This window comes from Saccostrea cucullata, unplaced genomic scaffold (genome assembly GCF_032062105.1).
Source record: "Saccostrea cucullata isolate Sc308-1 unplaced genomic scaffold, CSIRO_AGI_Scuc_v1 ctg105, whole genome shotgun sequence".
NCBI lineage: Eukaryota > Metazoa > Mollusca > Bivalvia > Ostreida > Ostreidae > Saccostrea > Saccostrea cuccullata.
Genome location: NW_026919155.1, coordinates 338,313 through 482,491, shown reverse-complemented (window position 1 = coordinate 482,491; position 144,179 = coordinate 338,313). Strand labels below are relative to the sequence as shown.

Sequence of the window (144,179 nt, the reverse complement as noted above, 5' to 3'; positions counted from 1 at the left end):
TACCTAAAATTTCGCAAGAAAATTGACCAAGTCATACACATATATGTTTTTTCTCAAAGTGCATAAATATTGTTGATATTAAGGGGACAACCATTTGATTTGGGAGGGGCCTGGTAGTTTTTGGAAATAAATCACCTGTCCTCGAAAATGTTGAAAATTACGAAAGCCCATGAGCTCATTTTCGTAAGTTGAAAAAAAAAACTTTAGGAAATAAAAGCGTAATTTCCGCGAATAAATGTTATATAACGCGAAATTTTGGCGAATTAACGCGAAACTTTTGCAATATAACACGTAAATTTCGCGTTATAACACGAAACTTTTACTGATTTTAGCCATGACATTTTCGAATGTCTTAACTTTCTTATGATTTTGTGATTTAGTTTATTCATTACAAGGAAAAGCAAAAAGCTATTTTGATCTTGGACCATCACATGCTAAAATTTTAAGTTTTCTTGCTATTGTATCGATTTTATCGTCAAATTTATCTTCCTCAAACAATTTAAAGTCTATTCGAATTTTCTTAAAGTTAAACACGAAAAAATAATTTGTTTTAACCAACGAAAATGAGCCCAATTGATTTTCGTAGAAAATAAATCTGTCCTCGACTGGAGAGAAAATAATTTGTCCGTAGTCTGTTGTTGTAAACTTTTCACATTTTAATCTTTTTCTCAAGAACTACTGAGCCAATTTCAACCAAACTAGCCACATGGTATACTATTCTTTGGAATAGCTGCAGAATTGTAGCTCTCTGCTTGAGAAAATTCGGACAAATAAAGCAGAGAGCTACAGACCCAAGCGTTGTAAAAACCTTCGATTTACGCCGCCGATTTTTGTCGCTACTTTTGATATTATTTCTTGTAGTTAAAGCTTTCTTTGGCTTCTAGAATGGTATCATATCATTAATGATATATTTAACTATTATTTTTGACACGGATATTTATCTTTTAATGGTCCGAAACAGTCCTGTATATAATTAGTATTGAAAAGTAAGTAAATTATGAGGAATTGGAGTTATATGTATGCTTAATTATTAAATACATGTACCATTTTAATAGCAAGGGAAAGTATAAAATACAATTAATAATACCCGAAGTGAGCGACAAAAATCAGCGACGTAAATTGAAAGTTTTTGCATTGCTTGGATCTGTAGCTCTCAGCTTTATCTGTCCGAAATTTTTCAAGATGAGAGCTAGAGTTCTGCAGCTATCTTTGGTAAAGAGGATTCACGTTTGTGCAAATGAAGGGCCAAGCCCTTCTCCAAGGGGAGATAATTACGAAAAATCGAAAAATAAATGGCTTCGTTAAAAAATTTGCTCTTCAAGAACCAGTGGACCAGGAATGATGAATCTCATGTAGAATCATTGTGAATGTCAGGTAGTGTAGATTCAAATATATTTAAATAATGACCCCTGGGGGTAGGATGGGGTCAAAATGGACGATCAAGATTTAAATCATGAATATATTGGAAAAATCTTCAAAAAATTTCTTCTCAAAATCAGCAAAGCTATAATAGATCATATTTATATAGACGAAAATCACAGTTAGTCAAAAACATGTGAATATACTTATTTAGTGTAGATTCAATTTTGTTCAAATCATTGACCCCCCTTTCGCTTTAAGGGGTAGGTAAGAACCACTTACGCATTTAAGCTTTTCAATACAAAATTTTTTTAGCTCAACTATGGGCTTAAAACCCGCGGCGTCGGCGTCCCGGTTAAAGTTTTAGGAGATAGTCCTTTCCCAATTAACTATATAAGCCCTATCTGGACCAAACGTGAATGGATGATGCATCTAGGGAACTGCTTCGGATGCTTGATCTAACTACATTTTCCAAATGAGTGACCAGGTAATTTTTTTTGGAGCAGGTCCATTCACAAGTGGATTGAATGGATGATGCATGGATGGACACTGACTTGCTTCAGATGTTGGATCCTACATTTTCCAGATGAATGATCATTAAAGTTTTATAAAGTTTAAAGTATGCATTGGACAGGTCTGCTTTGGATGCTGGGTGTGACCTACATTTTCCAGATGAGTGATCATGTTAAAGTTTTTAGAGCAGGTCCATTCCCAAGAAACTTTAAGCCCTTACTTACTAAGTCCTCTTTGTGCTTTGAGAACATAAGGCCTGGACCGAGGACCTCCATCTCTGTCAGTCTGCTGCCATTGACTGCATTGACTGTGAAGGATATGGATATAAAGAACAGTATTCAATATCAAAGTCCATAAAACAATACAAAACAGGAACAGAGCAAACACAGACCTCTAAAACATCAGAGGTGGGATCAGGTGCCATGGAGGAGTGAGCATCTCCTCCTGACCGGTCACACCCGCCGTGTTCTCCTTGTCATAATCGGGAAATAACGGAAAAATCCGTCATTAATTCAGTGTATAAATAATAGACTAACAATAATATAAAAAGCGTCAGTCAGCAATTGACTCAATGATAAATTGTTTTTGCTGACAAGGTCATTGTATCGGCGAAATAATGATTTTAAACGAGACTGCTGATATTTTTGTTTCATCAATTGTTTGTCAATAATTTACCTCGTTTTAGAAATTGTTTATACGAGGTTGACCCAAAAAGTCATAGACAGGGAAAACATTATTGTTTGTTTTTTCTAAATTAAATTTCTTTACTTGTCATAGCAAAAAAGTAACATTTTATGATAATGCATTTCAAGTTTCATGATATCACATTTAATAAAAAAAATATGAAAAAATAAAGAAAGCATGTAAGTGTACATCGGTGCACGAAAGCAAACGCAGTTTTATTTACGTCCCTTATAACGTCATGATCTCTTATTATGCTTCACGCGCGTCTGTTAACATTCAATATTTTTTTTTAAGTGAAAGACCCCTTTTGACTAAGGGACTTATTTAAATTCACTACTGTCCGGTTTTTTCTGTTTTGTTTTATATTTTAGGAGATTCAAATTTCAGTCGAACTTTAGTCGAAAGATTGCCTTACATTGTAGGCAGCAGAGAATACAAGTTGTTTGACGTCGTTCGTGGCCCAGATTGTTTCCCATTGTCTGCGTTTAACAAACAGTACTCTACTTCTTACACGCTGTAACTATTTCGGTATAGGGGGATAATTCTCATTGAACCTCATGCCATATAAAAACAACTTCTCTGTTAAAATCTAGTGTGTAAAGTCACGTCTGTACTTTTTTCCCCCGTCTCTGATGTATATAAACCATATCCAAAACAATTTATTACATCTCCTTGCGCCGGTTACGCGTTTGACGACGTCATTTTCAGCAAACTCAAATCCTACAACACTTTGAAAATCCTGACACCAATCGTCTGTTTCTAATGCTATTTTACACGAAATTTTGACATATTATTAAGATTTTAATTCTGGTTTCACTGATTTAAATTTGAGTTCAATGTTTTAAGTAGTACTAACAGGGGCGTAGCAACAGGGGGGGCCGGGGGGGGGGGCTGGCCTCCCCCACTTTTTTCCCAACCTTACTTATACTGTAGGAAATGTTAATTGAAAACCTGGTTGGCCCCCCACTTTTAGTGATGTACCGAAAATGTAGTATTAGAATTAGTACTGAAAGTAGTTGACACTGAGAAAAAGTTAACTTCAATGTCATTTGTTTTGAATATCCTTTTATTTTTTTTTGTTTGTCAACTTTTTCATGTAAGTAAAAAAAAAATTTTCTCTGGCTGCCCCCCCCCCCCCCCACTTTCAAAACCGATGCTACGCCACTGACTAAAGAAATAAAAGCAAATGTAATAGTTATATGCGTAAATTATTCCAAATGTTGTTCGTGCACCGACAGACCTTATCGACCTAAAATAAATCGTCCTAATGTTCTCTATATGAACGATATATATTTAAGAATTCACAATCTCAAAGAACATTGACTATATCATGTCTATGCAAAATTAGTTTACTGTAATTTTTGGATGTTTTTTGTAAAGTTATAAACATTGTCTAACTTTTTGGTTATGTTTCAACATATATATATTTAATCAATTTGTCAGACTCTGTGGTATCTTTTATCTCAAGCTCACCAGAATATATTGTATCGGCTGAACAATGCCCCAAGTCCATCCCAGTTCTTTCATCTCTTTTTCAACTGACCGTCAGCTTGTTCTTTACGAAGGTATGGGTCTACCACTCACTACTGTAACTAAAAAGCACTGAGAATCCAACAAAACCCTGAGGAAGTACTGAGTGGTACTGAGAAAACCCTGAGTTGTACTGAGCCCGGTACTGAGTAACTGAGTACTGAGGCCATTCTGTTTAAGATGACTCTGCTTAAGACTTTGCTGATTGACAACAACATAATCTCTCCCAAATTATTTGTGTCAGTTGAGTCACCTTTCTTGGGCAGCTTCACTTTGAAACCAACCGTTCAATCATCTGCTGCTGTTTCTGTCTGCCAAATAGTTTGCAGGATATCTGTGAGAAGTCTGGGTGTTAATACTTCTTCAGCTTTTAACATTCTGCATGTACCCAATCGATCCCTGGGGCTTTCCCATTCTTAGAAGTTTGATGGCATGTTTTACTTCCTCGATTGTTGGTGTGTTGGTATAGATGTCGAAAGTGTCTATACTTTTAATAATTTCAGCATGTCCTGTTGAGGGACATTCCTGGTTTAATACCTTTTAAAATGATCTTTTCAACAGGTAAGCTCTTCTTCTATACTGGAGGCCAATTCTCCATCTTGTTTTTGCACTGGTCTATCTGTGCTTTTGAATCCTCCACTCAGAGTTTTTGTAATTCGGTATAATGTCCCCATGTCTTGTTTTGAGGCAGCATCTTCTGCATCTTGCGCAAGCTTGTCAACATAATCCTTCTTGTCCTTTCGTACAATTTTCTTAACTTCCATGTCTTGTATTGTGTATGTTTCTTTTAGCTGATCTTTTAGCCTAGCTGACTTATTTTTCTCTTTGTTTTGCGTCATAGTTCGACCATTTCCCAGTTCTTAGATGATATCCATTCTTCCTTCTTCTTCCTTTTTAACCCCAGTGTTTTCTTTCCTGCTTCAATAAGTCTGGTGTTAAATTGGTGTCAATACTGAGTTCTTGTTTATTTTTTTAGGATGGTAAATCGGTTTTTAACCTCTAGCTAAAATGATTTCATAACTGCAGGATCTTTGAGTTTGCTCACATCCACTTGGGGTGACCGTTTATCTTTCTCAATTTCAATTTCAGCTTTACTAGGACAATTATGTGGTCACTTCCTACATCAGCTTCTCTCAATGCTCTTACGTCCTGCAATGTTCCTCTCCACCTTTTATTTATCAATTCATGGTCAATTTGGTTCTGTGTGTTACCATCTGGTGAAGTCCATGTAAGTTTATAAATGTTCTTGTGCTGGAAGATGGTGCCTCCAATAACTAACGTATTTTCTAGGCAAAAATCTACTATTCTACTACCATTATTGTTAATAACATCACAGCCATATTTTCCCATTATGGATTCTTTTCCTTTATTGTTGGTACCATCTTTCGCAACAAGATCACCAAGTATGATTACATCATGAACTGGTGTTTCCTCCACAGCTCTCTGCAGTTCTTCATAAAAAGAATGCTTTTCTTCTTCTTCTTTGTCTTCTGTAGGCGAATAGCAGACTACAACCGTCAGTTTAGCATATTTTAAATGTAATCTTGCAGAAAGAAGTCTGTCATTGTATGGTTTCCAACCTAACATGCACTTCCCTAGTTTCCTACCGAGTATTAAGCCTACTCCCTGCTGTGCTGTTCGTCGTTTCTTCCCGAGCACAATATCTGATGATCATTGGCAAGTTTGCCATTCCCGTTTTCTGTCCATCTAGTTTCACATATACCTAGCATTTGGATGTTATACATGTCCATATCTTTTAAGACGAGCTAATTTCCCTGTCTGGTAGTAGGTGTGGACATTCCAGGAACTCTACATACTTCTTTAGGGTGAAGGATATTCACTATCTGGGTGTCAGTTTCCTGTTGGGTTTGAATGCAATCCTTCATGTGTTCAGTTTAAGGAATAGTTTCAATCCTCCCCTTGGTACAATTATCCTCGGCTTTGGTTTCTGTAGCTGTTGATTTTTACATGTTAGGGTTGCTGACCCTGAGCAAAACCTCCTGGACTCGGAAGACCAGCGGTTTTCTCTCAGGGTTTTCCTTCCCTTAGGTCACAAGTTCCAATTATTTAAAGGCGCCAGAGACTCGCCTTTCGCCACTGTCACTCAGCTGTCTAAGCATTTCCAGGGCCAACAAAACGGGGATGTGTGACGTGATTTGCTGGCAGAACCTGTTTGAGACGGTGAGCATTAACTCGTTTTATTGGTGAATCTCCGTGACTAAAAAAACACCCCTCACCAGCATTTGACCCCAACTGTAATCCATATCTGGACCAAACTTGCATGGATGATGCATCTAGGGATGGACACTACCATACTTGCTTCGGATGCTGGATCTGACCTACATTTTCCAGATGAGTGACCAGGTTAAAGTTTTTGGAGCAGGTCTATTCTTAAGTAACTATAAGCCCTACTAGCTCCAAACGTGCATGGATGATGCATCTAGGGATGGACACTACCAATCTTGTTATGGATGCTGGATCTGACCTGCATTTTCCAGATGAGTGACCAGCTGGCTCATGTTTTTGGAGTATCTCGGTAATTTTATGGCATGTTAGGATTTAACTTGCATGGATGATGCATCTACAGACTTGCTTTGGATGCAAGGGAAAAAAAGACATTTTCTCGATTAGTGATTTTGGAACAGGTCAACAGTGAATTATAAGACCTACTTTAACAGAACTTGCATGAATATTGTTATCAGGATACATACTGACTATAAAGAAAATATAATGTGAATTTTGCATTATTTAAACTGATAACGTTCGTCGAGATGAGCTTCATAATCTTTGATTACCTATGTTGGTTTTTTTTTCCAGCCAATGCTCAGGTAAAGTATGTGGTCCCTGAACTTTTTTTCCATTTGGCACGTTAGACTTTTCAGTAAAGAAGAAATTAAATAATTTGTCTTTGATCTTATTTGAAATAAATAATCTGTCCTTCACCGACATGAAAATAAAAATCTGACTCGCAAGAAATTGCCAGCACCCTTCTCTCCCCATTGCGACCCCCTCAAAATCAAATCTAACGCACTTTGAAAAGAAATTTTAATTTTTCAAAGTTCGTTAACTTGGTAACAAATTTGGCGCTCTTTGAGAAAAAGAAATACGCAATATTTTTAAGTACGATGTAACAAAGCTTATTCTTTTTGGCATCTAGTTAAATGACAGGAGGCAAATGATTTTCTCTTTTGGGTTTCAGATTTCCATTTTATATACTATTGCATTAACTGTAAGCGTTGCTGTAGAGAGTTTCTCGGATTTCAGTAATGTTCCTCTTTATCCAACTGCTTGGGACATTGATGAAGCTGAAGAACTAACCTTATGGATCGACGATAATAATACACGGACCATGCTTTCGTTTTACCTTTTACTATGTCCGGAACAAGATATGTGTCTTGGCAAAAACTTCAAACGAAATTTTACTTTCACAGGACAACCCTCGTGTGTTCCTTGTGAATGTGACGATGACTGCGTGAGGAGAGCTACTTGCTGTCCCTCTAAATTTTACAGACAGGATATCACTCCAGATTTCATTGAATACATGCCAGTTGTAGAGGAAGTACAGAGAGGACCCCCGATGTCTTGTATTGAACCATTATGGAATATAGAATCAAAAATCGCATCCGGTACCGCATATTGGATTATTCAAACTTGTCAAAGTGGCGCTAATTGCTTGTCTTCTCAGTCTAGTAATATTTCGTATGCTACGCCAGTGACGTCATTGTTAACCAATGAAACTTATCTAAATTTTCAATGCGCGTTATGTAATTATGAAGTTATTCCGGATCTCGTTCTTTGGGAGAGCGTCAAGATTTGCGAGAATCGTTCCGCGCTTTTTTCAAAACACACACTTGAAACCCTTTACCTATCTGTATTTTTGATGAGCAATCCTGTTTGCAACATAGGTTTCCGTCCACCAAAATCCATTCAAAAGAAAGTTCTTCCCTGTCTAAAGTATACAGTTAGAGTTGATCCTATTTGCAAATTTTTACCGGAAGAATTTCAGAGACACATTAAAGCTGCTTGTCAGGACTACTACCTACCTTACACCTCCATTGATAAAACTTATAAAAACATATATTGTGCCCTTTGTGAAGAAGCATTCTTTGGGCTAACAATTCAAAATATCGGAGATGGATCAATTTTCGTCATTGATTCCATGTTACCGACTTTTACGGCCCTGATAGATTTCAACAGAGAGGAAAGCATGGAGCCCAAAAAAGATTCTAATTGCGCAACAAATCAAATATATGACAGCAAGATGGTAGGTGCTCGTTACTATTTTCTTTTTATGTTAAAAAATTCAGTTTTTTTAAATGATGATGTTATTAACATAGTTTCATGTTGTAAATTTTGAGTTTATAAGGGGTAGGTAAATGCAAAATTTACAACATGATAACGCATTTTCTCCCCCTAGTAAATTCAAAATTTACAAAATAATAATCGGTCAAATTTCCTGCTCTGCTGGGACTCGGATTATTTTCATGATGTTTTAAAGATCATTCTTTCATTATTACCTGATTTTTTTTTTTAATTTTAAAAGCATTTCATCCGATGAAAGTCAAGCAATGAAGACAAAAAGATTCATTATAATTTGTTCCTAATCGCTCCGAAGCTAGTGTTCCAAGTTGACTATCTTCGAAGCTAGCGAATGCATCATAAATGCACATGTTGATTTTATACAGTTTAGTAATTTGATTTGCCTATTTCAGTCCAAGTGCCTAGATATTAAATGTGAAGCAGATTACCTGTACAGAAACTCAACCTGTCTACCTCGTTATCCAATGATTGGGGAAAACAATTACGAACTGAATCTGATGGTCACCCGACAAGAAGACTTCAAGATCATGAACGGCTTTTTAAATGAGGTCCATTTAGCTATATTTGATGTTTTATTCAATAATAATTTATTACAATATCTCTGTAAGGTTTCAATATTAGCTTCGGATAAAACAGATTTAATAGCTGTTGTCCTAGAACTATCGGTAGGTCATTTTCACGATGTAGACTTAATGATAAAGAGATTGATCAATGTGTTTTCGATACAGGAAATGGCGATATATTCAGAATTGCTGATGCGCCAAGTGCATGTCAATATTTCTGTTGTTGGACAAAGATTTCATGTCCATAGTAATTCTTTATTTGGGATAGCTATTATCAACCGTCTCTATGTTAACCCAATGGATGGAGAACAAATGTACTTACTTACGGATACAGCAGTTTCAGATGGTTATGATTATGACCCCAATCGGCCTCTATGTTTCGAAAAAGACATGGCAGTAGTCGTAACTGATTGGTATCGCTGTCCAAAAGTAAAGGTGAGAACAAGAGACGCCAAAATAGATGTGTCAAACTTCTCTGTATGTCTTGTAGACTACCAAGCCTGCTTCTCTTCGAATCAATTTAAAGAACCCAAAGGTAAACGCAGCGTAGAGATATGTGTCGACCAGTATCTTAAAACTATGAGCCAAACAAGCAGTCGATGGGATTTTTCAGAAGACCGCGTAATGAAGTATTTTTCAATTTTCTGTCTCTCTCTGTCCTCCATAGCTTCCTTGGTAACTATATTTAGTTTTCTTCTCAACAAATCCCACAGATCAATCGCAGATATCAACATCATTACTTTAGCTGTTTTGTCAGTTTTAGCAAATACAGTCTACACTTTCTCTAAGTTTTTTCTTTGGAATGAGTCCTTGTGTGTCGGGATCGGCATGTTGGTTCATTTCCTTTGGCTCTCTGTCGTATGCTGGATGAGTTTATCTACGTTCCAAATCTTCCAATCATTTACAACATTCTCATACATACATAAGAAAGACAGAAAAACAGTACTGCTTTTCTTGCTATTAGATGCAGTTCTATGTCTGGCAATTATCGCTGTCAACGTCATTGTAACCTTTATGCGGAGTGATGGGGAAAGCCTGGGTTACTCTCCTCGCACTTGCTACATCGCTGACCCAAACATGACGCTCTTTACTTTTGCACTCCCTGTTGGTTTGCTCGTCTGTATAAATTGTTTTATGTTTCTGGTGACGTTATCTAGGATCTGCGGCAAGGCAGACATCCGGAAGTCGAAGGATAAGAGTAAATTGAGTGCATACTTCCGGCTTTCTACAATCGTTGGTGTGGCTTGGGTGTTTGGGTTTCTGGCTCAGTTCACCGAATTTCAGCTATTTTCAATCTTGCATACCCTTTTCAATGGTGGTCATGGCATATTCTTATACTTAGCGTTTGGATTACCACTAAATCTCAAATCTTTATCCTGCAAACATGCAAAGGGAGAGAAGGAGACGGAAATGTCTAAAAATAAGTCTTTGTAAAGGGGGTAATCAGTCGGGAGTCGGAAAAACAAATTTTGATATTTTTCTGGTGAATAGCAAATCATGTTCACCCCTAAAAGAGTCCATGATTGTTAGCTCACCTAAGCTGAAAGCTCAAGTGAGGTTTTTTGATCACCCTTTGTCCGTCCGTCCATCTGTAAACTTTTCACATTTCTAACTTCTTCTCAAGAACCCTAGGTCAATTAATACCAAACTTGGTACAAAGCATCTTTAGTTGAAGGAGAGTTTCAATTGCCAAAATGAATGAACAAGACCCCTTCCAAGGGGAGATAATCAAGAGAAGACAAAATAGGTTGGGTTTATCAAAAATCTTCTTAAGAATCACTGGGCCAGAAAAGCTGAATCTTATGTTGAAGCATCCATGGTTAGTGTAGATTCTAAATTGTAAAAATCATTACCCCGGGGGTAGGGCGATGTGTACGGGCCACAATAGGGAATCCAAGTCTTACATTGAAATATATAGGAAAAATCTAAAAATATTTTATAAATTTTCTTCTCAAGAACCACTGGGCCAGAAAAGCTGAAACCTACGTAGAAGTATCCTGGGGGTATAGTGTACAATGTAATTGTTCGAATCATGACCCCCGGGGTAGGGTGGGGCCACAATAGGAAATCCCAAGATTTACATTGAAACATACAGGGAAAATCTTTTAAAATCTTCTTCTCAAGAGCCACTGGGCCAGAAAAGCTGTAGATGCAGAACTATAACTCTCTGCTTCAGAAAATTCGGATATATCTTTCCGAATTTTCTCAAACAGAGAGCTACAGTTCTGCAGCTAGAAAAAGATGAAACTTATGTGGAAGCATCAAGGGGTATTGTAGATTCTAAGTTGTTCAAATCATGACCTCTCATGACTTATTCTTTTCTTCTTCTCTGAAACCGCTGAACCAGTTTCATCCAAATTTGGCATAAAGCATCTATGAGTGAAGATTGAAGATTGAACAAAAATTGTGAAATTCTTGATCCCTGAAACCCGTCTTTCCCCCTGGGGCTAGAGGGGTGGGAACCAAAACCACTATTTAAAACTAATGCAATCTTTAAAAATCTTCTTTCCACCTGGACATTAAGCAGTCAAGCTGTTGGCATTATTATAATAAGCATTGAGTCCTCTACCTAACTTTTAAAATGCATGGCCCCAGTGTCAGAGGTTCTTATGATCATATACTGAAAATGAATTAGCCCTAATGCTTTGAAATCTACATTTAGGTACATGTATCAAGCAAACATTTATGATGAACAATGGCTCCTCTTCAAAAATTTTGAATTACGTGCACGTGGTCCAATAGTTAGCTGACCTAATTTTCTCAAAAAGTCAATTTTGGCGACAAATTGATAGGGCGTTCATATTTTACACAATATGCGATAAAAATTGACACCTCACCCCAAAACACATCGAAAGCCGGGGGCCACAATTCTTTGAATTCGCTTGTTATGATTAGCATTGGTTCTTCTTTCAAAATTGTGAGTACATGATCTCTTAAAACACTAACCAAATTCAATTGTTGGAAAGTTGTTGCATGATACTCAGGTACCCAAAAGGTCCGTTGACCTCATGCTTCTTCAAATTTTTATCACATATTCAATTCTTTTGCAAAGTATTGGAATACATTGCTTCAAAGAGTTTGCCAGCACGCTCAGCAGGCATATATCGATTTTGAAAGGGGAAGGCCGTGAGAAAAAAAAATGTCATGACTCGAAAATCGTATTTCCTGTGAGGGGGATAATTTAATTTTTTTTCACAAATATGTAAATTATATTAACACATTACCGTATGGGACGAGTTGACTGTATGTTTGGAAAAATTAAGGAGGGTACCCTCTCACCTCGGCCGGGTCTTTCATATTGCACGTTCGGGCAATGCAATACTGATTCAAGCAAAGATCTTTTTGACGAGCGCGTTGCAGTAATTTTTCGCTCACCTGAGCCGAAGGCTCAAGTGAGCTTTTCTGATCAAAATGTGTCCGTTGTCTGTCGTTGTCGTCCTTGTTGGCGTTGTCGTCGTTGTTGTAAACTTTTCACATTTTCATCTTCTTCTCAAGAATCACTGGGCCAATTTCAACCAAACTTGCCACAAAGTATCCTTGGGTGAAGGGGATTCAAGTTTGTTCAAATAAAGGGCTATTCCCTCTTCCAAGAGGAGATAATTGTGAATTGGTGAAAAATTTATGTTTTTGAACATAGGAACCACTAGGAAAAATCTTTATGTAAATCTTTATCTCAAGGTCCACTGGGCCATAGAAAAGATGAAAAAAACTTTAGGAACCACTGGAAGTGAAATTTACCATTCTCATGTAGTGTAGATTCAAGTTTGTTCAAATCATGACCTCCGGGGGTAGGATGGGGCCACAATGGGGTATCAATGTTTAACATAGGAATACCATAGGAAATATCTTTAAAAATCCTCTTCTCAAGAACCACTGGGCCAGTAAAGGTGAAATTAATGTGGAAGTATCCTCAAGTGTTGTAGATTCATTTTTGTTAAAATCATGACCCCCAGGGGTAGGGTGGGGCAACAATGGGGTATCAAAGTTTAACATAGGAATACATAGGAAAATCTTTAAAAATCTTCTTCTCAAGAACCACTGGGACAGTAAAGGTAAAATTCACGTGGGAGCATTCTTATGTAGTGTAGATTAAAGTTTGTTCAAATCATGACCCCGGGGGAAGGGTTTGGCCACAAAGGTGTATCAAAGTTTAGCATGCATAGGAATATAGAGGAAAAATCAAATCTTTTGCTCACGAACAGCAAACCCATGATTGGTCATAGTTATATGGAAGCATCCTCTGGTAGTGTAGCTTAAAGTTTGTTCATATCATTATCCCCTTGGTAGGGTGGGGCACATTAGGGGATCAAAATTTTACATAGGTAGTGTACATGTTAGTTTGTTCAGATTATGATCCCCGGGGAAAGTGTGGGCCCACAAGGTGTGGTCAAGGTTTTACGTAGAAATACATGATAAAAATAGTTAAAATTCTTCATAAAAACAACAAAGCCATGATTGATCATCAACGTACAAGCATCAAAATAGGTAATGTAAATTTAAACTTGTTCACATCGTGACAATTGGGAGAATAGAGGAGCCATCAGAAGAATGTAAAGACTTTATCAATAATAATTTTCATCTTATAAATAACAAGGCTAATATGTGTCATATAAATTCAAAAGCGTCCTTAGGAAGTGTAGATTTAAGTTTGTTCAAATACCCCCCCCCCTCTCCATAACCAGTTTTATATTTAAGCTTTTCAATACTGAATTGATTTTTGCTTTTACCTAGCCAGTTGCTCAGGTGAGCGATGTGGCCCCTGGCTCTCCTCTTGGTTTTTTTTTTTTTGTTTTGTTTTGTTTTGTTTTGTTTTGTTTGTTTTTTTTTTTTTTACATTTTGCCCATTCACGTTCTTAGATCTTTTCATCTACGGTAAGGTTTAAGGTTTACGGTAATACTTTTCGTTTCCGATAGTGTGGGGCAACTATAAGTATTACAAGGGGGATCTGCTGAAAAACAGTAGGGCAAAAATTATGCAGGTGGGCGGTGTGATCTATGGGCCTCTTGTCTCACTCTCATATCAGTAGATGGCGAGGCTGTCGAGTATTTTTCTGTAACTACACAAAGTAAAGGATTACATGACTTTATATCAGTTGAAAATGTGACAAACACCTTCGTTTTTCCAGTTTTGTAAGAAGATGTGCTCTCGGTTTATTTTTGTAAATGAATAAGCTTTTGCTGTTGTACCGTAAAACAGAAATGTATTTTAAAGAAACCATTGCTGCAAATTCTGCCTCGCAAGGTATGCTTAACTACCAGTTAAGTTGCTGTAAAACTAAAATTTAATATGAGTGAAAAGATGGATATTATCAAATTATTGCTGTAAGTAAAAAAATGTTTATTTCTATGTAAGGTTCTGGGAATCCTTTATTCGAACACTCCTGTTAATATCATTATCGAACATTACCATTGTTAACATATTGGACACGTTCATAAAACATTTTTACTTCTCATTCTCCTTTGATGATTCATCTGGTATTCCTTCAAGTTGGAACAATATTTTTTTTTCAAATTTATTAGTATTTTGTGTAATTTTATGCGATTTTAGTCCATCAAAATTGTGAATATTTGTTCATTTTATACCGTTTTAGTATTAGTATGTATGGTAGCATTAAAATCGTTTAGATTTTAAAAATTTAGATTTACATGCATGTTAATGTATGTGTTTGCACAACCAGATGTACATTTGATTGAAAAGAGGTTTGGACACAGATTTGAAGCTAATATTTTCTAAAATTTTAAGTATTATATCATTACTCATATGTTGCTAGGGCATTTCACGCCAAAATATAATTAAAACATTTTTATCTTGAAATAATTGTAACTAAGAATTTCAAGACGCGTTTGGTGGAATTTAACCAATCAAAGTTAAAGCCATTTATCAAAATGAAATACGTGTATCTTCTTTTTAATTTTAATTGAGTTCAGCTGTCAGTATGTAGCCAACCTGCATAGTATTATTCCACTCTTTCCCGGGGTTATTATTGTCGCCTTAACAGATCGTTGACGTCACGGCACATTGTGTCATTAGTCTGAGTACACTTGGCAATCCCTGTCATTTTCAAGTGTTTTTCATCTTATGATAATTGATACCTATCATTGCACTATCAAGAAGTAAATTTTATCCTCAATGCTTTAGTGAAGTGGAAATTTTGTAGTGTATTAGCGAAAAATAAAAATATATTATAGAAAATTTATAAGTAATACAAATGCAAGAAAGCAAAACCAACTCTCTAGTATCATCAGTCAGTGCTCAGTGGCATGTGCAGAGTAAACAGATTGAACATATCCGGTAAAACGTAAAAGTAAGTTTAACATAACAGAGCTCGTGTCCTTACAATGTAAACAATGCAACTCTGTCCAGGCCCCTTTAAGCTCATTTTGCATTGGATCTCCTAAATTTTGGTTCATATAGTATCAGACGTTTTGACAACAGTTAGCAAATCATAATTCAATCAAGATTATAAGTATTTTTCTAGATAATACAAAAAATCCAAAATAGATATTCGAGAATCATATCAGATCTTACATAAACGCCATAATTTCATGCCATGTTTTATATTTCTTAAGCTGTGTGTGATTTTTATTACCTTATTGTATTGACAACATAATATGTAACTTTAGAATATTGCTCCAAGGAAAATTATCATCGTCTCTTGTTACTTCTATTTGTTTTGCTTAATGTTAAAAATATATTTTCTTAAAATCATCAATTTATAATATTTATCAAAATAAATTTCACAGTCACTTCTTTTAGTTCTAGTCATTGGTTAGTGATTCGTCATTATCCCAATTAATTGTTCGTTATGGTAGCTTAATACTCAATATTACTCGCTTCAAGCATTATATTTTGTCTGAAATCGTTAAGCATCAAATCTGAAACAACTACATATCATTTATTTGATATTTGTGACCCCGTGATCGAAAGATCATTTCAATTCAAGATCCGGGGGTACATGTATATAGTTTTTGCCCTGTTCCTCCGTATGTCTGTATGTCCGCAAAATTTCCTTGAAAAAAAATCCTTGATTTGTTATACGGGGTACTTTTGATTGGTCAGAGTTTTTATAGATCTACGAGTATTTCTTATATAGATGTATTCCTAGGCCTGGGAGTTTGACCCAGTTTTGCCACAAAAAATTAAATTGTAAACTTGGCTATAACTACTGATCAGTTGGTGCTAGGTCTTTCATACTTTACATGCGTATTCATTGTGACAAGGCCTTTCCTTGGGTACAAATATTATTGATTTCTGAACTTGACCTTAGAATTTGACTCACTTTTCAAAACCTTAATCCTTTGTCAAAACATCTAAACTATTAAAACTAGATCGAGCTTTTATAAAGTTGAGTTGTATTTCTTGCATGTGACAGGACTTTTTCATCGATTCCAACAATTTTGAGCAGTTGACGTGAACCTTGGGAGTTTGACCAACTTCTGGAAAGCTTAAACCTGGGTCATTACTTGTGAGCAGTTTGTGCCGTTGCGTTTATATGTTACCTATATATTTCATGTGACTAGACCTTCTCCTTAGTACCGTTTATTTTGACCCTTTGACCTTAACCTTGGTATTTGACTCACTTTAAAAAGAATCTTTAACCTTGGTCATGACTTTTGAACGGTTGGTGCTTGGGCGTCTATATTTCACATAGATATGTTAATTGAGACAAATTCTCTCTTCGGGTAAACATATTTTATCTCTTGATCGTGACCTCGGAGTTTGACTTGCATTTGATGAACTTTAACTTTTGTCATAAGCTGCCAGTTGGGGAAATCAATGTTTCAGGATTATTTTGTTTTTGGTTTTATTGAGAATTTTCTAATGCATGTGCACTTCTAAGAATTTGAGTTTGTCATTTTTTTTCTTCTTAGGACTGCAAACAAAACAAAAAAATATTTAATTTTTTATCAGTTCCTATCGATATTTAAAGGAATTCTTTCATAAAACTTTAAATAAATATATAAGAGTAATTAAAGTATTTGCATATATATTAAACAATAATGTCTACACAGGAGTAAGACGTTGTTAAGCATAGTTTTACGGAGGGAAACACAAATTTTATGTTGACACTTTTAAAAACAGTTTATTGTCAGGGCTCATTGTTCATTCATAAGTCCTATCATTGACGTCATGTTACAATCGAGTAAGATTTTAGGACATCTCTATTGCTCAATGAACATTAATTTTGTTAAATGCAGAGTCGACCGATTATCTACTTTTCACAAAGATTCAAATTTTAAACTTTAAATAAATATACTTATATCTTTTAGATTTAAAAAAAGAAATAGTGGGTTATAATCTTCTACATTTAAAAAAACATATAAAATAAGTATATATGTATGAGTTTTTGACATGATTTGACTATTAAGACAAAATCAAAAACAATTCGGAAACACTGCACACCATATAATGCTTATACATATATCTATGGTGCCGCTGCCGATTCTAAATTCTGGATCAAATATTTTTTGTTTCAAATTATGCGTAATATACTCATAGATATTATTTTTTAAAAATGAAATTTTAATCCTCTTAATCTACTTTGTAGTATTAAACAATTTATTTTAACAAATGTCAATTTTTAAATTTTGTTTGTGGATTTTGTGCATCATATCTCGCCTTCCAAGTGGAAATTCATTGTCACCACTGATCGTTTACTTTATGTTGTTTGGAATCGTGTGCATTTCGTTAAAAGCATCTTGCTTACATCAATATTTTTCCGGAGCTATGGCATTAATTAAATATTCATACGTATGTAGTTCAATGATAAATATTATTTCGTTATGAAATAGCTATATTTGGATAACATGAGCCACTTATAAATGCTTTAAAAGGCATGTTTCACAGCGAGGGGCTTTAGTTAATTTTAAAAAATAATAATATGTCCTCATTTATACAATCAACAATACGTCACACACGTGATTCCCACCTGAATAACATTTTGCAATATTGCATGTTCTATTATTAAAGCACTTCCGACGGCAGGGTATTTAAACTTCATAAAATTCTCCAACACCCAATTACTTCTTTGAGATATTTGAAGTATAAAAGTCCAAGTTTTAGCCGATGAACATGGTCAAGGAAAGTTTTTACTCCAAGCACAAAAGCAACAACAAACCGATTCCGGAAATTGTGGTCAACGATGTGAAAGGGCTTCCAAATCAAACGGACCCTCTCCCTAGAAGACGTCCTAAAAGTGCTCAACCTAATCGGAAAAACATACAAGACGAACTAACGGCAAGTTTTTCTGATATACATGTATCTAGTAATATATTTCCCTTAGATGTACATTCTAAAGAACAACGATTAAGAGCATCCTCGGCTAGTCGATGTGAGGGAATAAAAAGACAGACTGAAGACTTAAAGCCACGAAGTTCTTCTCTAAACTCCCTCCACCCACACTCATCTCGGGAAAACTGTTCTTGTAAAAAATCCTCAGTGACGAAGAGTTCTTCCTCGGAGGGAATAAACGGCAGTGACTTAGCTTTGTATTCCAGTTATCGTGTGTGGCAGAGGAGGTCTACGGAGGATCTGGCCTCCAGATGTAAACTCGAGAAACCATTATCACTCCAGAGAAGTCAGCCGTATCGGGACTGTGGATGTCACACAAGACATCATCCAACAAAGTGACAAATAGGCCAAACGTGTTCAAACTTCATATAGTGGAACATATACTTTTTAGAAGAGTTTTATACATGCATTGAAAGTGTTATTATTATACCTCTAAGTTTAACAGCAATATATGAATGTGTTCACAAACTTTTGATAAAACCAGTGTAGTGTATATGTACTATTGTTTTGGTATATACAATGTTTATATATTTCACTATAATTAAAAAAATTACTTACTTACTAATATGCTGAATTTGTGATTCATTTTTGATAATTTTCAGCGATTGAAAGACGATAATCCAGTAATTTTAAGGGGAAAACGTCGACATTTATTTTTCTAAAGCATTTTGGAGTAGTATTTAACCTAACGGGCCTCTAAAAGTCTGATAATTTTACATAGAAATGTGTTCGGCATGTATCCATAATACTGATACCATTTACAAGTTCATCTTTTAATATTGTCAAGCACAAGATGCCGTAAACAAGTCATAAACCAACTTTAACTTGACATTTTACGGATCATATTGATAATGTTTTGAAAGAAAAATGTTGAACAAAACATACGTTCCGTTTGTCTGCAATCCTATCGTTTGTCTGTAGGTGTTTCATATTTTAAGGTTAATTAACAGGAGTGAAATAAGAAATTTTTCATACAATATATATTATGTAACCATTCATAATGTTTGTAGATTTCTCAATGTTTAAAACTCTACAGACTTACATGACTGTATAAACATTTAAATTGTTTTGTGTGTACTTGACAGGTTTAAATACAACTGAAGGCTATAGTGCATAGCGATTCAGAAGTAAAAGGTCTGCAGTTCTAAGAGAATTTGATACACATTCAAAAATATTTGGATAGGTCTTAATGGACTTTAGTACAAAGAGTTTCGTGTAAGTGTTCAATTAAATTTTCCGGTTGCCTCTCATCCTTCGAAAACGATAGTTTGCTTTGTGCTTTTTGGACCATGCCAGTCTTAATTGTTCAATTGTTCAGCATTTCAGAATCGAACCGATTAAACAGGCTATAATCTGATAAAGGTCTTTTTAAGATTTGTTTTTATGATATATTCTATACAACTTTTTTACTTATAGAACATGATAATTATAAATGATGGACAGTAAAGAAAATCGCGTTTCTGTGTGTCTGTATTTGTCACGTAAATCATAAAGATGAAGAATACGTACAGTGATCCATCTAAAAAAGAACCCACAAACAACACAAATGTTTGAATATGGTAAAAAAAATCACGGACCCCAAAAATTCCAGAAGTGGGATCAAGTGGGATCACTTTTTAGAAATGAATTAGGTCTAATAGTGCATGGAAAAGCGAGACTGAGATCAAAAGTGAGCTCGTCTAAGTTTTATGGCACCGGAGCCAGGTGCCTAGATGGAGTATAAGCATTTCTTGTCAATCGAATTCTTGTCACGGGGTCAATCATCATAGTATACTAGTATTTGAAAGGTCTTGTCGCAGGTTATGTACATTTTCATGTAAAATATGAAAGCACTGTCTCTTCTCATTCAAAGGTGACCAAGGTTTAAATTTTTGGGACAGAGGACAAACTGAAAAAAGTATGAGATTTAATGTCCCTTCACTTTCGCGAAAGCGGGGAACAAAACGTTTTTTTAAAAATGTCCAACTAAAATGATACTCATTTAATTTAAACTGTTTAATGCGAAAGTTTCAGTTTTATAAATGAAATTGAAGGATGCTGAAAAAGATTCATGTCGTTTTCATGTGATTTTTTCCTTGTCTTTGTCATTTGCACACGTTCTTACTTAGATTCGGGCATTTTTAGCAAATATTTCCTTTAAAAATTCATAAGTCCATTGATTATGTATTAAATACATACATGCTACACAACAACATTGGAACAACCAAGAATTTACATTAAAATAAGAGAATAAAACATATAAGCATATTGAATTCATAAATGGGAACAATTATGTTTGGTTTAAAATATTTTTATTGTAATTTTTAATCACAAACGGATTATAGTGTTTAAATACATGTATAAATAATACATGTATATAACGTTTAAGTTTTCGAATTGTAAATTAAAAACATTACTTTCGCACACATTACATGTAAGTACAATGTATATATTTTGCATACTAATACAACGTTTACAAAATACAACACCAACAAATATTACCACATGAGCTGCAATATGACTTTCACCATAGTAAGTAAAAAGACAGCTTAAACTTCTTTTGAAGATCAGTTTTTACAGTAAAATCTTATGGGGGAAAACATCATATGCAAGTAAAACAAGTGTAGAAATTTTTGTGAAAATGATGCATATAATGGAGTTTGGTATCTCCTGACTCTTGCATTTAAAGTCTCTTTTCTTTTTTTTTTCAATTAAGATCATACACAATTTAAGTTCAATAATAAAATTTCACCTCACTGCAAATTAAAAAAAAATTGAATGAGTATAATGTCATAATGATTACGTTCTTAAAATCAATTGACCTTATTTGTAAGTCAAATTGATTAACGAAATTAGGAATGATCGGGCAACATTCTGCCTTAATCTTAATTACATTTGAACGTAAGATAGCAATTGGAAGATTGGAAGATAAAAAAAAGAACAATTCATTTATCACATTAGATACATTTAAACATATAATTAGTAGCAGCATGACTTAAGAATTTAACGAAATAAGATACAACACAAACATGACTTAAGAGAAGATGATACCCCTCCTAATGACAAGCAGGTTTCTGCCAGGAACCCAGTGTCCTTGATAATAGTAAAACAGGTCAACAAAAGGGGTACTTAGTGCTTATAGAGCATACAAAGTTACGTATTGTAAAATGCCTTCAGACAATAGATGTTTATAGAAATAATTGTCAAGATAATGCAGCAATGTTGATAAGCAAAATGGAAAAGAGGGATACCCTGTATGGATTGATCAAAGATCTCAGACTCTCTGCAAGGTTTCTTTTACGAGGAGTGTCCAGGCTCCATGGCGATAAAACTTAGATGAGCTCACTTTTGATCTCAGTCTCACTTTTCTACTATTTTAAAATTACTTTGGTAAAAGTTAGACTGAGATCAAAAGTTAGCTCGTGGAAGTTTTACAGCTATGTTTTTATCAATGTACAATTTAATGCTGAAAAATATACCAGGAACTTATATTCATCACATAATTTTTTTTCTTATGCCTTGAAATGCACAAATTGCACATTGAAAAATAAACGAAAATAAAGATTTATCCACTTTATGGAAAAATATTCATGATTTGTCATTAATTAAGACTTTCAAATATCTGGCTCCGGAGCCAGATATACACTCGACAAAATGTGCAATTTGTTGAAAAAAATCATTTGATGGATTTAAGATCCTTGAATTTTTTATTTCAGCATTAAATTGTATATTGATAAAAAAAAAACTTAGCTGTGGTGACAAAATTTAATGACACATATAATTATTCCAATAAACGGCAAGTACACGTATTAATTCAATTTTATTAATACAAATTGATAAAATACTTGTTTAATAATTTTAAAAAAATCAAGTTGAAGATGACGTTCATAAGTACCTGGGTTTTTTTCTAAAGAAGAACATTCACCTTTACGACTTCCAACGTTTACTGAAAAAATATTACTTCTTAAACAATTTCCTTTGCTCTTTATTCTAAGTTTTGATTTTAATGCAATATAAATTTTCTTGCAATATATAGTATTTGAGAACGTTGTAAATTTGCATTCCGACAGTCCCTTGTTATCCAAGTCAACGTCCTCTGGCAGAGACGACAAACTCGGTCATCTGAAAATGTGGCCGGGTACAGAACCCGGACTACTTGTTACAGGCTTGATGACATGACAAGTTTGTTGACAAGGTCTCAGTGCGCAGCGCTACCTCTCAATCAAATTGATAATGCATTTAAATAAAAAGGTATTGTGGACATAACACAATTAATACTTATCAACTTTTCTAATTCTGTCGGTTAAAAATATGGAACAGATGGGCTTGTTCTAATTATTCTTTTAAAAGACAGATAGAGTAAACCACAATAAGCCATTTAGTCCCGTAAGGGCATACAGTACGTCCAGACGCTTCCAGGGCTAACAATAGACAAAACACAATCAATCTTTGCATTAACTTGGATCAAGATCAGAGGATACATCTCACGAAAATCTCACGAAAATAGTATATCTGATGTAATAATCTGATATCGTAAAGTTCTGATTTATGACGTCAATATTTAAAATCCAGCATACTATATAAAGGACATCACTTCGGGTATCTTAATAAGTACAAGATCAAGAATCCAGAACTACTCAGAAATGATTGGAAAGACTACATCCGAGATAACCAACGACGGGACAGCTATTCCCCAAATTGTCATCGACTCGTGTGAAGAGGAGAAAGTCATCAGACGAACACGACACAGTCTAAAGCATAGAAGCAGAAGCTCTGATGCCATCAAGCTTCCCACATCTACTGGAACGACAGAGCCCCCGGATGGCGCTCGTCTCAGACCTCACTCTGCAAGTGAACTCGAGTTTTCCTCCAGACAGTCCTCAGATGTTGTAACGGTGCCAAGAAGAAGCTGTTCGTTTTCCTCCATTAGTTCAAAGGATGAGGTGTGTTCATGTTCGTGCCAGGACTCTCTTTCTAATGTTAATATGGCTGATGGAGTAAATGGACAAAATATGGTGTCTTTTTATAAATTGTGGAAAAGAAAGCCTGAGAACGACATTGCATCAAAAAGCAAACTTGAACTCCCATCTTCAATGAAGAGAAGTGAGAAATATAGACATTGCGGGTGCTTTACCAGAGAGCATGCGCGAAAGCTGGCAAAGTCTCCCTGTCGATGCCATTGACATTAAAGCCAAAGAGCTTGGGCGAAGTGTAATACACTGTAGTATGTTTTCATATTTGTTTAATCTTTGTCATATCTTATGACAATTTTTACAAAATGCTGTTGATCGGCACTTTTTTGTATAATTACAATTTTCAACATGTTCATTAAAATATGATAGCTTAAACTGTTTTATTTGGTTTTGAATTACTTTTGCATACCGGGTATCTTTAAAAACGAAATTAAATTTCTGACCTACAGCAGACTTCATTGTCGATTAGATAGCCGTAGTGACAAAAAGTACAAAAATCAGATTCTCTCTCTCTCTCTCTCTCTCTCTCTCTCTCTCTCTCTCTCTCTCTCTCTCTCACTAAACACAGGAATACTATGTTAACCAGAACAAGTTTTTATAAGAGCCGACAAAAGGCTCACGTTGTGTGACAGAGGATGTGTACCCCTCAACGGCACCTGATTCCACCTTGCCATGTTTTCAAAGGCAAGAGAGCTAGTTATTAACAAAATTAAGTTAAAGATTAAGTGCGAAAATTCAGTCTACTCGATATATTTTAGAAATGCAGAAACGAATAATTCTCATATTAGGCCAAGGATAACAATGGATAACTGAGAGATAAATTTTCTGCTGAAAAATGTATTTCTGGTACAAGAAACCAACTCTTTAAAACAAAAAAGGAGACAAAATTGTTGTTTCTACATCTATTCTTTACTTTTTTATTGCATTTCTGTGCATTTTCTGAACAGAAGAACATCATAAAAAATTACTGTACTCTAGTTTAAACTAGTGTGCAGTTTCTGTTGATGTTCTTTTGTTCAGTATTTCATTCATAATTCCGATTGCTTACGTCATGTTACAATTGAGTAAGTCCTTTAGGAGCTCTTGTTATTTAACGAACATTTTATTCGTCATTCATTAACGTTATTGAGTCGGAATTAAGATATATCAATCATCACCTATAAATTTCAAGAAACAAAAAAAGTTGCAACTTTCTATATATACTTTTCTTATAGTTTCCATAGCAACCCCTATTTCAAGAAATAAGGCTTTTTTATATGTAGAAATAATCACACGAGCCAAGAAATAACAAAGTGCTAAGGAACGTGCCTACAAGTCATTCTTTTCTTTTCAGTAAAAAAAGTTTTAAATGCAAAAATGTAAAAAGAAAAGAAATCATTAACAGTTTCGCCATTTTGAAATGATATTTAATATAAAATTGCCACCAAATTTCTGCAAAATTTTGATTATTGTCATTTTTGTTGCAATTTCAAACTCGGGCATAAGCTGTTTTTATAAGATATTGAAAAACAATAAGACTTGGTAAAATAATCAAGAACTTTTACTTTATAAACTATGAATATAATTTTGCCATTTACCGCAGAATTTTGAGAAATCCAAAAATTTCTTAATCAGAGAGATATTTTGGTTGAATGACCGTCCCTTACATGATATCATTCTTTGAATTTGGTTTTTCACATAATCTTATTGTATTTTAACTAGTTTAAAAAAATCCTCAGAAATACTTTATTGTTACAGTGAATACCTTAAAAGCAAAATGTAGTAATTTAGAAAATAAATGACATTTTCACATTTTTTATTGGGTAACATATGTACTAGAATTTTGTCACCAAATGGGGCTAAATTATAACATGTATTTGTTAATCATATTTTACTTTTAAATTTTAGATTTACTAAACCGTTATCAAAATTCTACTGCAATACATGAGAAAACTACTTTGTACCTTAGGTGGAATTGTATAACGGGCAGTTTACAAGATCTATTTTCTGTTGACCTTTTTTTGAAATTTTTTTGCTCACAATAAGAGAAAAAAAAATTGTAATTTAAAATAAAAAAAAACAATAAATTATTAAAAAATATATTTCAAGAATTTCTTTTTATTATTTGCTTTAAAATACAAGTGTATGTTAACCTTTAGCTGCTTTTTTATTTAATGAATGAAGCTGTTGTTTTTCATTGCATCATTATCATGGTAAATATGTTATATAGCTGGTTTCCCAAATATATTTAAATGTTTTCTTGAACTTTTGGAAACATTGTAATTTTTTTTTTCATTGCAGCGAATATTGGTAAAATAATGGGACTCTGAACATGTCTAAAAATGCAAAATTTTGGCAGAGACGACAAACTCGGTCATCTGGAAATGTGGCCGGGTACAGAACCCGGACTATTTGTTACAGGTTGTTGATAGGTTTGTTGACAAGGCACCAGTACGCAGTGCTATCATTTCTTTATTCGATTTTTCTTCCATGAAATCTCAAATGATTCAAAATTTTATTGGGTAACCATTGTGTGTTTGAATGCATCTTCTTGCATGAGTTGTAGATAAATGTCCTGAATCATCAACGAATTTTAAAAATAATGCATTTACGAGGCAATGAAACCATCAAAATTTTATAAACAAAAAAAGAACCCGCTTATGAGATCCCTGCAGTGAACTCGAGTTTTCCTCCAGACAGTGTCAAGAAGATGTTCCCTCACTGTTCAAAATTTTCATCACAAGTGAGTGGATTCTCCTTTTTATAAATAAAAATTTGCAGTTTCCATTTAAAAAATTGTGGTGCCTCATTACGAGGGAAAAATTCGTAAACAGAAAAAGGACATTAAAGAAATATAGGCTTTTTTATATGTAGAAATTAGCAGAGAAGTGAAAAAAACAACTGTGATAAATTGTACATATATATAAAATGAAAATTGTATGATATGGCCAATTTATGCTGCACATAATTAAAATACAAAGGCTATTGGCTTATTCTAGAAATTGTATGATCTCTTACATTTCGGTTGAAAATATGGAACAGCAGGGTTTGTTCTACATAACAGAATGCAGTATTGTTTTGTTTTTTCCCGAAGTGGATTCTTTAAATAGACAAAACAAAGAGATGATATAGATAGGATTATCCATAAAAACCTTTAGTACTGTTGGGCATGGAGTTCGTCCTGGTTAGATCAAAGACATAGGACAGAAGGCTTCCAGGGCTAAGTATAACACAACCCAATCAATCCTTACATCACCTTAGATCAAAATCAGAGGAAGTATCTCATGAAATATATAAATACAGAAAATAGTATATATCTGATGTAATAATCTGATATTGTAATGTTCTTTTAATGACGTCAATATTTAAAATCCACATAGATTACTTGTATAAAAGGACCGAACTCCGCTCATCTTTACTATTAAAGATTTAACGAAGAAAAATTCAGAACTATGATTGGAAAAACTACAACTGAGCTTAATAATGACGGGGCAGCTATTCCCCAAATTGTCATCGACCCATGTGAAGAAGAGAAAGTCATCAGACGAACACGACACAATCTAAAGCATAGAAGCAGAAGCTCTGATGCCATCAAGATTCCTACAACTACCGGAACTACAAAGCCTCCGGACGGTGCCCGTCTGAGACCTCACTCTGCAAGTGAACTCGAGTTTTCCTCCAGACAGTCCTCAGATGTTGGAACGGTGCCAAGACGAAGCTGTTCGTTTTCCTCTATCAGTTCAAAGGATGCAGTCTATTCGTGCTCGTGTCAGGACTCTCTTTCTAATGTTAATATGGCTGATGGAGTGAATGGACAAAATATGGTGTCTTTTTATAAACTGTGGAAAAGGAAGCCTGAGAAAGACCTTGCATTAAAAAGCAAACTTGAACTTCCATCTTCAATGAAGAGAAGTGAAAAATTTAGACAATGTGGATGCTTTACCAGAGAGCATGCGCGAAAGCTGGCAAAGTCTCCCTGTCGTTGCAACGGACATTGCCATTGACAAAGGCAATAAGCTTGCTTTGGATGGGTCTAACGTTACATGCGGCTTAATTGGTGCAAGTGTAAAGATTAGGACAGCATGCGATATATTCATTCTACTATTGAAACTTCTGTCAATTTTACATACGCTGTTGATCAGCAGATTATGTTGTATGTTCATTTTTTAAAAATGTTTATTGTCATAATATGATAAAAAAAAATGAAATCATCATGTTTTTTTTAATTGATGTAGAATATTAAGTTAACATGAGCTTCTGGTGACCCCCTGTCCAAAAGATGGCCACACAACTTGAATATATGTACAAAGGTTGGTATAAGCTTGACAATTTTTTTTATTAAGTCATTTAAATTTAACACTAATACAGGAAGATGATCAAAGAGATAACTCTGATCACTGGTACAAACTTTGAAATAAATACATATTTAAACACGCAGTTGGAAATGATCAAGCATCTTATTTAGAATAAAATTGAATGTCTGATATTGAAGGAAAAATTCCACAGAAAGCATATATACGCACACGTAATAGATATCGATGTGTTCTTATTGATCATAACTTTTTCTTTGTTTTACTTGGTTTAGCCTTAATTTCTAAATTTAAAGTTATATTTTAATTTCCAGACAATCTGGAAATGTTTCATAGAAAAAAAAAATTTAGAAATTAGGATAGGTCTAAATTGTTGGAAAAGGTTGAACCTGCGGTTTTAGGGTTTATTTCAAGGTTATGATTACTATTCACATATGATTAAGAAGTTTTCTCTCACTTCATTACAATATACAGTGACATGAATGTTCAACATATTTCATTAAGTCCAAATAGTAAAATTAAGGTATTTGGAAATATTTACATGTATGATTTCATTAGTATAATTTGTTTGATCTATTTTAAGTGAAAATTTTTACTTTAAAAATTTATGTGTAAATTTTAAAAGGAAATCAATCTGATTAAAATCAGACATGAAAGCACACAGTTGGCATTTTTATTTTTCAATAATATGTCGGGGGTCGGGCGAATTTATTCAGTTAAGATTTTGGTTTAAGGTTTAAAACTAGTTTTCAAACTGGATATAAGTTTCCATCCGGTTTACCACGGTAAAAGAAATGAACAGTTTAAACAAGATGGCGTCTAAAAGCTACATACTTGATTACATTAATATTAATTGGAAATGTAACGTGGAAATAATACTGCTGGTGAAAAAAAGAGATAGAATTGCAAAAATTTTATGACTTTTTTATGTGAATTTACAAAATATCACGTTTCCAATATGAAAGTGCAATAGTATAGGATAACATAATTTTTAGGGTTGATTACCATAATTTACAAAGAATTTAAAATGCATTATTTCACGGGTAAAATATACAGAAAAAAATAATATAAAATCTTTTTTCTTAATAAAAGATTCCAAGAAATTATACTTTATTTGTTCCTTCTTTATAATATCTTACATAGAATGCAGCATTTATATTCAATAGTGCATCTAAAGCTTGTCCAAAGGATTCAAAACTTATTTTTTAAAAGGAAAGTTTAACATTTTCTATATTCATTATCATTTTATGAACAAACATGCATGGCAGTATTTATCTTTTCTCTGAAGCCTTAAATAAAACATCAGAAAGTGGAATTAAAGTCAAAAGTTGTTTGTTCTCGAAAAAAACTTATAATAATAGTCACCATCTTTCTGCATCATCGCCATACTGGAATACTTATCGCCCTTTTGTAAACCACCATCGGAGGTGGTTTGTTGGTTTAACAAACTGGTTTCAGTTACAACAGAAACAACTAGAAAACCGGTTTTGTATTTAAACTAGTTTAAAACCAGTTTGTGGAACAAATGAACAGTTTACAAAACTGGTTCAAAACTGAAACCAGTTTTTGAGAAACAAATTTGACATATCGTTATAAAGGATCATCGAGGATCTGATTTTAATGAACCCTAGTAATACGTCTTCTCACAATTTTTTTTATCAAAATAGAAAATACATTTATATGGTGTTATTTTCTATGTTAACTAAAAAAATTGCGGAAAGACAAAATGCCGAAAAATAAAAAGTATGTGCCTTCAGGTTGTAGACTGGCGACGCGTGTTCAAATATGTAAACATTGATTTGCCAGTCTATTTTCATTTTACTTTCGGTTTAATTAATTTCAATGTGTTTCGTCATGTTTAGAACGCTCCAGAATAAGTAATGTTAATATTTATTAATAGCTTTATGTAAAATCAGCTGTTTATTCTCTTTGGACAGGGTGAACAGTTGCATTCAAGGTACGTGATCGTGAAATATTGTTTCTTACATAAATATCTACAGTATAATAAATATCTGTATGACTTTACTGCATGTATGAATTAAAGGTACAGTGTACTTGGACACAGATTTGTAGTTAATATTTTCATTATATAATTATTGTGTGTTTGATTGACAAATCTTTGTATTTTCACATAGTAATCTTTATCCCGAACACTTAATTCGAAATTCGACAATGCTCGAAGTTTCAATAATTTCCAGACAAAATAAGATTTTTAGGTTTCGTAAGAAATGCTTTAGCAACATATAATTAAGTCGGTAACTTTAAAGAAAGCCCAATATATACATAAGTGTAACATGCAACGCGGCCGAGCTTGATGTGTTGTGATATATGGCTTGTATTACCAGGCGTTACACTTAGGTTCGTTAACCTGTTAACTCAGGTTTTTGTTGACCAAATAAAATCTATTATAAATACAATGGGTTTCTTCTTGATTGGACAACCACTAACTGTGGTCAACGGGTGTCTCCCGCATTGAATTTCACTAGTCCTGCCACTCCACTAGTTCTGCTGCATCTTGGCACTTCCCCCACCTCTAATTGTGGTATGCCACCTCTCTCTACAACCAAGTGACTGCCTTATTCTGGTCTTAAGTGCTTTGGTGTGCTGTGAAACACTTAACTCTTTATCCCCTACAACCGTCTGCATTATTCAGGTCATACGACCGTATGCAAGAGAAGGAACTAGCCAAGGTTTATCAACTCCGTCACCAGAGAGGTATCCTGAGTTCCTGTAGTACAGCATGTATTACCTCAGTGCAGACCCAGTACACAGGCAGTTTCATACTACTTGTATGATCTGAGAATTATTATCTTTTAGTGTTTAAGAATTTATATAAAAACGTAGGTCAAACGTTTATACGAAACTAAACAACAACCATTTCCGTTTCATAAGTCTCTTGCGTTGAAATTATTTACTTTTACAAAATATAATCCATTTTATTTTTTAAAAAGTCTTTTAAAAATATTTTTTATGTTTAAACCATGTTAACAGTTCTTGTATCTATAATTATGCTAGTATTAGTTTTAGTAGCTCATGTCAAGCACAAAACTTAAATTATGTCAGAGAATAATATAGTCCATTCCTCGACTGTGTCCTGGCTTCTCCATATGAGTGAAAAATTCTCGAGAGGGACGTTAAACAACAGACAATCAATCAATCAATCGATCGACTGTTTAGTTCGGTATGATGGATATAGATGAATAATTGACAAGATTTGGTGGTTCTTGAAAGGAGAATGCATTATTATCCTATATTTACGTTTACTTTGACCCTAATGAAAAGCATTATAAATTTAAATCACAAGTGATATATACACATAACACACAAGACCTAATCACCAAAGTCTGTCTGGCGTATGAATGTACAGGGACTACGCCATTACTGTATGAACAAAGCGAAAAAATTATGTCAGTTATACGATTTATTTGTATTTCTGTTGTAAAAATATAGTTTATCATTTTAGATTGAAAAAATAAATAAAACTTTGATTGTTGTTATCTGTTATCATTGTGCACTATTTTTGTTTCCGGACTAAGCTGTTCCAAAGGCTATTTTATCAAATACAACTTACATGAAGGATAAGGCAGGAATTTTGAATAGAAAAATCAAAATTGCGGAAAATGAAATGTAAAGGTAAGCATTGAATTATCGTTTTTTGAAAGATGCAATCTCATAACTGCAATGGTGTGTGCAAACAAATTTTCATCATATCGCGCGCGTTACTCAATTTGTTTGCACACACCATTACAGTTATGAGACTGCATCTTTCAAAAAATGATAATTCAATGCTTAAGTAACAGGGTTTTAATTTCGTCTCATTCAAGAAGAGCTAAATTATACATGAACTTGCAGAGTCATAGTTTTATATTTGGAAAACAATGTCTTTTTTTAAATTGTTCATTTGTGTAATACAACTCTAATTGTTAATTAACTTTCCCAGCACCTTTGTTTTAAGGGTGCAATGCAATGATAGCAGTGCCGTTAATTTAGATAATTTTATAATATAACTTATCTAAACATTTTTAGATATGGCCGACAGAAACTACGAGGAATGCCTGTTTCATGGGGATCGGGTTCAATTCCATGCTTTGACGAGAAATCTGAAGGAAAATCGAGTTATTCCGAAAACATACCTTGGCAGACTGGCATCTGCTGTCTGTTCATGCAGGAAAAACAGTATGATCTCTAAACTAAAAAATTTTTTTAAAATCTAGAAAATTTTTAAAATAAAAATGGTTTATTACTTATCAAACAAGCATCTATATGAAAATTTGCCAAAATAAAGTTAGCCAAAGATTATAAAGTCAGATTTTCCATCTTCTCTCGATTAGTATATAATATAGGAATGTAGTTGTATGTTTCTATTTGTTGCAGGAACTAACATTTCTCAGTTGATGACGATGGATGACTTGCGTCACGTGATGGAGCACCTCGAAGAGAAAGAATTATCAAAAATGACCCTTTCTCTTAGAAATTATCTGCGTGGTATTATCAAAGAGACCATTTCTCTGGAACAGTATGGGAAAACTAAATTGTTGTACATTGTCTACAACGCACTGGTTAACAGCTCTTTTGATGAACTGACGTATGATGCCATTAACTCGCGACCCAAACCACTGCCAGCTACCTCCGATGTTCAAAAACAGCGGATGACCAGAGATCAGTTTGTTTGTATGAAGAATAAAAGATTAAGTAGAAAAGATCTTGTGAGGGAGATCTATCTTCCAATGTTTGCGAGAAATGTAAAGAAATTTACTGAATCCGCCCAATATAAATGTGTGAAACAAGATTATGACAAAGTTAAATTATTCGTGTGGTTTTGTGATAAAGAAAATACCGAGTTCATTAACTCTAACCAGAAAAAGACTGCAGTGAAGTTATACATGAAAGACCCGAGTCAATTTGAGGCTGTGAAGTATAATCTAGTTCAGATAGCAGAAACAATCCAGACAAAACAAGACACAAAATGGGACGCCAAAAAGGTTAGGAATAACTAGGGTATTTTCCATATTATTACAAAATGACATTTGAATATTTGTCAGTAGATTATTATATATTTTTTTTAAAGTTGTTTGCATTCTTATAAACTGTCTCCTCATCTTTGCAAGTCAAGGATTTCTAAACTTAAAACAGCCTCGAACTTAATCTCAGTGAGAAGCGTCTGACGTCATGTTTTTTTTTTTAATTTTACAGACTGCTCGCCGTACGCGTACGTACATGTATAGGAAATGGGATTACCAAGATCCAAATTTCAGCTCCATTACAGACATTGGTAACTTTTTATAGATTTTTTGTGCCTAATTACACTGGAATGCAGTTAGCTGCAGATCTGTAAATATTGATAGACCGGAGAGCTCCTGTATATTTCTTGCGCACAAAAAAAGTGCGCTCGGTTCTCGATTTATTTCTCCATGTTTTTAAAACTGTAATCTTATTACTAACCGTGTGTTCCTAATTTTTTTGTTTCCACAACCAAACATTCCACATAATTGTTGTTACACTGGATTTATACTGCCATTTTGGTTTCATAATTCGGTCCAATACGCTTTGTTCAGATGTCAACTTCGAGAGTACTTGATTGAGGATAAAGGAATTTTTTGAAATCTTTCCTTTTTTGCCATTGAGGCAAGAATTTGAAAGAAATAATCTTTTTTGTATAAATATACAGTTTTTTCACTTTTCCGGTCTATCAATATATTTTTTTCGGAGAGCTACAGATCTGCAGCTAGAATGCAGTATACATAGTATGAAATGTATAATTCCATGTTAAGAAACTTTTTTGTGTTAGCACTTTTTTAATAAGTTGAATAAAGACTTATTTTTTTGTTGTTGTACAGCTCTTCAAGTTAAGGAATGTTCAGAATCAGAATACAAGAAGAAGACAGTTAAAAAGTAAATATCCATATAAAATTGTGTAAAAATCATCCAAGCCTGAATTCTTTGACTTATGTTATACGGGAGTCTTATTTTTATGCAAGTTGTCTTTTCAATTTTTTACAGAAAGGTCAAGAAATCCTCCATCTTGACCGGTGGTCACTGCATGAATTGTTTGGCTCCTTTTGTTGACATACACACGAACGACAGAGAATGTAGGCATCATCCAGGATATATAAGTAAGTGGGTGTGAGCTAGAATATCTTTCTAAATGGGCTTCTGTATCTGTCTATGCTTTAATTAAACACAAACTTTTAAAACATTCCTTTCTTTGTAGTGAACCCTAAACTGGTATGGTCTTGCTGCAGACGAAAGAGTGGGGAACAAAAGGCTGACCACACAATGCACAAAAAGACTGGGTAAGAGAATCAGTCTTGTTAACAATTGCCATGGTATTGATTTTTTCATAGTTTACAAGTGATGTTTTTTATAATGATTTACTAACAGGTGCAGCACAACACAGCACAACTGGAGGCCTCACAAGAAACACCAAGCTAAAGTCCTCAAAGACTTGTTTGATGAGTGACTGATTATATGGAGAAAACGAGACCGAATAAATCACAGCTGATTCTTTTTGTATTTTGAATTTTGATCTATTTATTGAAACCTGTAGTGATTAAAACACTTTTTGATTTTAAAATGCATCCTTTTGGAAATACATGTAAGATGAACAACAAAATGATGCGAATTTGATGTGGATTGCAGAGAAGTTCATGTTCTTTTTAATTACTTAAATCATTAGAAGGCTTAATTTTATATGCCTTTTCATAAAAATTGTATTAAATTTGTTGTAATTAAATAAACATACAACTGCAGCTGGGTAACTTATTATTACTGTGTTTGTTTGTTTTTTTTTGAATAAAGGATTTTGCTAGTTGAAGTACTAGTACTCCACAAATGATCCTCTCATGACATTCTTTGTAATGAAGTCCCAAATGAATGTAAGACTTCGATATATAATGGGTTATCTTTGATATCAGTATTGTTAAGCATCATTGTATAATTTCTCTTTTTGACCCAGATTATTGCAGATAATGGCACAAGCATGAAATTTATTCCAAACGCTTTTCCTGATTACAAAAATAAAAGCTAAACATGTACATGTTTTCAAGTAGTAAATTACTGAGTATGCAGGTAACGGGTATCTTCGAAAACGTAGATTTTTCAATTCTGGTTTTACAATTTTTCTTTAACATTTTATTAATGATACTTAATTTATATAAACTGCAAGGTATTTCTCAAAAGAAATGCATACACACTTAATTTTCGGGAAAGATTTAAGTTAATGTTCAAAGAATATCATCTGTAAATTTTACTCAGAACTATCGGTCATTGACTTCAGATTTCACCACCATGACCTTATATATCTTTTAAGTTGCGAGTTTTCTCCGCCATTCTCTTGTTCATGGCCGAGACTTCCTATCCCTGTGGCATGCGCTGTTGCTCCAGACTCCAATCCAGGCAATTGTAACTGTGCGCTGGAGCCAAGTGTTCCTATTCCAGTTACATGAACATACGGGTTTGTGTTCACTTGATCCATACTGAATGAACTAGCACTGTTAACTGGTCCTTTCTGAGGACCTCTTGATTGGGACCCCTTTCCTAGCGATCCTATTCCGAAATCTGTTTGCCTTTGTCCAACGTGCTCACCACCCAGTCCCCCGATTCCAGACGCCCGGATTGGCTGTGTACCATATGTTCCTATTTGTTCTATTGGCACAGCATGGTAGCCGTCAGAGTTCTCGTTCAGGAGCAATCCGTCTTTTGCTGAGTGAGCGGATTCTTCATTAGAATTAGAGGGAATGTTTGGCGTTTTCTGAACAGACATCAGCGCAGACAGAGAACTAGGAACCGGAGATCCGCTTCTAACGGATGACGACAACTTTGCTATCAAATAGTTAGCAAGTTTTTCATTGGATATGGTTTTGATGATGATGTATTTGCCTGGTTGGTCTGTTGATTGCACAAGTACATGTTCCCCGTTACTGTTCAAAACAATATGGTATTTAGGCTGATTTGAAGATTGTGTAGCACTGCCTGTGGGTTTTCCTCCGTTTTGATCTACCGTTTCTCCATTCTGTGATCCCGAATTTCCGCCGTTCTGGTTCGCAGTACCTCCGTTCTGTGTTCCAATATTCTGAGCGGTTGTTCCCCCATTATTTGTTTCTACTCCACCATTCTGAATTACAGATCCCCCATTTTGCGTTTCTGTTCCACCGTTTTGATTCGCGCTTATTCCGGCCTGTACTCCGCCATTCTGTAATTTTGAACCAATATTTTGGTTCACACTTCCTCCATTTTGAATCAAGGGTCCAGTTCCGATATTTGCTCCGGTATTTTGTGCTGATGCTCCACTATGCAGTGTTCCCCCATTCTGAGAAATAGGGCCCCCATTTTGTGCGCCAGCTAAAGCAGTACCGTCTTTTATTCCATTCGTGGTGGTTCCATCAGTTTGTTTACCAGCTGTTCCTCCATCTTGAGTCATTGTCCCGCCATTATGTGTTGTGTCCGTGTTCCCTATTTCTAGATTTTGTGAGGGGTGTGCAAATCCTTGACCAATCGATGCCATCGGATTATGATGTGGGAGAATTGTTTCAGATAAAACAGTCTCGGGATTGTATCCTAAGTTTTGAAAAAGCTCGTGGTTTAAGTGATTAGGATTGAAGCCTTGATCTGTGTCAGTGGTTCCTGACATTTGATTTGCGGATGGTTTAGGTATATGAATTGAGCTCAAAGGTAGAGCGAAGGTGGAAGGTGTGCCCACCCCAAGTCCATAATTATGTTTATCAGTGCCAGGTACCAAATTACTGATCAACGTGTTGGCACCAAAGTTGTTGTTCGAATGAGATTGACTGGACATACCCTGGCTGAGCTCCTCTTTTGGTGTATGGATGCTTCCAAGCGATCCTACATCTGTCGTCTTTGACACATACTTGTGTAAATTGTTATTTGGGTTGTAATTGGAAGAAAACTTCCATATTTCTGATTGGTGGCCAGCAAACATGCTCTGACCATTCGGATCGAACCCATTCAATTCAGCTTGGACATTTCCAGCCTGAGGCATACCCCCAAGTGGGGGAGTTTTCTGGAAATAAGCTTTTGCTGCCTCTTTAACGTCTATTGGGTTATAGGAACCGAACGCGTTTTGATCCGTTCTCATTTGCATAAACTGTTTCATAAGTTTGTTAGGGTCAAACGGATGTCCACCATCTTCACCTTGTGATAGTGCAACTGAAATGTAAATCATATGTTGTTAATTAATGTCAAAAATAAGGATGTTAAAATTACGGGTAATTCATCACATATTTTATCCTGTATCATAAAAACAAGGACTTCTTATTACCAAATAATTATAAAATCATTTTTGATCTGTTTATTTACCATGAAGTCGCTTTTTTAGGGGTGGGTATCTTTCTTGGATGTAAAGACCCATGATTTCACCACAAAATGTTTGTTCAGACTACAATATCTGTTTTCAAATACGAAATCATATTGTATCATTTTTTAACCATAAAAATTTGACCCATGGAAATTGATCTTTACTGAAATAGCTACTCGTAATTCTGTTATAATCTATTTTTCAGATTTCTAGGAATGGTTTTCGGAAATTTTTATTTCGATTCGCCCTACAGTTTTCGTTTGGTATTTCAATACAATTTTGTACAAACCAGTAGAGCTACACTCTCATCAAGTTCTCGTTTTTGTAGCTTAAATGCACAAGTATTTGAAAAAAAAAAAACTCTCATCAAGTCCTCTTTTTGTAGATTAAATGTACAATTATTTGAAAAACGAAGTAATACTATACAAATACCTTTAAATGAAATTCCAACAAACAAACAAACACACAACAAATTATGTACAGGGTTCATGATCTGTTCCTTCCAGCTCCGATTGTTTGACAATGAAAACTTGATGGCAGCTGTGAATTTATCTTCTATCGTTTTCATGACATAAATTCCTGATAGCAGTGCGCCATTGCGACTTCCAGATACCAACGACAAAGATAGGTTATAGAAATCCGGAAGCGATTCAGAAAACGTAGGCATTTTGAACTCCTAAAGGTGTTGCACTTTTGATATGCTGAAAGTGTCCATAAGCTTTATCTCTTGCATGATGTTGCAAAGAACTTCAATTGTTCAAACACGATAGATAATCAAAGAGATAATTCGTTGTATGATCAAGACCATTTTTTTTTCTCGTTCAAATTACAAGTTCGTACAAAATTCAAATACACACACACGTCAATGACAAGTTTGTTTTATATTCAAATCTACTTACAAATTTTACACACACACGTCAATGATAAGTTTGTTTTATATTTAAATCTTTATTACAAATTTTACCTCCTATTTTACTTTTTGAGTATATTTGTTTTGTTTGTATATTCATATGGGAGGCGGTTTATGATTGCATTTTTTTTGTTTATACATTTTGGCATATAATTACGGAAAATCTATTGAGCGCTGTTATCCCTAGAGGTGGCGGCAAAGCCAGTATCTCAACACCGTAGTTCTGTGTAGCCACTACGATCTTGAAGGCAGCTCTGATATCTAGGCAAACTATATGAGAGGTCTTACGAGTGTAATTGTATGATTGTTGTTCAAAGTCCTTCTTGAAAATCTTTCATTCATATGGAGACGCCGTTGCCACCACTTGCCGATCAATGGGGAACTATAATATTGACCTTTACTCGATACTTAGGACCATTGAGCGGTGAGGACCATTGAATGGTGAAAAACCTCTTTCCGTGCAACCATCTACTGTCACACGGGACCTCAGTTTATACGGTCTCATCTGAAGGACCGGTCTCCATATCCTGCAGTGAGATTCCAACCCGCATTGTAGGGATCAATCAACTTACTCCGGGACTCTAGAGCAGTCGTTTTAACCACTGCGCCACGCAGCAGTATATAATTTTTAGGGACCTATATGTTCCTGATAATTTTGCAGAAAAATCTGCTTTTATGAAATGACCTCTTTATCTCTTTAGTAACCATAACAACACCAAATCAAAATCAAACAAATACAAATCAATGTATCTTTCTGTAGCCACTTCGTTTCAACTTAATCGACTGAAAAAAAAATCGAAAGATGGACAAAGTAAAAACAGACCAGTAGTGAAGTAAATAATGAGAAAAAAAATACTCCTTTTTATGATATTTATACCGAAAGATTCAAATAAAATATGAGTATAGCAAAGTTTTGACAACTGTAGTGTGATGAGAATGCAAAATACAATGGCCCAAAATTGCAAAGGTTGTATCAGACCATCCTTATTATCGTTCATATTAATGTAACTGGACTTAGTTAAGGAATATCAAACAAGCCACACTGTACTAATCAATAATGACAATCATACTCCAAACCCCCATGATAACTTGAACAAGGTCAACAGTCAAAAACTTCTCTCTAGGGTGTCACGATTCATCTATCTCAAAATGACCATTTGAACAGACAAATGGATAATGTATAAAGCAAAAACTCAAGCATTTCAATATTTTAATCACTTACTGTAAATGCAGTAAAATAACCTATCAATTCACAATCATTTACAAATAAAAGTAAAAAGTATTCAATCCTATGTAATTCACATATATTATGATTGTTTAGTTTAAATTGAGAAATAACTTTGTCTTAGGTATAAAATTAATGAAATACCGGTAAAGGCTTAACTAGGTCACTAAAAATATCACATAATCTACGTACTAGTATATATGTATGTTTTTTTACAACCAGTCGTGCAAAAATATCATGGACGGTTAGTCTGAGATTTAAAAGAATTGTATAAACATTAAAAATACATTCAAAATATAAATACATGCATATAAAACATAAAATATAATGGCAAATTTTAACAATCGTTCATCCAACTAGCAACTTTGTCATACACAACCTTGGAATGCTCAGTTAATTATCACAGGATTTAAGCACTATATCAGGAATCGCTCATCTACTAAGGTTTTCTTTGCCAAGTTTTTCCTTCCTCCATGATCTCGCACTAAAGCAACAAGCTACAACAAAAATTGTAAATGATACAAAATATAAAGAAATAGCATATTGTACAGAGTGAATTTATCTACACTACAGTAGAAAGCTTTTATGTTAATTTTACTGTTGTTGAAAAGGTTTTGAAATACATCTTAATTATTTTCTCTGGAAAGGAAGGGGTATGGCCTATCATGTTAAATAAATTTGAATCATCATCATCAAAAATGCTTTAAAGCATCGTTCTGTTCTTTATTTCCCTTCTTAACTGTGACAAACAATAATCAAACATGAAGCTTTGCTGTTTAGGAGTAAAATCTCCTCTAGTACATCTGTACCTACCTCTACGATGATGTAAGTGATGATTCCTGAGAGGACAAAGTTTGTAGCGATGAGATCGATGATACAGAAAAGTAAGGTATCAAACAGAAGTAGTGTGATCTCATTCCCGTAAAACAAACACTGGTCAAAGGAATGCCCATCATCTGCACAAATATATAAAGACGGAAACCATTAATAAATGCTGTGCTGACAAAGACACTTGATGCAAAATCATATCAAATGTAAATGTCAAAAGAAGTTTCTGATGGAGAGAGGGAGAGATCCTACCATTGTAGAAGTATCCCTTTTCTGAGGCATCTAAGAACTCTGTATCCATAATGCTCTCCAGAAGTGTTTTATCTCTGACCTGGTAGTCCAGATTCTTCAAAGACTACAAGGAAATACATCATGGGTTAAGTTTTAATTTAACTGTAAACACAAAAGACATTTTTACGCATATGCAATTTAAATGGAATCATTAGGAATTTGAAACTTAAAAAAAAAAAGTGTAGAACTTTGTTTTCATTTTCTTATTGGTTTTAATCAAATTACTCACATGGTCAATAAAAGTAGATAAGAATTTATTAATGACGTTGTATGCCTCCACTTGTTTGTCTGTTAATCCTCCCTTTTCCTTCCCCGCTTGTGGGCCTCCACCTGCCCCCTGAAAAAGTTCAAATTCAAAATAAGCCATCATCAGGTTCACTTACATTTGTCTTTATTCTGTTTGTAAAACAATGCCTACCTCCAGTGCCACAGCTAGAAGGACTTCCTCGTATTTCAGACGAAGTTTCCGTGGTAACGTCATAACAAATGTCTGCTGCTCTGTGTTGGGAAGAAGTCCTCTCTGGCCCACTAAATCTTTCTGTGAAAACAATACTCAAAATTAGAATACTATAATAAAGAATCATAATGAGTGTAAATTAAATAGATTTTTAAAAATAAGTTAACCACAAAATGTCTCCCCAATGAACTAACAAGAGGCCCATGGGCCTTATAGGTCCACCTGAGTATCATGCGACAACTTTCCAACAATTGAATTTGATTCATGTTTTAAACCAGAGGCCATGAAATTCACAATTTTGAAACAGGCACCATTGCTTATCATAATACCCAGAGGTAGATCAGAGTAACAAAGAGAAAATGCATTTCCACTTTTAGTGAATTTCAGGGCCCCTGGGTCAGGGCTTCTTGTGTTAGAGCGGGTCCACAGTTGAGCTCTCCATCCCACAGGAACCACTGACCCTGGGGCCACATCTTTCAAAATTTTGGAAATTTTTAAAAATTTTATTTCATCATGCTATTGATTAATACCAAAGTGCAGATTTCAAAGCATTAAATTATTTCAGACTATGTCATCCCCCAAAGAACCTCTGTCCCAGGGGCCAGGAAATTAACCATTTTTGGAAGAAGCAGGTTTTTTTGGTCATAAATATATATTAAGATCATTGGCATTATACCCAACAACAAAAGAAAAGATTTTCAAAGAATTCATGCATTTTCACTTTATAAACATTAGAGCCCCACCCTAACACAAAAAAGCCCTGACCCAGGGACCCTGAAATTCAAAAATCTCAAAGAGGCATCCTTCCTCCTCATAACTACTAGTATGTACATAGTTCAGTGGTTTAATTCTCAGGTGCAGAAAAGAAGAGTTTTAAAGAATTTATGCATTTTCACTATATAATCAATAAAGCCCCACCCTAACACTAGAACCCCCAACCCAGGAGCCATGAAATTCACAATTTTGGAAGAGGTAGCCTTATTCAACATAACTATGTACTTGGTTAGTTTATTTAATACTCAGGAGCAAAGAAGAATATTTTCAAAGAATTTATGCATTTTCACTATATAATCTATATAGCCCCGCCCTAGCACTAGAACCCCTGACCCTGGGGCCATGAAATTCACAATTTTGGAAAAGGCGGTCATTTTTAACTTACCTATGCACTTGGTTAGTTTATTTAATGCCCAGGAGCAGAAAAGAAGAATTTCAAAGAAATAATGCATTTTCACTATACAACCTGTTTAGCCCCGCCCTAGCACTAGAACCCCTGACCCTGGGGCCATGAATTTCACAATTTTGGTAGAGGACTCAATGTTGATTACAATCATACCAACAGTTTGACTGCTTGATGTCCAAGAGTAAAGAAGAAGATTTTTAAAGATTGCACTAATTTTAGTGGTTTTTGCCCCCCCCCCCCCCCCCCCCCCCCCCCCCCCCCCCCCCGGCCCCAGGGGGGCAGGGACCATGAAATTCATAACTTTTTTTCCCCTTCACCTATAGATGCTATATGCCAAATTTGATTGAAATTGGTTCAGTGGTTTCAGAGAAGACGTTAAACATATTCAAATGTTAACGCACAACGCACGACGACGGACGAAAACAGATAGCAATAGGTCACTGAGTTTACTCAGGTGACGTAATAAAAGTTTGGTTACCCACAAACTTTGGCCTCCATAAATTATGATAATTTTTCAGTATTTGACAAAAATTGGTACAGTTTGTGAAATATCATGCATTCTGTAATGAAGCAAAATAAAAACAAGAGCGTTATAGCGTCTTGCAGTGTGCCTATACATGTGCATATAAATTATCTTGACATGCCAGACATTTGATGATCAGAAAAGCTCACTTGAGCCTCTAACTCATGAGAGATGAAAAGTAGTCAAAATGCTTCAGGGCTCCTTATGAATTGAACCCCCCAATGCCAGTCTAATATGCTCATCCTTTATAATCAAGATCATTGGTACAGGTCTGAGAATATTGACGTCATCACTTTTGCGGTGATGTATTACACTTGGGATATTTCCTTCACATAACAGCACAAATGGAGCATACCTCTTCTCGTTTCATCATCTCAAACATCTCCTTCATGTTTGTGTCTGCCTTCCCGTAGACTGAGCGACCGTGAATGTAGTAGCCATACTGAGCATGGTGCATGATAAAGACGCTGATGTTAGCCATGGAACACAGGTCCACAAAATCACGAACTTTGTCCTCAAAGAATCTCTCATAGATGAGTGTAAAAAATAACCACTGCACAAATGCTGAAAAAGAAATATTTGAAGATTTTATTTCAGTCACCAAAATGTAAAGGTAAGGGAGAACACCCCAAACAAATCCTCATTTTTTTTTAAACTCTGCTTTTTTCTCAAAGTAAGATTTGACAATGTAATTCAAAACCAAAAAGAAAATGAACACATTAATTAATCAATTTAAAGCTTAATAAACATTGTGCAAAAATAAGTTAAATTCAAAGAATATAGTCTTGGTATATGCACATTAAAATGCATCTTCAAACACTGCTATCTGCCATGGATTTTATTATGATTCACACTTTTTATTAATATATATAAATAAACAAAATACTCACCAACAAGAAGATATACTAGAGCGCCTATTGCGTATCTAAACATGGTGTCGTACGGTGCCTGATAATCTGACGAACTCTTCACCACTTGTCCATTTGGGTCCTTGGTGGCCACATTCTCAAACCCAACATAACTCAGAAAGAAGACTGTGGCAAAGATCTGGAAGATGTGGTTTATTTTTCTGCAAGTCTGAATCTCATTCCACTCGTTGGCCACGAAGTATGTCCTCCATATTGACACCGGGTTCTCTTTCTTGCTGCCGTCAGATTTGATTCCCAGAGTTCCCTTGGGTTTTTCCCAGTCGATGAAGAAGATGTCTACCGTGCACTGTGATGCTATCATATGAGCTACCTGGAGACATTTCAGGGCAAAGGCTGATCCAAAGAGACCCAGCCATTCCTCATATTGGATTCCATCCAACAGGAATAGATACACATAATTCTGTCTCTGTAGAGAAATATACAGCAAAACTTGGTTATAATGAAGTCACTTGGACCTATAAAATTACTTTGCTATATCTGTAATTCGTTTTAACCATATAAGAAATTATATAGCTTGGGATCCAAGATGACTTTGTTATATTCATAAATTCGCAATATCTGTGTTCGTACTAAACGAGTTCTGCTGTAGATATACCAATTCTGTGTCTGTAGACAACTTAATGAAATTCTCATTGCATTCATTTCATGATTTTACTGCACACATTTTTTTGTGTCTAAAAAAATGTACTGGGTTCATAGTAATTTATTATATTTCAAGATAAAAAACAGATCATCAAATCTTTGTGAGAACACAGAAGTATAAATTTAGCTTGTTGACTAGTTTTGACCAGAGACAGTCGTGTCAACAGAACATGAACAAGTTTTGATGACTAGAGTCTCTGGTCGAAAGCTGTCAAAAAATATCAAAACACAGGAAGGCTTTGGTGAAATAAAAGCCTAAAGGTCTTACAAATGGAAATAGTCCATAAAATGATTTTAATCTAATTTGTCGTTTTTCCTAAATTAATGTAGAAACTTTTCCTTCTCTTAACATATTACATTAATTGATTAGGCCAACCAATTGAGTTTTCTATAATAAACTTACTTTGTAAAAGATAAGGAAGTAAAATGCAATTCCAAAAGTGATGACGAAAAAGACATTAGACAGGACGCCGCTGACGTAAAACACAAAGTTGATGATAGAAGCAAAATCAATGGCCAGACGCCCAGCTCTCTTTGACCACACCCACGTTTTATACCCCGCCAAAATCACTCCCAATGTTGACAGTGTTCCCACGGCAATTTGGAAATCTTTCCTGTATGAATCTAATCCCATGTTGTACTTCACTTTAAATGTGGGCTGTAAAGCAAAAATCATTTGTATACCAACAGATATCTTCTCATGACAGACAAAAGATCATCATAAATTTGTTTGATGGAAATGAAACGTCTGACTTGTAAATGGTTAACATGAAAACTATTTCAAGCATTTAAAACACCATTTATGCAAACTGGTTTTTGTTACATACTGTACCGGTAGATACTGTAGATCACTAAATTTTCGCGACACCTTATTTTCGCGATAGTCACTGAATCTTGATTAACGAGACAAAATTTTCACGAATTGTGGTTATTGCTGTATATATTCTTAAGGAATACTATTATACGCGAGAATTAAATTTTTGCGAGCACACTTTCTCCCGTAATTACGCGAAAATAAAGTTCTCATGAATAAAAAGTGATTTACAGTATTTGACACTGGACAACATATCTCCTTGTTTCTATACCATAAAGAAAGGCCCTGTCTGAGCATTGATAAATGATTGTTTTAATATGTATACTAATGGAGGCCCCTACCTTGGTATTGATGAGTGATTGTTTTAATACATACAATAAAGGAGGCCAGTGCCTTGATATTGATGAGTAATTGTTTTAATACATACACTAATGGAGGCTCCTGCCTGGGCATTGATGAGTGACACCTGGTCGTATGTGATAGTCATCAGAGGAGGATATATACGTCCATTTGGGAGGGTGCTGTAAAGGGTGACAGAAATCTCGATACTCTTGGCGTATCTCACATACTGAGGCAGGGAGGGGGTGGGTGTAGTACCGCCTACAGCAGACAGGTAAAATTACTCAGTAATCAGTAGTCATCTTAAAAAGTACAAATATTTACAATGTACTATCCAATACATATTCAAGATCAATGGAGTTCCTGAATTTTACATTTATGTAAACATTTCTGTAACAAATTTACCAAGAGGCCCAGGGGCCACATCGCTCACCTGAGCAAATATCGGCTAGGAATTCTACAAATCAGATCAGAACTGAAAAGTTTACTGAAGGGGGGGGGGGGGGGGGGGGGGGGGGGGGGGGGGGGGGGGGGGGGGGGGGGGGGGGGGGGGGGGGGGGGGGGCTTGAATTTAATACTACTTTAGAATGCCTTCATATTAATACAGTATATGACTTTGCTGTTCTTGATAAAAGGATTTTTTAAAAACATTTTCTTCCTACACTATCACTAATAATTGCTTTGAAGTACTTGAGAAGACGATTTTCTATAAATTCCTATGTAAAACTTTGATCAGCCATTGTGGCCCCACCTTACCGGGGGTCATGATTTGAACAAACTTGAAATCTACACTACCTGAGGATGCTTCCACATGAGTTTCATCTTTCCTGGCCCTGTGGTTCTTGAGAAGAAGATTTTGAAAGATTTTCCCTAGATACTCCTATGTAAAACTTTGGTCGGCCATTTTGGCCCCGCCCTACCCCCGGGGGTCGTGATTTGAACAAACTTGAATCTACACTACCTGAGCATGCTTCCATATAAATTGATGAATTATGGCTTTGTCATTCTTGAGAAGAAGATTTTTAAAGAATTTTCCTATATATTTCTATGTAAAACTTTGGTCGGCCATTTTGGCCCTGCCCTACCCGCGGGGGTCATGATTTGAACAAAATTGAATCTAAACTACCTGAGCATGCTTCCATATAAATATGATGAATTATGGCTTTGTCATTCTTGAGAAGAAGATTTCTAAAGAAATTTCCTATATATTTCTACGTAAAACTTTGGTCGGCCATTTTGGCCCCGTCCTACCCCCGGGGGTCATGATTTAACAAACTTGAATCTACACTACCTGAGCATGCTTCCATATAAATATGATGAATTATGGCTTTGTCATTCTTGAGAAGAAGATTTTTAAAGAATTTTCCTCCATATTTCTATGTAAAACTTTGGTCGGCCATTTTGGCCCCGCCCTACCCCCAGGGGTCATGATTTGAACAAATTTGAATCTACACTACCTGAGCATGCTTCCATATAAATATGATGAATTATGGCTTTGTCATTCTTGAGAAGAAGATTTTTAAAGAATATTCCTATATATTTCAATGTAAAACTTTGGTCAGCCATTTTGGCCCCGCCCTACCCTCGGGGGTCATGATTTGAACAAATTTGAATCTACACTACCTGAGGATGTTTCTCCATAAGTTTCATCTTTCCTGGCACAGTGGTTCTTGAAAGAAGATTTTATTCCCAATTATCTCCCCTTGAATTGGCCCTTCATTTGAACAAACTTGAATCCCCTTCACCCAATGTACTTTGTGGCAAGTTTGGTTGAAATTGGCCCAGCGGTTCTGTAAAAAGTCAAATGTGAAAAGTTTACAGACAGACGGAAAAACGGACACCGGACAAATTTAAAAATATCAAGAATATTTTATTTTGCATTCATTTTCATAAATTGTATCATATCTACTCAAAAAATGTGAATGAGGACGTTATTCATCAGAACTACTGCTGTGTCTGGATTTAGAGTCTGGATACGCACCTCCAGAAGTGTCTGCTCCTGTTGTGACTACGTTATCCACCAGGAAAAATCTCCGCGTCAGAATCCAGTCCCTAGTGCTGGAACCTTAAATAGGAGCAAAAACAACTTATATAATTACTATCAACATTCACAACATTTACTTCAATTGTACAATTATTAATTTGCTCCTATGTAAGAAAGTGGAACAATAGTATACCATACATGTTAACCTATTGTGATGAAAAATAGGGAGATTCAAACCTCCAAAGCAGTAGCATTGCGCGTGTGTTGTTTTACGCTTGGATGAAGATATATTTCATGTAATAAACATGTATGGCTTTAAATGAAAACTACAATAATTAATCTTAAATATCAACTGCAAAGAAATAGACAGAAACACCTTAAGTTTGACATCAATTATACTAATTCGAATGTTTTTCATGCTCATCATTTTGCTTTGATTGGCTGCTAAACTTAGCCTTTTGAAGTGTGATCTTTGCTGATGTAGCCCAGAGGCAATTATTCTGGATGTTCATTCAGTTGTCAAACACAACAAATGAAGACATGGTTTAATACAGATCTAAAACTATTTCCTATCTTTCGTTAATTAAATCGGATTTACCGCGATGATCGAAAATGAAAGTAGAGATGTGCCTCATGGCTTGGTCAATCGAGTGATTTTTATTGACTTTATTGATGAAATTGTGATCTCTTGTGCTTTTATAGACAATGTCAAACGCTTTCATCCAATTCTTAAATGCAGTATCTCCTTTTCCATGGCAGTAATGCTAAAGAAATTTATCGTAACCAATGTAATCACTGGCATCCTGTGATGTTGTCATTGTCAAAAACATGCTTGAAATCTATGTACACATCGGTACAAAAAAAGCGTTTGTATGCTTCCGGGTCAAATCACGAGATATCTAATGAGATTTTAAGACGAGTGGCTTCAAAAATGGATACCCAAGCGAACCAAACTTTAAACGAAACTTTTGTAGAAAAGCAGTAGATTTATGAATAAAATCGGTAGGCGGGAGATGGAGTGAAAAAGCGGTACACTCCCGCTTAAATCGGTAGAGTTAACATGTATGAGTATACACACAAATGGTACATGTATATGTGTTTCAATGAGTGGAGTCACAATGGACACGAGTGAAAGTGTAACACTTGAATGAACACAAAATTAACTGTATATTAAATTTATGATGGAAGCAAACTGCAATTGTGGATACACACAAAATTGTAACAACTGGGTGGTCACAATTAGTATCGAATGAGTGGTCATAAAGTGTTAAATGTTAAAATGAGTGGTCACTACAGTGTCATTATACAAACATATAGAGTGTAATAATAAATTTAAACTCTTAGTCATTGATTCTGATGAGTCCTAGTTACCTGTATTCACTTTGTCCCCTCCAAACACCAGGTTGTTGATTTTCACTGGGGCTGCATACAGTTGTTTTTCTCCATTTCGTGTAATCTCAATATCTTGTTGAAGTTAAGTAAAACGTAAGTATACTGTACATAATGTAATAAAGGTTCAGACTGCCATTCAGTCATTGTAATGTATCCTTGAAGAAAGGTATGATTACACATTATGGTTAAATTTAAACAAAGGATACATAAGTCAAAGAACTCCAGTTGGTATTTCTGGGTGTCCCAAAGATCTATCGCAGGAATGGAACACTGAAATAAGGAAGCAGTCAGTTATTGTTCATAAAAAGTATATGTCACTTCTGCTTGTACAACAACGAACAAACATAAATATTATCAAAATACTCTATACAATCAACCTAATACTGAAAACACACAATTTTCTTTAAGGAGGCTGGGGGGTCAACAAATTAATCACAAATTAACCACCAGATTTAACTTATTTTTTTAGATACGGTAACTTAAGCTGTCTACTATCATTTCACAAAGAAAAAAATCATACATTTTAGTTTTAAAATTTGATCATTTTCTATATCTTCATATGGAGCTCTCCTTTTAAAGGAGATAAAAATAGTCTGAAAATGGCTGCCACACCCCAGCCTCGTTAATTTTTCCCACTTCCCAAGGATATGAAATGATGGAGCTAAAATTGAAATTGACTTTATACTTTAAAAAGGAGATATTTCTTGAATACTTACAGACTGTTCATAGTAAGTGCCAAATGTATAAGCTGCATTGAGTCTTGAGGTAGTGTCCGAGCAAAGCTGGAGTCGTCCACCTTTAACCTCCGACGTGCCTAGGTATGTTCCGTTTAAGGTGTACCGTCCTACACGATACTCCAGGTAAGACACAGGACTAAATGTGTACTCCGTAGTTAGAGAGTCATCATCCAGGATTCTGTCCCCTTCCTGGGAGTAATACAGAACAGGGAGGTAGGCATTCCTGTAACAGAATAAAACACAAAATGTAAGCATTTCTTTAACTGGATAAAACAAAGGGAGGTAGGCATTCCTGTAACAGAATAAAACACAAAATGTAAACATTTCTTTAACTGGATAAAACAAAGGGAGGTAGGCATTCTTGTAACAGAATAAAACACAAAATGTAAGCATTTCTTTTAACAGATTAAACACAGGGGGTAAGCATTTCTTTTACTGGATTAAACACATAAATTAAACTGCCTGGAAGCAGAATGGCTGACAATTGGATTCCATAAACTGGTACTTACCAATCCTGTCCTAGTGTGGCTGGGAGGTTTTTTTCGGGGACCTTTCTGTACAGGTTACAAGTCTTAGTCTCGGTGAGAGAGGCATCATACTCAAACCAAGATAGCACACAAAGGTTACTTAGAATCTGGCAAGCCGTGGAGTTTACAAAATCCTACAATAAAGGTGTAACACAAAGGTTACTTAGAATCTGCAAGCCGTGGAGTTTACAAAATCCTACAATAAAGGTGTAACAGAATTCATCAAATGTTTAAAATATGCTATCCAGTTTTTAAGTATAAGCAATATTTTAATTGTTGCAAATTATGAAAAAATTTAGTCCATGTCTTCATTTCCAACATCAAATGTTACAATTTTTTATGAAAAAGAAAAGGAAAGTTAAATGAAGTTGGAGACTTGGAGTATTCAGCATTAGACAAAATCTCTGCTCTAACTTTGTTGACATGGAGTAGCACTGGTTATCAGTTATAACAGTGACTTACTCTACACATGAGGTAGGCTGCCTGTACATGTTCTCTCACATACGTCGACTCAGCTGTTCCACTCTGTATATATAAAGATAAAATACAATATAACTAACAGGAGCAGGGAAACTGTAAAATTAAGAAACTAAAACAATGCATAGAAACTAGTACAGTGTACTGTCTACATTATTAAACAGCAAACAGTGCAATTTTTTTGTTGTTGGGATATGATTAAAAAAAAATTAATTTTACTGAATGTGTGTTTCCTTGTATAGCAGCACTGATACACCCTATCTTTAATATAATGATACTTACAGTTAAAGGTACTGTAGTGATCTGGAAGGATCTAATGGTGTTATTGAAACAAATTCCACCACTCTGAAATAAATCATACAAGAAATATTACTACTGCTATGTTGATAATCTAATAATGTTTTCATGTACAGGTAATCCTTGATGAGGCAGCAAGAAGTATCTCCGTCATTGGATGTTACTGACCCGATAAAGGTTTAGTGTTTTAAGACAGAATTATGTGTATTTATTAAAACTGGACCTAGCTGTATAAAACACAGCATTTTGAAAGAAATTCATACATTGTTCTATCAAGGCAATCATGGCAAAACAGTTCATTTATATCACAACAAGGTAAAATATAAGTAACTTGGTTTAATCAACTTTAATACTGTTACCAAATTTTATCTACCAGTGGAATTTGAATGAATTTAAACAATTAACATCTTTATTGTTTGAAATCTTAATCTATATTTGCTGAATAGGCATTGATCTACAAATTTCTTTATCTTTTATTTTTTATTGTAAATTTAAGGACTCAAACAGATCACACTTACCAGCTGGCCACTAGGACAGGTACATGTTCTCCAGGTAGGATTTATTTTTAGTAACATGTTGCATCTCTCACACCTAAAAACACAATGTCATTAAGTCATATGACTAACACTTTGTCTCATTATGGTGAGTACCATCCAACCAATGGTCAAATGTTTCACTTGTTTAACACAAATGATTAGCTCTCATCAAAATTGGTTATGTGTCAGTGAATGAATCTGAATTAATAAAACTTTATTTTAAGCAGTGTCTTTAAAACTCAAATTAATTTAAAAAAATGAGGAATTGATGTCAAATATCAGAAAATCTTGACAAAAAAACTCATCTCAACAATCCATATCAGTGTTCAAAGTTTTTTAAAAACTTCCCTAGACATAATGAAGGATAGACAGAAGGGTGCATGAAGGTATGACAAACACTTCATGTTTTCCTATTTCCCTGATGTTATAAATTACACTGAGATATGATTTCTGATATACATCTAACATTTACCTGTCACCCTTGAGATTGGGACTGGTGAAGTCAGCACATGCCTGGCAGACCCGGGCGTCCCCTCCCCCTGTAGTCGTCACCAGCCCTCCATTAACCTCCCTCTCCACTGATAAAGTTACATATGTACATTTAGTTCAATAATGAAGTTGTAACTAAGAGTATCAAACCCAATAAATATAATTCATGAAAATGATGATTGTTTCACTTCTGAAGTACCTGCTACATTGTTGCCCCCACAAGCACATGCTGTCCCTGCCTCACAAGTGACACAGCCCCAGCCATCAGCTGATCTGACCTAAAAAAAATAATACATATATAATTTACAAACCCTTTTACATCCAATTTATCTATAGAATGAAAAATCAATATACAAATGAACAGTTTGTAAGATTTTTATAAAACCAGCTTAATTTTTGTAGACATTTATATCATGAATATAGGGTTAAAAAAATTCTGTACATGGTTAACATTATTTTCAACAACACAGTATTTTAAGTTAGTTCAATTAAAATTGGGCCACTGCTTTTTGTGCATAAGTTGAAAATGCGGAAAAGTATACAGACAACAGATGGACGTTAGACCCCTTTAACAAGAAAAGCTCATTGAACCTCTGGCTCAGGCAAGTTTAAAAGAAGAATCTATGGAATAGTCTGCAATTACAGACTTGTTGAAATCTGTCGGTCCTGTCGGCAAGGCTGGTATTTGTATGGATTGATAATTTACAAGAAAAACATTGGTCCAAATTACCTTTTGAGAAAATTGAGCATGATGCAAATGGGATAGGGGTGCACAGGTGAACATAAAAAAAGAAATTGCTGATAAAAGAGTTTCTATCCAACAAAAGAAACTTGAAAGGTTGTTGAAAATAAAGTACATTTTAGTGCAGTTATTTTTTCTTTTTACGTGTCAAAATTAAGGTACAAGTATCCGGTCTGACAAAACTTCATCCGGTCTGACAGAACATTTGACTTTGTTAGACCAGGGACCTATATAGTAACGGAATAGGCAACTATCACAAGTCTCCCAATATCTCCAACGTTGCGGGATTTCGTAAGACAACTTTAATTAATTATATCTCTAATGCTATCACATATATTTGATCAAAACCTTTAACAATCTATCAAAAAATTATTCAAGATTTATTTTTAGCACAGATTATACTCCTTATCTTACTAGTAAATTTGTTTTATTCAAAATCAGCACATGCCCATGATCAGATGTATTTCCGAGAAATCGCATATTTTGGTGTTTGTTTTCTTTATATTTAAATTATAATACTTATGCTTTAAAATTTATTATAAATCATTTCCAATACATAAAAGGAATAAATGATATTAATCAGAAACCATCTTATTTATTGGGAATAAATGTAGATTAAAAAAACTTGTAGTGTTGTGCGTGATGTTTTGGGTAAATAAACATGGCGATGAAGGAGTTGCCTATCCCTTTAGTTTAGTATATAGGTCCCTGGTTAGACCAAATGTCTGACAGTTATTTCAAAATTTCGTTAATTCTGTTGGTCAATTTTAATAATACCTGATTTAATGGGCACTTGCTACACCATATGTTTGCGCCTCCAAAATTAGTTACATACTTGTAATCTGATTTACATTCACATGAGTAACCTGAAAAGGTAAACCAACAATTTTTAATTAATATGAAGATCTATACATTCATTGTGAAAGAAATAATGTTTCCAAGGCATTAATTACTCATCTAAAATTACTGAAACATCAATTCACATTGATCATGATTTTCTCGTATTGACGTCAAGTTCAGACACGGCTTACCATCAGAACTGACGTCTTGAAATGTTGTATTTTGTAAGCAGGACGTGCATCTCATCGACAAAGTATTGAAATATTGATTGTATTGTTGTCCTAAATTTGTTACGGTCGTACAATCATCCTTCGTTATGATGGGAATGTATTCATTTTGGGCTAAAACAACTGGTAAAAGATAAATAAAGCACCGAACCACTTTCACCGCCATCTTTGTTGACGGTCGTTTACAGGCGGTAACTGTGCTTTATGAAACGAGAGATACTGGTTTCTTTCAGAGCGTTCAAATAACGTCGATCAATGAATGTCAAAATTAGATTTTTGCAGTAAGTTATGTTTTATGTTAAAAACATAAATTGAAAATACCTTTGATTGAGAGAAATATTTCTTTTTAATTCTCGTAGGCCTATATATATATTTTTAATTTCTTCATATATGACCTGATTTTTTCAGTCCGGACAAAATAGGAATTTTTTTCTTATCTTTCACGGGGTCTTTCTGGGCATGCCAGAAATGCCCGAGAAGGTGGGATTTATTATTGTTGAACATGTTTTTAAATAAACGATAATTTTACACCGTACTTATTCCTGTTGCTGGATAATTCTGGAAGAAGATGGGCGAAAAGGGGGCGCAAAATGCGTAAAATTAGTAAAATGCTCATGAAGATGCCGAAAATTAACGCATGCGTTGAATAAAAATTATATGACATCTCGTCTAATCATCAAAGTATACTTTATGCAAAATCTGCAAAAATCTCAAATTATTCGCCTATAGGAATAGCATAAACACACTAAAGAGGACAAAAATGATTATTCCCCTATACTTATAATTAACCAGAGACATATCAAACCATTTAATATTTTTATATCTCTGTTATATACCGGTATTATCAAGTAATTTTTTCGATATGGGTATTCACTCCATTCTATAAAAAGTTTATCCTCAAAGTTTTGAGTAAAAGTATACATTTTTATGCCCCCTTAATCAAAGAATGGGGGTATATAATTTCACTGTCCGTCTGTCTACAATATACTTGCCAGTGTCTGTTTATCTGTCAGCAAAACTTTTACAATACCCATAACTATATAACCTTTGACTGGTTGGAGCTATGGCTTTATATCGCAATATGTGTATTCCATGTGACAATGCCTTTCTTCAGGTTGGGACCAATTGGCCAAATGGGATATAATAGTCTGTTTAGGATATAATATCCCAAATGGGCTATAAATTTGAATGCTGGACAACTCGCCCCCAAGACAAGTCGCCCCCAAGACAACTCGCCACCTTTTCAGGACAACTCGCCCCCAATTTAGGACAACTCGCCCCCTGTTAAGACAACTCGCCCCCAGGTTAAGATAACTCGCCCCCAGCTTTAAGAAAGCAAATTGGGGGCGATATTTTTTTTATATAAATGTATATATTTTTTATTTAATATATATATTTTCATATTATTTCGATATTTATTTTCATTTTAAATGTTTCTGGTGTCAGTTACGCTAAAAAATTGTACTCCTCTCCTCACGTGAGATGCCTGAAAAAGAAATATGTTTTAGATTAAATTCATCAATATTTGCATTTATGCTGTCATTTATGCCTATAACATTGCGCTTAAAAAAGGAGAAGATACGATTAATATAATTTTTTTCTATGAAATTAAAATGTTTATTTTTTTATATAATATTAAATATATTTTTTTATTGAATTATTTTAATGTGATTTTATATTTTAAATTATTTGTTTCCAACTCAAGCTTTCTTGAATTCTTCATCACTTTAAGGTTTTAAGTTGCTTCGGAGCTTGGATACACCATTTTTTTTTTTTATCAACTGTATATACGTAATTTTCGAGGCTTGCATGCTCTGATTCTTCATTACTTTAAAGCTGCTTTGGAGCTTGGACAAGCCAATTTTTGGTCAACTAAATATACATAATTTTCTTGGCTTGCTTGTCCTAATTGATCATCACTTTGAAGTTCCAAATTACTTGTGAGCTTGGGGATTTCATTAAAATTCTGTTTGATGTTTTCATTTCAGTTTTCATAAGTTTCCTAAAAGCCGTCAATAGAATATCATTAATATGTCATTAAATAATTAAGATTGTTCAACTTAGAACATTGTACTTGATTTACCTAGACATATTCTACAGTTAAAAATTTAAAACAATATAATGCATTTTTTGCTTTATTTCATAAGAAAAAAGTCTAAGGAAATAATAAATATTTCATACATATATTGTATTTACTTTATATATGAAAAAACCCAAACAAATAACAACATATTACACACACAATCGTAAATATTAATTTTATTTTACTTATAATAAATATCAATTATAAATCATAAATTAATTTTGCATTTAAAATATATTTTAGTGAATAATATATGTCGTTTTTTCCTTGCAATACACAATGAAATATAATGGGGGCGAGTTGTCTCTACAGTGGGGGCGAGCTGTCCTGAGTGGGGGCGAGTTGTCCTAAACTGGGGGCGAGTTGTCTTAACAGGTGTTGGGGGCGAGTTGTCTTGGGGGCGAGTTGTCCTGATTCCATAAATTTACAGTGCAAAAAATGAAAATTTTTATTTTGGCTATAAATATCATAAATCCGCATTTGGACACTTATAAAGGAATAACTTTTGGTTCACAAGTTTTTCTGTATGCCCATTGTTTAGAAGATTGATCCCTCGGAAGTTCCATAACTTCTTGGGGATCAATCTTACAAACTGTAGGGTTGCAGAAAAACTTGTCAGCTAAAAGTTATTCTGTTTTAAGTGTCCTGATGCGGATTTATGATATTTATAGCCAAAATAAAAATTTTCATTTTTTGCACTGTAAATTTATAGCCCATTTGGGATATTATATCCCAAACAGACTATTATATCCCATTTGGGTGATTGGTCCCAACCTGTTCTTTGGTAAAAACATATTTTACCTCTTGACTTTGTAGTCTGACCCAATTTTGCAAAAATTAACCAACTTTTACCTTGACCATAACTTTTGAATCTGATGCCATGTCATTCAGGGTTATATTTACAGTACTTTCTTTCGTTTGTAAGGAATTTATTGTACAGAGAGGCGTGGCAGTCGAGTCGCGCAGCGACGAGACAGCCACGCCTCTCTGTATAATAAATTCCTTACAAACAAAAGAAAGGGTCTGTAAATGTCTTGTGTCATGGTCATTTGCATAGCCACTCCCTCGACATTAAACTGCACGCGACATTACGTCACGGGCCTAGGTCCATCGTAGACGGTTCAAACAAATCAGAAAGTACGAAGGAGATGGCTGCATTGGAAAGTCAAGCGATGTTAAAAGAGTGTGCAATTGTATCTGATGGATTAATTTAAGCAGTTTGAATATTTCAAAAAACCATAAGGTACTGGAAACCTGGATCCGTCCGCAAAATGATCCGCTTCATTACTGTTACTACGGAAAAAGTTGCATGTCCGGAGGAAATCCGAATGAAGTACGGTAGCCACTGGTGTCAAAATTATGGAATGCATTGTGAAAAAGTCCGAATGCATACTTGTATATTATACAAACATGTGTCACTGTGCATGTAACTCAAGGTACCCAGGAAACAGGTACTTTTAAGAAAATCATCAAACTGCGCGTGTTTTCAATATTGTCAGATTTAAATTATCTTATTTTCATTTTAATATACGTGTTTTTAGTGAAAACCTGTGTATTGTTTTTATTTCTTTGTTTAAAGCAGTTAACTAGTAACTCAGGAATGGATTCGATTACATTAAAAAGTAATTAATCAAATTACAATTACTTTGACTTTCTCTTCAATTTAATTACAGCTAGGCTTTATGAATCAGGTAATTAATTGCTTTATAATTACTTTACAAAACTGTAATTAATTAATTACAGTCAAGTACATTTACTTTTTTGTTCAATTACTAGTACCCCATCCCTGTTACGTATCCATCGAATTCTGTCGGAAGTTATTGTACGGTAAATTGGAAGTTATTGTACGGCTAAGCTCCGCCCCCTAGAAGTTATAGTACGTTGGGATTCAGCCAAAGGTTTTCCATCTGATTTAAAGTATGGCCAACATCAAAAGAAAAAGTACCGCACCATGACACAATTTGTATTTATTGTTATAAGACCTTTCTATGTGTAGCTAGTTGTAGAACATGAAATTTTAACTGGTTCAGGTTCAATTTTATTTATTAACGATAAAATTAGACGTCAAAAACCTCAGAAAAACCTGAAATATTACAATTACACACAACATATAGACGACACATAGACAGACATTTAGACAGATAATTGAAACATAATAGACTTTACTTTAGAATAGGTTTCTTACCGGGACACACACAGGAATTCACAAATATTATACTATCTGTATAATGATTATAGAGTAGACATCTAACCAATTCAACGGCTAGGCTCAGAGTGCCCGATTTTAGTTCGTGCAAGCGGGAATTCAGTGAATAGGATAAAGTCATGTGACTGTCCGTCTAGTGTCTAAAAATATCAACAACCTCATTCACACAAAGTCTTTCATACCACATTCTCACATATATGCAGTGCAAGTACATATAGCACTGATAATAATACATAACCCTGGTTACATACTCCCCCTCTTCGTTGAAATGGCTCCTGACATTTCCAAAGAAGTACGTACAATAATAGTAACCATGAAATATAAATAAAAACCAATTTACCTGATACAACTCATCACACTGATCAATATCAAGTAATTCAGTTAAAACCTCATCAATGACCAAGTTTCAAACACCAACAAATCACACAATATCAATCAATGTAGGAATATTTGACCAAAGAATTCCTCCATATGACATAAGTCATGAAACTATTTACACCTCTTTACACCTCAATACACCTCATTAAAGTTTTTCAACTTTTAAGAGCTAATCCCATCAACACAAGATACAAACTTTTGTCAAAGTTATTATATACAATGAGTTTAAGGATTAGGGAATAATGAATATATGGCCATTACTATTTTTTTTTAAGTTCTATTTTAATTTAATAAAATCCCGGGTAAACTGCATCATAAAAACATTTTGGCATAAAAGCAGTTTTCAGCATAAAAATCGGTTCTCGGCATAAAACAAGCATTTTATAATAAAATAAAGATTTGACTTAAGCTTAAGATGTTTCATGATCCTAGGACCAGATGGCTCCTAAAACACAGAATATCAGCTTACAAGCGTTTCTCTAGAACTTGCTTCGTTACATAAAACCAGAGACATATTAACATTTTTGTCTCTAATGAAACTCGAATAGGATGCATCAACAACAGCAAAACGCAGTTATCTACTAAAGCGTCCGTTTTTATCCGGACAACTCCTTTAATTTTTTTATGTATTTGGTCCGTGTTCACGCATGTGCGCCATATTGGTTTTTACAGCCGATTTTACCCCCCAAGAAAGGTATTTTGTTAATGCAAAGATGGTAAATATATAGTGAAGGACGTCCATTTTATACCCAAGAAGATAACACTACAGGTACGGATTTTCAGAAAAAAATTATTGCCATGTTTGCTAAAATTGCATTCTAGTGATTCTACACGTACAATAGTAAGAAAGGGTAGGGGAATCGCGTTTGCCTTTCTCTCCCAACTTGAAGAATGTAAATTCGATTTCATGGAGAGATATAATAACGCGCTTACAAATATAGTAGACTTCTTTAAATGTTTTTTTAAAATCAATTTCTGATCTCATGAAACAAGCTATGTGCAAGGGGTTTGAAACAAAGTGAGTTGAGTAATCATATTTGGGCGCTGTCACGTGGTTTTCGGAGTTAACGTAGTCAAATTAACATTGTTGCAGGGTTGCAAATAATATTTTTAAACCGTAGGGACCATGTAATTGTCCTAGTTTTCAAGGCTTTTTACTGGCCCTGTCCTCATTTATTTCTGCATATGTTCAGAAAAAAAATCTTTATCATTAGTTCAGTTTAGAGTAGAAGAGGATTTACCGGAGAACTTTGATTTTTCAAAAATATGGTTACCCAAACAGTAATTAAGTAATTAAGAATGCATTGAGGTCTATACCAAGAACAAGCAAATTTTTTTAAAGTAAAGATTTAATTACAATGAACATCATAAAATGCTACGACGGAAACATGTGTATAATTATTAAGGATAGAAAAATGATTAAAAAATAATTTTTCACCAGATAGCAGACCTGTTTACTCTTATGATTTCACCGTATTTTGTGCGGATTTTTAGTTTAAAATACGTCTCACGATTTGCTATTATCGGAAATATGTTCGTTTGGAATTAGCAGTTAGTTTTCGTTATGATCTATCTTCGTTTCACGCTTTTGCATCGCTAAAAAAGAGAAAGATTTCAAACTCTTAAGTGATGTCGGGTTGCCAAAATGCTGTGGTATTATAAAATGACAAAGAACATGTTTTAAACCAAGTTTTTGTAATCAGAAAAGCAGTTGTTCTCTTCTGAAATATGTAACATCAGTGGAAAGTTAAATCTTACTAGCAAATGCCAAATCTCATGGATAAATCTAATCAAAAATACTGAGAGACGACGATATGGGTAAACAGGTCTGAGATAAATTTTTTTGAGAATGAATTTTATTGATTAAAAGGCTAAAAGCAAAGGGTGATAACTCTTCAAGGACAGGTTGAGGTAAAAAATTAGGACATATTCCACTTTTACATAATATGACTAAAACATGAAGATCATGTCTCCATATATTGAGTATTCAGCCAATATATATCTGTTATGCATTCAGTTTCATTGAATCTGAGGCTGTTATGGATCAGATACCTTAAAGGAGATAGTCACATTCTCAACCTAAAAAAAGAGAGCAAAATGCAGTATGGATTACATGCCTGTAAAGTAATTTTACTGCATGACACAGCAGAGAACCAGAAGCTCAAGATTTCTGAGTCAAATGACTAAAAGCTTTTAGTGGTCAAAAATCTTAAATCTTTTAATAATTTTTTAAATATTTGATAGAGTAGAAGACTCAAAGAGAAAGTCACTAATTAGGAAATCTTTACATACTGTATTTTTCATGCTTTAAAAGTGAGCGAGTTGAAAAAAAAAATCATAAATGATTCCCTATCATCAAAAACAAAGAAACAGTTTTTATTCATTTGTCATAGTATAGAACTGGTATAGTTAATTATTTCTTGGATGGACAAACAGCCAACAGAAGCCAATGCCTGATTTTACATACAGGTAGGGCAAAAGGTTGCAGATAAGGTGTTTCATTTAGTAAACATCAAGAGCTACAGTATTCCAAGATTTTAGAAGAGTATTGTCTGACTTTCTTTGAGATCACAGGCATGTTTATATCTTTCTTTTTTTTTTTTAATTTTAATGAACAAAACCAAAAAAAAATTTGTCATTTTAATTCCCTTTTTTAAATTCATTAACATCTTATGATTTGATCATTGTTCAAAATTTTGATATTGATTAAGTAGATGATATCACATAACAATATATCTTTAGAATACAGTCAAACCTTAGTATCTCAAACTGATTTCTCAAATACCATACCGAAGTGTCACTGTGATTTGGAAGTCCCAAATCTGTATGCTGAATCCTTAGGTACATATATCTTGAAGTTCTTCACAGTCCAGTTGAGTTTGAAATAACAAAGTTTGACTCTATTTCAGTAAGTTTGGGAACATTTCATATAATTTCTTCTCTAATGAAGTCAGTGCAGAAAGTTCAGATTTACAACTTAAAATTTACAGTGAATAAAACCAAATCATTACAGATTACATTAGTTAAAGATAACTTAGTATTCATTCTAAGTAAACCAAATTTTTACACAAATCCATAATACTTAACTTCTGATGCAAGCATGCTTTAATGGAAAGTTTTGCTACTATTTTCTTGGAAAATAAAACAACACCTAAAGGCTTTGATAATGCTAAAAAATAAATATTAAAAATTTCTTATGATTCCTGATTATGTAATGCAAAAGAAATGATCAATGAATATAATATCATATAATAAATAAAGTAGAAAAACTGTGATAAAAGTAAATCATTAAAGTAGAAAAGATTAATACATATTTAATTCATAATTTATGTTCATATTGATTACATATAATATGAACATTGCAAATGTTTGGGAAAAAGACAGTTCTGTCTTAAAGAGTGAAAACAAGTCTACTTACTCTACTAGTCTGATTCTTTGCACTTTTCATTTGTAACTTCCATCTACAAGCAAAGACAATCTCGTACTCTGTAGTGTTAAATAATTCATATGTCTTATATTAAGTAAAACAAACTCTTCAACTTTCAGATCCTTTTTCAGAGTAGGATCAGGTTAATTCAGCCCCCCCTTTTTTTTTTGAAAGAAAGGAAAGAAGTCACTTGTAGTGATACTAAAAATAGCACAATTTTTTTTAAATACTTGTCCTAGTCCATCCACCAATGAAATTGGTGGATTAGACAAAATTCTGGATTAGTAAACAATTTAAACAAAGTTAGTGAGAGGGACTACATCCAATTTATTTAGACAAGATTTCGGAATACTTTCAACATCAGGATTGGATAAATTTTGCTGTAAATGCTTTTAAAAACAAGGATAAGTTGTCATGTAAATTTGGTGTTTACTACCATCTGTTAATTTCAGAATTTACTTATTAATATGACTATACATTATGTTTACGAGGGGTGATCAAAAAGTTCCCGAACTATCTCTATAATTACAAAACTACAATTCAGATCAGAATGAAATTTGGCAAGCATTATCTAATATAATCTAGTATATAATAATTTGTACACGTGAAGACAAAAGAATTACCAGAAATTTAGTCATTAATTGGATTCATTGTTCTAGAGAAGGAAGGGGAGATATTTAAAAATGATGCTTGTTATGTTGTCCGGTGAAATCAAGCTGGGGAAGAGATGTATTGAATATCTTAACAATAACTTCATTATTAAATCCCTAAAATATCATTTACTTTAGACTTTAAAATATCAGATATGATAAAAAGGAGGCACCCATACTTTATCCATATTGAACAAGCATTCTGAGAGTATTGCATAAGCAAATTTACAGATCAAGTTTTAATTTCATTAAATTAAATTTAATTTAATGAAATTAAAACTTGATCTGTAACTCATCAAGATAAACTCACATACCAAAAATCAGCTCAATATCTGGTAAGCGTTTAGAAAACCAAGTGGGTAAGACAGACGGACAGACAGACTCAGAGAAAACCTATAGTCCCCTCCGGTTTCACCGGTAGGGGACTAATAAACGTTGCTCCAAAGACAGAGGATTCGGGGTTATGACGGCCACCATGCTCATTCTGGAAAAGGATTTTCTTATCCACCCAATGCCATACTGTGTCGAGATTGGCCATTTCTGACAGAATGACTGTTTTTGTTATTAAAAATAACTAGCATGTTAAGACATATTAAGAGTCAGAAAAATCTTTTAGAACGCTATGGAGTTTGTCACATGACCGACTAGATCACTTGATACGCGCATGGGCAGAATGGTTGCAGATGCCTGGTAAAATTGGAGAGGACTACTTTAAAAAAAAAATCAACACTGAAACCCTATATCATTTCTTTTATGGAAGTTATTCAATTAGTTTGTGAACTTTTTGATTACCCCTTGTATATGATCATCTTCGCTAGCCAAGGGTTTCCGATCCGATACCTACTCTACAACCCTTGGCGGATTTGGCTGAAAATTTTAGAACTCGCGCAAACGAATTTGATTGGCTGCGAAGTCCCAGTCTACGCACGGTTTTCACTAATCGACGATTTTCGGCTGAATTAAAGTCTGTTAGTGTGTTATACAAAAGAAGAGTATTATTTACAAGGGATGATAGTTAGGACGTGATGTATGCTAAGAAAAACAAGGGAGTAATTTATTTGAATTTTTTTCTTTTGATTATATATGTTTTCAAGGATTATTTAATGGACCACTTAAGTCCGTGTTCCGCATTTTAGGTGGATCAATTTAAGCCAATCAAATGTCACGGCTCATTGATAATAATTGATACATCAACATGTAGAAAGTGTTGTCAAACTCTTGATAAAAAATCCATGAAGAACGATATTTTTTACCACTTTTGAGGTGTGCCCACAGCTGTATGAGGTTGTTGGGTTATATTCCACATCAAATTGCATGGAGGTCGCCATATTGTTTCAAACGTCATATTGATTTACGTATGTTACAGCGATTTTCATTGGACAAATATTAAAGAGATTCAAGGGACTTAACTCAATTACGGCGATAGGTGGCGCAATTAAAGTTCTCGTTTGATAGGACTAAATCTGCCAAGGGTTGTAGAGTAGATTTCGGATCGGAAACCCTTGGCTAGCGAAGATGCTTAAGTCCGTGTTCCGCATTTTAGGTGGATCAATTTAAGCCAATCAAATGTCACGGCTCATTGATAATAATTGATACATCAACATGTAGAAAGTGTTGTCAAACTCTTGATAAAAAATCCATGAAGAACGATATTTTTTACCACTTTTGAGGTGTGCCCACAGCTGTATGAGGTTGTTGGGTTATATTCCACATCAAATTGCATGGAGGTTATTGTTTCAAACGTCATATTGATTTACGTATGTTACAGCGATTTTCATACAAATATTAAAGGGATTCAAGGGACTTAACTCAATTACGGCGATAGGTGGCGCAATTAAAGTTCTCGTTTGATAGGACTAAATCTGCCAAGGGTTGTAGAGTAGATTTCGGATCGGAAACCCTTGGCTAGCGAAGATGGTATATGATGTGATTCACATAAAGCCTGTTCAAAGCTTGTGTTAAAATGATTTACTTTTTTTAATGAAGATTTTTTATATATCTATATATATATACAGCTGATAAAATTGAAACATTTTATCATACACTAACATTAAAAAAATAAGGCTATAATTGCTGTTTTGAAAAAAAAAAATAGATGAATAAAGTATTTCAAGACCACAGTAATGTTAAAATATAAACAGTCATGAAATAAGTCAAGTGTATAAATCTGTCAGAGCATTTTAAAAACGAGTGCGTTCTTTACTGGACATTTAGATGGGAGAAGAATTGCAGGTAGAAGATGTGTGATTAAGGTGAAATTATTTCAGGTTTACAAAGTTAAACCAAATGCATTATTCATGTATAAATCTGATCACAGTACACTGAGTAAAGGAACGTAGTATCATTTAAAATAAAAAAGTTGGGATGGAGCAAAAATCTTTGAGGAGTAGAAAGGAAATTGTCAAAACTAAATTCCTATTCCTGATTTTGGGGTTGAGGTGGGCTGTTATTTCTTGAACTCCCTCACTAAATGAATATATCAACATTGCAGGATGCAACGGTACATAAGAATGTGGGATAGGAGTCGAATCCATCAATGATATTTACATACTAAATTATCAATAAAACCATGGAAGGATTTATGAAATGTCCGACCCCCTGATACTACATGCCTGAAGTGTTTTTTCCCCCATTTATTTCATATATTTATGTTAAGAAGCTATTTATTGAGACACTGTCGATATTATTAATTACTATGACCACATGAATTTATCTTGTGTGCCAAATCCAGGAGTGTTAAACCTTTGAGAATCATCTCAAAATAATAACATGACCTGAATTTTCTCTGCAGACAAAACGGTTCACCAAATTGTGTGCACCAGTCCATGATGTACGCATGTAATGCTTCAGATGAAAATTCAACATATCTGAAGTGATGCAAACTCAGGGCTATTAAATGTTTGATATATTTTAATCAAGCAGACATTTACTGCCAGAAATCATTATAAAAACGTTACATTTCTTGAGACAAAATAATAACGGTATATAAAACTTTCAATACCTTTTCTAGCACTAACCGCACGGATTATTTTTTCCCCTTTTAACAGAAGGAAAGTGCTCACAACTGCTTTCTTTACTGCAGTCGATTCCATAATTTTAGATATTAAATGCACACATTCAAAATTAAGTACGTGGTGTTAACTGTATGTATTTGCTCACCATTCAAATATTTCTTCATTCCCTTTTCTATCTTGTCGAACAAAGGTCTACAGCAAACTGGTTTTGCATTATAAATTTTTCTACACAACATTCAAATAAACTAGTAGGTCCTAGCATTAATCACATAACAGACCATGGAACACGAAACTTGCCAGTGACGAAAAGATGTTTATGTCGGCAATCCAGTTGCATTCTTTCATTCGTTTGGAGTCATGAACACAAATATAAATTATGTTGCTGTTGCACAACACCTGAACGATACAGCCTGCAATAGAAGGGTTGAACAGGAAAATGTACAAACAAGTGGGAAACAGAATGAAGACCATTATAATACATTTGAGTCAACTTTCTGATATAAAAACATACTTAGTATAAAGCTTGTCGGTATTTAGGGAGTACGGATTTGCTCACAATAATTTGGGGTACTTTTTCAAATTAATAAGACGAATCTATAACTTCACAGTTTTACAAATACATGAAAACAATTAAATTGTTTAAAATCAGTATGAAGGTTATATTCAACGATTTTACATGTACCTTTATCTTCAGTGGGACATGAATTTCTAATACCTGTATATTAATCGAGAAAAGTCAACGAAAGGTTTGATTAATTATTTAAAATTAAAGGTGTATCAAGCTTCCAGTTCCTGGATGAAAATTCAGCACTATGTTTTTACAATAAAAAACACATTGAACGTTAAAGGTCACTTGATACTTTATCACAAAACTTGAGGTTGCTGCTACAGGAAATTACATTTGTAATTTCAGGGTGAAAATACGTGCACACACACGCACATATGCTTGAATGCATGGTTTTCCCTTTAACACATAAACCTTTGTCTTTCTCTTCATTTCAAAGACTTATGTAAGTTTAGTTTATCTGTATAATACTAATTCTGAAAGTTCTCAATTGAAAAAATAAAACCATTCTCTGACGTGTACCCTTAAAGGATTGAACATTTCTGTGTGAATTTGAATATATACTGGAACTGGAATCTAAATTTCCAAAAGTTGCAGTCGCCCGGGTGGGGCAGTGGTAAGAGCGTCGGCTTTACAGTCGCGAAGGAGTTGATCCTTACGTCGCAGTTTCGAATCCCACCATTGGACTTGGAGACCGGTCCTTCGGATGAGACTATAAAACCGAGGTCCCGTGCGCAGTAGGTGCTGGCACGAAAAAGATCCCTCACTGCTCAATGGCCCTAAGTGCCGAGAATAGGATAGAATTTGTAGCTCTCCACCGGCAAGTGGTGGCGTTACCATATGAGTAAAAAATTCTCGAGAGGGACGTTAAACAACATACAATCAATCAACCCAAAAGGAATGTTAGAACTGTATGATTTAATTGATAGGTTAATTTAGACATTTCGGCAATTGACAGTTCTTTTATGAATGAGAACATCGACAAATTAAAACTGCATATAAATCTGCGATTTTGTTTTCTCAGACAATTGCATTTTGCACGATTGTATTCAACAATTTCATACTCAAATACTACCACACCATTGTTGGGATGTTAAGTGAAAGACACCTCCACATCTCAGACTGTTGCGTTTTCTGCGAATTTTCATGAGGGAATTTTAAACTGCATTTTGATAAAAGATATACATCTACCAAGAGTATATAGGTTTCAATTTCTGGAGTACTTCTGGATCCTAATTTTTATAATGTCTTTGAAGACCAGGAAGTGAAGATTTCAAAACGGCTTTATATTGTGAAAGTAACCGCGATGAGTCCTAAGGACCGAGTCTATTTGTGTATGAAAGGACTTTTCAGTAGGGGTAATTTTTTAGAGGCGTCGTACTGCATCCAGCAAAAGTGGCACCCCTTCTATTCTACCAGGTCTTATTTGTAAATCGTTTGGGCAAAAAGTACAATTCGAGCTTTAAACTTTACCACAAGTCAAGTTTTTGGGGCAGCAGACAAGACTAGTTTGCCCATCAGTGAAATACATATTATGAACGAAGGTCTCGAGAGCTACATTAGATGCGTTGAAGTCTTGAAGGTCAGTCAGGCAACAAGTGATCTGTGGATTAATGCACCTTCGTAAAATTTATTAATAGACAACCTATAATTTACATGAAATTTGTATAAGTTCATTGATAAATTGAATTTCAGCCTCTATTTTCGGACCGGAGACAACATAAAATATGCTTCGACAACAATTTGATCGCTATTTGACGGAATTTTACTTATTAATTTTTTAAAACTCTCGCTATATTAAAAATAAAAAAAATTCTAATATAAAACTACGGTATTGATCTAGTCATTAGATCAATGCCTTAAATGTTAATCATACTAAAGCTCATATTCATTTTTCATTATTAAGATCTAACTTACTGAATACATACTATATAATTAAATATTATACAAATTATAAAACATATCATCGTGCGTATAAGTAAATTACAATAATTTTTTTTAATTTATCTTGAACACTCGAGCCTAATCCATACTTCAATTCACGTACTGAAAAAAAAAATCAACGCAAATGAAATTATTAAATATTTCAGAATGTAATAATATTTTCATGTTCCGCTTCGAGTATAGATAAAATACTGTCTATACACCTGTCACATTGGGAGTTTACTCATTAAATAGAAATTGTTCAAGATAACCTAATTTAAACGCTGATACATCGAGCTATTTGAGTATTTGTGCATAATTTTCTGCCATTTATCTAGATATTCCTTATAACATACGCTTAGCTGAGAATCAGAGTAACTATATGAGATGTTTTTATCGGAATCTATACACTGTTACCTGTTGAAAGGAAGTATTTAATATTCAGAATGTTATGACTTTCACTTTCCTTATATGAACATTGACCTCGATATTCTTCATTTTTCATTTATTTTTGAAGGACATAATACAAAGGTATACATTGATGAGATCTACGCAATTCAATGAAAACTATCTGACATTGGTATTTCCCATGACCTTGAGTTCACTTTGAAATACTATGCAAAAATACTGAAGGAGAAACCGTTTATTATAAATGCATATTAAAAAATCTGTATGTTCAAGTTTATAAAAGTTACAGCAGTGTATGATCTGAGTACTATTATATTTGAACCGAGGTAGGCTAATCATAGACAAGTTGATATGACAAGGATTTGCATACGGCGTTTATATATCTCAGTTGATTCGATACGCAAGAGCAGGCTCTACGTATGAACATAAAACGAGGTAAACAAGTAGACCTTATTTAAAGTCAGCATTTCAACATGATCGTAAGAATAACCTTTTTAGCAAATATAGCCTACCATTGGGTTGATTTTGGCTGACGTCTTTAATACCAATTGAAAGACCTTCGTTTTTATACCCCGCCATGAATATGTTCAGGGACATATAGTGTTTGTCACTTCATATGCTGAAAAAATTTAAAAAACGAGAACTATTCAAATGAATTTAAATATTTTGACCCTAACCTTTCCTTTGACCTTGACCTCGGTTTTGAATCAAAACGTTATATTCTGATACACGCTGAAGAGAACTCCCAAAGACGTGTACTATTACATTTTTGACCTTCACTTTGACTTTTCTTAAATCAGTGAATATATACATTTCTCAAGTTAAGAAACTTAGAAGAATAAGGTGTTTGTCACTTCATGTGTGCTGATAAATTTTTAAAAACGAGACTTTCCATATACCTTGATGATCTCACCTTATTTAGATGGTTTTGATAAAACGATATATTCTGATACACGCTAATAAACCCAATATGCTTATACATATTGGTGAGAGCTATTCAGTATTCATCTACATCAATGTGTTTTCTGTGACATTTTCTTTGACCTCGACATCAATATTGTGTTTTCCCCCATTTTAAAAAAAAGTATTCAAGGTATCTTCATACTTTATTTGCTTATCATTTCTTTATATACATATAATGATGAGAACAATCCAACGGCACCATTCATTTTCTTCTTCTTTTTTATACCTTGAATTCATAATGTTTTGAGCATCAATTTTAGATATTTTCATCAAACTTGAAATCTTATGCATGTTATTGAGAACTAGTTTGTTCTAATTGTAGGGCGGGGCCAAAATGGCCGACAGTTTTATATAGAAATATATAGGCTCTTCTTCCAACAATGCCATAATTCTTTTTTTGCAAATTTCCTTTAAAACTTTTTTCAATATGCTTAGTATCGCAGGATTTCATAAAAGAATTTTAAAAGCTACAATGATATCAACTTTTTGTCATTTAACGCATTGTTCGCAAACGCGCGTGCATGCACATGCAAGGTGATCTTGACATGTTGTCTAAAACCATTAACATATCTTTATATTCCAGAAATCAATAAAAACTCTATATAAATTTTACCGTTTTTCAAACATATTGTTCATTTTACGCATTGCGTGTGCGCATGTGCATGGAAGCACGTCCTTGCATTCAATTTTGATAGCAATATCATAAGGAATTCATAATACCTATTCATATTCATAAAGTTCATCCTGTTTTGTATGGGAAACAAGAAAGATATAGGCATGTAAAGTTTTTTCCAATCAGATTGCAGCACACGTGGATTTATGTGCTTTCATGATAATTTTTATATATATATAGGTAGTTCTTTTAAAAATATTTTCTAAAAAATCAAAATTTCAAAGGATTATGACATAAAACAAGAAAAAGATTTTGATACTTTTTCCAACCAATCAGAGCAAAGCGCACGTGCATGCGCGTAAGATCTTGCAATTTTGACCATGTCATTTTGGCCATCTCTACTACTATATTCATGTTTTGTGGGTTTCAAAAAATATATGATATAAAGAAAAGTTACGGCTTCATCCATTATTTATATGATTTTCAACATATGGTGCACGTGCGCGCTCTTGCCACAACACAGCAGTGAATAGAAATCACTGCTGTTTTCATGAAAATTATTATATAGCAATTAATTTATCTTGCCTTTTAAAATGTAGATCTTCATATTGTGTGTAATAAACTGTGAAAATTTCAAAGGATTATGAACTGCAAAAAAATACAAGAAAGATCTTTATGTGCAGTGTAGAGAGGGTTAGTTGAAGCCAATTAGAGCGAAACGCACGAATGCATGTCAGTGTGAATCCTGTATTTTAACCTTGTCAACATATACTACTAATATATACTTATATTATGAGTATCAAAGCATTTAATCAAAAAATAGAAAAGTTACGGCTTATACATATTTTGGTCATTTCACGCGTTTTTTCACGTGCGCGCTCTTGCAAGCACGTGCGCGCAAAATATTGTGTTTTCCGCAAATCTACATAACATGCCTACTTCACCCTAAAAAGGTTTCACCTATATACGTGTAGTTTACAAGATCATTCGCGGAAAAGATTTTCCCTTCTTTTTTTAAAAATAATAATAATAATAAGAAGCAGAAACAGAGTAAAAACATCAAACTTGAAATCATATGCTTGTTATTGAGAATTATTGAATAATCTTAATTGTGTGGCGCAGTGGTAGGGCCTCTGCTCTAAGAGTTACGGATAAATTTCATATTTTTGTTGCGGGTTTGAATCCCACTGTTGGACATGGAGACTGGTCAGTCGGATGACACGTTCAAACCGAAGCCCCGTGTCGCAGTAGATGCTAGCAAGAGAAGATTCCTCACTGCTCAATAGCCGCTCTGAGTGAAATATTCTCGAGAGAACAACAGACAAACATAAAACTTAACCCTTTTTACTTTGACCTTTTCTTTTTATTATAACTTCATATATTGATATTCAACATTTTTGACATTGCACTTTCCTTGACCTTTTCCAAATATTTTTTGTATAGCGGATTGACCTTTACAAAATTTGGTGAGAATTTATCAACTGTTTCCATTTTGAGCTCACCTGACATGAAAACTCAATTGAGCTGGTCTTATCACCCTCTTTCCATTGCTCTTCGTCTATGAAAAAAAATTTCACATCTCAAGAACCATGCACTAGGCGAATTTTAGCCAAAATTGGTACAAAGCATCCTTGGATGAAGGGAAGTTTAAATTCTTGAAATGGAGGACCAAGCTTTCCTTGAAAGGCTAGATAATAAAAAAGACAAAAGTAGGTGTGGCCATTAAGAAAAAACTTCTCATGAACGACTGGGCCAGAAAATCTGAAACTTATCTGAAAGTATTCTGGAATAGTGTTGATTGTAAATTGTTCACATTTTAACCCCCGGGGGGTTTACAGTTTAAATCCATGTTTTACATTGAAATATATAGAATAATCTATAAAAAAAATCTTTTCAAGGAACTTGACCAGAAAAGCTGAAACTCATGTGGAAGTATTCTGAGGAAGTGTTGATTCTAAATTGTTCCAAGCCATTACCCCTGGGGTAAGGCGGGGCCATAGTCGGTATTACAAAGTAGAGTGAGATAGGTAAAGAACAGCATGACCAAAAGCTACTTAGGTGAGCGTTGTGGCCTATGGGCCTTTTGTTTTTACCTTGTCCTCGTTGACCTTTGACCACCATTTATTATGTATAAAAACTCGTGTTTAATTTTCATGGATAAAAAGAACACACAAGATATTTTTTCTTCATTATTTGGAATCGGTGCGATCAATTGAAGACTTTGCAGCCATTTGATTTTTTTATTGATTTTTTTGCAAGTAAAACCACAAAAGACGATGTGACCGTATTGTGAAGTACTTAGTATTCTGATAAATAAAATCTTGCCAGATACAGTCTAAATCTAAATTCACCAGCTTGAAAAGGAAAATTTAAACAGAAATATAGTCATGTAAACCATGTACCAATTGACACAACACGTACATATACTAATATGTAGTCAGTGATATTTACATCAACTGAATATCATCTTTATTTCTTAAGAAAACCATTTCCGTTTAACACGGTTCTCGCCGTTACTATGGAGCTGTTCCATCAATGAAATGTTCAGTGACATATATGTTATATATATATATTAATAACACAATATTCTGTAAACGATTATGTGTATAGATATAAATGTAAACAATGAAATGTACACATGTATTTCTGTTACAAGGATTAAACCTAAAAAGTTTAAAGTAAGCTTTTGAAAATTCTAAGGTCTTTTATAAATACAACCTATCGTTTGATCACATTTTGTATGACATCATCACACGTTTCTTACAGTTTATTTAGTCATTACTTATTACAAAATTCGACAAAACTACCTTAGTTTGAAAGTGTGAGATTGAAACATTTTTGTCCGTTTTTCGTAGGGAGTAGTAATACATAGTAATGTTTCACAAAAAATAAACACCTAAAATATTTAATGCATATAGATGTGACCGTGTACATGATGTACATTATATAGGGATTATAATTAATTGAACGCTCGAGAACCAAACTAAACCAAAATTAATCTAATTCAAAATTTTAATATATTAGAACATAAAACGAAACTGACAAAATGAATAGTTGTTTGCATGAAAGAAAAAAAAATTAACGCCCCATGCCAGTTCACGAAACTTTTCGTTCCAGTTCACTGGAGCTTGTTCATACACATTCATATGATTTTAAAAGGACAAAGAAGCACCACATTTTTGGATTTTTTTTGAAAAGTTAGTGTAAATGGTTTCACACACAAATAACGTTTCAATATAAGAAGACTTTATGATTTTAAACTTTTTAAAATGTACCATTTTGCAAATGTTTCTGGCCAATTTTCAAGTTATTTTTTAGCAAATCAAAGGTCAATTTCCCTTTCCTGTTCATATGGCGTTTAAAAAAATCTTAAAATTTCATGTTAATTTCAATTACGCACAGATTCCTGCCGAATGCCAATCAAAAGCGCCCTCGTTCTTTGACTAAACTACTTTGTCTACTTTTTTCAACAATCACAGCGGGTGTGACCAAAATAAAGATCTCACCTCTGATTAATATCTTCATGTTTTCGACTCGTTCACGATTTCGTTTGTTTACTGGACATGTGCAATTAATCGTTGATGAAACAAGGATATATAACTTTATGATAAACTTATGACTGCAACTGTTTATCATGAACCTCCCTTACTTATTCATATGGCGTTTATGTATCAGTTAATTCGATAAGACCTTGTATTTCCAGGACATTGGCAAACAAGTTGATGATACAAGGATATCGAGTCATTTCATTTTATAATGTCGATACAATGACCTTGTATAGGACATCTTTTCTTTTTACCGATCAATACAAGGGCAGCACGACGGATGTTTCCGGTCGACAAGTGATGTTGGCCTCTTCATGACTTGACCCCACCTCTAATGATTTTTAGGCCCCTTTATGCTCTGCAACCAACCAAATTTGTTCGTAACATCTTAATAGTTCATCCATACAAATTGGTTAAATCTGTATTTGATCGAGTCTACTTTAATTACATTTTACTACGTAACATTGACTCTTTAGTCATTTTCCTCAATTTTTTGTAAGCTGTAAAAATTGAAAGAGGCTGTTTCGATTATTTTTCACCCAAACATTTTGACACAGATCAGTTGTTAATTTGCAAATGCGCATTTTCCAGATGAACATGTATCTGGTTAGATTAAATACAGGTATACAAAGTGATTGGTTCTGTTTGTGTAACACTATTATTCTGAAAATTACGAGGACGATGCAAATTATGGTCAGCTTTTATGTAAAAATGAATGGAGACATTAGATCTAAAAAGTCATCGTGAAATAAAGGTTTTTGTTTTCATCCCTTGGCTGTAACTGTTTTCAACTAACTACTCTTAGATTATTATCATGACTATTTACCGATGGAATATTTAAAACTCCAGATTCTTTTTTTCTGCGAAATGTTTGCAATGTATTTAAAATGGAAGTTTAAAAAAACATGATCATATTTCCAAATTTTAGGGTATGCACACATCCATTTCTTTCCTCTACCATATATTCGACTGTGGAATGTTCTATTTACTAGTACTTTATATGTTAATACATAGACTGACAGTGTGACTGATCTACAGGAGATGATGATTCTTAGGCACCTGATCCTACATCTGAAATTTCCTGGGTCCCGTGTTCATACGCTTTCTTTTCGAGTACGGATTGTCCAATTTTGTATATTTTCAAAAATCAATCACTTTGTTGTTGTGTCCCCCACTTTCGCGAAAGCGAGGGGATTTTATATCTCATTCGTCTGTCAGTCTGTAGTTCTGTCAGTCTGACCGTCCGTCACAAAAGCTATAATCTTGGTCATATCTGTTGAATGAGAAGAGATGTTTGCTGTCATACTACACAAATATATTGCCTGTGACAAGACCTTTTTAAATACATTATGATTTTTGACCCGTGACCTGACCTTGAAGATTGATCTACTTTTAAAAAATTAAAATACTACATTGATTAGGCCATAGCTTTTGAATGAGAAGAGATAGGGCTTTCATATTGAAATGTGTATTACATATGACAAGACCTTTTTAAATACCTATGAATTTTGACCTCGTGACCTTGAAGTGTGACCTACTTATTAAAAAGTTAAACATTGGTCATGACTTTTGAATGAGAAGAGATATGGCTTACGTATTAAACCTGTGAATTGCCCTTGAAAAAGTTTTCTAAATACACTACGATTTTTGACCCGTGACTTTGACCATGAAGTTTCGCCTATTTTGAAAAAAAACTTTATTTCTTTAAATTGGCCATAACTTTTGAATGAGAAGGGATACGGCTTTCATATGTGAAAATATGTGTATTACCTAGTGACGAGACCTATTAATACACTTTGATTTTTGACCTCGTGACCTTGACCTTAAAGTGTGTCCTACTTTTCTAATATTAACCTTGGTCATGACTGCATCAAAAACTTTAATCTGTTAAATCATCCGGAAGCTTGAGAAGTAAGATGAAAACTTTTGAAGAATAAGGTATTCCCCACATATTTACCTTGAACAACTTTAACATCTTTATCTCGGTAAAGAAAAAATAATTATGTAATTGTTTACGGAGGAATAAATCACACCAGCAAGTTCTTATCAAATTCAATTATAACATTTACCAGGATATACTATATGTTGCTAAATATAATTTTGCTTAGCCATTCGATTTTCTTCGTTATGCTTAAATTCCATGTGTATAGATCGATCCACCTCACACAAGTGTTTATCGTATAGACTACATATAGTTTTAAAATATCACTGATTTCATGAACGCCGAATACTAAGCTATGCAGACTTTAAATGGGCATTAGGAAATTAAAGGTGTAAAACGTGGAGAAAAGAGAATAATTATACATGAATTCATGCGTTTTATCCCAATATCTTACCGCGCAAACCAGAAACTGCATGGACGGTTTTGTTATAAACACTCCGGCAAAAACAATTAGGACTGTTATTCATTCAATAAGATTTTTATGTCAGACTCTAAATGATAATTTTCCGTATTTATATCAGATTTTTTAATGTAAGTTAAACTTTTGCAATTCCTACCAGCCAGTGACAGATTTTCAATCCCTTTTAAAATGCTTTCTAAGCTTTCAGGTCGTGTTTGTTCACGGTAGAATTGTCATAGATATATTCTTCCTAAATGCGCATAAAGTAAACAACAAAAAAATGTTCCAAAAATCTTTTGAGCAAAAAACTATAAAACCACGTGTTTTATTTATTTTCTCATGGGTTTGTATAAATGCTGTTATCTGATTGGTCAGAAGGACTAGCACCTTGTTTATTCTGTGTATTTACAGCAATTCACGGTTATCGCTCTTGACTTCCTTATTTGGAAATCGTTTATATAGGGTTCTGCAGATATAGCGATTCTCCGAACAAAAATGGCGGACACATTCCTTTTCCGAATCGTGTTCAGCTTTAAGTAATGTGCAGATACATATAGTTGTGTAACCGTTATAATGGCGTTTTTGGTAGCAAGCAAACACGCTGACAAAGAAGCACACCTACAAATTCACTGCCAGAAGATCAAGCAGGGAAGTGAACGCACTTGAATTTGTACAGTGGAAAAACTGGATAGTGCACACATTAATGTCTGTGCAGTATATATATATTGAACGATTGAGTAAGGTATCCGTCTGTCTGTCTAGCGGTCTGTTCGTCTCTCTGTAAATATTATTTCAAAACACTACTCCTCCTTTACTTTTCAGATTTCAATATAACTTGGCACACAAAATACTAGTACATATTTCATTACAGATCACAATAAAATCACTTGTTTTGAATTTTCTGTATTCCTACAACTATCTGTTGACTTACTGACGAGATCTCGCTAAAGATGTGTGTAGATATGACTAATAGGGGTTAGGAGATTGATAAAATATACAGGTTGGTTAACGAATATGTCTACTGTTAGGGAGTACAAGGTCGTTGGTTACATATGAAACAACGCTTAAAGGTAGGGAATTAGATCTAACCGTGCGCAAAAAACCTTGCGCCGTTAATTTCACTTTATTGTCGTCCGCTTTTGCGAAAGCCAGGGGACAATAATTCTCATTCGTCTGTTCTTCTGTCAGTCTTTTGTTCTGTACTTCCGTCACAAAAACTTTAATCTTGGTCATATCTTTTGAATGGGAAGAGGTGGGGCTTTCATATTACACATTAATATAACATGTGACAAGACCTTTCTAAATACACTCTTGACCTTGAGATTTGACCTACTAAAAAAATTAAACATTACATTGAATTGGCCATAACCTTTGTATGAGAAGACATAGGACTTTCTTACCGGGTATTGAATATGTTTATTACGTGTGTCAAGACCTTTCAAAGTACAATATAATTTTTGACCTTGAAGTTTGACCTACTTTACAAAAATTTTAACCTTAGTCATGACGTTTGATGAGAAAAGATGTAGCTTTCATATTAGACTGTATTGCCTGTGACAAGACCTTTCTAAATACACTGATTTTTTACCCCGTGACCTTGACCTTGAACTGAAGTTAGACCTAGTTTTCAAAAGCTTTAAGCTTGGTCATGACGTTTGATGAGAAAAGATGGGGCTTTCATATAAGATTGTATTGCCTGTGACAAGACCTTTCTAAATACACTATAATTTTTGACCCCGTGACCTTGACCTTGAACTGAAGTTAGACCTAGTTTTCAAAATCTTTAAGCTTTTTCACGACGTTTGAATGAGTAGAGATAGGGCTTTTCTATTAAATATGTATTGGCCGTGACAAGACCTTTCTAAATACACTATAATTTTTTAACTCGTGACCTTGGACCTTGAAGTTTGACCTAGTTCCTGTTTGCATTACGGGATTTGTATATAGCGTTATGGGCAAAGACAAATATAAAACCATAACGCTACAAATTTGCAGCTATAACCTTGTTTACAGAAATTTCTGTGAAATACTTTTTTAAAACGCTACTCCTTCAGTTTTGTTCTAATTGCCCCCCGCTTTCACGAAAGCGAGAGGACATTAAATCTCATTCGTCTTATACAAAAACTTTAACCTTGGTCATATCTTTTGAATAAGATCAGGTAAGACTTTCATATTACATATGTTTATTACTTATCACACGACCTTTCTAAATGCATCGTGATTTTTGGCTAGGTCTTAATTTTGGATGAGAAGATTTAAGGCTTTCACAGGAATATGGCCTGTGACAAGACCTTTCTAAATACAATATGATTTTTGACCCTGTGACCGCGGCCTTTACCTTTGACCTACTTTTCAAAAATTTTTTTTTTCCTTGTAATTTTTGATAGTGAAAAGAGGGCCTTTCATATTTGACATGTGTAAATTATCTGTGACGACATACATGTATTTTCGAGCATGCTATGATTTCTGATTGATTGAGCTTGCTTCATGTTTGACTTGAGGAAGCTCTAAACACTAACAAAAAGTGCTTTTTGGACTTGGAGAAAAATATATCCTATAAAGGTGTGCATATTGAAACCATATACCGGTATTTAATTCATACGTTAACTGCCCTAAGGACAGACACTGTGTGAACAGAAACACTGTTTCCCTTCTTAGGTTGGTAAAATTAATGGAAATATAATGAATTAAATCACTTTTTCTACGTCTTGTATTATGTTAAGCATATTTTAGTCTCTTGAAGGAATGAAGCTCATTTAACAGTTTAAGGACAGATGATACAAACAAACTTTTGTTAAAAATTTTGAAAATAAAAACTTGGGTCATGTTGAAATTAGTAAAATGAATAAATTTCACCGAGTAGTTTTTAATTTTTTATTAATTTTCACAAAAATGGAATTTGAAGTGAAAAATATTTGTATGGATTAATAAGGAAGGTTTAGAAGGGTAGACTTTTGAACATCACAGAATGTTTACAATTTCTTTATACTCCAAAAAATTATTATTTGCATCATTTGCAATGAAATTAGGCCAAAAAATATATACCAATCCAGGCATCCATTTTTAGCTCACCTCAACGAAGTTGGGGGAGCTTATGTAATACCCTCGGCGTCGGCGTCCGCGTCGGCGTCGGCGTCCCAGGTTAAGGTTAAGTTTTTTGGAGCAGTTTTCTTTTTAAGTATACTTCTGTGTCCTATATTGATTAGACATGCATGGAAGATGGTTCTAGTGTGTTTCATTGTACCAGTCAAAGTTTCAGATGCTGCAATTTCAGCAAAGGAATGACCAGGTTAATGTTTTTGTAGCAGGTTAACATTTTTGGTGTAGGTTTCATTTCCAAGTAACTATAAGCCCTATGTTGACCAAACTTGCATGGATGATACATCTAAGGATGGATACTACCGGGCTTGCTTCGGATGCTGAATCTGACCTACATTTTCCGGTTGAGTGAACAGGTTAAAGTTTTTGGTGCATGTTTCATTTCCAAGTAACTACAAGCCCTATGTTGACCAAACTTGCATGGATGATACATCTAAGGATGGATACAACCGGGTTTGCTTCGGATGCTGAATCTGACCTACATTTCCCGGTTGAGTGAACAGGTTAAAGTTTTTGGTGCATGTTTCATTTCCAAGTAATTATAAGCCCTATGTTGACCAAACTTGCATGGATGATACATCTAAGGATGCACACTACCTGGCTTGCTTCGGATGCTGAATCTGACCCACTTTTTCCGGTTGAGTGAACAGGTTAAAGTTTTCATCAAGAGATGAAAATTCTCAAATTTGCTTCAGATGCTGGATTTTGATTACATTTTCATCATGTTCATGAAGAAGAACTAGTTTAAATTTTTTATGTAGGTCTATTTCAAAGTATCAGATCAAAATTGCTTGAATATTTTCAATTTTGGAATGTACACTTTTTGTTGGTTAATTGTGTGACTTTGCCTTACTTAAAGACAACACTTGTTGAGGTGAGCTCTGTAATCTCTGATTACCTATGTTTTGTTTGCATCATCTGTCCTTAAACTTTTGATATAACATAACTTGGGGCAGTTTACGCTTTATAAACCGCGAAGCGCGTGCAGTGAGTGAAATGACATATACATGTACTTGCAGTAACCATTACTTTTACATTTTTTGACGAAATGTCTTGAAACGTAAAGCATAAAGATATATTACTATTGAAGAGAAGATGACATGGTCAAATTAGCGTGAAACTCACGCGCAGGCACGTGCGATTCGCTCTGATTGGCTGAAACTAAAGTTTCTTGTTTTTTGTTTCTTGTTTTTTGACAAAATACTTTGAATATTAAAACATAATCATACATAAGGATGTCTTTGCCTGTTATGCAAATTATCCCACGTTTCCCACTATCGTTGATGTCCTAACATACTATTCTAACTATATAGACAGTGATTCCTTAAATCTATTGCAGGATTCTACTCGCTTTGTATAATTGGTATATAAAATTTCTGACTACTTTCGTTTTAGTAAAACGGCCTGTAAATAGAAAAGGACAGACAGTAATGGACATGCATGGTTTGGCAGATTTAAGTTTAGGTGTTTATTCAATAAATTTTTACCGCTAGTATATTAAACAGCTACAAAACGAAAGAGATATAAAAACAGGTGTAAAGCAAATTTATAAACGTCCAGTTTTATTGGCATCTTTTGAAAATCTCAAGCAACACGTGTTGCAATAACCCTTTGTGAATTAAGTACATATATAGTGGATCGAAGCACAGGTGCTTGAGGACAGGACCCCCCCCCCCCCCCCCCCCCCCCCCCCAATATAGACCCCGGGCCTGTTAGACTTTTTTCCACTCTATTTACTAGTACTGAATTACTGAATTGGCTTTGAAATTCAAACAGACTCGAATATCGGTATCATGAAGAGTCGAGAGAAACTATTAATTTTGTACAAAATTCCTCAAAATCTGTATTATATATCTGTAAATTATTTGATGCAATATATTCTAAATTTTAATAAAATTCTGATTTCGAAACCAGTTTCTATACGTTTTTAAAGAATCCAAACACATAAACATTTGAAATTGGAAAATTATTTTTTTCCCAAAGGATTATAAAAGTCCGTCTGTATCTGTCAGAAATGCCTGTAAGGTACCTCAATTTTTTGTGAGTAAACATGTAAGCTTTTCAATGACAAACTCCTAGAAAAAATTATTCAACTTCTTCTCAAGAACCACTGGGCCAAAATCAAAATCAAACTTGGTACAAAGCATCCTTGGGTAAAGGGGAGTTTAAATTGTAAATATGAAGGGTCAAGTCCCTTTACTAGGGGACATAGTCATGAAAAAACAACAATAGGAATCCAAGTTTTACATTTAAATACATAAGAAAAATCTTTAAAAATCATCTTCTCAAGAACGACTAGACAAGAAAAGCTATGGTGGAAGCATCCTATGGTACTGTAGATTCTAAATTCTTAAAATCATGGTCCCCGGGGGTAGGACGGGGCCACAATAGGGAATTAAGTTTAACATTGGAATATATGAGAATTAAAAAAAAAGATCTTCTCAAGAACCACTGAGCCAGAAAAGCTGAAACTTATGTGGAAGCATTCTTAGGTAGTGTAGATTCTAAATTGTTAAAATCATGACCCCCGGGGGATAGGGCGAGGCCACAATAGGGAATCCAAGTTTTACATTGAAATTTAAAGGGAAAAATCTTCTTACTTACCACTGAGCCAGAAAAGCTGAAACTTATGTTAAAGCATCCTGGGTAAAGTAAATTCTAAATTGTTAAATTCATGACCCCCGGTGGGAGGACGGGACCACAATATGGAATCCAAGTTTTACATTGAAATATATAGGGAAAATCTTTTTAAACCCTTCTTCTCAAGAACAACTGGCCGAGAAAAGGTGAAACTAAAGTTGAATCATCCTGGGGTTGATTAGATTCTAATTTGTTCAAATCATGATCCCCGAGGGTAGGTCGGGGCTACGATAGGTATTATAAAGGGGGGAATCTGGAAAAAAAAAACCTGACCAAAGCTTCGGAGTACTTACGGGCCACCTGTTTTAGAAAATAAGTTGTTTTTTTAAAGTTGTTTCCTTAAATTTAATGACAGACAACGAATGAGATTTAATGTCTCTTCACGTTTGCGAAAGTGGAGGACACAAAAGGATTGATCCGTTTCCCTTGCATCGTCAAACTAAGTAGAGACTGATTTTCTGACCAGCACACTTTTGAAAAAATATACAGTTGTTCAACCTTTCAATCCTCAAATCAGTACGGATGTTTCTCTTATCAACATCCACTTGGATACAAAAAATCTTACAACCCACCGTGCCTACTGATAACTTTTTTTAATTTTCTGAAATGTATTTCTTAGTACTTTCAGATGAAAAAAATAAACAATCAGCAAACATAACCAAGTGTAATGAACGGATATAAAGTTATGAAGAGCCCTAGCTGTTCCTTTTAAAGAAAAATATCAAACATACTGTTTTAACTGGTATTTCAACGAAGTATATGTTTTAATAAAGCTTGATAAAACTTGTTCAAAGCTCTTTCATTTATTAGGACTCTTTAATTGTACAGAAAATTTAAGGAAAAAGTTCAAAATTACGTTGGATATGTCCTCGACATACTAGTATTATCTTCACAACTTGACCAGTGACGTAATTATGTCGAACTTCTGAATTTGATTTGTGGTATTCTTTTTCTACCACTTCTGTAGCAAGAAAGAAACAAGGGGCAAAAATCTTCACACCATGCCCACAACCCCATAACCATGCTTTAGGTGTTCATGTTAAATTTGACATTGACACACTTTTGACTTTTTTTGGCTCCGCCATGCGTTTTACGTTCAACTCGCGTTTAAAAAGACAAGAATTATTTTTTAAGCAAACTTCACATGCTAATACATGTACATATAAATTAAAAGCTGTTCAACTGCATCATTTTTTTTTTACCTTGACCTTTCCTTTGACCATGACTTCAATTTCGTTCAAAGATACAATTCAAGATATTTATCAAACATCTTATCAACAAATTTACTTTTAAGCTAACCTCACTTTTCTCAAATTTATATTTAGCTTATTTCCAAAGAAACATCTCAGAAACTATTCAAGGTAGTACAATTCTCAGTTAACCTTGGACTTTCAGTAAGACGCACGGCATTCTCGACGTTACATAATTACCGTCTGAAATTGACACAGCTTTCATTCACTGTTGAAATACCGGTATAAATGGGATAGAAATACGGATAATGTCAAAGAGGGTAGGAATTAACCAATATCTCCCACGGCAAAGAGACAGCGCTTACGTCGTCTCATCGTTGTCATTGACAATTTAAAGTTCCTGATGTTATTAATTTCTTAACCAATGAGCATCTATTCGAGAGACGCTTATTACGTAGCGCCGAGAATGCCACTCCTTACTGAAAGTCCAAGGGTAACTGGGAATTGTACTATTTTCATCAATAACTACACAATTAAAAAAAAATAAAATTGTTTAACTAATGAATACTGGCCTGGGCATTCATGTCTAGACGTATTTCTTTTTGAAAAATAATTAAATTCTTCTGTAACGGGAGAGGGGAAAAATGCAGAACACCAGACCAGGCCCCAGGATCATGAAACAGACTTAGACTTAAGTCAATTTTTTAATCATCTGTAAAATATTTATTAATTATTGAACGAATCTCTAATTTTGCAGAAAACAACTCTTTTGTAAAACAATATTAAAAAAATATTTTAATTTTTGTCTATTTGACCTAATCAAAATTCTAGTACAACATGAATATTTTGACGTAAGCTTAAGATGTTTCATGATCCTGGGGCCGGGTTTCGAATTTGAGCCCCCTGAATCCCATTCAGGAGCTCTACCATGTGAGCTTTATGATCACCGGCGATCAGTTCCGTTTGGCCGCCACATTCCTCACCCCATAATTAAAGGCTCTCATAATAAAAATTCTGTAAAGGAATCATTAATTTTATTCAATGATAGCGAAGAAGAAATGGGTACCCCCTGATAATAGAGAAAGAACAACAGTCTCCATGTTTTGCTATGTGAGAAAACCCAATCATGTGACGTCCGAATACAAAATCAAAAGTTGCGCAATGACACTGTGAAAGAGATTCTGTGAATTTCATCCATGTTCCTATGCGGAGTTGATGGTCATACGCCATTCAAAAAATCTCTTAGTAACTGTGTAATTAATTTTTTAACTATCCACATTTTAATCAATACAAAATTACGAATGTTTTACCAGAAAGTGAATATTGCTTCACTAAGGATAAATCAGAATAAATATGCAGCTAGACGTCATTTATTCTCGTTTACATTATGTACTTAACTATTCAAAACTTCAAATTTTGAAGAAAAAATTCTGCAAATGAATTAAAAAATTTACAGAAATTACTCCCTTCAAGTACAATAAAATAAATTTAAAAACATGAACTCTTTCTCCAATGCTTGCCCTTTTAAACCTCTTCTGCTTCAGAACGGTTGAAATATTGATAGGGGATTACAGTCGAACAGAAATTCCTTAACCCAAAATAAGATTATAAAAAGAATAGACAAAACAGTAACGTTAAGGGGCAGTTAATTAACAATGTTTTTCTATTGTTGGGAGGGGTCTATGTCTCTATTTGTTGATTCATACCGTCCAAACCCTTAAACAAGAACAGGGGTGGGGCGGGGGGGGGGGGGGGGGGTATGAGATATTTCGCATTAAGTAATTCGACTTGAAGATCGCAAAACAAATTTGTAGATAAATAAATCGCATAACATTAATTTTGTCGTTTAGTTTACAAAGATAAAACACTAGGAAAACCACTAATATATGACTATGCAAATAATAAGTAACAACGTGTTTTGCATTATTTTCGCAGAAAATCTGACATACAAACAAAATCTATTATATTGTATGTGTTTATATCATAAGTCTAAGGAAATATTGATTTGTATGATTAAGAAGAAAATAATTTTTTGGGTGTATTGGTGAGTTAGTTCAGTTATCAATTATCATTTTAATAAAATACTGTAAGTCATTTTAATTCCACGGTGTTAAAATTTCACGATTTCTTAAAAAGTACCACTCGCGATGGTTTTAATTTCACGCAACAAGACATTAATTTTGATTACGTATACGCATTTCACCGATTTGAAAAAAACAATGATAGCATTCACGATGGGTTTAATTTCGCGGAAAAATGACAAATTCCGAACTTGGTGAAATTAAAACCATCGTAATTATTTGCCAATCTACAGTAACTTGTTTGTTTTACGAGATTTAGAGGGGAGGGGGATCTATGATTTACTCGTTTGTAGAAACATGAGCTTTTATTAATGTTTATTGGCAGTGAACAAACTTTTTATCCTTCCAGGATTACAACATGTCGGTCATCATACGCCTCCAAGGTCTCCCTTGGTCTTCAAGTGCCTCCAGCATACGACAATTCTTCAAAGGTCTGAATATTCCGCCAGGGGGCGTTCACATCATTGGCGGAGAGAAAGGAGATGCGTTCATTGCATTCAGCACAGATGAGGATGCAAGGCAAGCTATGATGTTGAACCTGGGAAGTATTGATGGTAGCCAGATTATGTTATATCTTAGTAGCAAAACACAAATGCAACAAGTCATTGCGGAGGCAAGGGGTCAGAGTACAAATGATCCGCCATACCAGTCTCAGTATCCGCCTGCGTCTTCAGAGCCGTCATATCCTCCCCAACAAAGCCAGCTACCCCCGGCATCAGTGGCTTCATCCCAGAACTATCAGTATCCGCCACAGCAGATGGACCCAAGTCAGGGATACGGATACCCTAGACAAGGATCGACCGAAAAACAAGACACTGCCAGTTCTGAGCACGATCGCTTTGGGGCTGCATATGGACAGACGGGAGTTCGACCACCTGTGGACAGTTCGTCTCAGAGTTCTTTTCATTCTGACAACGCTACACCAAGACCACTGACCGAGTTTGAAAAGCGTAACCCGGCACAGAGAAGTGCCCTGATTGGTGATACGCGAAATGAAGGGAATAAAGAGTCAAATCTGCAGTTTGATCCACAGAAGTTAATTTCCGATCTTTCCAAGTCAGGGTTATTGAATCCAAATATTCTCAGTAAACCAACAAGCGTAGATGATCAAAAATCGTCACATTTCTTAAGTTCCTCGCAGACCTCAAATGACTCATTGACATCATTCTCAGAGGATAGATATTCAAATAGTTATCCGCCTGATCCGTACAACAGAGAATCATATTCCAGAGGGCAGTATGAACAGTACAGAGACGGCTATGACAAGCCACAATACAGAGGAAATGCTCCACCGAGTGAAAATAATTTCAACAGAGATCCTTACGATGGGAGATCAAATGAAAACTCGCAAGACTTCCCTAACCAAGGTGCCAGAGAAGGCAGAGATCCCTACTACCCTAGCCAGGGGAATTTTAGAAATTCCGAACCAAGAGATGGTGATCAAAGATCGTTTCCTCCTGAAGGAAGAGACAGTTTTGATAGAAATAGTGACCAAAGTTTGCCTTTTACTCGAGATGACAACCGCGCTTTTCCATTTAATAGACAACCTCCTTTCCCTGATAGACCTCCTCTGGACACAGGTCCGAGTCAACAAAACAGATATGACTGGAATTCTGACAATAGAGGACCATTTGACAGACGCAGTGGACCCGATGAACCGCCGCCACGTAAATCACGATTTGAACAGCAACCTAATCAGCACCCAGACGAAAATTATAGGGACGATAATAGACGGTTTGATAGACCGCCGCCTGATCGTAGACCCCCGTATGATGAATTTCAATCTGGAGACAAACCATTTGATAGACCCATTGATTCTGCACATCCTTTTGATAGACCTACTGATTCGAGACCTCCCTTTGACAGGCCGCCTGATTCAAGACCACCATATGATAGGCCATCCGAGTCCAGGCCGCCATTTGATAGGCCATCGGAGTCCAGACCTCCATTTGATAGGCTATCAGAGTCTAGGCCTCCATTTGAAAGACCCCCGAACTCAAGGCCACCGTTTGATAGACCTGACTCAAGACCACCATTTGACAGATCCCAAGATCCAAGGCAACTATTTGAAGGAAACAGGGAAAGATTTCACCCAAATCAGAGACCTATTTTTAACAGGGATCCCCAACTTGGAGACAGAGAGTCGCGTTTTGACGATGTTGGATCTCCTCCATTAGCAAGAGACGATGACAGGTATAGAACCCCTCCTCACGGAAGACCACCATTTGATAAAGAAATGGATCACCCCGACAGTGATGCACAAGCAGGCGATGGGCTTCTAGGACCAGGGCCCCCTTTAAAAAGACTTGATGGAAAGATTGAAAATTATCCACCTTTTAGTGGACCAGGAGGACCTAGAATGCCCCCACCATTTAGACCAGGATTGAGACCTCATTTTGAAGGTGATGGTGGTTTTCCAGAGAGAAGAGGCCCTCCCATGCCTAGATTTGGGCCACGAGGAATGGAACAGCGAGGACCTAGACCATTACAAAGACCAGGAGGACCTGATCAAGGACCAAGGCCACTGCTCGATCACTTTGAACGTCCTCCTGTGGATCAAGACCGCCGACTTCCACCTGTTGCAAGAGTTAATCCGAATGATCGAGGATTTCCAGATAATATTCCATCTCTTTTGGATCACGATAACCGTTTTGCCATGAATGCACGTGAAGGACACCGCGTGGCAGAGTCATCTAAGAAACCAGAAGTTGCAATTGACGCTGATATGAGGGATCCTAAAGATCGATTACGAGACAGTACAGACAACAAGAGATCCGACACAGATTCCCGACTAAAGTCAACCGATGATCGTCGGGATACACGAGATAAGGACAGCCGTGATAGTCGGGATAATCGTGACAGAGAATCGCGCGATAACAGAGATTCTAGAGATTCACGCGACAGATATAGTCAAAATAGAGACAGGGACAGAGATCGGGGTCGTGAAAGAGATAGAGACCGGGATAAAGATAGAGAACGATCTCGTGATCGTGACAGGTACGATAGAGATCGAGACAGACGCCGGGATGATGATCGTGATCGTAGAGATCGCAGAGATGAAAGAAACGATCGTGATAGAGATCGCGACCGAAGAGATAGGGATCGAACAAAAGACAGGCGGGACAGCAAAGGACGCGACCAGTTCGGAAGAGATATACCTCGTTCTAAAGACGATGTAGAAAAAAAGGAATCTGACAGTCAGCGAAGTTCTTCTAACACCACCCAGAAAACAGCGGTTAAAACGCCTGAGGCGAATACCCAAACGAAAACTGAACCAAGTATTCTTGCACAGATTAAACTACCGGAAGATACAGATTCCCGAGGTGTTAAACGACCCTTGCTCCCCGTTGATCCTGACATTGCTGTTAGAGTACAGGGTTTCCCATTACATGTTAATTTTAGAGATATAAGGCAATTTTTTACGGGATGCGAAATCCCCTGGGATGGTATGAAGAGTGAAAAGGATGAAAGAGGTCAAGCAACAGGAATTATGTTTATAAAGTTTCAAAACCAACGAAGTTTCTGGGAAGGACTTAATAAAAATGGAAAACGTTTTTCAGATGGTAATCGAATTGAGGTGACAAAATGTAATCTCAGAGAGTTCGAAAACTGCGAACCGATTTCAAAACAAGAGAATGCTGAAAGCGAAGAAATAAAACGTCCAAAGATGGAACAACCTTTAAGAACTTCACAATATATTATACATATGAAAGGACTTGGAATCAATGGAAAGAAACTTGATGTAGTAGACTTTTTTAAAGGATGTGAAATAGCAAAGAATGGAGAAGGCATTCACATTGAATATGATATAAAAAATAGATGCACTGGCACAGCTTTTGTAGAGATGTTAACATTATCGGATTTTCAAAGTGCTTTGCTCTTAGATGGTAAAATGTATAATTCTCGTGTTATCCGCATTACGGCGGGAAGTCTTCATGAAGTGGAACTTCTACATGAGCGTATGAAAGATGTCATGGCAAACAAAAAACTCGATGAACAGGAGAAAAAACCTCTTCTGCCGAATCCTGTAAACGTCGAACCAAACAGGATTTTAGCTCCGGATGGTGAATACAGAAATCGCATAACTACAAATCTTTATTGCGTGCATCTTCAAGGACTACCACCTCATGTTGTAGCTAAAGACATCGCTAAACTCTTTGATGGGATTGATATTGCACAGCGAGGAATTCAAATAGTGCATGACTCAAATGGAAGGCCACTAGGAGAAGCATTTGTAGAGTTCACTAACCATGCTGAATGCGAGAAAGCATTAAATATGCAAGAAAGGTTAATAGGTGATCACGAAGTAAGCGTGAAACCCATTCCAAAATCAGAAATGGTGGATATCCTGAAACAAATTCGACCTCCTTCACGAGGAGGAAATTATCCTCCTATGCACGGCCCTCCGCCTCACGGTATGGGTCCCCATGGCGGGCCTCCAGGACCCCGAGGACCACCACCGCCTCACGGAGGACCCCATCCACCCAAAAGTGGCCCCATGCCTCATGGAGGCCCTCCGCCCCGTGGCCCACCCCCTCAGGGACCCCCACCACATGGACATCCGCCCATGCGTCCTCCACATGGCCCACCGCATGGGCCGCCTCATTCACCGCATGGACCGCCTCATTCTCCGCATGGACCACCCCCATCGTCGGGTCCCTACCTGGGCAGACGATTCCCAGTGCTTATGAAAGGTTTACCTTTTACTATTTCGATACGTGAAGTCAACAACTTGGTTCAAGGTTACAGTCCTATTGTAGAGTCCGTTAGAGTTATGGTTGGGAACGATGCAGGAGGAACCTCTGCCATGGTTTCTTTCCGCTGTATGGAGGATGCTGAGCAAGTTATTCGAGATCTGAACAACACGTTCTACAGAAATAAACAGATCCATTTATCGCCAGCGCCGATGTAAACATCTTCAAAAAATAAAGGTACCTTTTACAGATGCTTATGTATAAAAATTTCATTTCAGTTCTAATATCATTATGATTGACAAAATTATTATTTATATCATGTTGTTTACTTGTTAAAAGAATTTTTAATCTTTTCAGGTCAACTTGAATGGCAGCTTTAACTTCGGGGGCAGGGGCAGTTTCCGGTCTCCACGCACTGTGACCATTGTTTTCACCATGCAGCCTGAAAAACTGACATTTTAATGAACACTTTTAATATTCCTTTTAGTTTTGTTGGCTGGTGCAAAGGGATCGCCTTGTCTTGCTTTTAATTTCCTCTGAGCAGAGGGATGCTTTCATTCAAATGATGAGAACGTTCTTATACCTTAGTACATTTCATGAAAAATGCTGCCAATCTTACGAGAATTAAAATCGTTGCGAAAGTTAAGAGTGAAGATTCGTTTTAGCAAAATTATGAAAACCAATGTCAGACTTTTTTTGTAGATTATACTGTGAATATTTGTAAAGTTACTTGAAAATTTCACAATTCTTTGGGTTAAGAAAAAAATTCAAATTGTGTTTTCAACGTGTAATAAATCGCTCTAGAAATCAGTACGTTGATTCGAACCAAAATAGCTAGAACTTTGATAAGAATTTATCATCTGTAAGGTTTTGAACTAATCATCATATGAAGTAATCGACACGTGCGCCCGATTTGTTTGTTAATTATTTTAATTGTACATAATACATGTATCTTGTGTTCATGGAAAATATTGAATCATGATTCAGTTTGCTATCCGAGTCTCTCCAGAATTAAAGAAATAATCTGAAGATCTTCATTTTTTTCTCTTTCCACAAAAGTCTATAGTATATTTAGTTGGTGTCTTGTTAGAAATACTGTGAAATCAAATGTAGGGGTTGGGGATGGACCTTTGCCGAACTTTTTTGTACATTTTTAGCTCACCTGAGCCGAAGGCTCAAGTGAGCTTTTCTGATCAAAATTTGTCCGTTGTTGTCGTCGTCGTTGTCGTTGTAAACTTTTCACATTTTCATCTTCTTCTCAAGAACCACTGGGCCAGGAAAGATGAAACTCATGTGGAATCATCCTCAGGTAGTGTAGATTCAAGTTTGTTCAAATCATGACCCCCGGGGCTAGGATGGGGCCAAAATGGCCGACCAAAGTTTTACATAGAAATATATAGGAAAAATCTTTTAAAATCTTCTTCTTAAGAACCATTGAGACAGGAAAGATGAAACTTAAATGAAATTATCCTCAGGTAGTGTAGATTCAAATTTGTTCAAATCATGACCCCCGGGGCTAGGGTGGGGCCAAAATGGCCGACCAAAGTTTTACATAGGAATATATAGGAAAATCTTTAAAAATCTTCTCAAAAACCACTGGAATAGGAAAGATATAGAAAAATATTTTAAAATCTTCATGTGGAATCATCCTCAGGTAGTGTAGATTCATGTTTGTTCAAATCATGACCCCCGGGGGTAGGGTGGGGCCAAAATGGCCGATCAAAGTTTTACATAGGAATATATAGGAAAATCTTTAAAAATCTTCTTAAGAACCACTGGAATAGGAAAGATGAAACTCATCCTCAGGTAGTGTAGATTCAAGTTTGTTCAAATCATGACCCCCGGGGCTAGGGTGGGGCCAAAATGCCCAACCAAATTTTTACATAGGGATATATAGGAAAAACCTTTTAAAATCTTCTTCTCAAGAACCAGTGGGCCAGGAAAGATGAAACTTATGTGGAATCATCCTCAGTTAGTGTAGATTCAAGCTTGTTCAAATCATGACCCCTGGGGCTAGGGTGGGCCCAAAATGGCTGACCAAAGTTTTACATAGGGATATATAGGGAAACATTTTAAAATTTTCTTTTCAAGTACTTCAAAGCCATGATTAGTGATATTTTTCTATTTATATGGAATCATCCTCAGGTAGTGTAGATTCTACTCTGTTCAAATCAGGACACCCAGGGGGGTTAAAATTCAAGCGTCCCCCCCTCCCCCCAGTAAACTTTCAGTTTTGATCTGATATGTGCTTTTTCCTAGTCGATGTGCTCAGGTGAGCGATGTGGCCCTTGGGCCTCTTGTGGAATTTTCCAGTGCTCCCACACAGGTACACCAACAATAAGTTTGTGTGTTGGAGAAAGAAGAGGGGAGCAAACAGCAATGCGAAAATTCACATATCAAAACCACAGCAAAAAACTACACTCGAAAAAAAAGACAGCCCTCTCCCCTCCTTTCCCATTCTACGAGGCTGGCTTGATCAAGTCTCTGAAACATACAAATCAAACTTTCTAATAAAACTTGGCCATGGACTACAATATTCATCTGGGTCACCTTTTCCCATTGACAAATGAATACATGACACCTTTAAGTTGCTTCTGTATGAAGTTGTATTACTTTTTCATTGCTTCAACCTAATAGGAATTGAAGGAAGCAATTTAAAATGGGAAAGGGGCATAACTCAGCAGCACTCCCCTTTAAAGAAAAAAATCATAAAAAAAATTCAGGGGTCAGAGGGTAAATTAGGATTTTGTAATGTTCAATATTTACAGCTAAATTAACTGATGGGGCATAGCAGTACTGTACACAGGGAAATTTTCGTCCCCGTGTTATTTTCGCCCTAGACACAATTGAGCGAATTTTAGACGGGGTGAATTCAAAGAAAAAAGTATAATTTCTTAAACAAAACTGTGATTGAGTGAAATTAAAAGGGGGCAAAAATTGTTTGCAATTCTGAAAGGGCGAAAATAACCCTGTATACAGTATTTGCATTCACTGCAAAATTACTAGGCCCCCATCCTGTTCCTAGTTGTGGAAATTATCATTTGATTCTATACAGATTTCATTTTACAAAAAGTACAAAAAGTTTTTTCCCTTTCACTTATGAGTGAAAAATTCTTGAGAGGGATGTTAAACAATATACAATCAATCACTTATAGTTCAAAAGAATTTACTTAGTATGGAATGAATGTATCCTACCTTTGTTTTTCCGAAAACTAGTCTTCCAGACGATAAAGAATTCAACTATAAATTCATAACACGTTTGTTTTATTTCCAGCATGTTATATGCACAACATTTCATAAACTGTCCTACCTTTGGCTAGTAATACATTTACTAACAACAGTACGTCACAAACTACCGGCAATATACAGTTCCACTGGTTTTAAAACACAGACTTGTTAGAACCGATTATAAAAATATACAAGCTTTATTCTGATTAGTCAACAATTGTATTGCTGCTTCTGGATTAAGGACTTGAAAAATTATTGCTTTGTAGTCAGTGTAGTTAAAATTATACAATGTGTGTAGAAAATATCCATTTCAAAAGAAAAATGATATATATTTAAAATTAGACATTAATCTCTTTCAGTGTTGAATCAAAATTTTGATTTCATTTTCTTCTCTTGATTTGAATAATACAGAATAAAGGGGCGAGTTGGTAAAAAATAAATAAATAATAGTAGATGTAGTGCATATAACCCTTACTGATCAAGTAAAGCTGTTTGTGTTTTGAATACAAATGACATTAAAAGTATTAACAATAGCAGCATACAGTAAAATTAATACTAGAAAAAAAAAACTTGCACTACATGAAAAATTGCACTATGCATCATTGAACAATGGCAAAAAGTGACCAATGATTGAAATGAATGTGAATTTGTACATAATTGAATGAAATGTTTCACCAATCACAATACTGAATAGAATGATCCACCAATCAAATGATACTGGATGAGATGATTCACAAATCAAACATAACACACACAGAACTCAAGTTTACAATTAATGCTCACATTACACTGTTACACCTTACTATATAGCAATGACATTTTCTCCCTGATTTATGATTTACACTTGACAAATATTGAACTGGAAGATCAATGAATGTATATGAAATGGTCTTTAAACACTGTATCAACAGTTGTTGGCACACAAGAACTTAAAACAAAAACACAGCTTTCCTAGTGCAAAGGACTGCAGGTCCTATTTTACACAACATAAAAAATACTTAATTCTGTAGTAAATTCAATGATTTGTGCACAGAAGTTTTATTGGCTGTATCACACATGAAATTTTTAGATTCTAAAAGATAAAAGACTGATATTAACTAAACTGTAGGCAACTTTAAAATCAGATCCAACTTTATTATGCAAACCAACTGCATTGAAGCTGTGACCAAAAGTGACAGTGATTGCACCACAATTTACAGAAATAAACATATGTATGTACAGGAATGAAAAACAAGGATAATTGCCTTCATATCACAATGACTTCTTTACAGTTGGAAAGTACTTTAAAGTGAAAATAAATTAAAACCATGAATAATATTTAAAACAAAATTATTCAAAAAATACACAGTAGCAAATGTACATGCAGCAGCGATGAACATAAAATATAAGTTTAGTACCTGTGAAGTTTACATGTACAGTAAGAAATACTACAAACTGTCAGATTCTCTGACAGCAAATATCATCATATACGAATCACTCCTGATCATCTGCTAACACTCTGAACCATTTTCACTACTGGACATTTTACGTAGTCCTCGCAGTTCTGACACAAGAGAAGCCCTCAGACTGCTGGGGTCTGCTCCCTGATGTACAGGTTTGGGGTTCACGGGGGGCGGACGCTGTACCGCAGGGGTACTGTATACCTTTTCCATCTCCTCCAGCTCAGCGGCTGAGGGCGGGGGAGGCAGGTCGGGGTCAAGCTGGACTAGTTCTGGTGGGGGTGGGGGAAGGCTGTCATCCTCTTGATGATATGCAGCATTCAATGCTGAGAACTGGGCATTCAGCTTCTGCATTAATTGTGCCTGATTAGCATGGGGCTGGTAATGTCCACTAGGTGGCATGGACCTGTTCCCTTGTTGAGAGGGAGTAGGAGGGGCTGAATAAGCAATGTGCTGAGTGTCCACTGAAGCGTAGGGACTTGCCTCTGGCTGATTATAGTGTAACTGTTGCCTAGCGTGAATACTCATTTGAATTGTCTGTAATTCAGCATAGGCTGGTTCTCCCCCTGAACTGTTACTACGGCGATGATGTGAGGTACGGTGAGGGTCCTGCTCCTGGCCCTGGGAGGGCTGCTGGAGCTGCCTTGGAGGCGTGTTTCTGAGTTTTTGTAGAGTATGGGGGTTGGTTGTGGTTATTGAGGAGGATCGTCTCACTGGAGGGGGTGGTTTAGGGGTGTTCATTGAACTCCTCCTTGTAATGGGGGCACCTGTTTGTCTCGACACGGGGATACCTACAAACAGTAGGAACACATTGCTAGATTAATAATGAAATAAAAGACAATATAAAAGCATGCTTATGAATCTGAATTAATGTTTGTCCAAATACAAGAATATGCAATGAAATTACATTCAGAATATTAGAGTTACATTTTATATTAGTTTACAGAAAATCTGAGTATATATACATAGAAGAAGTGCATGCATAATTTTTTTTTAAGACAATGGGTACATGTTCAATCATGACAGTGCTGTGTAGAACACACAAACCCCTGGCTAACACACCTGCAGTGGAGGCCGGTCTCTTAGCCTGCATTTCAGCTCTGAACATATTCCCTATTTCTGAATTACGAGGGATGGTGAAATATTTTTCATTGCCAGATATGCATTCTGTTGTATTATGATCAAAATCTGCAATCACATTCAATAGGCAAACTGAATAGAAAGTGGAAACACAAAGATGTAGAGAAAAATTCTGAAGGGTATCTGATTAACATTTTGAACAGATACACTAAAGATGTTTCCCTGAGTTAAGTAGCACAGCACAAAATATAAACAAACCATGCAGCATGAGAACAAAACAAAGGTGATTAACACAATAAAAAAATCATATATTTACAGGACTTTTTAGAGTCAGGCGACATGCTGATAGTCTGTACATTACGTCGTTTAAGACTTCCTGAGAATACGACGATATAAACAGCAAAAGTAAATCACTGATTATGAAATAAAATATACATTCCAGACAAAAACTTTCATATTTTAACATAACATGTTAACTAGTCCATGTTATTATATAAAAAATTTTAAAAATCAAAATGCACAGTCATAAAATAAAGCTTTATATAAGAATTATAGTTTTATTCAGAGTGCAGGAGATATTGACATCTCGTAAGCTTTAGAGTAGCTATGACTGATACAACAGACCGTGACTGACCTCCCATGGCTATGGTGTCCTGTGAGTTGGCGGGAGTGTTGTTCATCGTACCGTAACCACTGGAGCACTGCAGCGAGTGTTGACTGGTGCTGCTGTCCCCTTCATATGTCGACTCGAGTGCAGCTGTACTAACCTCCAGCTCCTGAATGGCTCTGGCCAGCTCTATCGTGTTCCTCTTCATCTGTATGAAAAGATAGAATTAAATTACTTAATGGTTACAAACACATACTAATTATCTGTACACACTAAGGACAAAAAGAGTTGAATTTTTGTTATAGTGATTCTATTCCATACATATAATATTAAGAAAATCTTTTTACATGGTCTGGAAAAAACACAACCACTATCATCGGTGTTTATTGAGGAATCTGCAAACATGAAGATACTTAGCAAAACCATATCTGCAATGAATTTCAGTACAAGCAGTGCCATTTCATACACACTAAAATCATTTACTATTGGTGCAATTCAACTCTTGGTTAATTAGTGTTCTCTGTCTAGATATTAAAATTCAAATTCCAGAAAAGATATCTTATATATCCAAATAATATAAATCAAAATAGAATGTATTATTGATTTTAGGGAAAATAATGCTGCTTCTGTTTACATTAAAATCCAAACAAAAGATAAAATCCAAGTTAGAAGAGTGCTTTCATTCCAAATCTCAGTGTTTGTTTTTTTTAAGTGTTCTGTGGATCTTACTTTACAATGGTATCTCTCAGAGTCCATCTAATATACAGAGTAGAACTCTTACAAGTTAAAGAAATTATCTACAGTCTATCAGCAAACATTCCAGTTATTGAAATGCAGGTAAACTGCTTGCTACTTTCATGTGCTTTTCAGACCATTCAAGTTCACTGTATTACTGTTCAATTTAAAGAAAAAACATGCAAAAATAACATGCAAGCAAATGTCCAAGTTCAATTTTCTTCTATACTGAACTTCAAAGTCTCACTTTTTTTGGGTCACAATCCTGTATGCAGATAATCAAGATAAGTTTGTATGTTCCATATATATGTACCAAAACAAAGTTGAAATAAATGATAGATAGATATGTAGACTTCCATTTCACAACACATGGTCACATTACAATACAGAAGTGCAATAAAACTTGAGATAGCCCACACCCTTCTACTTATAATATAGAGTCCTTGCCTTGGCTTTGTGTTTTTCTTCCTCTTGTTCATACTCGCTGTTTAAGGCAGCGGTAGCGTTATCTAACTGTTGGATTGCTTCCACCAGGTCCATAGGGAGCTAATAGTTTACACAGAAAAGAGTGAAAGTTCAAAAAGTTCACAGAAAAAAAATTACATACAGTAGTGAAGCAAGATTTGTTTTAAGCTCCAGTTAGGATATAAGAATTTTGTTAAAAAATGTTAAATTGACAAGTTTACTGTTAGCAGAAAAATTATATTCCTTGTTTACAATTTTAAAATTCCAACATCTAAAACACAAGTTAAGCAGCTTGAGTCCAAGAATAATTTTTCCACACTGATTTTTTTCTTCGAAGCTTAAAACTTCTGCAAGAGTTTCTAGTTTTGTCCGTTTAGGCTTTTTTTTGACAAAGCTGGAAACTTGTAGAATTTCATTATACGATGAATAACAATATTGGACGTAAATAAAATACACATATAAATGGGTAAAAATAAAAGGTAACACACAATGGAATATAAATTTGGCTTTTACATGCTATGTGCTGAACTTAAAAACTTTCATTTCCAAGCTTAAGTTGTAAACAAATTTTAGTATAATACAAACTGCTTAGCACATGACAGTTAAATAGGCTTTAGAGCTAAATTGTGCCTCATCATTCAATTATCAATACCATGCAAATTGTCAAATTGTAAGATTTCCAAATTTACTTTCTCAAGCATTATTTATCAGTTCCCATGAAATTATTGAGTTCAGATGCTTTTTCAAAAAAGCCAGGTATACACTGTATAATGTGTAACAACAGCCTGGGAATGGCAAGATAAACAACACATAAATACCTCGGTAGATTGTGGGCTTACATCTGTGCTGGATTCTCTCCTCTTGTTAGCAGCCATGTTTGCTAGGTCACTCATGTTAACATATGCTGGGGCTTCTCCTGTGTCAAAAATACAAAGCTTTCTTTTATATTTACTGGCTCTTAAAAACATAATAATATGTTCATGATTTTGAAATCAAAATAAACCCATTCCCCCATTTGAAAACAACAAAATTTGTTTGCAGTCATTCTATATTTTGCAAAACCCAAACTCAGAAACATTTACTGGAGAGCTAAACAAGCAAATATTCAGTAAGACAGACCTAATGTTGGGACTTTTGGAGGCGGGACTGCCTTAGACTTTGGTTTTGGAGCCAGAGGTGGGAGTACTGGTTGCATCTTATTAATGGTCGCGGACTGTGGTCTGGCGTACTGTCCTGACCCCGTACTGGACGAGGAATTAGACCTCTCTTTCTTCTTGTTTCTCATCTGAACATCTTCCTCCTCAGCCATTTCTGAAGGCGGCTCAAACAGATTGGCTGATAAGGCTGGCCTATTGTGTGTCTTTTCGTAAGCAGACGATATTGTATGTGGTCGGTTGTCATCTGCTTTTGTGTTGGGGTTGGGTGGGTTTGGCCAGTTGGTCCAGGTGGAGCTGGCAGAGGGGGTGTTGTCAGAGGGGGTGGAGGCCTGGGAGTCAGCGTCCGCATTATCTGTACTGATCTGATCAGCATCCTGTGTTAAACAACCAGACATAAAACACCAGTAACACTACCTTGTAAGGTATTAATCTCAGCGTCAAGAGGAGGAAAGCTGGACATATATATACAAGTTAGGACAGAGTAGGTTTTTTATTTAAAGCAGTTTAAATAAATGCAAATGAAAAATATAATACAAATATACTCCAAATCAGATTTCTTAAGCAAAAATTGAAATAATTTAGCCAAAAACTAAATTTTGTTAGATGACAAAAATTTACAACAGCATATCTTGTCAAGGCAACAAAGAGAGAACTCCTAAACATAGCAATTCTTCCTGTGAATTTGATCTTTACAATTTATGGATAACCCATGCTTATCAATCATCATCTATGATGGAAGCTATTTTGTCCCATTCAAAAGGACACCTTAGATGGCATGCTTGCAAGTACACTATCTTGGGAGAGAGTTTACATACAAGCTCAGTTACAAGTTTACTGGTCTCTTGCCTATTCCTACATTCTCACAATCACCCTAGCTATCACATTAATCACTTCTACCTACATGTTCTAATTGTGTCAAACAAATATTACTTCATTTACATTGCATAAAAATAACCCTAAAGTAATTAATATTTTTTCCCTTATCCTTCGTGTGATTGAAGTATATTTGAATGTCTAAAATGATATGCTTTGAATGGTCAGCTAGTGACATGCAATGATTTGGAGTTAGAAGACCAAGCTTTACACAGGTAATAATGGACTGTACCTTTTGGCGAATTTTTAATGACGTGGGAGTAGCAGGTCGCAGAAACAGGGTATCTTGTGACGTAAATCCGGAGTCCTGGGAAGAAACGCTCGTTAATCGTGCTGTACCCATTGGTAATGTCTGATTATAAAAATAAAGCATGCAACTGACAAAACTACAAACTCCAGAGCCGAAAAAAGATGTGAAGAATAAACCAACGGCAAATCAAATTAAGCACAGGTTGATTTTTACTTTACTCTGAAACTGCCAAAAAACATTTTTCACACAGAAAAGAGAGCTAGTCGGCCTGAATTGCCAAATTAGCAAAGAAATTAAAATTTCCCAATAAGACATTAAATCTTAATCATTCATTTCCACATAACAAATCATGCACACTCCATCAAAATAGGGTTAAGAAAACTTTGGGAGTTTTGTGATATTCTCAGAAACACTGTTAGTGAGGTGCAGGGGTTACAATACCACTTACTAATCGAAACCGTGGGAGCAGCTGAGAGAATAGAAAGAAAATAGGTCAAATCAGCTCCACACAATTTAAATGGACATCTCTACCTCTAATGCATCAGGTGATTATATGTGGGAGGTCAAGGGGTTACATGCAGATGGACAATATCAAGCAAACTAAATCTACTGGCAAAATATATACATGTAATATAATTGTATGAATAGGGAAGAAATAGGAAGATCATGCAAACTGAAGGAGTTATCTCCCTGTACCTGACACATTCTTTTTACCTCCACCAAATGGTTTACTAAATGACAGGGTCAGAGCAAAGAATTCAAGCTATCACAAGTAAGAGGTCATTTCTCCAGAAACTTTTTTAAGGACCAATTATATTCTTGTATAAATAAAAATTCATTTTGTAACAGATATTCGTTTCTTTTCAATCTAAATTGTCTGTTCGTTTTAAGATTACTAAATTTTGCTTCAAAAAGAGAATCACGTTAAAATGACCATTTATGCATTACAGATAAATGTGTATGCATTAGTCTTGTGATTTAGAAGCCTGATGACCTCTGACCCCTGTCACTGTGACTACTGTACAGAAGAGTTCACACCGGCACTAACCTGAGCGGAGTTTCTGAGATGATTTAGGTGACTGGGGGAGTGTGATTTTAAGGAACCGCTGGAAGAGGAGGTAATACTATTGATGCTGCACATGCTGGATTTACGCGATCCTATAGAACTCGGAGAGCTCGGGGGTGAATGCTGAAAGCAAAAATAGAATTAGGATAGTGTTCAAATGACAGCTGGTTTGCTTGTATTTTCATCTTCGAACAATAGTGCACCACTGCCCTGAAATGAAGCTGTTCTTGAATATACATTTTGGTGAAGAAATAAGCATGAACAAATATATGGGTAGGAGACACATGATGAATTTTTGGTTCTGTAAAAGTTGGATGTAATGATTAAATGATTTTTTATACATGGCTCCTATGACATACTTGAGAGAAGTTCCACACACTGTTGGTATCGAATCCCTTCAGATCCATGATGACCTGCTCGCTGGCTGGGGGGAGGGTGTGGGGGTCATTACACTGCATACACAGGTGGTCCATTATCTCCTGTAGGTGAGTGACCTCCGTTAGCAGGCCCACCTCGTGGTCCTACAAATCCATCACAATGTATAACTGTCCTAAATTATACCTCCTGTTTACAGCCATACATCATCAATGACAATGACCTTCTCTAATATAATTATACCTCCATATGTCATCAGGATAAACAAAAGAATTACAGAAATATCATTCACCTAGGCCAAAATTTCATAGGTTAACACCTTAGAAATCATTGAAAAACTTATCTATGATAAATATATATACATGTACTGGTAATCAATACCAAAAAAATTTAATTAAAGAGTTTAAGGGGAGACAGGACACATGTCACATGACTAAAAAGACATTACGTCATAATAAGTGATGATATACATGTTAAACGTTGTTAAAATCAACAGTTCTTGTGTAATTTTATTCTAAATTCTAAATCTGTTTTTTAAACATTTAATTTTAGAAATTATTATTAATAAAATTTTTAAAGATCTTGCCATCATTTAGATATTGTGAAGTTACCCAATCCACACATTTGTTTCTCTTTACCCTGCAGTTTGACGTCAGTAACGTCATAGACGTAGTTTTTGAATTCTCAGTGCAGCGAGATCAAGTACACACACCCGTCATGATCAGTTTTATTTCATAATAAACAAGTCACAGTCAATGTATCGTGATAAATTTCTGAAGCAGATTTTTTTAAAATTAATATTTTTTCGTATTTAGTAGCAGAGATTCTCTCTATTTAGATAATTTTGAATGTTTATGTTTTCGTGTGACGTCACAATTGATTTCCCGCACTCGGAAAATACGAAGGTGAAGCGTTTTTATTATGTTTACGTCTAATTCAACGATGTCCTGTGCGATATTGAGGTAAGCTTCACCCTGTGATATTTATGCAGTAAATAATTACGATAAAGGACTGACATTCAATCGTAAATTTAGAAATATTTATTGATAGAATTTTTTCCAAATGAGGTTTTTGTCGTTGAAGCTGCCTTGAAAAATGCAGAAATTATCCCACCCAAATGCTATATAAAATTAAAACAATTGCTTTCAGATAATTTAAACACTATGAATATTCTGAAATTTTTGAGTATATAGTGTTATCTATCACATTTATCGTTTGTGCGTAAAAATTTGCATTATGAACCCCGTTATGGGCCCGTAAACATGAAGTATCTAAACTCCATACAAACTCTAAACAGGGCGGTATTTGTGGGGCGATATCTTTTAAATAAGTCAAGAAATCCCATGACAGGACCGTTTTAAAATGAAGTAGATTCTACATATTAAATTAGTAATACAAAAAATACGAAAAAAATTCACTGACAGGAATTTTTTAGCAAAAAGTCCTGTTCCTCCTTAAAGTTTATACAGCCTGATTTATTAACAGTCTGATTTTGTTTTTGTTTTTTTTGCAAAGAACCTGAACCAATTCTTACAACAAATGGCCTAAGGTAGCTGATGAAGAAACAGAATCGACTGCGCTCCTCAATCAGAGCTGTCCGTACGGCGTTCTTCTCAGCTGTCTCCAGAGCCTGGTATTTATTGTTCACGTCCTCCATAGCATTGTCTAACTTCAACTGCATCTCATTTTTACCTAGAAAAACAATTTCTACATTAATATTCACAATCTGTTGAAAACAGGATTCAGATTATCAATTTGATATACCTCATCACTAACAAATAATAACATCATGTATCATAAACAATTCCACATTTAAACCCAAAGAAACCTTAAATCTTGAACAAAAACTTAAAATAATTTTCTTCCCCTAGATCATTTTGCTGGAATGTTAAAGCAGGCCGTTTTTCTCATCTAATGATAAGCCTTCCATTTCTACAATAACACGTTCTGATACTGTGATGTATTGGCCTATAATCAATCAAGACGAGACTTTTTTTCTTTATAAATATCTTACTTAGTCACACTGTGTACCTACTCAAGGGGACAGGTTATCATTTTTTACAGGTAAAATGCAGGTGTCAGTACTGTTAATCTGTTTACTTCACACCTATATTTTACATTGCAAAGTATTAACACCCAGGTGAATTGTGCATCTCATTACCACTATAATGATTATATGAAAATTGTAATATTACATATAAAGACTGAACATAAAGTTTATCAAAGTAGCATTAAAATGTCAAACATGGAAATTATGGAAATCACCATCATTTACTAGGTGTAATTTTCAATGAACGACTTTTTAAATGCAGACTATGTTTATATTTCAGTGTTGCACTCACTGCTATAATAAGGGCACTTTTTTAAATACAGCATAGAGATAGTATATTTTGTAGAAAGCAGGTCAACCTAGACTGGATAAAATCAGGGGAGGTTAGAATTACTCTTCCATCAATACCCAATTGTTAGGCGGGCTGACAGGACAATCAGTATACTAGAATGTCTCAACAAATTCAGACCTCAAACATGTCAAAGGAGATAGCTGATTAAAAAAAAAAAACCATAGAATCTCAAATTCCACAGCTGTAATTATATAATAATTCCTTGCCAAGCTACTCTCCCAATGGGAGCCCCTTTTATTAATTGAAATATGTAAACTGATATTTCAAGGATTGATCATGATGTATGTATTCATGCATGCGCTATGTCCTATTATTTCCTATGGCTGCACCTCCCAATATCCTAGCTGCACCTCTGCACATTTTCAATATCCATGTTCTTTCTCCCTTTCATGTACAATGCAGTCAAACCAAACCTTTAAACTTAAATAAACATGATCATTTTTATTCACATTTAAATGCCCTCATGAGAACTTTGTCATTCAAGGACTCTTATTAAAACAAGAAGACATAACTTGTGAAACTTTTCTTGGCACCTAACACAAAATATTTATAGCTTGTACATGCACTAGTGCAGAAATTACTGCATATCAAAATATACATAGAATAAGCTACCCAACAGTACAGAATAGCAATAATTGTATATCTTTTAAAGATTGTCCCAAAATTCAAAGTTATTTGGACCTGCATATCTAACCAACTTGATAATACTAAGCTCTGTGGATTCCATTGGCCCAGAGGAAAGTGGGTTCATCTTACCGATGTCCTCTAATTTTATCTACCTAAATGGATTAAACAAATCTACAACCCACATCACTTTGTCTTCCTCTGAACCAGAAAAGATCTTCTCCTGTATATTTTACACCTGAGGGACTTTTTGAACAGGTAAATTAACTCATTACACCTAAAACTAACAACCCAATCCCTCTCAACATACAAAGTATACACATGGTCTATTTCTGCACAGCAAACAACTCCTTTATCGACATATTTTGACTTTAGTAGACGTTTTAGGAAATTCAATTTAAAAAGTTCAGTGACACTTGCAACTTTTTTTCACTTTCATGGCTTTACCTGAAACTATCAAATACTGAAGCTAAAAGCCTGAGATTTCTAACACCAATTATTACACCTGGTGATGGAAAGGCCATACTCCAGCTACCAAATTCATAAAAAGGAGATCATTTTAAAGGATTTTTTAAAGAATATTACATTATAATCATAGACTACAAGATCAATGCTAAAGAAATTGTATTTTTCTTTACATTGGTACCATTATATTTCTTTTCCTTAAGCGATATATTTGAATGACATGATAACAACCTTTAAGATTAACAAATTACAGATAGGAGTCTGCATTGGTAAAAGAATTAACACTTTATGTGACATATCAATTTTTCTTTTGAGTAGCACTTGTAGCACTGAGTTTCTGTGGGCAGAGTTCCTGTAAGTTTTTCAGTGACCCTTGACATTTCTACAAGCATGTAATTACCGATCTTGCGACAGCTTCACATTGTAAATGACAGAGCGGGGTTGTACATATATAAACCTCTCTTGATCCCTGTAAGTTGCAAGATGCTCAGAAACTTTACAAATTTGAATAATTCAGTTACAGGAAGTTCACTAGTTCCTGTGCTTTAAATATATGATACATTATTAGCTGTTCAGAACCCTTGTATAACTACATGTACTACCACGCCATGGCCTATGTAAAATGTCTAGTCTATTCATTTCCACCCACAGAACATTTAGAGCTATGAAAACTTGCAATCTTTATCCATTCCAAAATATAGAAAAACTGAAATAGCTAGGTCACTATCCTGCCAATATTTCAGATTATGTGAATGATAAAAAAAATTTTCCGAATGTGATACTAGTATTTATTATTTTTATCTGTATTTATTATCACTTTCCAAGATATTGGATGTGGTAAAATTTTAAAAGCCACATCATGTGGCAAAAGCAACAAGATTTCTCTGGGTAACCCTATAACTCTACTCCACATGAATTAAAATACTGGCTTTGATTTACATGTTATTTAGGAATATGATCTCAGCCTGGGTTCTTTGGAAACTGATTCAATCAAATGAACTTGGGCATACATTTATATGACAGATGTAATTCTCATGACTAAGAGATTCTGTCCATCAAAAAGGATCATTTTCTTGCTCAAATTCAATACTCGTGCAACATCACTGGACACAAAACAAGTATGAATTATGAGCAGTTTTTGTTAGCAATATCAATTCTCCGTGCAACCAAACCACATACACCTGTATTATGTTCCATTTTTAAAATAACATTTGATGAATGTGGGTAAACTATCTTATCTTAACCTAGCAGGTGCCTTTAACAGATAGAAAAACTGACATCTTGCACACAAGAATGTGCTAAGTGGTCGAATACACCCTAAAATATGTCACTCCCCTTAGGAACCTCACTGACCTTTCTTGACCTTCTTCTGAAGTCTCATGGTGTCTGAAGCTGCTTTTTTGATCTCCTGACGAGCTTTTTTATATTCTGAAAAAAAAGTAAGCAATTCTTTTCAAAGACTGCCCATAATACCATCACAGCAAAGAACCGTTTACAAAATCGTAAATATCTACAGCTGTTGGGTCTTGTACACATCACATATAATAACTTATTCAGTGGACAGACTTTTTCCTAAGCATGTACATATAAACATTAAGGTGAGAGGAGACTAAAACATGGAGCTGTGATTATCTTTGTGAAGATCCAACCTTTGGCATGCTCCTTGTCTAGCTGTGCTACTGTTTTCTTCCATTCCTCACTATGTTCCTGTACGGGAGTGACTAGATTATCAATAATAGACCTGTTAAAAAAAGGACAGCATTAAAATAGCAGAAACCAGATTAACAATTATAGACCTGTAAAAATCAGTACTACATTAAAATAGCATAACATTCAATAAAGATTCAATAAGAAAGTTCATTTTTTAAAAATTCACTTGAATGTATATACCGGTAATTCACTTCTCCTAAAAAACTTATGAATTGAAAAATGCTTTCTGTCAATAAAATGGTTACATAAACAGGAAATGTACAGATAACTGCATGACTTCCATACATTTCTGGATTACAATTACTTTTAAATCACTCATTTTAGAGTCAATTAGCTAAAATGGGTTTCTTCAACAAAAGGAAAAAAACTTCCTTGAAGGAAAATGTGTTATTCATCTTAAAAAGTCATTTATTATAGCTTAACCATGTTAAATCCTAAAAATATACTGGTACATATGTCATATTGTCCTATTTCAGGCTATGAACAAGAAAAAAGTAGGGAATACTTTTATAAAATTATAAAATTGATGAATGAAACTAGCAAAAGAATATTGACCCTTTGACTAGTTACAAATTTAATCTCTGGATGTAACATGGGTTTGCTTGCTCAGATTTAAACTTAAGATATGTGAAATATATAGTAGAGCTATCCGGATGTAGAGGATATGGAGCTCTTGTAATGAGGAACTAATTAGAGAACTAATCATTAGCTGGAGGAGACTTCCTGCAGGATATCACTTATTGAGACATTAAATACTACAATGGCCTGGCCAATTCTACTGTATCACCTCTAACAATGTCAGATTTTATCACCAACTCTCTACAATGGGAATTCCTTCAATAAACAGACCATAATGTTCCAATAAAACCAGAATCAAACAGATTAAGGGTCCAGTTTACAGTGCTGGTCCTACAAGGCTTATTGGGCCAGAGAGTGAAGAGGTGTAAATCTTACAGATGTATTGTACAGCCTACAAGTTATCCCAGTAAAACCGGCAACAGATAGGGCAATGTCACACAGGTGTGAAAATAACACCAAAACAGACACTGTCATAAAACCTACTGAATAAACTCACTAATGGACAGGTCCAACTGTCTGATCACTATTTCCATTCATATACATCTACATATTGCCCACTCTAATGACAGTGCATTTTCTTATAACAGGGATGCAATTCTAGCACTCAGTAGAGACTACACTTACAGACATTTACATAGTCAAAGAGAATAATTTAGTATTTTTCACCCCAAGCCCTGTGGAGAAAATCTGATCAAAAGAAATTGTCAGATTACTCCAACCAAGAATTCATCAATAATTAATTAAGAAAGAGATTTCCTCAAAAATTGTCAGACAGGACCATTATTACAATATAACTTATTGCAATGTCTTTTTATATTTCTAAGAAGCTTGACTCGATTTATTGAAAACTGCCTAACAAAGATTTTGCAAATAATGTTTACACTGCTTGAAATGTCTGACAATTGTCAAAAGTTGCAAACATATTTAGGTTAAAAGCTGAAATGTGGTGAGGTCAAGTCAACATTTTCCAAGTGAATGCATTAAAATGCATTTATTAAGATTGATAAGTGGTTAAAACTTGATTTTAGAGCTAGACATTCTATGACCCACATAAAATGAAAGAATATTTGATGGATTGCAGATTATCAAAAGACCACCAAACATGGAAGAAGGCCTGTAAATTCAAGAATATGAGACTAGAGTGTTAACAGGATTTTAATATCGTGCAATAAGAAACTGTCTCTCAAAATGTAAGCGAATATGTAAAGAATAAAAAAGTGGTGGACCAAATTACAAAGCAGACAATTGCCTGTACTGGATTGAAGCGTGAGAAAGGTGACATTGTGACAGACAATGATCAGCCATAATTGTACGAGTGTTTGGGTCTGATCTTCTCCAAGTTTTTCCCTACTGGATGATACAAGCTTCTTGTCCCTATAGTGGACACTTTGAGTACCTCCAGGACTTACCCTGTTAATGCCTTTAATTTGGACTCTATACTTTTGTGTCTCATACAAAGTCTTGTCAGAGCAGAACCAATATCTCGAGTAGCACCTGTTCAAAGAAATCAACAAACATAAGTTAAATGCATCGAATATCTCTACTGTATACAGCATTATTGCATACAATTTGATTAAGAAATAACATTCTTAATTTTTTCCTTGCATTGTCAAGTGGTTTTATTTTTGCTTAAACATGCAAATGTACTTGTAAAATAATAAGTTATTTATGCAGCATAGTTTCTTTGAAAAAGTACTTTGGTAACAAAACACAGGAAATCTACATAAATGTTTTTTGGTATTCTGACATTTGGTAAGTGTCTGTACAATAACTAGGTATTAAGTAATTAGCACCTGTAGTCTGACAGGACAGGATTTATCAGCTATAACAGGAACTCTGCCACAACACAAAGATAACCATGCTACTATTATCTGTAATCAGTTGAGGAAACCTAACACTGACCAAGAAAGGTCAGCATGTAGGTAAAGTCTATATAAACTGTACCTAGGTGTTGTGTCTATCTGTATTTGTGGGCTTCACCTGACAAATAAATGTGTATAGCTGAACACTCAAGAGAAAGGGGGTGTAGAGAGTCCGCTGGTAACAGATGTGGTTTTATACAAAGTTAGTTTAGAAGCTGCTTCCTGTCTGGAATCATGTAGACATTTTGTCACGCTGAGAGGACAATTGTAAAACTATAGCGTCATTAGTGTGTACTACAATGAGCATAAAGAGAGGACACAAGAGCATCATATTTAACTGGAGAGGGATAAGGACCACTCACATCTCACAATATATCACTGTTCACTGAAGCTGGTGAAATCTCAAGTACTGCTGAAAAACATTCCATAAAACTATGTCTATTTTTAGAGAAATTCTAGTGCTTTCTTACTCACTTAAGAAGACGAAAATAACAAAAGAAAAATTTTCAAGAAACATTTCATCTATTGGGTTTAGGAAATAGATTTAATCTTTTGACTTGTCCTTATTTATTCACACAAAATGAGGTCATTTCTTGGCAGAGAATTCAATGCACAGGCAGGTGAATTTCCCTACAGTCTGTCCTTCGACGTGCAGTTGAATAATCTTAACAGTTCTATATATCTTCTCTGTGTGCACACATTTAAATGATCAGCCATGACCCTCTACAAATAGTGCAACAGATATTCCTCTGTATACACTGAAAACCCATTTGTATTCATTTGATCTTAAAGCTCTGTCTGCATAGAAAAACACAGATTAGGTCTGATCAAACATTCTTCTACCAATATCTGATTTACAACAGGGGGGACTTTTCCCAAGATAAATGTTTCTGCTATTACTGTACAATAAAAACACAACTATTTGTCCTCATTGTCAGACTAACAGTGTAATAGCTGACATTTACAGCCGTAATTCACTGCACTGAGTAATGCATATCCCATCCACAAACCATCAACATCACTGCACATGGGGCTAAATTCCAAAGACTAATTCAACTTAAGTCATTAGTCATGTAAAAATATTACATTATCAAAAGATAAGTAAGGAAAAATTAGAACACTGTGTCAAGTTTTGCATACATCAGCTGTAATGTCAATTACTTGTCAAAACAAACTTTTTTTTATTTTTAACTTCACATGTCCGTCTTAAGCCTGTCAGTTTGACTGATGTATAAAATATAGACTTCAGTGCCCAGCTCTATCTGTATGTACAGGTAATACTTTCACTTTCCCACACATGGGGTAACCAGTGAATGTAATCTGATTATAATGCATCAGCTCCTCCTCTGATGGCCAGGGTTCTGCCAGAAGTTAAACCACATGGCTGAAGATTGCTGAAAGCTACAGATCAATGCTGATTTATTCATTGTGTTCACTGTTCATAACCCCCTCTCTTCCTCTCTCTCCCTCTCATTAAAATTTATGGAACTGATTTTTTTCCGACACCATTACAATTTAGTGCAGTTCATATACAGAGTATCTATTGACTCCATAAACCAGCATTCCTGAGAAATGAGACCTGAGTGTAACATACAGCAATCAGCTGTGTAGCTGGGAGCCTACAGATTACAATTCTTCATGTATCACACAGACATCTGTATCATTTTGCTGGTTTTTTAATTCTCGTTTCTCTGCCAAGTATCCCTGAGATCAGTCAGTTCTTTTGCTCCTTGTAGCAATCAGTCAGCAGCCCGGTATCTTATCAATGGTTTTCATATTCAGCTGCACAACCATGCATAATCTTACTGACTGGTCATGCAGAACTCAGAGTCTTGATCACACCCTGGAGGTCATAAGGTCACAGACCTCCAAAACATAAAAGGTTTCATCAACGCATATCGCTTCCTTTCCTGGCACTCCTGCCTGGTTTATAGGACTACACCCCACCAGCACCTAAGGGCCACTTGGTTATTTATGGTTGCTTTTTTCACTGACCCTGAAAAAAAACCTCTCTTACTTTATAGGATTCTTGTAATTACACACCTAGACACCATCCTATTCAAAAGGACACTGGTTTGGTGATGTATGTCCTTATTAACCACTCCATCAATACTTTTACAGAACCTTGTAGTTCATGTCTCCTTCACAGTGCTAGTTTTAGTTTATCTTATATTTCTAGATATGATGCATTTCCTCTGTTTTACTCATGAAAATTCATACCAAAAACTAAACAATTTAAAACATTTGTATATCATGCCTATTTTCCCTAAACCCTTGATTATTTTAGCTAATGACATCTGATTGCCAAAGATTGCTCAGTTTGTGTTCCTCGAGCCTGAGATATCTGTATTCAGCTAAAGACAACAACTCAATTCCTCATCAAGTAATATATTGATTCTAATATTACATATCTAACATATCAAAACCAATCTAAAGAGATGATCTTCTTTCCTCTAAAAATAAAATACCATCCACAGAGACATGCATAATGGAATCTTAATTACTCAGCTGATTTTACATATGATATCTGCTGAATTGACAAAAAAGAAAGTTGTGGTGATTTGGTCACCTAAGAATAACATTCAAAATCACTGATGATCCAACCCATTAACTACATCTCCTAGGCATGACATAGCGACATGTTAAGCAAATAACTATGCTCTGCAATCTCTTTTTATCCTTAGAGAGAAGGCAAACATGGTACTGCCAATAAAAATATTTCACCTTCTGATGTTAAAAAAAATGTATTAAGAACTGGAAGGGGACAAAACACTTGACTACCTTTAAAAAGTGCAATGCATGATATACCCAGAATATCAATGCATATTCAACTTTAAATAGGTCAGGCAGTCGTGGAATAACTATTGATTGTCATTTGTGCTGCTGACATTGCAAACAGTCACTCACAAATCAATGGCTGCCACAGAACAATATGCCATAGCTCACTAATGACATTAATTAGGCCGAGATCAGAAACAGACCAATTCGTCTCTAGATCATATTTCTAATACGAATCTTAATACATATCACATAGCATCAACTTTACTTCAAGAATACACTAATAAATCTTTCCTTTAATTAGTTCTTCTTTGTGTAAAGCCTTTGTGTGACTGCCTTCGAAGGAATAAAATTCAAAAGTATCATTTTTTTCTCAACAGAAAATTTACATCAGGGCATCTATTGACTGTTTTTCAGCCTTGTGTTTTTCACTTCAAGAAGTTCTGATGGATTGCTTCCTAAGAAAAGATGATCTATCCTTGAACCAGGCAGAAAGAGACCAAAAATACTGCTCTCCACTTGGATCTTCCTCCTAATGCAGAGCTATGTAATCAATACGGAGTTCATCCATTCCCCTTTATTCTGTATCTGATACAGATGGCCATTCTCACTTTTACAAATCATAGGAATGCTGCATTGTTGTGGTACTTGATTTAATTATACCTAATTAAATTGGTGTAGTGGAGACCCTACAGAAACCAGAGCACAAGTAGCCCGAGGCCAACATCAGAAAAACTTCATTTGTTCAATAACACAATCTTTGTTCTAATGTGTTCGTCTGTTATACATGAATAATTAACCCGATTGGCTAAGAAATTAGTGTTGTCATGTCGCACATTCCTTTAGAATGTTCCTGTAATTGTAACATATGACAAGAACTGACCTGGAAAATCCCCCTGCACTGTAAGACCCTAATGTTCACCTACACCAGGCTAATAAAAGTCGGCTAAACTAAAAAACCTTCTACAATCCTATTGACTTTGTTACTGGGTCTTATGTATTGGTTACAATACTTTGTTACTTTAGAACTTTGAATTGTGGACCAAACCATTGAGTGCATTGCATAACACCAATAACACCCACTATTGTGCCCAGTACAGTCATGGAGTCAAATGATTACATAGCATTCTACTTTAGACAGAATGAAATAATACTCTCCTTTAACTTTACCCTAACTTAAAAATCATCTTAACTGTAATTGTTTAAATTGATTGGTCAAGCTTCATTGATCTGAGACTATCAGAGAGAATGTACAGGATTTCAACACTATGGAGCTACCTATGGTCTTACGCATGGTTCCCTTCCACACGAATGAACAAAACACTAAAGTTACAGTGTGAAAATCAATTGACAATTCCATAAAAACATGCATTTAACAGCCAACCATAATAGGATTTAGTCATTGATTGAGGTCATTCCATGGGTAATTAAAGCCCGTTTCCTGTGTGTCCTTATCTCTTCACAGAGGGTACCACTTGACCCTAGGATTTGTACAGAACTCTTTATGTAGCCACAAAGTCTTATTTACAAAGATACGAATCAAGGATCAAAATTATTTTGTTTAAACATGGTGCAATCAATTATTGATTCTTTTCTTGGAAGCAATTCTAGCATAAATTTAGCCCACTTAGCCAATTTTCATATCAACTACACAAGTGTCCCGAGTTAGGGTTGACTCTGTGAATGGGTAGTTAAGTACACAGCTCGCATTTCGTCTAATTTTACCCCGGGGTAAATGTCTTCCAGTAGGTGCACTCTTGTGTAACCAAACAACAGATATTGACACAGATTACGGTATAAACATGAAGAATAACTGGCACCTGTCAATACCATACAAAGGAACTTGAAATTAAGTCTTCATCTTTAAATGAAAACATGGCACTATAATAAGACATCAATGATCGTATTATACCAGCCCTTCTCAAAACAAAATCTGTTTTAATTAACAGTACACTCCACCCAAGATTATTAAATAAATGCGTATGAACTAAGGATAAATCTGCACATGAAATAGAAGCATTAAGGAAATTATTTCTTGTAATAAAATACATTTTATATATATATATTTCTTATATCATCACTGTACAGTGAAAGAAAAGAATCAAAATTTTAACAAAAATCTTCCTTGAATATTTAACTTCACAACATGGCATGTAGAGAAGAATGGATTTGACAGTTTGTTTTAATAAAAATGGTGTGCGATTTCAAAGCCACACAAAGGCTGCTCCATATTATGAAAGAGTTCAGCCAGTCGTGGCAAGACAAAGTCTTAGTAAATGACAAGTGCATTACAGCACTGATTTATAATTATGATTAATGAGTTCTTAGAGTCAATGAATATCCTAGGAGGTGTGCATGTGTTATAATTGTCTAGACCTTCCCACTCATAAACATTAGTGGTGTAAACAAACAAGATGTAGCAAGAAGAAACCTCACTTCTGATAAGGGTAGAGTCACATGTAAAGTGACAAGGATATGCCAGCATTCACAGTGAAAAATATATGTACAAACATCCGACTGTACAGGACGAACATTTACTTCAAGGTCACGATAGGGTCAACACACAATGTGGCTGACAAGGTTAGCTTCCGATTCCCTGTACTTAAATGTATAGATACATTGTACTGACAGCGAATGTCGTATGTTGTTATAAAACAATAAACATCGGAATTACACCCAATCACAGTAATGGTATGCACCAAGTTGACTCTGAGCACATCCCTAGAGTATGGCATTCAATTTTTGATATCACATTTCACAGTTTCAGAGGAAACAAACCTAAATGAGACCCTGCATGAAAAAAGGACCCCACCCAAGCATTTTCTATAGGCACATTACATAACATTCGTTTATTTGAGAAGTTATCTAAACCAACAACTGATGATAAAGTGCCATGTGGTGAAGAGGGTGCCTTCCTGACTTGATCAAATAAAAACTTCAACGTCCACAGAGAAGCAAATAAAAAAAAAAATTAATAACAAGAAAATGATTGCAGGAAAGTAGGAAGGTCATTAAAAATGAAATAAACTAGAAATATTTATTGGTTTACAGTCCTGTCACATGGTGTGTAACAAGTTTACATAATACAGAACATTCAATTCAATTCTTTACTATCTCATCGCTCACATTCCTTGCCTTTATACCAAAGGTAAAATATTAGCTATATCTTTGAAATGCATCAACAACGTCCTTGAAAGTGTTTTTGTTCATGATTTCGTATTTCTGAGCCTTGTTAAGAATCTTGTAAATCAAGCACTGTAAAAAGCTGGATATTATCATTGAATTATGGGCAAGCTTTGTAATAAGCTGGGGTCAATATTCTTTCATTAACAGGCAGTTAACAACAGGAACCAATCTCTCAAGGAAACAGGATTTTGTGCTGTGTTCCCTGTAACATGTGCCAGCACATGCCAGACCTCTTCCAATGCCCACTTATACCCTCTTTGTTCCGGCAGCAGAGACATTGAATATGTGTACATATACATTAAAGTTCTCAATTCCCTCTCTCTCATATTTTAAAAAAGTGAAATTTAGAAAACTAGATTCCCAGTCATAATCATCTAGAGTGCAGCTGTTTTCTGGCTTTTGTTACTTTACATGATGTTGTACAAAAGGTGAGCTCATATGATCTTTAGGAATTACCTTTGTATATCATTTGTACTTTTCTGTTTACATCTATGCTGCTTGATCCTTTAAATTTATTTCATCAGTGACAATCAAGCAGAAGCCTCACTGATAAAAGTACAGGTGCCATATGAACGTTGCATGATCAAAACCTATTACTTTGTATGATAAGGTCCTGCCTCATTTATTCTGGTTTCCTGGCCTAAATTTTACATCTTTAAAACCTGACATTTCATAAATCCTTTAACTGTGAGTGGTCTTCCTGCTCCCCTTGGTGTAAGTGTCCTGCATGACAAAGTCACTGGGTGGTAACACAAGTCTTCCTTTCCACCAAACCAACAAACAACTTATAACAAAGGAGAGCTCAACATCTGAAACCCAATAATAGATGCTTCTAGCTGCCCAGAATACAGTACCGTGACTCATTTCTAAGAGCCCTTCTGAACAGGAAAGCTATGAACAGCCACATTCAATGAAACTTCCTCCATGCTTTCAGAGGCTGCCATTTATTTGCTTACAATTTTTAGATGTAGTGCTTTTTTAGATGCCTCATAACCATCTCAAGGTCAACCATAAAACCTGTCAAAAACTGGCTCTTATTTTACATTAATCTTCCAACTTAACCTTACCTCTTGACCCTGTTGCCATGTCAGCAACTTTCTGAAAAGCTTCTAGAAATCCTCCTATAGCAGCCAGCGTAGCTCTGAAATTAAGAGTCCAAATTGTTTACTCAATACTTGGAGCAGATTATACAATTTATTTACAATCTGGCAGCTGTAGTTTTGGATTGGATCTGTTTACATTTTTATCAACAAAGAAGTAATATTCTTACTTGAGAGATGTGTGAAGTTTGGCTGCTTTACTGGTGAAGTCTTCCCAAACCACAGAGCTGGCCTGAAAGTAGTGCATAACATTTATATCTGAATTTGAAATAACAGACGAGTTTTATAACATACAAGTTTTATTACATAAATCTTGATGGTATGGCAGTTTTAAGAAATTAATAGATTTATAAAAACAGAGAAAGGTTCTTTTTATGCCTTTTGATTAAAAGGCAAAGTTAATTTGCTATTTGCTTTTTGCTTCCTGCATTTACTTGCAAATGCACAAAAATAACACAATTTCTCCTCTTTGCTCTGCTGATTTTGGGAACACTACTTTCATCATCCTTATGCTATGAAACCTTTGTACTCGACTGTACAGACAAAGCCTTAAGAGTTTGTGTACAAACACAGTGACTATCAGAGTCTCTCTAGTGTTTACAATCAGAGTCAGTGGGGAAAACACAGGGACTTGTCTGTGGACAGAGGTAAACAAAAGATAACACCGACACTGGGCGGACACAGGGCAAGGAATGGTGTCCCCACATCACAGATAACACCCCCCCCCCCCCTCAATGATACATTTAAATCACTGGTGAAATTGATATGAATTATACTGAAAGTTATGATTGAAAATACAGTGCAATTTCTCTCTCCACAAAATTCCAAGTCAGTTATTAAATTGCAGTTTGAACAGTAAATTATGTAACCTTTATGCATACAATATCTGATTGATTTATAGATCTATGTATATGTAATCATCATAAAAGGAAAAATCAATGACTATGTTTACTTCAGCTAAACATGATGGATAAAAAATGGTAATTTACATGAGGACTACCATAAAATATGGATAACTAAAGACCTTAGCTCACTTTCACAGCACAGATTTTATACATTTATAAATATTTGTTCATGTTATTGTTTTGTTTTTGTGGATGTTTTCTCTTTTATTCAACATGCTCCCAAAGGAAGCACACTTCCTAATTTAAGTAAACGACACTCCTTACACGTGAAAGCAAGATTTAGCTCAATTAGTTGGATCATAGTTCAAGTAAAGATTTTTTTAAAAACTGATATTATAGCAAATAGGATGCTTTTTAAAACCAGCCAAATTATAAACACTGTTGTCGCTTTTTAAATGTACCAGTTGATTCCATGTCCAATGGGCCTGTGGGCTGATTGTGCATAATCAATATTCCATGTGCAGGTGTGTGTTGAAATCAAAAATTAAATATACCCAACAAAATGTCTACATGAACAATGGTCTACTATTAATGGAAATAAGCCACTAGGTCCACATCTTAATTTGTGTTGACAGAAATAAAATTTATATGATAGTGACTGTCCGCTCAGTCTACACAAGCTAGTGACTTCTGTTGATCTATATTTGGCGACAGAGATGTTATCACTTATCAGTCCCGTAATATGTGTTCGGTTAACTTTTTTTATAGGTGTCTTCTTTCCTGAAGGTCAGGTCATTCGTTTTGCTTGCTGGCAAATCATCAGTTTGTTTTTCCAAGTAATTCTACATGTATTCACTATAATTCTGAAGGCTTTATAACTGTAAACATGAGAAATCCCAACAGCTGTGTACAACTGCATTGTTAAGACTTTTCAATAACAATACTTATTAGCTTTCCTTTCAATATTAAGCCCATGGAATAAAGAAATATACTACTTATTAAAATGCAAATGTTCAGTCATGGTTGACAATTTTGCCAGGTTTTTGTGGGATTGGCAAATACGAACTTCTTTCATAAATAATAATGAAAGTGACAAATTTCATCACATATAAAAACATTATTGTTCATATATTATAAATGACTGTATGATAATATTAACAGGATGGGCTGAACACCTAACAGAGCATTATTGTGGACAGAAGTATTACATCTCGATTCCCCTCACTAGATCTCTTACTTTTTAGGGGCTTTACAAACTAATCTTGGTGATTAATCAATCATTGATCTTGTTAATCTAATCTGACCTATTTAAAGTTCTAATGTCTGACTCATGGTTTTCTTTCTCTTTGAGGGATTTTGAAGCACAAGATACCTCACTAATCTGTCTATACACATGGTAAAGAGATTACCTGCTGGGGCTAAAGAACAACTGTCAGACTGGCCATAGTGAGAAACAGATGAGAATAAAAAGCAAAGACTTCCATCGAATATATTATTTGGTATATATACAAATTTCTGGAATAGATTTTGGCCAAGTTTTTAGAACTCTTATTTATTGCCAGCTGAGTGCATATGAAAGGATTTAAAGCTTGCCACGTGCAAAACACCTCCGTTCTAATAAAGCTGGATTAAATAATTACTGATCTTTCAGTCAAACTGAACATTGCATGTGGTAGGTTGAAGAGGTGAAGAATTTAAAAACATATGTACAGTGGGTACAGAATAATTGCCATTTCCTTTAGCAGTATCAGGGAATGGTATGAGTTTCTTGTCCCCTTTTTATTCTTTGATAATAGACTTAAGGAATATAATGAATCAAAATCAGTAGAATATGACTATGAAGATCCTATTTGCAATACAGCATTTCAATGGCACTAAAGTAGTAAAATGAAATTTACACAGGGATTCGAGGGGTACCATAAAAGCCCAAATTCAAAGATCCTGCTGTATGACATAACATTTTATGGCATGTGGATTCTTTATACATCCTCATTACACATAAATCTATCTTATCTGATATCTGGCTACCTCAAAGACGAGGTCGAGGGGTCTATTTTTGCCACTAAACATTTTACCAGGCACTTAGTCTTACCCTCATATCACTTATGATGGTTTGAAACAAACCACCAAGCGCTGTGCAGTCTTTTTCGATTCCACCTTCCATTCTACAAAAAATCAATTCACTTGCAGGCGACAAAAGGTTGTCTGTAACTTCCGTTCAAAACAATTTGATCGGCCCAGTTTGATCAATTCAAAATCCACTGATAACAACGTCTGAAGCCGTTGTACATATATTCAGCGTCTCTTTGTCTAGAATTTACCAAAAATATCAAATAAAATTGTCAATGATAGTTCCTACAAAGTTTTCTTCACTAAAATAATCCATACTTCGTGTATATCAAATAACCACTCTTACGTTGGATATTCTCATGTGTTTCTTTACATGCTACCATTGCAATCTAAGCTTGAGATCGAAACAATTCCACGTGGTTTGTGTTATGGACTGTGATTGGACGAAACATATTGGGGTTCAAGAGAGGATATTGGTAGAACTTTCTCATTTTCTTAACACTGCTTAAATCCATTATATACATACATTACTTTCTTATATTCAAAAATGAAATAAAAAGATAAAGATATTAGAAAAAAAAATAATTTGGAAAACAATTACAGGGTTTTTTGTTTCTCTAGGAGATAACAAAGCAGGGACCTATATAAATAAAAGAGACTTTTTTACTCGATGTAGCAATATATCTTAATATTATAAAAATATGTCAATATTTCAAATCAATATTTCAAATATTGATATAATATATTATTATTTTTAATTCACTCCGTTTATTTGATTCGATTTCAGAAAATATTCTCAATCATAAATATGCAGAGAAAATAATTATAGATGTTGGAGTTATTTCTCTTGCATAACATAACAAATAGTTGAAAAAAAATCTCAAAATGGAGGTAGAGGCTGTTATTTTTCTTTTAGTTTTAATTTTATGCATCTCAATGGATTCAAGGTTTCCAAAGTCTTACAAAAATTAAAAAAAAATATGCAAAAAAAAATATTACTATGTTCCCAATGAAAAGAACAGAAATAATATACCGGTAGATTTTTACAGAAACGAATTACAGCCTTTTTGTCAATGTTAATTAACATGATATGCAATCAGATTTTTGCAATGATAACGAAAGTTTTCTGCATAATGTACATAGCTGGAATTCTTATTCACATTTCTCAAAAAAAAATATTTGAAATACGATAAGTTCCTATATGAACTTTGAAGAATTTTTGTGGATAAATTCATGTTATTTTGGGAATTCGGAGACATTTTTGGTGCCGGAGCGTTTTCAATTACAAATATCCAAATTTTCAGAACCCGAGAATCAAACTAAGTAAAATTGCGTATTATCACTCAAAGTTACGAATTTTCAGCACCAAAATGTTAATACATCTTTAGGTATTGAATCTTGTTTAATAAATGCAGACACGTAGCAACCGTGGGGGGGGGGGGTCCCCACTTTTCCCCCTACATTACTCTTTTACTATTGGAAATGTTCATTGAAAGGCTAGTTGCCCCCCCCCCCTCCCGAAATAGGAATAGTTTGTGCAAAACTTTTTTATTCAGATGGAAAATCCGGTTTTAAATTTTTCGAGATCAAGAAAAGCTGGACTATTTCCGTTTAAGTGGTCTTAAGAGTTTTATTGATCAAAGAACTGAGTTTGTCAGAGTTTTCAGAAGCATTTTTACATATATATTCTGTAATTCATCAATTAAATATGAAACTGGACAGATAGAAGAGTGGACAGGAACAATCAACAGAGATAAAATTTATTATTCAGTTTATTTCCAAATGTAAAAGAAGTACATTGAGACATATATAGAAAATAGCTCAACAAAAATATTTTATCAAAAATATGAATAAAGTATTTTTTCTAATATATTTACTCAATGCTATGTAGTGTTCGTGAAAAGAACGACAACTCTCATGCAGTCTGGGTTTATTGCAAATAAAGAATAACCATGTTGAATTTGCCACGTACACTTCTATTACAAAACCCACTTAGGTTCAGGAATAACAAATGCAACATATATTTATCATCACACAGAAACTTCACTTAAAGTTTTACAAATCATGTTTCTTTCTCTCCTTCTTTTTTTTTTAAAATGTTATTATGTACATGTACAGTAAAGTCTAAATTTAAAAATAATTATCAAAAATAAGCAATTAAAAAAGTGATCATAAAAATGGAATAATAACAAAGCAATAAAACAGGGCCATTACAAAATTAATGGACAAGGGGGTGAGTAGGAACATCTTGAAGAAAAAATCTAAACCCGGTATCCTTTCCTCTAAATTGCATGATGATTTTCTACTGAGTACTTTATAATAAAGGTGATTGCGATTGGACACAGCGCACCCCATCCCACCCCCCAAAAATGTATAAAAATATAATCTGGCATAATATTTTGGCTAGACATAATTATATGTAGCCGTAATACATTCATCTACAATAGTAGAGATCTAGAGATTCTCTAAATTTATTTACAAACTCTGAACAATGTAAACAGAAACCCGCAGATGGTCTGTATGCAAGTTCTCAAAATGACATCATGATATTTATTTCTTTAAGCAAGATGGAAAATGCAGTAAATATTCAACTCAAAGCTTGGCACTGATCTATAGGACAATTCCACATGAATGTTCACAAATGAATGTCATACACCATGGAATGTTTTACACCTGACTCTTAGTTACAACCATACAATGTCTCTACCGGCTTCCTCAGGACTCTGGATGCTCTAAAAGTTAATAAAAGTATATGTAAAATAATACTGGTATTCAGAGAGAGAGAGAGAGAGAAAGAGAAAGAGAGAGAGAGAGACTTACCAATTAAAGTCCTTTCATCTATTTTCCGGTCAAACGGATCATCCTTTATATTTTTGTTTACTGTTAATAAAAAAAATATGATCTATAATCAGAAATAATCATCGGTATTTTGTTATTAATAAAAAGTACCATTTTAGGTATTTAGGAACAAAACTAGATGGATAACTTACTGATATGAATCATATTGATCTTGCAGGCGTCTGGATGTTTGCAATGGGACTTTGATTTTTGCTTCCAAGACCCAATTTTATTTCTAAATATAATGCAGCAGATGATACACATTATCCATAGTGGTATGCCGATTCCCGCCAAAACAAAGTACACGGTGTGATCATCTGAAACACAAAGTTATTTCTAGGATAATTTTCATCCCTAAAGATGGTGTTATTTAATAAAGAACAAGATCAAGTACTATTCCACAAATATTAGATTAGTTGAGTTTACAACTCTTTTGAATTCGAAGAACTCTACATTTCATTCATATAGATCTATACAATGTACCCTAACAATGTTATACATTTATTGACCCCCCCCTAAAAAAAAAATCTGGAAAAATCTACATGCTTTGTCAGATGATGAAACCATACCATCCTTAAGTTGTCGTCGGACCTTTCTTCCGTGGCTCTCTATTGAGTGACAAACTTTGTCTGTGGTCTCCGTGTACCTGTGTAAAAATGTAGAAGTCTAATTCACAGGAGGAGATTAACATCAATACACATATTTTATTTTTAGTTGACCTATACGATTGCTCATGTTCCCGTATACCAGCCTCATTGTCACAAATGTTTCACTTTTAGTCACAAAGAAGCCCACAAAGCATTGAAAGCACGAAAAATACTCTTTTCAGCTCTGTACATGTCGCTTTAGTGGTCAAAATATTTTAATTTACTTTTTTGAAAATGAGTAATATTTAGTTATAAAGTACAAACTTTACATGAAATATATGGAGCTACTACTGATAACGAACGGCATTCACTATCAAATGTCCATAAAACAATACAAAATAGGAGCAGAGCAAATACGGACCTCAAAAACATCAGAGGTGGGATCAGGTGCCATGGAAGAGTGAGCATCTCTTGTCGACCATCGGTCACACCCGCCGTGTGTCCCTTGTCTTGATAGTGAAATAACGGAAAATTCCGTCGTCAATTTAGTGTATAAATGATGAACTCACAATGAGTATGAAAAACGTCAGTCAGCATTTGTCTCAATGATGAATGTATTTGCTGACAAGGTCACTGTATCGACCACAGAACTTATGAAATGATGACTTTAAACGAGACTGCTGATATTCTTGTTTCATCAACTTGTTTGTCAATAATTTACCTCGTTTTAGAAATTGTTCATACGTACATGTAGAACATGCTCTTGTGTATCGAATCAACTGAGGTAATGAGTATATTAACTCTGTATGTAGGTGATGAAGGTATAAATGCTGCATAAGCAAGTCAAGTTGACGATAGAAAAGTTAGTCATCAGTTTATCATAGAGTTTGGTTGCTACCATTAATGTCTTTTTTCAAGTAAAATACCCAAATATGAAACAGATGTCAGCTGACTAAGTGGTGTCTTTTATTTCAGGCTCAGCAGGATATATCCTTAATATTAGGATGTGTTGCAAATTTTCAAAGTGATTAAAAACATCAAAACAGTGTACACAATTTTTTTTATTCATTCCTTACAGTGCAGGTCGAAGCATATATACTTTTAGCCTTCTGGCAATATTGGGATACTTCATATTTACTATACTTACCCAGTCAGACACTTCCCGCATACATTATCATTCTCTCTTCCACAATGTTGAATAGTGATTCTGTTTTGAATGTGGCAAGGCATTGAACATTTCTCGCACAGGTATTTTGTGTAAGGACCAGAAAATTGGCCAGGCGAACAGGGTAAACAAAGTTGACACATAGCATTTCCCGCCAGACTGTCAACTGAACCCTGTCACAAAAACAAAAACGAAGCAATGTCACTGGACTTGTTTTCAGAAGCAGATATCGTTAAAGATGAGGTACTCTATTAAGCATGTCTTGTAAAATTCGAGTCTCTTTGTCAATGAATTTTTGCATTTACAATTTTTAAAAATCCCATTTGGAAATCCTTGATCCGCCCCCTGATTACAATACACACTTTTTTAAAGTTGACTTACCTTAGAGATATTAAGGCCTTGTCCTTTGGGACAAAGACAAGGTTCACAGACACCATTGTTCAGACGCTCTAGGCCTGCTTTACATTTGACATTTGCGCTTTCACTGAAATGATTCTGGTGTGTAATCACCATAATAAATATCACTTTTATGCTTTCCATTTTCGGACTCCTACAGACAAAGAAACAAAAACTTTTGTGAAAAACCCGATTTCCTAGCAGAGAATACATTTAATTCTTTTTCTGATCATTAAAAATAATATCATTAGTCAGAACTTACCGTCTCAAATACTTGTGAATTTTAATTAACCAATTCCTTGGTACTTGTTTTTATGATCGCTGTTCACGCATCTTTGTTTACAAACAAATAATGAATAAAGCGATTTCAGTGGAGGAAACGTGCACTTCTTTCATTTGCATGAAGTTGTCTGTCCAATGAAACTGTGATCATGCCTTGATCACGCTTTTAGCCGAAAACGAAAATAGAATTGAAGTTGAATTTTAAAATATCAACAGCTCAAGCTATTAAATTTAGAAATGAGATCATCATTATTACTTAATAATATGTATGTTACGAGTAACTAGTGCTAATTGTAACGGGGACCGTTACAGATGTTCCCCAAACGCTCCCCAACTCCCTTTTGGTGCCATATTAAATAAGACAAACTTATTTACCCAGAAGTGTACCAAGTTCATTCAATTTTAGGTAACCTTAAATGTCATTGTACACAGAATCTACATATTTTGATATACTAAATATTAAAGAATTTAATCTATTAAAAAATACTAAGTGTATTTTTTATTTTACTCATTTCACGTGCAATTGTGTTGGATCTATCTATATTCGTCCCACCCCGTTTGGTTGAAAACTAATTATAGCTGTTTAAAGTTTCAAAACATGCATGTGTATGCATGTGCATGGTGACCATACTTTCTTGTAGAGGTCCATTATATCTATCTATGTTCCAAATCCAATCCTGTTTGGTTTAAAATTAAGGGAGTTATAGCTATTTAAAGTTTAAGCCAATCAGATTGCAGCGCACGTGCATGCACGTGTTTTCATGATAATTGCTATATATCTTGTTGTAGGATATCCTAATGTATGGCTATGTTCAAAATTTCAAGGGATTTCGTCAAAAAACAAAAAAGATATAGAGACTTTAGTTTCAGCCAATCAGAGCGAAGTGCACGTTGCGCGTGAATTTCTTGAATTTTACAAATATATCCTTATATTATGAGATTTCATCAAAAATGTAAAAAGTTACGCCTATATCAATTAAATCGGTCATTTCACATGTTGCACGTGCACGCTCTTGCAATATACCTTCGTTCCGCAGTTAACCCTAAAAAGGTTTTACCTACAGTTAAAATCTCTCCCCCAACTTCGTTTGGGGAACCCTTAAATGTCATTGGTATCACTATGTATTACTAAATTGTGTTGGAGCGTCCGTCATCCACAAAACAGTTTTCTCAAATATGTTCTTTGGAATACTATCCTTCGTACTGATGAATTATTAAAGGTAACAATAAAACTTAATTTCTTGAATTTTACAAAATAAATGAGATAAGGATGAAGGAAAATATACAGTTAAGCACAGTTAAAATCTCTCCCCCATCACCATGATGACCAAAGAGGACCGACATGTATTTCTGCATGGTAAAAATTGCGAATCTCTCCGTCTGTCTGTCACATAACATGGTCCAAGATTTATATCCGAGAACATTTGAAATTCAGACTATTGTCCGTGAGTGACATTTTGTATCATTACGTTTACAATACATCCTATCCCATCCATCAAGTACAAGTATCTGATAGTTGAGAATGCAGAAAACTTGAAAAGAATCTGGGCCCGTTTTACAAAAGTACTTACGACTTAAACCAAGATTTAACTTGCTCAAAACTTTCTAATTTACTTTGATTTGAAAGTTGCTTTAACCTTTTAAAAAGGAACTTTAAAAACATGCGTCGTCTTATTTGTTTCTTTCAAAGGTTTGTGAATTTCAATACAAAAATTTAGCATCGTTATTTTTTAAGGGTAACTCTAACAAAATAAAAGAAAGTAATAACAATATATTTTTTAGCTGCAGAAATGTAGCTCTCCGAAAAAATATATATATTGACACACCGGAGAGCTACAGTGCGTGCCACCCATTGAAAAACTGTATATTTATTGCGCACAAAAAATTGCGCTTGGTTCTGGATTAATATTTCCAAATTCTTACCTAAGTTGCAAAAAAGCTAGATTTCAAGCAAAATCTTAGCCATAAGACTTTTTGTGCGCAATAAATATACAGTTTTTTCAATGGGTGGCACTGTAGTTCTCCGGTCTGTCAATATATTTTTTTTCGGAGAGCTACAGTTCTATATATATTTTTATGGTCGCAATTTCAAACCAAATCATTGCATTTGTATTGCTGCAAAATTTTACGTCCAATCTAAGTCTCAAGTTCTTTTGCAAAACTTACTCCAGTGGTACATGTATAAAAGTTCAAAGATCTTGACAGTCGCAAATTTTTACTTGCATCAAAGAGGTATGAATTTGATTAGCATTAGGAGTAAAACTACATTTTCAACATGCATATCTAATAAAGATTGGTTTAAAAAGAAATGAAAAATACACATTCATTTCAGTGCGCCAATTCTAATAGGATTTGAGTAGGTTACACCAAAATTAAATGAATAGATCACTGTTGATTTTGAGGGTTTGGTAGATTTTCAACAACAAACATAAGAAAGATTCAGATTACTGAATAAGAAAGGCGAAGACACCTCACAGTGATTGATCACACAAAAACTACAACAGTACAAATACAAACAATAAAAATCTGTTTATACACTTAGGAAGGACCAGGTGCCTATAAGGGATAAGCATATCTTGTTGACCGCGGTTGCACCCGCCGTGTGTCATATTCTTTTACTGGTGAAAGAATCGAGTAAATCTAAAGTCATTTGCAAAACATTGGTATGAAAACGGCATTTCCTTGATTTCTTACCAATGTTATTTGATCTAATATCCAAAAAATTATTCTTATTTTTACATAATTATGATATTTTAAAACTTCAATGTATTTTATTTACGAAGTTCTAACATATAATCTATACAGTTTCCATGTTTTCCTTTTTTAATTAAAAAAAATCACTAATTCTTGAAAAATGAAATTTGGTTTTGGAAAAATTTTTATCATACGGAAAACGATGATTGAAACTCTATAAATATAGTTTGAAAAACAATAATTGATCAGTTTTGTATCACGCTTTGGACTTTAACCGAGTTATTGAATCAGATGATTTCAAGCTTCAATACCGGTATTTTAAATAATTGGTTATATATTCCTAATTCTTTAATTTTGAAGGAAGTAAATTTTTGAAATAGAATGCACATAATTTGGTACTAGTATTTCAGTCACCAAATATTTGCAACAAATATGTGGAGATAACCAACAGTATTCAAGCTCAAAAGTCGATTAAACAATACAAATAAGGAGCAGAGCAAATACGGACCTCTAACACATCTGAGGTGGGGGGCATAAAACTTAGACGAGCTTACTTTTGATCTAAGTCTTACTTTTTTCCCAAGGAATTAATAGTGGAAAAATGAGACTGAGATCAAAAGTGAGCTCGCCTAAGTTTTATGGCCCCCAGGCCAGAAGTGAGATCAGGTGCCGTGGAGGAGTGAGCATACCCTGTCAACCGGTCACTACCGCCGTGTGCTCCTTGTCATGATCGGAGAAGAACAGAAAAAAAACCGTCGACAATTTAGTGTGTAAATAATGGCCTAACAACTAGTATGAAAAACGTCAGTCAGCAAGGTCATTGTATCTACCATAGAACTTATACCATGGCGATAATGAATGATGACTCTTAACGAGACTGCTGATATTCTTATTTCTGATATTCTTCTTTCATAAAGCTGTTCGTCAAAAATTTATATCGTTTTAGAAATTTTACATACGTGGTAGAGAATGCTCTTGCGTATCGAATAAACTGAGAGAAGTAAATCCAGTATGCAGGTGATGAAGATATATTGCTGCATAATTAAAAGAAGTTGACGATTGAAAAGTTAAAGTCATCACGTTTGTCAAAAAGCTTGGTTGCTAGATTAACATGAACGTCTTTTTCAACTAAAATATCCAAATATGAAATAGATGTATATGTGTGAGACTATGTGGTATCTTTTATCTCAAGCTCACCGGGATACATCGTATCGTCATAAGAATGGGAATAACCACTGTTAATTGACAGTACGTCGTCGATTCATCTAAATGTCGAGTTGAAGGCCACAGTGTTTTCTTCTTTTCACATATAAGGTTTTGGGCAAATTCTGCTTCTTATGAATACAATATAGGTCTGTTAATAACGGAGCGCAATTGGTGCCAATGCCTGAATGGGAATTTCAATAGACTGTTGAAGGACCTGGTCTCCAACAAACAAACAGATATTGTCAATCAGAAACTCTAGCACTTTTTTGAAGTCAACTTCGGACTACCTGTGTGTACAATCAGAATGTATTTTAACAAAATAATTCTGCAAATGACCAGTGACAAGGTAAGTAAATTTTTAAGTTCGATTCTTTATTGAAAAAGCAGCTGTCAATGATTTATTCAAGTTATACAGGACAAAAATTTATTGGGCACTTAAAAAAAACATAGGTAATCAGAGATTACAGAGCTCACCTCAAAAATGCTGTCTTTGTTAGGCAAAGTCTCTTATTAAACAAGTAATTTAGCAGTGTGCATCCCAAGATGCAATACATGTATTTATGTCAATTTTGATCAGATGGGGCATACAGTTACTAAACTCCACCAAAAACTTTAACCTAGTCACAAAACCAACACGTTAAGCAAGGTTGAGGGATGGATCATGCATGCAAATTAGGTTCAGATTTTGTTCTTCTATGTACTTTTTGTAAAACTTGTAAATGTTGTATTGCTATTCAGATTTTATTCATGGGAGAGGACTTTTTAAATTTTTGGAACTTGTGTCCATTCCCTTTGACATATAGTCAATAACATTTATTCAAAACAAAACCTCCTCTAAAACGGCAAACCTGATCACCTGAAAATGATGCATGGTTAGACACCCAGCATCCGAAGCAAGTCCATTAGCATGCATCCTTAGATGTATCATTCATGCAATTTTGGTCAACATAGGGCTTATAGTTACATGGAAGTGAGACTTGCTCCAAAAACGTTAATCTGTTCATTCTTCCGGAAGATGTAGCCTAAGGTCAGACCCAGCATCCGGAGCAAACCTGGTAGCGAGCATCTTTGAAAGTATAATACTTGTACGTTTGCTCAACGTAGCTAGAGCTTATCTTTACGTGGAAATGAGTCCTGCACACACCAAAAATTTTAACCTGTTCACAATCCTGAAAATGTAGGTCAGATGCAACATCCGAAGCAAGTCCATAAGTGCATCCTTAGTCAGAGGTATCATACATGCAAGTTTGGCCAACATAGGGTTTTTTGTTACAAGTTTAGAAATGAGACCTGCACCAAAAATTTAACCTGCTCCAAAAATATTGATCTGGTCATTCCTCTGCTGAAATTGCAGCATCTGAAACATTGACTGGCACAGTGAAACAAGCTAGAAGCATCGATCTTTCATGCATCTCTTATTAATGAAGCTAGGGCAAAGAAATACTTAAAAAGAAAACTGCCCCAAAACTGTAACTTGGCATGCCGACTTCGAGGGTATATCATAAGCTCTCCTCAGCTTCGTTGAGGTGAGCTAAAAAGAACAAATCAAAAACTTTTTCTATTTCATTTAAGAAATAAATACGAAAAAAAATTAACTATTTACAGACACGTGTATTTAACCAAAACATTAAAAAGTGATTTAATACACTATGAAACACTAATCATTCTGTTTATTGGTGAAATAGTTTCTATATCTTCAGAAACTTTTCGCGTCATCAATCAACACTTGACATACCGAAGTCATATCGAACTTTTCGAAAGCTCTGAACAGCACTCGCTTTGTTGCTGACCTGCCACTTCTTTCCACCCACTTTTGTAATACACCATAGTACACGTCAGCAATCTGAGACCCCACCTGGCTACGGATGTTCTTCTCAGTTTGGAAATAGATGTTTTTAGGAATTCCTAAGTCTTCAAAGATTTCCCCTGGTTCATTATCAATGTGCTTGGCAACGCGCAGAAGCAAAGGGTCATCACGTGTGATGGTAACGTCAAATGCTGCATTCAGATGGACTCCGTTATTTTCATTTAGATTTTCTGCAAAAGAAAACTTCCTGTCTCAAGAAAAACACACCAGCAAAGCACTGGCACTAAAAATATCAGAATACATACTAGAATATTTTTCAGAAGACGAACAATACAAGTTTTACCCTGTAAAGGTATACAGTCTGCTTCCAAATCCGTCTCCTCTGCAAGACAAAAACATAATAATGGTTAGGCCTACCAAGCAGTGGGGGGAAAATCACAGATGTAAGAATTAACGAATCTTTCTGTACTGATTATGACATCCTTCATATTTCATTTAATTAAAAACTAATCCTATTGTTATTTACCAAGTTTTGTCGAGGTACTTCCCCATGGATTGCCTTGGGTTTTATCTGTTCCCAAGGAATCTCGACCACCTGTCTTGCTTTTTACAAAAATCAACACAATGACACCGATAATAGCACCCGCCATCAGAACCAACACCACGCTGATAAGAATTTCAGATTTTCCTAAATTTATAAAAATGTTTGAATTCTATTATTCCTCAACATACGTAGTTAAGTCGGTATTGATCGATAGATGATCAGCCTTAATACAAACCTTCTCTTTGGGTTGCTGAATCTTTGTTGGATAGCGTTGGTCCTCTGTCTATTGGCACCTTGCTTGTTGGGTAGGAGGTGGAGACAACTATCTGTCGATATTGTAAACATTCTGGTCTATTGAGACGATCATTTCTACAGCTTACACACTCTTCATCATGGTGGAAAGCCATGTAAAATCTAAGGATCAAAAAGTATCCCCGTAAATAGAAGAAAGTCCCCTGTCTCAGAAAAAATGTCTAGAATTGTCATTTCTTGATTACCCTTTCAGACATTCCCCACATCTCCTGTTGGTTGTAGCATTACAGGCGAGTAATGATTTCCTGTTCATTTCGCCACACGGTGTAGAACAGCTGATACAGGTGTTCTTCGTCCAGGGCTGGCTGAATGTTCCTCTCGGACAGCGGACACATTCTGGACACCCTGTTGGAACACTCTCGCCTACAGAATTTGACTGAAAGAGAGGGCACATCATCAGCTCGGTAAAATTTTAATAACTTACTTATCAATACAGACTTTAAAATCAGAATTAAGGCTTTGTTAACATTAACAGCAAAACATGAAAATCAAAGTAATATTGATGATTGTTTCAGTAGTATGTAGAAGATGAATAATACATATATAACATGTTAAACATTCGTGCTTTTTATCTGAGTTTAAATGAAAGTTATATATATAAGTTCTAATCACAAACTATGATGTTACAATATAATGGAGTTACTTATAACAATGAGGCTTTTCTCAAGATTTCACACCGGGTGACGGAAATAGGTAAAACTTCTGAAATGCAAGATGTTTGTTAGGATTGCATATCCATGTCTGTAAATCAAGTTCAAAATCAACATAAATATACACAAAGATACATAGACATAGTTTTCATATAATAAAATTATAACATATACATGTACCATGACAATATAGAGTATAGAGTAAGACTATATATTTAATAAATAATATGATCAATAGAATATGTATACTTGATCTATAATAGCTCGAGATTCGTTAACAAAGAACTAGTCTAGATATGTTAGGATACCAACCTGTTTATTTTGCCTTACAAAGCCGTTAGGACAAGTACAAGGAATACAACGTCCATTTATAAAAGCTTCTACTCCCGGTATACATGACCTTGCTCTGGCCGATGTTAACTTGACCTGATACCCGCTAGTCAGTAGGAACAGTAAGGCAACCTTTCCCGCCAGATTGGGCTTTAATCTTCAAATTGGACAAATATATTACATCGATGACGCTCTTCGTAATTTTCTGATTTGGTGAAATTTTATGCATCAAATTTCACTCACCAGAACTATACTTCGACCAAAGGCTGCTTCCTTCCTTTGATATCATATAAACCTAAGCTGTTGTTCAGACAATCGGATTTCCAAGTTGAGCATCAGTTACTTCTAGTATTGTGAAGACCACACCTTGTCCGAGGCTGCCGCTTTTCTATTCCGGTTCTTTCTTTTTACGCCCTTTTGATGTTGATCACTCAGCTTTCCCGTGTTTGGAAAATCCACTTTCAATTTACTTTAAATCTAGGTTATGTTTACAAACATTTAAATTTAATTTTTACCACTGGGTCATTTACGGGTACATTCCACTTTTTTTATCGAATACATTAATATTATTTTTATTTATTCATTTTCTGAATAATTTTATAATTGACCAAGAACATTTGAATTGTTTAAGAGAAAAATTGCTTGTGCTTACTCTTATGATCTTTTGTTGTACGAAAAAGGCATGCAGAAACATGAAATCAATTCATTACTCATTTAAGTTTTTATTTATAAATAAGGGGCATTCCGAAATCACTAGACCGAATGACCCAGAAAACATATTTAACATACTGTAACGGGGTGGGGGGGGGGGGGGAACGGGCGGCACCTCTCCTACTACTGCTGGGACCGCACTCCCTCACTCTATCTATAGGGGCTGTCTTATCTTTCGTGGCAAGGCTTACGTTACACAGCTCAACCCGAGCTCAGGAGGGCTAGTATGGAACAGTGGTTCAAAACTCAATACTTTTAAATTTTATTTCACAACACTAAATTATCTCCCTTTAAACAATGAACTCAGATAATACACCACTGCCCAAAACCTAAACCTCCTTTTATTAACCCGCGCTCTCTAAGTTACACTAAATTTATAAATACACGAAATCTCTCAGCTTTTCTTCTCTATTTGTCAAGCTCGTTACAACCTAGACCTACGGAAGTCAATAAAATTCTTGAATACTCATTTATCTCATTACTCAGTTCTTACTCTTTTATATCCCACAATTTCCATCTTGTTGGAAAATCACACTCTGATAAAACCTTGTTAATCTCTGTACTTGAAATGAGACAAAATACAGTTTTACAATTTATTGTAAGAATTATCTCTCAAATGAACAATCAACAAACAAATTCTAAGCTCTGTCTCAGTCTGTCTGTGTCACCTATTAGTCCTGACTTACCTAAAATCAACCTCAATACAACTCACAAAACTCCTAATTCTCAGAACTTCCTTCCAGACCTCCTGGATGAAAGTAAAAACCAATAACTAAAACTTAATCCCTTAAACCTAATTAATTCCTAACAAATTTCAAACACCAGTAATTCCTGCAAATTTCCTAAGTCTGAATTTCAGTTAAAAACAGTAGCAAAATTTAGAAATACACTAGCTTCCGTAGCTAATTGTATAAATTACCTAAACAATTCCAAGTGATTCTAAAATTTAACAACAATTTACCAAAAATTCAAACAACCAGCAAATTTTAACCAAGTCCAATTTCTCAGTTAAAATTCACTAAAACTTGGCCAAAACTTCCTATAAAATTCCACAAATATTCCAAAAGTTCCTAAAAATCCTTAAAATAACCCTGACTCTTCTTAAACTAAAACTAAAAAGTCATTATTAAATCTAAATTCAAAACGCCCAACCCATACTAACTCCTTACCCCTAAAACACGACTTCTCTAAACAAACCAACCTAGCAGAAGAGCAAAAATTCCTTGAATCTCTCTCTTTTATACCATAACATGACGTAAATGTTGGAAACTGTTGGACTCATTGGAAAACGTTGGAGAATCTCTCGTGACATTTCCCGTAAAATGCAAAGTCTATAGAAAAATCTAGTAACTACATACAAGACAACTTTTCTGAATGAAAGTAATCTTCAAACACATTCTTCAATTAGAATAAGTAAATTAAACTCCAAAAATCCAAAAACTATCGTAACTTTTACGATCGGGCTCGACCTACACAATTTACGACCGCCAAGTTTGTAAACAAACGGTAACTGGAAATTCCAGAAGCCCCCCGTTTTTTGGAGAATACCCATACAGAAGGGTAGAAGCCCCAATAAAGTGGTAGAAGCCCCATAAAATTGAATGAAATTGGGTACATAAAACCCTAAGGTGATGTTAAAATGAATGATATTGATAACCGTAAATTTTTATAGCCAATTCTACCTCACAGTCGACAGAAGTCGGGCGCCATTTCTTCTTGTCTTCATATACCGTACACCACGCCCGATCTAAAATCACGATCGCTGAAGTCGTTTACATCATTACCATTATCTTGATCAAAAGTGAATAATATTATTTTTTTTAAAAAAATATATGAAAGGAAAGTTAAGAATATAAATGAAGCTTTAAATATTTACATATTTCCTAAATGAAATAAAATATTAATTATGAAAATATTACATGGCCTACTTGAATACTTTTATCCACACTGGTTTGTACCTACCAAAAAGAATTCTATATCGAAAATCATTATTGAAAATATGAAAATATTTGTATAGATGATGTGTACTGTTACATAAAAACATTGAGATTTAACATGTTGATAGAGATTACTGTAACAGTGGGTGTTTTAAATGAATTTAACTAGGCAAAAATAATTAATAAAGTTCCTTTTTTAAAATTCCAATCATTTATAATATAAATTAAGTTACATAAATTAATGAACAAAGTGATTTAAGTTGTTAATTTATTAAATTTCAAAGGTATTTGTTTTGGGTTTTTTTTTCTTCCAATTGTTTATTTATATTTGAAATTCAGTATTCATGCATTCATTATTATTTTCCAGTTACTTGTTGTAATTTTTATTTTGGGGGTTCTGTTTTATTTGGGGGAGTTTTTTTTTTTTATCATTTTTTTGTTCATGTAATAGAACAAATTATACTCATTGATCTTAGAAAGCAATATGTATCCATTAGAATGAAATTATTAGAATCCAAATCCAGGAAATAAAAAAGTTACATAAAAATGAATAAAATGTGCATAATTGCTTATGCAATCACTTGTAAAGTGGGTGTTATGAGAATATGGTTAGAATATTATTTACACATCAGCTAGTTGTGTTGTTATGTACTGGGATAGAGAGGCACCCCTGTGTGTGTACATGCAATATATACACAGCTGTTGACACTTGGTTCAAGTTGACAATAAACTTCTTTTGATCAAACACCTGTTCTCAGCTAGTCTGACCAACCCCCCTCTGGCAGGGCATGTGTATATATACAGTGAACCTTGACTATGTTTAATTGTTCTTGACGTTCATTATCAAATTGTAAAATAAATGATTTTGTAATATAATATAATCTTTTTTCTAAATAATGTTGATATGAAATGGTAATATGCTTTTAAATACAAATTTTCATTTTAAGCGTTAGCACACACATAAGGAAAATAAGGAAAATATGAATTTGATAATTTTGATACTAATATTAATAATGATAAATTAATAAAGACTTTTTAAATTAGTAATACTTGGAAAATATTCATATAGTTTCCTTATGTCCCAGCTCTAGCCACGTGGGGGCCTCCTTAATTGTAAAGCCATGATTTGAATTTTGAAACAGCTAGATAAATATTAAAATCAAAGGACCGAAAGATTAAAAGATAATTAAAAAAAATTAAAAAGACTTATTTTAATAAAGATACAATATCATTATTCCTAGTCAATCTTTTGTTCATGTATAAACATATTACAACCATGAAAGAAATTGACATAAAATTAAATAACATTATAAAATATTTCATAGAAAGGAATTTATAATTTAATTGGCAACATTAAAAAAAAATGTTCCTGAAACCTAACCTAATCTAACACAACACCAAACAGTATTCACTGGTCTGCACCCGTCTGGCGGGGGAGGAATACTGCCTGATACTAACCCTACTCTAGAAAAAATAATAAATATACAATTTTAAGAACATTGTGGGGTTTTAATGGTTTAAGACTGGTTTAAAAGTGTTTCTGCAAGTGGGAGAAAAAGATATATATTCATCTTCTCTGTCAGATATAGTGTTAGGAATCCAAAACATTTTTGAAAAAACTGTTAAGAAATGATTCGGTTCAGAAAATATTTATCTGAAGTCTGTTTAGGCAAATGATTTGTGGAACCATGGATCCAGGAAAGTACAATTCTACTGTTTTTGACATAAATAACACACTACGAAGGAAATATGTGGAATTCTCAGAATGTGATATTTTGGAGATGTAGGGGTTTAATGAATTCAAATAAAAACATTTGGCTAAAGATGGGATTAGTTTGAACAGAGAGGCAATGGAAATTTTTAGTCAACAGATTCAACTGGCAATGAAATGTAAAATTACATAAAATACCTATAGAAGCTTGGAGATGATAAAAGATTTTCAGTTCACTTAACCAGACTGAGATTTTTTCGTAGTTAAAATTCAAATAAAAATTCTGTTATATTTTATTTTGTGGTGTGATTTATTTTACTTTACTTTTTTAAAAATTCATATTTCTTTTAATTTAAAGACAATTCAAAATGTAAACAACTGATGTAAAATATTTAAAACATCTGAATTTTTTTCTAAGAACAGAACATAAAGAGGTTATTTTGAAATAAAATATCTATATATTTGAAAATTGATATATTCTTTTAATTTACAATTTCTTTCCAGGTTTCAATATTTTCATATTTTGACATTGATTTACTTTTTGTTCTCTTTTAACATATTATACAATTATGGACTCTTTTGGTGTTGAATATGGTTTGTTATTCACCAGAAAAATATTCATATTGACCGAGGCGAAGCCGAGGTCAATATGGATATTTTTCTGGTGAATAACAATTAAACCATATTCAACACCAAAAGAGTCCATAATTGTTTTATTATATAGTCGGGAATAAGACATTGAAGGCTGTATGACGACACCATTTTCATTTGTAATCTTCCATTGCTGAGAATAAAAAAATCTCCAAATTACTGTTTGTTACATCCGTGTTTTCCTTTCCGAATCTTGCTATGTGTAAGACGTCCAAATGTTTGAAATAATCCTGAAATTGGTTTAAATAATTGTTTTTCTGTTCAGATACGTAGATCGCTGCGGCCGTTGCAACCATTGTTTACAACGTTGTTTTTGATAGTTTGATTGTGACGTCACAATGCCGTTGCACGCGCATTGACCCTCCGGTGAATACGGCCTCAAATCCGGTGAATATGTAGTGTTATGAACTGTTTGCGTTTGTATAGATTATATAGGGACTATAAATAGACTATATAATAAAAGTAATTATTATTTTCATTTTTAAAATTTAATTATTATTATTATTGCTTTGAACCCTTGAATTTCATATTTTTATATTTCTAAATTCATAATTTGTCTAAAATCTCAAAAATAAATTCAGTATTTTCATACTTTGAAATTTTTTTTGTTCTCTTTGAAACATATAAGTAATTATTAATTAATTATCATTACTATTTTTATTATTGTTGTTGCTTTAAAGCTTTTTGATATAATCATATCTCTAAATTATGAATTTCTCTAAAATCTCAAAAATAAAAAAAATCTTAAATTATCTTAATGGCTAACGTTCTTAATTTTAAAAAAATATATATTTATTACATAATATTTGATAAATATCTTGCATAAAAAACATATTTAAATTAAAATGAATAATTTTAGCTTTATCTATACGATGATAAACAGCAGCTCGCTTCGAAATTAGATCGGGCGTGGTGTACGGTAAACCAGTAATGGCGCCCGATTTCTGTCGACTCTGAGGTAAAATTGGCTATAAAAATTTACGGATATCGATATCATTCATTTAAACATCACCTTAGGGTTTTATGTACCGCATTTCATTCAATTTTATGGGGCTTCTACCACTTTATTGGGGCTTCTACCCTTCTGTATGGGTATTCTCCAAAAAACGGGGGGCTTCTGGAATTTCCAGTCACCCGTAAACAAATCTACCAGTCTATAAACTGCCGATAATTAACTGAAAACAAGTTAAACTTCAAGAAAACATGGTTTCATCGATAAATCTATGGTTCATCTACTACAGAAGACCAATTAAAGTCCCTGAAACATGAAGTAAGCTAAAATAACACCACAACTTTACTACTGCTATGATCAGCTGATTTCTACGTAACTCAAAACATGTGCACAAACTATTTCAACTCATGTAAATCACTTAAACTTGTCAATAATCACCTATCAACTACATGCAAAGCATAAATCAGTACATATTCCTGCAATATCAAATAATTATAACACATATACAAATTTATCTTAACTCTCCTACAATGTCAACAATAATCAGGTTCAATAACTCTGTATAAAGCTAATCTGTCAAATCTCTGGACCGTTACAATACATTGTACATAAAAAAAGTTCTGTTTACAAACAATGCCAGCTTGAGTTACTTGCGATACTTTTAAGTTTGAATACCGTTTGTTATCTCCATATGTTCCATGATTCCAGGTTCATAGAAGGTTTTGAAATGGTCTTGAAAAATGTCATTTGCACGAACAAAAATAAATAGACCTATAATTTTGGAGAAATCGAATTTCGTTTTATTTAGTTCTGCCTCCGTAATGGAAGATTCAAGGTATATTGTTATTCCCTGTCTGTCCGTCTATATCGTTTGATCTGCTCATATTTTGTATTGTTTAAATGGATTTTTGATCTGAAAACTGTTCGTTATCTCCTGATGTTTCATCTGCTGGTCTGTCAGCAAAAACTCTACCTTGCTCTGGCACCAATTGATCGAAAATAATGGCCAAAGTAGACCAAACGGCCAAATAAAAATGGTACTCGAAAATTTACTTACCTTGTCATTTGTCATTTGCAAAATTATTTAGTTAAAAACATTCTGATTGCACACACAAGTACTCTGAAGATGACATCAAAAAGATGCTTGAGTTTCTGATTGACAATATCTATACCATTTTTGGAGACCAGGTCTTCCAACAATCTATTGGAATTCCAATGGGTACCAATTGCACCCCGTTATTAGCAGACCTATTTTTGTATTCAAATGAAGCAGAATTTGCGCAAAAAACTTTGCGTTGAAAGGAGAAAACACTTGCTGTGGCCCTCAACTCGACATTTAGATATAACGACGACGTACTGTCAATTAACAATGGCAATTTCCATTCTTATGACGATACTATATATCCTGGTGAGCTTGAGATAAAAGATACCACAGAGTCTGACACATCCGTTTCATATTTAAATATTTTACTTGAAAAAGACGTTAATGGTAATCTAACAGACAAGCTCTAGGAAAAACGTGATGACTTTAACTTAAGAAATGAATGTAATAATTTTTTCTTTGATCGATGTATCAAAGAAAAATTTGGACAGAAAACTTCATCAATGCGCATAGCGAATTGATGAAAAAGTTTTCCGTCCAAATTTTTCTTTGATACATCGAACAAAGAAAAAAATATTACATTCATTTCTTATCATTTAATTAAGATTTTAAATTAATAAAATGAAAGTTTCTTTCACTTTTCTATTAAATTTATACATCAAAAACAGTGCGCACGAATACATCACCATAACGTTAACGTTGCTGAAAATTCAAAATGGCTCTAACCATGCTAACGAAAAACGTTCTCAAATATTGTCGTGTGAGTACCAACAGTCTCCAAAATAATTTACAGTTCTTTAACACAAAAAACTTACCTGTTGTGTTATCCCTCTGTGTATATTTTCCCCGGTAAGTTATCTAATTTCGTAAATGCAAAGGGAAGCTACTCAAATATCCTAATAGTTCTAGGTCACAGAAATTTTGGATTTCATTTGCGCATCTTTTCATTTGAATTTCAAACCGAATATATAATTATATATACATATCACAACCTGTCAATGCTGTAAAACCTGAAAGAGTCTGCTGCCGATAGTTCAAGATTAAAGAATTCCATCCTCAATTCATGCAGTGTCGTTTTTCTCAATCACTCGTTTCCCACGATTTAACAGATTTTCGGTTTTCCCCGCTTTGGTAGCATAATAAAACTTTTTTTCAGAGTTCTATTGTTTCATACCAGATATCTCAAAGTCAAACATTTAAGAAAAGTATGCCGATTAAACGATTTCTTCCCTTCTTTCCCGTAACTGTATTGTCGTCATGCAGACGAATTTAATTTGTTTAGCAAAGGGGGATAATTCAAAATGAAACGAAAGTAGAAAATAAGCCAGGAACCTAACGGACAGGTTCCGAAATTCAGGAAAATATTTATTAAAGCAAAGGTATTTGATTATTCCTTCAAAAAGTAACCTGGAAGCGGGGAATATACATGTACCGACTGTCAAAGTAGTTCCGGCTGCTTAGTGCAACCGAACTCTAGATTTTATTGATGCAGTTATCAAAAGAATTTTTTATCCAATCAGAATCAAGTATTTTATAGAAATTAAATGATTTTTCTATCGTCAACTTCCCTTACTTATGCAGCAATATACGTTCATCACCTGCATACGGAGTTTACATATCTCAGTTATATCTCAATTGATTAGATATGCAAACGCATGCTCTAAGCATGAACAATTTCTAAAACGAGGTAAATTATTGACAAACAAGTTGATGAAACAAGAATATCAGCAGGCTCGTGTAAAGTCATCATTTCGTAAGTTCTATAGTCGATACAATGACCTTGTCAGCAAATACAATTTATCATTGAGTCATTGCTGACTGACGTTTTTCATACTAAGTGTTAGTCCATTATTTATACACTGAATTGACGATGGATTTTTCTGTTGCTTCCTGATCATGACAAGGAGCACACGGCGGGTATGACCGTTCGGCAGGGGATGCTCACTCCTTCATGGCACCTGATCTCACCTCTGATGTTTTGGAGGTTCGTGTTTTCTCTGCTCCTAATTTGTAATGTTTTATGTTCTTGTCACAGTGTACAATTATGGTGGACAACCGACGGTGCAGCGTTTGTATTTTTCCTTCACCGCCTTTCAACATACTGGATAAACTTATCGCCTCTGATTTAGTTAAATGTGAAGTTTTTCGCCTCTTTTTTTGTTAAAAATTCTTTTGACATAAATTAAGTATTAAAACGTCATGTAAATTGTTTTATTAATAACAAAATACTCCTTGTCCTGAAGGAAAACAATTCTGAATACAAAACAACATAAATATATCTCTCATACACATATAGAAGTGACTCTAAGTTATGATCTAAGTAGGTCAACAGCATTCCAAGGGGAAGAGGCTTGGTTTGAAGACTAACTCTCACATGCAAACTTTTAAAGTAGTAGTGATGAACATTATATAATAATGAGTAGACATCTATAATGAATAAAGCTTTCACATATGAATTTACTGTACCTCTCCATATCTGCTTTGTAAATTATAAATTGTTCGTAACTCTAACAAAGACTATATTTAAACAAAGTTTATAGAGCTACCTTTGTATATTAATATAATCTAAAGCTTAATGTGTTATGATCATATCATCAATGTATTTACATGTCTTAAGAAATATTATTTAACATTGTTAAAAATATTTCATATACTATTTGTATGTACGGATTATATATATACTATCTTTATCTCTCTCTCTCTCTTTCAATATTAGTGAATGTACATTTACAATAAATGGAAGAAAGTATGGAAAGGGTAAAAGAGATCATAGAAGTAAAAATATCACATGAAATCAGAAATATCATTTATAATAATATATAAAATCTGTGGAGATATGAGCAGAGAACATATTAACATTGCATAAAGGCCCTACATAACAATGCCCTTTTACAACTCTCAGTATTGGTATTCAACAATATATGATTAAATCCTAAAAAAATAATCTCAGATCGATTCAATGAGCAGCATATGGTTATAACTGGTTTAGTTACTAGTAAATGACTAATGGGAAAAATTTCAATATTTTTAAACTTAACTCATAGTTCTCAAATCAGTTAAAAAGTATACACTTTAGACAACATATATGGAGGCAGTGTTTTTTACCATGCAGTTCTATATGTCCAACATTTATTGCAAAAAAAAAATAATAATAAACCTGGAAGATCATAATTAAAAACATCCTCTATTTTCTATCTGCAAATGTGTAAAATTCAACTAATCTTAGTCATTTGAAAAAAAAACTAATTAATATATTTTGAGCAAAAATCACTTCTTTAGGTTTAAAAATAAAAAAGGGCAACTAAAATTCAATTCGTAACAACTTAGCTATTCCTCAATCAAACGTTGAACATTTTTATCTTTATATTAATAATAGTTAGAGTATTAAATCTCCGAGAAAATATAAAGGATCCAATCAATCAAAATAGTATCTGAACTTTGTTAAAATGTTTCTGTGCAAATATAAACATTACACATTCTTTTTATCAAGATTTGTCATCAAAGGAAATAAGAAGACAAACTGAGTACATTTTAGCGTTCCAGAAAGCTTTATATAGTATCGCTTTCGTTGCCTCTTTATCATTTTTCTCGACCCATTTTTTGAGAACTGTTAAATAGTACTCTGCAATAGGGTGTTTTTCACATTCATTATTCTTCTTTGCTTGAAATAATACATGATCTCCAATTTTGAGTTCTTTAAAAACACAAGATGGATCTTTGTCAATTTTTGTTGCGATTGTTCGAAGAAGACTGCCGTCTCTCTTGACAGCTATGGATTTCAGTTTGTTTAATACGTCTGCATCGCATTCAGATATTATTTCAGTGTTTCTAGGAATGTCACCTTAAGGAAAAACAAAACTTCAGATTATTACATATATAAACTAAACTGCATTAAAATAAAACGTAAAAAATTATATAAATTATATAAATGAATTATCTGTGAAATTTATTTCAAGACCATGATTTACCTTCGAAGGGCTGCGAATCCATTTCCAGATCTAAAAAATAAAATATATTTATTTACTGAGCCTTACCGAATGTTAATATATAATGACCAAAATACATTAAGACATCTAGATTTATCTTAAACTCAATATCTGCTGATTATACCTGTATTTGCCACGTCCCCTTTTAATAAAAGCCCCGATGATCCAGTGCTTTGTGTAGAAGTTGATCCAAAACTATCGCCATTTCGATGGCAAGGACCACCGAAACTACACACAGAATAACTAAAGTTATTCCGCTGGAACTCTCTGAAACGAAGAGGAAGGCAATCAGCTTAGAAAGGTGAGTGTGTTTTATTGCTATGAATACAAATTAATAAAAGAAACAATGGATTCCGTGAGGACCCGAAACACACCATATAACTGAGGTTGATCAGATTTCAGATCAAATAAAGGCGTAGAAGTTTCCTTGTTATTGTCATATTTTATTTCCCGTGGACCCATTGTAGTTTTCGTTAGAGAAACCCCTGTCGGAGATCCACCACATTCAGGTGTACGCCAGTTATCTTTGCACGATGTACAGGAAACAGCTCCTTCTAACCATTCAAAGTACCTACAAACCAAATTGTCCAAGTAAAGAGGTAAGTTTTACAAAACTAACTAAATTCATTGTTTGTGGTGTATATATCGACGTACCCAGTAATGCAGTCTCCGCATTTAACATTGCTCCTGCCATCACACGGTTTTTTGTAAAGTCTGTTTAATACATTACATGCTGTAGAACACTCAACGCATTGGAAGTTTGTCTGTCTGTTACTATAGTAACCGGAATCACAACGTGTACAGTTTGGACACTGCAAAGCACCTAGAACTTTGTCATAGGGTATATCCTGGAAAACATAAAATAGTACAATCTTCATGTATGAATTCTTAATTTTCTCATCCCTCAACAACACTTCGTAATAAATTTCTTGAAATTCGTTTGTCGAGATTCAAGACAGATTCAGAACTTCAAACCTTTGTATTGTAAACAAGGCCCGTGCCATGTTTTTGTTTCCATAGGTTAAATATACACTAGTAATATGCTCGTTCAAAGCAGATTTTTCAAATAGATGGTTTAATTCTGAATACGATAGGACAATTTCTACTGATTTGCTGATTCTTTTTTTTTCGTTGTTATAAATATGATATTTCCTACATGTAAACAAAAACAAGGCGCGAGGCTTGTTCATTATGAAAAAAATTAAGCTTCTTTGTGAATCACCAAATGATCAAATGAACATCTTTCTGCTGATCATTATAATCCTAAATTATATGAATTGTAAACCTTAAAATTGGTTTTTTAATATATTCGATCAATGCATACTATCTCTGCAAGATATATTATTGTTTTCAGCGGCAGCTCACACAAATTGGTCCGACCAAAATAGTTCCATCATGATTAAGTAGATACAACATTATTGTTCATGATAAGAGTGAAGTTGTGTATTTCATACGTTAAAGAAATCAAAAATAACGTCAAAATATTATTAGAAAATCACTTTCCCCCCGAAATGCAAATAAAAAATATCAATATTCCTACGCTCGCTCCCTCCTCAGCCTTTTTTTTTTTTTACATGTTTGATAATAGAGAATATTTAGGTCATTCTTCGATTCATATTTTTTCACCGATGAATTGATAATACTATATCAACAATTGTATTAAGTACATGTTTATAGTCTGTTAATTATCATACAATTTCCTTTTAAGAAAAAATAAATCATTCTGTGTGTGTATATTATTAAATGACGGAATTTTCAATCCCTGGCTGGATTCTGCTCACGTGTGTACACTTTGTAAACTGTAGGGGATAAAATGTGTGGCAAAACGAGTGTAATAATTATATTGTTTTGAAATGATAATTCCTGGTTAAAGTTTAGAATTTATTCAAGTCCAAAAGTACAAAATCAAAATTTACATTTTTACACAAAAATTCCTAAAGTGAGAGTGAATTACAAATAAACTCAGGCACGTCTCATCTTTGACAACTCCTCCCACATTTCATAAATGAACCAATGAAACAAGTTAAAAGACAGTAGAAAAGTTTGGGGAAAGCTCAATGACATTAATTTATAGCACAGGAAACAATTTGAGTAAGCATAACAAATTCAAAGAAACACCAGTCTAAGATCTGACCATAAACCTGATAACAATTATGAGCTAATAGCATCGATACCGTGGGATGGAGAGAGAGATGTCAAGTTTGAGAAATTACAAACACGTGCAGCAGTGCTCTTTCTGAAGATCAAATAAAACAATTAATTTTCAATTACAAATTCCCAGTATATCAATTATAATATTTAAACAATACCTAAATCATAAGTACATCTAAGAAACTAACAATTTGTCTTTATCAAAAATATGTATTTATACGCATGTATATAACATCCGCCCCCTCAAAA

The 144,179-nt window shown here is 34.5% G+C and overlaps 9 protein-coding genes and 1 pseudogene across 21 annotated transcripts; 3 read left to right on the top strand and 7 right to left on the bottom strand.

Moving 5' to 3' along the window:
• Window positions 1-5,127: 5,127 nt before the first annotated feature.
• On the bottom strand, window positions 5,128-6,605 carry LOC134280212 (craniofacial development protein 2-like). Its single transcript, XM_062762632.1, has 2 exons — window positions 6,572-6,605; window positions 5,128-5,594 (listed from the first exon to the last, which is right to left on the bottom strand). Exons 1-2 carry the CDS (start codon window positions 6,603-6,605, stop codon window positions 5,128-5,130), a joined length of 501 nt encoding a protein of 166 aa, XP_062618616.1.
• Window positions 6,061-10,403, top strand: LOC134280201 (uncharacterized). Its single transcript, XM_062762623.1, has 2 exons — window positions 6,061-8,350; window positions 8,799-10,403. The coding sequence occupies exons 1-2, from the start codon at window positions 7,262-7,264 to the stop codon at window positions 10,401-10,403; spliced, it is 2,694 nt and encodes an 897-aa protein (XP_062618607.1). The 5' UTR covers window positions 6,061-7,261.
• Window positions 10,404-29,302: 18,899 nt separating this feature from the next.
• Window positions 29,303-34,267, top strand: LOC134280354 (uncharacterized). Its single transcript, XM_062762764.1, has 8 exons — window positions 29,303-29,459; window positions 31,529-31,678; window positions 31,877-32,484; window positions 32,696-32,774; window positions 33,340-33,394; window positions 33,503-33,615; window positions 33,714-33,795; window positions 33,884-34,267. Exons 2-8 carry the CDS (start codon window positions 31,531-31,533, stop codon window positions 33,960-33,962), a joined length of 1,164 nt encoding a protein of 387 aa, XP_062618748.1. The 5' UTR covers window positions 29,303-29,459; window positions 31,529-31,530; the 3' UTR covers window positions 33,963-34,267.
• Window positions 34,268-34,781: 514 nt separating this feature from the next.
• LOC134280191 (uncharacterized transmembrane protein DDB_G0289901-like) lies at window positions 34,782-37,350 on the bottom strand. Its single transcript, XM_062762612.1, has 2 exons — window positions 37,248-37,350; window positions 34,782-36,667 (listed from the first exon to the last, which is right to left on the bottom strand). Exons 1-2 carry the CDS (start codon window positions 37,303-37,305, stop codon window positions 34,782-34,784), a joined length of 1,944 nt encoding a protein of 647 aa, XP_062618596.1. The 5' UTR covers window positions 37,306-37,350.
• A 1,596-nt stretch (window positions 37,351-38,946) lies between these two features.
• On the bottom strand, window positions 38,947-53,406 carry LOC134280750 (meckelin-like). The gene is made up of 21 exons (XM_062763209.1): window positions 53,166-53,406; window positions 52,912-53,000; window positions 51,592-51,670; window positions 51,376-51,481; window positions 50,886-50,958; window positions 50,353-50,415; window positions 50,056-50,118; window positions 49,576-49,727; window positions 49,046-49,289; window positions 48,536-48,599; window positions 48,309-48,401; window positions 46,935-47,018; window positions 45,042-45,214; window positions 44,204-44,458; window positions 43,120-43,564; window positions 42,585-42,793; window positions 40,488-40,607; window positions 40,299-40,406; window positions 40,031-40,133; window positions 39,764-39,906; window positions 38,947-39,447 (listed from the first exon to the last, which is right to left on the bottom strand). The coding sequence occupies exons 1-21, from the start codon at window positions 53,365-53,367 to the stop codon at window positions 39,367-39,369; spliced, it is 2,949 nt and encodes a 982-aa protein (XP_062619193.1). The 5' UTR covers window positions 53,368-53,406; the 3' UTR covers window positions 38,947-39,366.
• Window positions 53,407-58,510: 5,104 nt separating this feature from the next.
• Window positions 58,511-90,051, top strand: LOC134280738 (uncharacterized). Its single transcript, XM_062763201.1, has 3 exons — window positions 58,511-58,637; window positions 84,678-89,259; window positions 89,380-90,051. The coding sequence occupies exon 2, from the start codon at window positions 84,687-84,689 to the stop codon at window positions 89,238-89,240; it is 4,554 nt and encodes a 1,517-aa protein (XP_062619185.1). The 5' UTR covers window positions 58,511-58,637; window positions 84,678-84,686; the 3' UTR covers window positions 89,241-89,259; window positions 89,380-90,051.
• A 2,218-nt stretch (window positions 90,052-92,269) lies between these two features.
• LOC134280678 (protein MTSS 2-like) lies at window positions 92,270-118,331 on the bottom strand. 10 transcript variants are annotated; one of them, XM_062763121.1, is made up of 17 exons: window positions 117,941-118,330; window positions 115,174-115,235; window positions 114,971-115,044; window positions 107,487-107,571; window positions 105,438-105,529; window positions 105,142-105,216; window positions 101,832-101,989; window positions 100,282-100,443; window positions 99,905-100,045; window positions 98,839-98,958; window positions 97,696-98,107; window positions 97,395-97,492; window positions 96,559-96,657; window positions 95,404-95,584; window positions 95,086-95,145; window positions 94,752-94,877; window positions 92,270-94,480 (listed from the first exon to the last, which is right to left on the bottom strand). In XM_062763121.1, exons 1-17 carry the CDS (start codon window positions 118,010-118,012, stop codon window positions 93,741-93,743), a joined length of 2,757 nt encoding a protein of 918 aa, XP_062619105.1. In that variant the 5' UTR covers window positions 118,013-118,330; the 3' UTR covers window positions 92,270-93,740. The 10 variants fall into 10 exon arrangements, with proteins under 10 accessions (XP_062619105.1, XP_062619112.1, XP_062619119.1 ...); XM_062763128.1 differs by having other exon boundaries at window positions 97,416-97,492; XM_062763135.1 differs by having other exon boundaries at window positions 98,839-98,913.
• A 1,341-nt stretch (window positions 118,332-119,672) lies between these two features.
• On the bottom strand, window positions 119,673-123,326 carry LOC134280667 (uncharacterized). The gene is made up of 7 exons (XM_062763112.1): window positions 123,167-123,326; window positions 122,890-123,058; window positions 122,491-122,681; window positions 121,326-121,402; window positions 120,909-121,073; window positions 120,739-120,798; window positions 119,673-120,650 (listed from the first exon to the last, which is right to left on the bottom strand). The coding sequence occupies exons 2-7, from the start codon at window positions 123,046-123,048 to the stop codon at window positions 120,634-120,636; spliced, it is 669 nt and encodes a 222-aa protein (XP_062619096.1). The 5' UTR covers window positions 123,049-123,058; window positions 123,167-123,326; the 3' UTR covers window positions 119,673-120,633.
• Window positions 123,327-128,636: 5,310 nt separating this feature from the next.
• LOC134280636 (uncharacterized) lies at window positions 128,637-131,096 on the bottom strand. Of its 4 annotated transcripts, XM_062763094.1 has the most exons (7): window positions 130,712-131,094; window positions 130,393-130,451; window positions 129,935-130,125; window positions 129,673-129,851; window positions 129,420-129,581; window positions 129,237-129,275; window positions 128,637-129,123 (listed from the first exon to the last, which is right to left on the bottom strand). In XM_062763094.1, exons 3-7 carry the CDS (start codon window positions 130,000-130,002, stop codon window positions 128,783-128,785), a joined length of 789 nt encoding a protein of 262 aa, XP_062619078.1. In that variant the 5' UTR covers window positions 130,003-130,125; window positions 130,393-130,451; window positions 130,712-131,094; the 3' UTR covers window positions 128,637-128,782. The 4 variants fall into 4 exon arrangements, with proteins under 4 accessions (XP_062619078.1, XP_062619063.1, XP_062619085.1 ...); XM_062763079.1 differs by having other exon boundaries at window positions 129,935-130,451; window positions 130,712-131,096; XM_062763101.1 differs by lacking the exon at window positions 130,393-130,451.
• An 8,892-nt stretch (window positions 131,097-139,988) lies between these two features.
• Window positions 139,989-144,179, bottom strand: part of LOC134280625 (uncharacterized) — a 13,314-nt pseudogene continuing 9,123 nt past the window's right edge.

Excerpts from the sequence above, each read along its gene's own strand:
- LOC134280201 (XM_062762623.1), top strand. The coding sequence starts at position 7,262 with ATGATTTTCTCTTTTGGGTTTCAGATTTCCATTTTATATACTATTGCA. Across the intron at positions 8,351-8,798 it reads AAATATATGACAGCAAGATG|TCCAAGTGCCTAGATATTAA; the intron begins GTAGGTGCTCGT and ends TGCCTATTTCAG.
- LOC134280212 (XM_062762632.1), bottom strand. The coding sequence starts at position 6,605 with ATGAGCCAGCTGGTCACTCATCTGGAAAATGCAG. Across the intron at positions 5,595-6,571 it reads CACTCATCTGGAAAATGCAG|TCTGCTATTCGCCTACAGAA; the intron begins GTCAGATCCAGC and ends TGACGGTTGTAG.
- LOC134280667 (XM_062763112.1), bottom strand. The coding sequence starts at position 123,048 with ATGGAAAGCATAAAAGTGATATTTATTATGGTGATTACACACCAGAAT. Across the intron at positions 122,682-122,889 it reads AAGGCCTTAATATCTCTAAG|GGTTCAGTTGACAGTCTGGC; the intron begins GTAAGTCAACTT and ends TTTTTGTGACAG. Across the intron at positions 121,403-122,490 it reads TGCGGGAAGTGTCTGACTGG|GTACACGGAGACCACAGACA; the intron begins GTAAGTATAGTA and ends ATTTTTACACAG.
- LOC134280354 (XM_062762764.1), top strand. The coding sequence starts at position 31,531 with ATGGCCGACAGAAACTACGAGGAATGCCTGTTTCATGGGGATCGGGTT. Across the intron at positions 33,395-33,502 it reads AAGAAGAAGACAGTTAAAAA|AAAGGTCAAGAAATCCTCCA; the intron begins GTAAATATCCAT and ends AATTTTTTACAG. Across the intron at positions 33,796-33,883 it reads ACAATGCACAAAAAGACTGG|GTGCAGCACAACACAGCACA; the intron begins GTAAGAGAATCA and ends ATTTACTAACAG.
- LOC134280191 (XM_062762612.1), bottom strand. The coding sequence starts at position 37,305 with ATGAACCCTGTACATAATTTGTTGTGTGTTTGTTTGTTTGTTGGAATT. Across the intron at positions 36,668-37,247 it reads TGTTGGAATTTCATTTAAAG|TTGCACTATCACAAGGTGAA; the intron begins GTATTTGTATAG and ends TTTACATTTCAG.
- LOC134280636 (XM_062763079.1), bottom strand. The coding sequence starts at position 130,146 with ATGATGTGCCCTCTCTTTCAGTCAAATTCTGTAGGCGAGAGTGTTCCA. Across the intron at positions 129,852-129,934 it reads TGTGGGGAATGTCTGAAAGG|ATTTTACATGGCTTTCCACC; the intron begins GTAATCAAGAAA and ends TTTGATCCTTAG. Across the intron at positions 129,124-129,236 it reads AGACTGTATACCTTTACAGG|AAAATCTAAATGAAAATAAC; the intron begins GTAAAACTTGTA and ends TTTCTTTTGCAG.
- LOC134280738 (XM_062763201.1), top strand. The coding sequence starts at position 84,687 with ATGTCGGTCATCATACGCCTCCAAGGTCTCCCTTGGTCTTCAAGTGCC.
- LOC134280750 (XM_062763209.1), bottom strand. The coding sequence starts at position 53,367 with ATGGCGGTGAAAGTGGTTCGGTGCTTTATTTATCTTTTACCAGTTGTT. Across the intron at positions 50,119-50,352 it reads TCACTACAGTACCTTTAACT|AGTGGAACAGCTGAGTCGAC; the intron begins GTAAGTATCATT and ends TTATATATACAG. Across the intron at positions 48,600-49,045 it reads GCACTTACTATGAACAGTCT|TGTTCCATTCCTGCGATAGA; the intron begins GTAAGTATTCAA and ends TCCTTATTTCAG.
- LOC134280678 (XM_062763121.1), bottom strand. The coding sequence starts at position 118,012 with ATGGAAGGTGGAATCGAAAAAGACTGCACAGCGCTTGGTGGTTTGTTT. Across the intron at positions 97,493-97,695 it reads TCCAAAAGTCCCAACATTAG|GAGAAGCCCCAGCATATGTT; the intron begins GTCTGTCTTACT and ends TTTTTGACACAG. Across the intron at positions 96,658-97,394 it reads TAAGCCCACAATCTACCGAG|CTCCCTATGGACCTGGTGGA; the intron begins GTATTTATGTGT and ends GTAAACTATTAG.